This window comes from Monodon monoceros, unplaced genomic scaffold, assembly GCF_005190385.1.
Source record: "Monodon monoceros isolate NGI ecotype Baffin Bay Population unplaced genomic scaffold, NGI_Narwhal_1 Super_Scaffold_15, whole genome shotgun sequence".
Lineage (NCBI taxonomy): Eukaryota > Metazoa > Chordata > Mammalia > Artiodactyla > Monodontidae > Monodon > Monodon monoceros.
Genome location: NW_021703771.1, coordinates 47208156 through 47330051, shown reverse-complemented (window position 1 = coordinate 47330051; position 121896 = coordinate 47208156). Strand labels below are relative to the sequence as shown.

General features: G+C 40.9%; 2 protein-coding genes across 3 annotated transcripts; one reads left to right on the top strand and one right to left on the bottom strand.

Moving 5' to 3' along the window:
* Positions 1 to 491: 491 nt before the first annotated feature.
* MCM9 (minichromosome maintenance 9 homologous recombination repair factor) lies at positions 492 to 81589 on the top strand. 2 transcript variants are annotated; one of them, XM_029223895.1, is made up of 13 exons: positions 492 to 711; positions 3069 to 3379; positions 12370 to 12686; positions 13154 to 13235; positions 16953 to 17153; positions 20977 to 21102; positions 22545 to 22664; positions 52216 to 52390; positions 68977 to 69179; positions 69803 to 70006; positions 71111 to 71193; positions 71907 to 72052; positions 77363 to 81589. In XM_029223895.1, the coding sequence occupies exons 2-13, from the start codon at positions 3076 to 3078 to the stop codon at positions 78834 to 78836; spliced, it is 3435 nt and encodes a 1144-aa protein (XP_029079728.1). In that variant the 5' UTR covers positions 492 to 711; positions 3069 to 3075; the 3' UTR covers positions 78837 to 81589. The 2 variants fall into 2 exon arrangements, with proteins under 2 accessions (XP_029079728.1, XP_029079729.1); XM_029223896.1 differs by lacking the exons at positions 12370 to 12686; positions 13154 to 13235.
* Positions 24837 to 38944, bottom strand: ASF1A (anti-silencing function 1A histone chaperone). Its single transcript, XM_029223897.1, has 4 exons — positions 38347 to 38944; positions 32429 to 32544; positions 27893 to 28069; positions 24837 to 26598 (listed from the first exon to the last, which is right to left on the bottom strand). Exons 1-4 carry the CDS (start codon positions 38453 to 38455, stop codon positions 26386 to 26388), a joined length of 615 nt encoding a protein of 204 aa, XP_029079730.1. The 5' UTR covers positions 38456 to 38944; the 3' UTR covers positions 24837 to 26385.
* Positions 81590 to 121896: the final 40307 nt, after the last annotated feature.

The following is a 121896-nucleotide window of genomic DNA, read 5'->3' as shown; positions in this document are numbered from 1 at the left end:
TGTTAGACCCACATATAAGGACAACTGATTTTTGACACAGGTGCAAAAGCTATTCCGTGGAAAAAACACAGCTCTTTCAACAAATAGTGGTAGATATCCATATGACAAAAAGTTACCTAAGATCCACACTTCAAATCATATCCAAAAATTAGCTCAAAATGAATCATTGACCTAAACATAAAACCTTCATTCTAAAACTTCTTAGAAGCAGACAGATAATCGTTGTGGCCTTGGCTTTGGCGGAGTTCTGAGCCGGAAAGCCCGGGCCGTACACTCCCTCACAGCCAAAGCACAGCCCGACACTCCTCCCCACTACCGAGCGGCGGCTCCGCCCAGCCCCGCCCGGGACCCTACTCGCCCCTCCCAGCCAGCCCTGCCCCGCCCCTCTCGTCCCGCAGCGGCTGGCGGGGCGCGCGCCCGACCGCTTCTCCACCCGGAAGAGCCACCTGAGCCGCCAAGTTGAGGCAGTGCACGTCCCGGCGCCTTTCGGGAGCGCGGGCCCGGCAGAGCCGCCCGCGTGGCGCCTATCTCGTCCGGGCGCAAGGTGGGCGCGCTGGAGCCTGCGCGCCCCCGCGGCCCCACGCGCGCGCCCCGCCCCCACCCGGGCCTCCTCCCGCCTCTTTGGACCCCGCCGATCGGCTTGAGCTCTCCGCGCCCCTCGGCCTCGGGAGCAGTGCGCCCTCGGTGACTTCTGACACCGCGTATCCGCCAGTAAGTGACAGCCGCTGCCTTGTTGCACCATTATTTTTCCCATAGTGCGTCCCAAGTCTCGCCCACACCCTGGTTAGTTCCAAAACTATTTAACTCTGGGACCAGGCCCGCGATGGAGCTGCCCGCAGCCGAGCCTGGGAAGTGTCAGAGACCTGCCGAGTTCTTGTAGGGTACGGGCTACGTCCAGAGACGGAAGTGTGGAAAGCAGTTCTCCGGGCACAAATCGGCTCCACGTTTGCCGAGCGCCCGCGGCGAGCCAGGCATGGAGGAGGCGCCGACCTGAAGCGGGCGGGCGGGGAAGGGGCGGTGTCAGCGGGGCGGGTCTTGGGACGCGGAGGGGCGTGGCTCCTGGAGGGGCGGCGCGGCGGGGGGCGGGCTGGCACCTGGGAGCCAGCTAGATTGCCGCTGATGCATTCTCCCGGATTTTTCTTGTTGGCAGTTTACTCAAGAGGATAAGGTAGCACAACTTGTCTTTATTTATTTTGTCTTCAAATGTTCCATAAGAAAAAGGAAACGGAACTTGAAAGTTGTAAAACACTGCCACCAGTCAATCTGGGTGAGCATGTTTCTAGCGTTTGCAAACTGCTAAGAAATATTTGATTAGTCAGTTGTGCCCAGGTATTGAAAGTGAGTACTATTTTTTTTAGTGATGCTATTTCAAAAAGACTAGGCGAAATTTAATCTGATCTTAATCTGAACCATGAATTCTGCGGCTGTCCCCTTCCTGCCCTATGTGGAACTGCCTTTTAAATTGCTAAATTTGTGGCTCCAAATTTAATATGCATTTATAGAATCTTAGAGATTATTTTATAGCCACTCGTGGGATTCCAGATTTTTTTTTTTTTTTTTTTTTTAGCAACGGCCACATCGTGAATATACTGTATGATTAGCTGTTCCTTCCCAAGTGCTTTTTCTGCTTTATGCTTAGGTGAATTTATATTACCTAACCCAAACTAAATACTTACCCATATAGTAGCCTACACATCTCTTAATCTCACATTGGCATCCTCTAGGTGTCAGGATTCTTGACCTAACTGTGGTATACCGTGCCCCCCCACACACCTTCTAGTAGATTCCCAGAGAAGGCAAATATTGCTAATAGCACGTGTAATACATATTTAGGATGCTAAACTGTGAATGTCACAATCTTCTTTAATCTTTCTGTTTCTAAAGCCTAGTACAATAAACGTTGGTTGAACGAAATTAGTCAGAGGACACTTATCCTTTGACTAATAAGAATTTCTTAAATAATCCATTTGGACAGTTTATTTGTAACTGTCCATTATCACATCTGGGATTGTCACTGCATTTAAATTTAATCCTTCTCTTCTTTGTGCTCCTATTTGTATTGCATTTTTGCCACTGTTAGAGCACCGTTTCATTTGATCTGTACCTTGGTTCTTTGAGGGCATAGAGGACCTTTTATTATGCTTTTTTCATTTCCCAGAATAGTGCCTTGTACATGGTAGATATCTACGTGTGTACCTGAAAATAGAATGGGGGTAGGCCCTTTTAATCTGTAGGTACAAATTTAAAAATATATACATATAGCCAGGAATTTAATATACTGTATTTACTTTCAATCGTAGTGATTTATTATTTAGAGACCAATTTCCTTTCCTCATTTTAATGATCTAGTTTTTTTAGACTCTTGACAGCTGTTTTTGCTGAAGCTAATAGTTTTCCTAGGTTAGAAAAAGAAAATAGGAACAAGTTCACCTCCAAATGTAAATTTCTAAAGCAAATTTGTTAACTATTTAAGTCAGAATTGGCGACCAATCTGAATAGTAGTGTGTGTTCTGTTTAAGTAGCAGAATACAAATGAATGTGTGTGTGTGTGTGTGTGTGTGCGTGTATGTAACTAGGTTGCGGGGAGACAGAGAGAAAGATATGTTTTTTATGTGACTAAAATGTAGAACCAGGATGCTTGCAAAGAACTCTACTAGGAGTAACTCAAACCAAAAGACTGGCATTTAAGATTTTATACTTGAGAGCAAACGCATATATGGAATCTGATTAAAGAAAAGGCAAAGGACTTTTACATGATGTATTATAGGGTTAAGAGGAGGAAGTTTGGCGAAAAGATATGGGAAAGGCATTGGACCATTTTGGATTTCGGTTATCAGTACCAACATAATTCTTTGACTTAAAATTAACTTCACTCACTGAAAAAAATAAATTTGATAAGTGACTGTGACTCTGTCAGATCTAATTAAGATTTGAATTCAGATAGTATTTTGAGATTAGAGTGTGGCCCAAAGTCAGAATGATTTATAACCAATCTTTTTGTAAACTAGTGTATAAGTCTAGAAAATCAAAGGTATAATACAGTCCTTTGTCTTTCTTTTGTTACCTAGATCCAAGATGAATAGCGATCAAGTTACACTGGTTGGTCAAGTGTTTGAATCATATGTTTCGGAATACCATAAGAACGATATTCTTCTCATCTTGAAGGAAAGAGATGAAGATGCTCATTACCCAGTTGTGGTTAATGCCATGACCCTTTTTGAGACCAACATGGAAATCGGGGAATATTTCAACGTGTTCCCTAATGAAGTGCTAACTATTTTTGATAGTGCACTTCAAAGATCAGCCTTGACAATTCTCCAGTCCCTTTCTCAGCTTGAAGGTGTCTCCATGAAGCAGAATCTTCACGCCAGGATATCAGGTGAATCACTTAAGGATTTTACTGCCATGTTATTGTTTAGAAAGATTTTGAGAAATCCCAACATATATTGAATTTAAGCACTAAGAATTAATTGACATTTATACTTTAAAATATATCCATTATGTAGTTGATGGTCACTTTTGGAAAAGAATCACGATTTTATACTGTTTTCTCTGGACATTTGGGAGGCTGGGGTACTAGCCATGCCAACTGAGAGGAGGGAGAATGTGTGGAGGCAGTATATTTGTGTGCATATATACATATATGTATGTGTGTACAAAACTAGTTCAGCTTTCTGAGCTTTTATGACTCCTGACAATGAAAGAATTGATAATTCAAAGAATTAGCAAAGTGGTAGATGCTACCTAGTGATCTTCAAAACTATTTTAGGAAATTCATTATTTTTATATATCAAGTTTAACATTGTGCTGGCCACCTATTAGGCACTCAATAACTTTTTTTGAATGAACAACAGATAAAGCCTCTTAACTTTAAAGAAATCGCAGTGGAGCAATCAGCAACTTGTGGTGTCAAAGCTGTGTCTTTGAATTCCTGCACTCTTTGATTAAGTTGGAGAACACATGTACCATTTTGATTAAAAATAAATATTTACTTTATAGTACATTTCAGAAAGGTGGGGATTTATAATCAACAAAAATGATTACTGTGATTCCAAAAAAGGTTAGGAGTCACTATAGAATTTCTTGGAGATAAATTAAGATTCAAAAAAATTCCAGACATTTGATTTAAGTGAAAAAATAGTATCTGAGTGAAAAAATAGTATCTGCGATTGCACTTACTGGAATAAAATTATGAAGATTATTAATCTTCATGCATCAGACACTAGGTAATCTCTTGCTAGGATCAAGAAGAAATGTCCTCTTCTGATAATGTTGCAGAAGGATTATTAAAAGAGGCTTTAGTTAATGTTATTGAAATGGTATTTAGCAAATGGTTTTAGGCTGTCCTTACGTTTAGAAACTTTTCCATGCTCAGTTTAAATACTAAAGTTCTGTCTGCCTGAGTGACTCTATTGGTTTCAGGTGAATTTAGCCTAGTTCTTCATTATTCTCTGAGAAAGTGAGTTGCAAATTATGTTACTACCATAGTAACATTCATTCTACAAACATATCCCGTGTAGGCATTTGCTAGACACTTGGGAAACCAAAACAAATATGGTATAGTCCCTCATCTAAAGGAGTTCAAGGCTGTAGGGGAGACAGCTATATATTCAAATATTTCCATATCGTGTATGTATGCCCACAGGTACATGCATATGTACATATTAAACATAATTGTAAAGAAGCTTACAGGCAGCTTTTACTTATGTGATGCATGCATCACTCAAGGTATGTGTGAGATATATTAGCTCACTGGGCAGGGAGTGAATTGTCCTAGGGGTTTCACCCAAAGATTCAAGACTAGATGGTGAGATTAGGGAGGGATGCAGGTGTCCCAGGCAGAATGAACCAGGGATGGGAAAAGTCTGGTTTTAGGTATATTGCGCCTCCATCTTGGACTCCAGACAAGGCACTGAATTAGTAAAACCCAGGATGCCTCTGTGGTTCACTCTCCTTAGGAACATTGCATTGCTCTTTGTCTTCTGGGATTTTTATTGGTCGAAAGTTTGCTTGCTATTCCCAGTGGTTTTGATGAAAGGTATTCAAATACGCAGTTAGCATCAAAGTATCGAATAAATGAGGAAGAAAAAAATAGCCCTCACGTGTTATTTAAAGTAGTGTTTCTCAAACATTAATGGGCATCAGAATCACCTGTAGGGCTTATTAAAGCGCCGATTGCTGGGCCCCACCCCCAGAGTTTCTCACTGAAGAGGTCTGGCCTGGGGTCCAAGAATTTGCCCTTCTCAAAGCTCTGAGGCTGATGCCGATTTCTAGGGACTGCACACTGGAAACCATGGACCTGAAGTAATTGATCTGGACATATCTCTAACACAGATGTGGACATGTCTCTGTTTTAAATAAAAATTTATTTACTTATTTTGATCAGTGAATGAGTCAGAGAATGACAAAGGTTTTTGTTGTTTAGCACTAATGGGGGCTTAGTGCCAGATGTACCCTGCTTCACTGGGATAGTTGAAGAACACACTTAGTAGCATATAGTAAGACAGAAAGATTAAAATGAATTGACATTTCTATCAAAACACTGTCCCTTACCCTTTTTTAGTTCTAAGGTTTTGATTTTTGTGGTCAGTTTTGCTTAACATTATGTAACTTTTATCTCTGTCTTTATATTATAAATTTACTTTAAAACTTGTGATATGAAAGTAAAGAATCTGAAGATCCAAAAATGTACTCCCCTCTACTACCCTTTTCTTAAAATAATATAGTTACTTTACTGTACAAAATAAACCACTTAATGGTAATGATATCATGTTTTAGACTAATTTGCTTGATTCTAAAAAAAAAAATGTTTATCCTAACAGGTACCATATACATGATTCCATTCAGTAAGATAAGAACATTAAGGATGGCATATTGCCCCATATTATAAAAGTATAGAAGATAATGAAAAGCTAAGAAAAATTGGTTGTAAATGTTTACATAGTTTTTTCTTTAGAGGTGCTGTAATTGGGTTTAGACACAGGCCCCTTGTTGGAGGTGGGTGACAGGGAATTCACCCTTGGTGGCCACACTTCAGGAGGGACACAGAGAAGGTTGGTGAGCATATGAGGGACCTTGTGGCTGAGCCTGACGCCCTCCACCTCTCACCTGCCTTCTTCCTGAGTGTGTAATATCTCCCCAGCACATCTCCTTATGCTGATTGAAATAAAATCAGTATTGCATAGACTTGTCATGACCCAGCATGCACAGGCCTGAGTTATCATGTGCAAGGAAAGGAAGGTGTCTCTGGACCTAAGGAGTATCTTCTTTTTCACTCTTCCTGGCAGAAGTTTCCTCCAGATATAAGAAGCATCTTTTATGCAATGATGCATTCATTTGACCATTTTGCTTAGCTGTTCCATTTGTGTCTGTGTGAGGGTGCTAGACTGGACTTAGGGAAGTTTTCTTGCAAAAGGGTAAACTTGAGTGTACTCTTCCTGGCTGAGTGAACTGGGGAGAGTTCTCCAGACAAAGTAGCATGCCTAAGGAAAGCTACAGAGGTACCACGAAATGCACAGAAAAATTCATGCACTTTGTCTGGACTAGGAGATTGGAGGCCAGATGTGATAAAGGGAAGGCTAGAGAGAGAGGGAAAGCCCATTTCCCCTTCTCTTATTCACTAATTTTCTCCTTGTCTAAAAGTGCTTAATAAAGCACTGGGCTGGGCACAGAGGAGCATGAAAAGGATCTCAAGAAGTGACGCTACCCTCCAGATACAAAACGGTTAAGGAGCAGTGCAAAGCAATACGTGACTAAGGTCCTAAATGACTGGTCCAGGCAGTAAGTGATTATGAATGTCCCTGTCATGTTGTCATAGCATTTGGGGCAGGTCGTGTAGGATGTGATCTAAACAGGAGCTGAGTAGGCAATAAGAGACGTTAGGGCATTACTATTAAATGAAAGGAGGGGAGGGAGGTTTAGCAACTGTTCCCACAATGTAAGCCCCTTTTTCTATTCTTAGAGGTAATGATATGCAAGTCAATAGAACTATGGGACTGAGGATTTAAGTAAGAGGTTCTTCAGGGTTATATGTTGAGAAAGTTACAGATCCTCTTCAGAAAATGCAGGTGTATATATATTTAAATGTCTGCCTGAATTTCAAGAGGTTCAGGGCTTTCCTAAAGCCCAACCATGGCCTCTACTCAAGAATCTGGATTTAGATAAGACATGCATCCTATGGGGGTGTGGTGGGCAGTGGCCAGAATGACCAGGAATCCTTTCTGTCTCCCTTTCAGGAGAGAGGCCCCTCTTTCAACTCTGTGTCCCCTCTACCCTCCATCTACTCTCCTTTCATAACAATGTTTTGACAGAGTTCATGCCTTCTTTAGCATAACCTTCCCCCATTCACCCTTTCACCTCCACCACACTGAATGCACCCTCCCCCACCTTCCCAGTGGCTGCCTCATGGCCAGACTGAGGGACGAGTGTCGGGATTTCTCTTCCTTTATTTCCCTGCTGGATTTGATACTGTTGCCTCCTCCCCCTTTATGAAACTCCACTGACCGCACTGTCTTGCCCTTTCCTCTGTCTCTAGCTGTGGCTTTTCTCCCTGCTCTGGGAGCCTCTTCCTTTACTGGTCCTGTGGGTGTGAGATCCTCAGGGTGCAGATGTGGCCATCTGCTCCTGAATCCTGCGTTCTCTTCCTGATGGGATGGCCTCCTTTCTGAACCTAGGCTTCAGCTGCTACTTATAGAGTAACAAGTGCCAACTTGATTGATTGATTGCTTGATTGCCAGAATCTGTCTCTTAAGCTCTGTATTCAGATATCCTCTTGTCCGTCAGATGTTTCAAACTAGAGATATCTTCTTGCAAACTCAGTGTATCAAAAAGGGTAGTCATGATTTCCCTCCCCTCTCTGTGCCCCCCTCCATCTGAAAATCGTATTTCCATATTTATTCTTTTAATAGATATTTACTGATTGACTACCATGTGCCTTCCAGAATTCCCTGACTTGGTTAATGGAACCAGAGAACTAGGAGTCGCTCTAAATTTCACCCTCTTCCTTATACCTTATCTCTAATTGGTTTCAAAACTCATGTAGTATCTTTAATATCTATTCCTCCCCTCTTCCTTTCATCTATCTTTCAAGTTTTTTCTTTTTTAATGCTTACTATTTATAAAGCAATGATAATATAATAGTGAATAAAATTTACCTCTGCCCTGCCCCCATGGAGGTTATATTCTAGATTGGAAGCATAATAATTATGTATTCTTTTTATTTAAATTGTGGTAAGTGGTATGAAGAAGAACAGTGTGTTAAGGCACATAAAAGAGGGAGTTTAACCTGAAATGGGTTAAAGAAAGATTTCATTAAGAAAATTATGTTTAAGCCAACCTTTTAAGGGGGAAAATGATAAGATTACATATAAGAACTGTTTAAATGGTGCTTGCTATGTGCAAGTTACTTTTCCAAGAAACTTTATATGAATTCTTTTAATCTTCTTGTGATCCTATGAGGTAGGTTTTGTTGTTATTGCCGTATTACAGGAGGGAAATCTGAGAGGTTATCATTTGGCCAAGGTCACACAGCTAGTGCGTGATAGAGCTGTGACTCAACTCACTCATTCGGGCTCCACAGTATGTATCCTGAACCCTTATGTTGCTTCTTAGTGTGGGCATTTTTGAGGGACAGAGTAGGGAGGAGAGTGGGCAAAGGGGACACTGTATGAGAGCATTTGAGTGCCCAGAGGGTTTGGTGTGAGAAGAAGCCCGTCACAAAACGTCCTGTGGTCCAATCCCACATTTGGTTCCTTATTCTTAGATCTGGGAGCAGCATGGAAGGGTTTAAGTGGAGGAGATTAAACGTTAGGCCTTTGTTATTTCTTGCCTGGATTACTATAGAAGCACCAGGGAATATGGTGTTTCACTCTTCCACTTGAAGATGCTCTTCAGAGTAAGACACAGAATCAATTTAAAAGTAGCTTTTTAGGAAAAAACGACAATAAAATTATACATAGCTTCATTTTTAAACTGAAGTTTGTTTTTAGGACAAAAATAGCAAGCATCTAACTAAATGAGTATGTTAAGACCTCATTCGTTATATGTATGACTTCATCATATTGAACATCCAGAGTCTGTTGAATTACACTGGGCAGTCTGTGGTTTCACTGGGCATTCTGCTCTGTGCATGGCATCGGCGTAACATAGCACTCTCCGTAACCCACTTCTTGTGATCTTAGTTTTTCTTAAGTTTTAATATATTGACAGTAGAATTTAAACTGAACAATCAATTTGCATCTGAAGCAGAGCTAGGAATGAGAGGAATAGAAATGGGATGAAAAGTGTTATTTCTTTAGGAGCCAAGAAAGAGAGAATGGATGTTTCAAACATCTAAGTGTTTTCAAAAATATAATTGTTGTTAAGTTCTCTAACCCATCACTTTTTTTTCCTATTCTCCTCCTCACTTTGCTCATCTTTCTCAGAAGTAATTTTGATAGATTTTGTTTATACTTTAAGAAGCAAATTGGGTTAATAATCCTGTTTCCCCACTTGAGTATCCTTTTACATACTTACAATAGAGAACACTTAGTGATTCTTTGAAAACTTAAAAATTAAAATTATTATAAAAAGTATATTCAACCCAGCAATCCTACTCCTAGGTGTGTGCCCAAGATAATTGAAAACAGGTATTCAGACAAAAACTTGCACATAAATGTTTGTAATAACATTATTCATAATAGGAGAAAAATGTAAACAACCCAAATGTCCATCAGCCGATGAATGTATAAACAAAATGTGGTATATCCATACAGTGGAATATTCAGCCATAAAAAGGAATGAAGAACTGATACATGTTACAACATGGGTGAATCTTGAAAATGTATGCTAAGTGAAAGAAGCCAGACACAAAAGGGTGCATATTTTATGATTCCATTTACATGAAATGTCCAGAATAGATAAATCCGTAAAGACATAAAGTAGCTTAGTGGTTGCCAGAGGCGCAGGGGCGGGGGTATAGAGACTGTCTGCTACTGCGAACAGGGTTTCTTTTTTTTTTTTTTTTTTTTCTTTGCGGTACACGGGCCTCTCACTGTTGTGGCCTCGCCGGTTGCGGAGCACAGGCTCCGGACGCGCAGGCTCAGCAGCCATGGCTCATGGGCCCAGCTGCTCCGCGGCAGGTGGATTCTTCCCGGACCGGGGCACGAACCCATGTCCCCTGCATCGGCAGGCGGACTCTCAACCACTGCGCCACCAGGGAAGTCCCCAGGGTTTCTTTTTGAAGCAGTGAAAATATTCTGGAATTAGATAGTGGTGATGATTGTATAACCTTGTGAATGTACTAATAACCACTGAATTATATACTTTAAAAAGGCAAATTTATGGTACCTAAATTATATCCTAATTTTTAAAAAGCATTCATGTGGGGAGCAAGAAAAAGGTAATTGAGAATCTGCAAGCGTTGTGAAGATGTGTTGCCATAATGTACATCGAATTAAGGCCAAGTAAGAAGAGACACCTCCACTTGGTGGATTTTTGTTTCTTAACATTCTAGGATGGGAATTAAAAGAGGACATTGTACCCCTGAAACATAAGCAGTGAGGATATGAGGACTAGACCTGTTCTTTTTTTTTTTTTTTTTTTTTGCGGTACGTGGGCCTCTCACTGCTGTGGCCTCTCCTGTTGCGGAGCACAGGCTCCGGACGCGCAGGCTCAGCAGCCATGGCTCACGGGCCCAGCCGCTCCGCGGCATGCGGGATCCTCCTGGACTGGGGCACGAACCTATGTCCCCTGCATCGGCAGGCAGACTCTCAACCACTTCGCCACCAGGGAAGCCCTAGACCTGTTCTTAATGAAAAGCTTTTGGTTGTTAGTTTGGCTTTTACTTGGTTGTAACTAGAAATATTGGTGTGTTCTCAACATTTAGCTACATGCAGCTGAATTAACAGACGCCTGAGATGAGCACTGAGAAATGAATACAGTGGGTATTTTAATGGCTAAAACCTGCTTTATTCCTGCCCCAACCTCTCTGTCTATTCCTGCATGTGTGATGTAGCACTGGTGAGCCCCAGGGTGTTTTAATGAAGCGTTCCCTAGGAATTTGGAAATAGGAAAATAAATTTGTTTTCTGATAGTTAAACTGTACAATTGACACAGAACAGAGCAGAGATACACAAAATCATCGTAAGCAAAAGTATGGCTCCCTTACTGGCAAAGTGTGATACAATCCAAGTTAATATAAATAAAGAGTATTTCCATTAGAAAGCAGGCAAGTCAGCCTTGGAAGCATAGAAAAAAGAGTCATAGTGGCAAATGTTGCAGTGCCCACCCTGTTTATACAGTATAGGATATATGAAGAGAGAGTCTCAGCCAGCAGCAGAGAAAATTCAGGTCTGTCTGTAGACGTCTAAGCTGTATCACCAGATTAATGTAGGCTGGCGCCTTAAGCATTCAGTTCATCTAACCAGTCTGCTGCTTTTATTTTTTTTCCTTAAATTCCTTGCATCCCAAACTGCCTTCTGATGACAGTGATGATGACAGTGATGATAATGATTTGGCTTTCAGAATAGATCTATAAACAGGGAGAAAATGTTCTGACCATAGAAACTTAAAGTGTAATCATGCCTATTATGGTTATTTCTTATGAGCTTGGCAAATCCAATAGATCTGTCTTCAGTGTTCATACTTATCAGGTTTCAGAGCTAAGTTCAAGGACAAGACCATAGACCACGGGACATGAACCAGTGTAACAAATGCTCCCTTGATAAACCTGTTAGGAGGCAGCCTTTGACCATCACAGACAGCATCTCTCTACTCCAGTGGTGCCTTGTAGCCAAATACGAGAAAGAGGGCATTTCCACATAAGAATTTTCTTTGGCATTTTGCACCTTTTAAGTTGCCCGTTTATTAATGATGAAAAACACAAGGTTTTTAAAGGATGAAGTGGTGCTGTAGGTAAACCTCTAGGTAATTCAAGACTTGAAAACACTATCCGATTTATGTATTAATAAATCCTGAACCTAACTAGAAAAAGCACTAGCCTTTGTTCATTCCACTACCATCTCTTTATCACTCAGCTTTGATTTTATGTGGGGCATGTGGCAGTATATTCTTCATTGAATGAGGTTAAAATTATATACTGCGTTTACATCCTACTGAGATAGCCCTCTTAAGAGAATCAATTCTTTTTTTAATCCAGGTTATTATCAATATATCATCTAGATACGTACTTTTAAAGAGAGTCCGTTGATAATTGTTATTTGAAATAATTCTTTTATATTTTCTTCAGTTGATCTTTTTTCTTAAGTAAAACACAAAGATTTCTTTTTCCTGAAATTATACTTTCTCCCTCAGAAAATATGAGAAAAATGTATTGCATGGAGTCAAATCCCAAGTAGAAGTTGATGTGTTTTTGTTTTGTTTCTCCATCAGGATTGCCTGTTTGTCCTGAGCTGGTGAGGGAGCACATCCCTAGAACCAAGGATGTGGGACACTTTTTATCTGTCACTGGGACAGTGATTCGAACGAGTCTGGTGAAGATCCTGGAGTTTGAGCGGGATTACATGTGCAACAAATGCAAGCATGTATTTGTGGTCAGGGCCGACTTTGAGCAGTATTATACCTTCTGTCGGCCATCCTCATGTCCCAGCTTGGAGAGCTGTGATTCTGCAAAATTCACTTGCCTCTCAGACTTGTCTTCATCTCCAACTAGGTGTAGAGATTATCAGGAAATCAAAATTCAGGAACAGGTAAATGATCTAATAAATGCAAAAAATAACAAATTAGAAGAAGTGTTTTTCAGCTATGGGCAAATTGCCAGGACTAGGGAACACGTTTGTAATCTGTTACTAAGAAATAATCAGAGGAACCGAGTGATTTGTCTTATGACTAGATGCAGGAAAGAACTGCTTCTCTTTTCTAGTTAAGTAAATGTTATTGTGTTTAGTAGTCGGAGCATGTGTTTATTTTGACCATCCACAAGGTAGATTATATTTTGAGATATTTTCCATATGGATTTTTTATTTTATTGTAGTTTTAGTGAATTCTTAAACTGATAGTAGGCACAAGTTTCAAGAAAATTCCATAAATCCCCATCGTAATTAAATTGTGTGATAATACCAGAGAAATAGAAACAGGAATTGCAAGAACTGCTAGGCTTCTGAATACTTAGTATGTATCTGAGCATACTCAGTGTCTGCTTTCTTTTCCTTGCTAGGTTCAAAGGCTATCTGTTGGAAGTATCCCACGAACAATGAAGGTTATCCTGGAAGATGACTTAGTAGACAGTTGCAAATCTGGTGAGAATGTTAGCTTATATAGTATGTCCTAAAGTATTGACTAGGAAAAGCCACTTTTTATTTTCCCAAGATCACTGGCAAGTGAGTGTGGGGAACTTGAGAACAGAGACTGGCATGAGGAGGTAGGTAATAGCAGGAAAGAAGCTGGGCTGGAGTTCAGCGATCTAGTCTAGCTGCTTGTTTTACAGATGAAGCAACTGATTTGCCCATGAGAGCTTATCCTTTGTGTTTCCTCCTCTTATTCCAAACAACTTAAAAACTGTTGCTTTTACTGTTTGCCTAGCAATTTCCACTGGCTGTTTAACATTTAATTTAAATTGAAGGTGGGTCAGAAAATGCAAATGATTGTTGTCAACGATTGCCTTTCAACTAACTTCAACATTTCCTGCTTTAAATATTTCCCACCCTCACTAAGAACCCCTTAATCTCTATTTAAAAAAAAAAAAAACTAGCACCAATGTGTCCCCTGGGCAGTAACAGGTATGTCTGACCTCTTATTTCATATCCCAGTGCTCCCCTACTGGACAAGTCGAAAATGCTTTATGTCTCTAAATTCCATCATTTCCTTTTCTTAACCCTAAGCTTCTCCAAATGCCTCATTTTTACTGAGCTGCCGTTTCATTAAAATGATGAGGCAAAGGCTCTGTGGAAACAGAGTTCAGTATCTAGAGTCAAGAATAATTCCTTGTCAAAATATTCTCCCCTTCCACCAAGAATCACCAACCCATAGTTTGAAATTTATGTCAAATATATTAACAGTTCATACTTGTCTAAACAGTATTCTAAGTAAATAACAGCTTTGATCATGGTTTGCCTGCTAAATGGACAAGGCTGTGTCAAAGTACCTTGTTCATATAAGACTCTAGATTTTAACCAGAATCTGTAATGTCTGGATTAGCAAAGCAGGGCTTGTATGAGCTTAACCAGAACATGAAAATGTCCTTTGATAGAGATTAAGATGTTTTCATGCAGTTCATCTAAACTAAATTTTTTCTGCATTTAAAAAAAAAAAATCTGGGCTTCCCTGGTGGCACAGTGGTTGAGAGTCCACCTGCCGATGCAGGGGACACGGGTTCGTGCCCTGGTCCGGGAAGATCCCACATGCCGTGGAGCGGCTGGGCCCGTGAGCCATGGCTGCTGAGCCTGCACGTCCGGAGCCTGTGCTCCGCAACGGGAGAGGCCACAACAGTGAGAGGCCCGTGTACCGCAAAAAAGAAAAAAAAAAAAAAAAAAAAAATCTTAAGCTATTTTTCTTTCACATGTCACTAACAATAGAGAATGGATGGAAGCAGTCTGTCATCAGCTGTCTTTCATTTATCCATTGCTACAAACCTCTGTGAGAATCAGAAGACATAAATGGCATAATCCTTGCCCTTCAGGAATTTACAGTCTAGTTAGGAACCCCAGTCTGACGTTGCAGAGTAATAAAGTTGGAGGTTGTGTACTGATAACTGTTAAGTGCTGCAGGAGATCAAAGATGGGTCTGACCAGGGTGGCTGCAGTGGTAAATATGCTGCAGAAGATAGAGGGGACAAAGAGATTGGATTGTAAAAGTAAGAATTTTAGCTTTCTGAAAATAACATTTTTTCCAGTAACATTTACTATGGAAAAACATGCAAGTTTCAAATTAGTATCTATTGCCTTGGACTATCATGTATACCTCACAGTTGTTCTGATGATCATATGAATCTGTCTCTCAAATATCTGAATAAATGAAAACATGTATATATTAAAGGGTGTTTAATGGTATTAGTTGCTTTACAAATGTAAAGTAGGTTTACTATAATAATAGCTAATATTTATTGAGCATGTATTCTAGATATTGCATGAAGTACTTTATATATATTATCTGACCCAATTCTCACTATAGTTCTATGATGTAAGTATAATTATTCCCATTTTGTAGGTCAAGAAATAAGCTCAGTTTATTAGGTAGCTTGCCACACAGCCGGTGAGTGGTGGAGCTGGGATTTGAATCCACATCTGATGAGTCAGTGCTCTTGTCCATTCTTGAGTACTTCACATTTTCCACATTACTGCTGCTTAGCAAAGTCAGGTTATTACTAGTGGGTGCAATACCTGAAAGTTAAATTTCTCATTTGACTTAATGTAGAAACAACCTATATATAACCCATTAAAATGACCGTAGTAGAGAATTCTTTGAAGTGCTCATATAAAGTTGCCCTGGCCATTTTCATCTAAAAAATTGGGGGCAGACAATATAGTAAATGATCACTATTCCTGATTGGATTTGAAAACCATCCAGCAGTGGTTGAGGAAGTATCTTGAAAATGTGTGAAGATTTAATGTGTTCATCACCATTTACTGTGAAGTTGCCTTTGGCTAGAAATATGCCTTCTATTCGGTGAATTGCTACCACCAGTTCCATGCATTTAGCATTCACAGAACACTTTTCTTCAGGAAATCAAAAGCCCTGCGGATTACACATTATACATTGACATTTAGAGAGTGAAAGGCGTTTTGTATCAGCAGATATCATATATTTGATATAGGCTTGGAAATGAAGACTTGCCTGTTAGTTCAGAGTGTGAATACTAGGATTGGATTTAAGGTATGTCCAACATCCTGTGTTCAACAAGATTGAAATCTGGGGGACTAGGATTATCTTTCCTTTTTTGCCCCCTTTTCTCCAGTACCAAAATATCGAATGCCAAGCACTCACCTATACTCGTTAATTGAAATGTAATAATAAAAACAGTTGTCATTGTGCCTATAAGTTGTCATTGTGCCTATAAGTTACCCAAGGCCTCTTAGGAGAATCTGTAAAAGTTTAATATTCTACCCATCAATTACGAATGGGAGAGTTTCCTTAGATGGGAAGGAACCAACCAAGAAAGAATAAGCAGGGTTGTATCTTCTGCTTTCATAGCTTATGGAAAGGAGCTTTGAAGTAGGACAAGAATTCATTCATTTCTTAGTGCACTCATTCTTTTGTTCATTAAAAAAAAAAGGCAGCGAGTGAATGTTAACAAATGCAGTTAAGTAAAAATGAAATATACAAGAAACTAAAACTAGTATAGTATCCATTATCACGAGATTGTCTCCTTTCCTGACACCAAATTGATTATGCAGTTGACCCTTGAACAACATGGGTTTGAACTTTGTGGGTCCGCTTATACATGGATTTTTTTCAATAGTAAATACTTCAGTACTACACGATCCATGGTTGCTTGAATCTGTGGATGCGGAACCTCAGATTCAGAGGGCTGACTGTGGACTTGAGCATCCGTGGATTTTGGCATCTGAGGTGGGTTCTGGAACCAATCCCCTGCAGATACTGAGGGCAGACTGCACTTTAACCTTTTGGCTGCAATTCCCACCTCTTCTTTAAGTGAGAGCTATATGGTTAGAGATTCTGAGAGGATGAACATTTCACCCAATATAATCATGATGAATAAATCATCCAGTAAACTATTTTCCCAGGGAAAGTTTAGAATTTGGTGTGATTATCATGTGGCAGATTAAGAAAAATTAAAATGCTGGCTTTAGCTTCTAGCCGTGCAAATACACGTGCCTGTTTAAAAAAAAAAATCGGGACTCTGTGGTGTTCTTTTGCCCCAAATGGTTTCTGGAAGAATGTGTACTACTCTAAACCATGGTGGGGTAGTGGTTTATTTCTTGGTTCTGGTCCTTTGTCGAGTTTGTGCCCAAGCAGGCAGGATGCTACTGCTGGACTCACTCGGTGCTTTGTCCCAGGTGATGACCTCACTATTTATGGGGTTGTAATGCAACGGTGGAAGCCCTTTCAGCAGGATGTGCGCTGTGAAGTGGAGATAGTCCTGAAAGCCAATTACGTCCAAGTAAATAATGAGCAGTCTGCAGGGATCAACATGGATGAGGAGGTCCGAAAAGAATTTGAAGATTTTTGGGAATACTATAAGAGCGATCCTTTTGCAGGTTTGTGTTAAGGGTATAGAGCTGATAATTATTAACGGCATTTTATTCATTAGTTAAATATAATGTTTGTGATTTACATGCTATGTATCAGTGACTGTGTTCAAAGGGAGTAGCATTAGTCAGTACCTCTAGCTGTAGTCTCCCTTTGCAGCCCTTTTCTGGTATAATCTTTTCTATTTAGAGATCTTACTGGAAATTCCAAGAGATTTTCCATTTCAACTATTATTTTAACATCTCTTATATTGCCAAAATAGTTTCAGAGCTTTCTACCTTCTTTACCAATGAAATACATAGTTCTGCCTTAAATAGGCAAAACTCATCCTATTATGAAACTTCATCCTATTAAAACCATTTCTTTTCTGATGTATCTGATACAGTTAAGACAGCTTCACACGGTTTTAGCTGAAGATTTAAAAATATGAAGTAGGAAAGTTGCAAAAAATAAGCTTTGTCATCACAGCAAAAAATTTTGACTGACACTAAGATGTCATTACACAGATTAAAACATAGCCATTGGGTTTGTAGAGTATTTTTTATTTAAAAATCCCAAATGTATAAAACACCAATTAAATCTTCAAATGTCTATTTTCATTCTTCCTTGGAGGCATCTTCTGAGAAAAATAAACGGAAGCCAGTAAAAGACTATTTCTGATAAACCTCACCTCAAATCTAATACACAGTGATTACTTTATTCTTAAATCACATGCTGAACTGGACAGATATTATTTCACAAAAAAAGACTTTCAGGGACTTTCCTGGTGGTCCAGCGGTTAAGACTCCATGCTTCCAATGCAGGGGACGTGGGTTCGACCCCTGGTCGGGGAACTAAGATCCCACATGCTGCGTGGCTCAATGAAATAAAAATTAATTAATTAATTAATTAATTAATTTAAGAAAAGGCTTTCACTTGCCTAAATGTAGGCAGTTTGCTTTTATTTTGTGGGATGATTTTTTTTTTTTTGCTTATGTGTGTAACACGAGTATGGTAGTTACGGATCATTCTTTTATTTGATCCACACGAAAAGAAGCAAAGGTCTCTGTTGTGGTTTTATTAAGCAAACCTTTTAAGAATCATATGTATTTTTAAATAAGTTTTTTTACTTAAAATTGTTTCTTAGGCTCAAATCCTCACAAAAAATCTGTAACTCTTCCTTGGATCATAATCATTCCTTATTAATTACAGTGCCACAGCTACACTCCACCTAGTAACAGTGAAGGAAGGGCATCATACAGTGTTCCAGCTAGGCCGTCAGAAGTTCTCTGTGCTGGTGATTAGTCTGTTTTGTTTTAATTAGAAGGCTATAGCTATACATCTCATTTACTGGATGAAAAGAAGAAATATTCTGTGAGAAGACAGGGAGAAAACGAGGCAACTATTTTCTTTTTAGTATGAACAGATTCTGCTTTCTTCATTTCCTAAGTACCAATTATCAGCCCACTATATTTTACCATTTCAAAGTGTATGTGTGTGTGTTGGGGGGTGTGGGGAGGAGGGTGGAAGTGGGGAGCTGCATCCAAAAGCGTGTCTTCATTTTGCTGGTCTAAAGCCAGAGATGACTTCACTGCTCAGCTCTGGGAGGTTGGCCTGCTTCATTAAGCTCTGGTGCTGTGAGTATTGACGAGGAGCTAAAGATTTTCTTCTGATCTACACTGATCTCAGGGATCCCCTGGCCCTGATGCATAGAGGCTGGATAGAAACCCAAATATAGGGGTTGGGGTCTTCTGGGCCATCTCAACCCACTCCAGGGTGACTCATTTATCTTAAATCCTAGAAGTTCTCTTCCTTGGGGTAACTGAAGGCCATGCCACAAGAGTGGATTACATGGGCACACTATTAACATGGTCTAGAACCAGAAATTTGAGAGGGAGGGAGGGAAGGAATGGGGTAGTATTCACCCTAATGCATTCTCTTCCATGATATAGTCATGGGAGCTTCTATTGCCATGACCCAAGGAATCAAGTTTTTCAACTTTAGATAACAAATTTAGGGAATGGACCTTCCCCTTTGCTTTTCTCTGGTACCTCAGACCTGACTTCAGAGTGTATCTTTTGTGTTGACCACAGTGTGAGGAAACCTTGAGATGAGAAATAAGCACAAGTAGTACAGGTAATATAATAGTTAACAAGTAAGTAGCTCCTACTATGCGCCAGATACTATTCTGTGTGCTGTGCACCTATTAGCTCCTTAACAACCCTACGAGATACCATCATTATCTCCATTTCACAGATAAGGAAAGGGAGGTGGAGAGAGTAAGAAACCTGCCCAAGGTCAGACAGCTAGTGAACAGTAGCACTGGGCTCCGCCACCAGAGCCTGTGGGATGTGCTTCCTGTCAGCACATTAGTCACTGAATCCACCTTTACTGAAAAAGCTGGCTCTAACAGCTCCGGCTTGAGTGTCTTCCAGGCCAGTTTGCCTACTTGTTCCCTGCTTGTTGAGGCTATTCTTTCTTTCTTTGTATGTGTAATCTCCAGATTCTGGTCAGAATTTACATACCTGCTGTCGGGTCTTAACTATGTAGATCTCAGACCTTTCATCTTTTTTCTCTAGACTTTCTACCTCCGGAAAGGAGGGATTCCCTCCAGCAGTTAATGAACTTCCTTCCAGGATTTACTAATTCTTCTTTTTGGTTCCCTTTTTACTAAAATGTTTTCTTTCTTAACCATTTCTGCCATCCCAGGTCACATCACCATAGCTTAATTGCCACTGAGTCAATTTTGATTGTTAGGAAAAGTAGCCTTTGTGCATAGGGACACGAATTATGGAGGAAGGCCCTTTCCTTTATCTTGACAGAAAAGCTTCTGGAACTGGAATCATCAGCTAAAGTAGTACTTCTATGGTTATTTTCCTCCTCAAAAGCGCTATCATTGAAACATGAGTACAAGCTCAGAGTTAAATATAAAAGCCCTCAAACGTGCGGATTACTTACCAGCATGTGGACATTAATTTCTGGTAACTTGAATGCAGACATAGAGCACCATCACAGTAGTGAATTCTGTATAAGACAGACTCCGTAGGGGCTTGTTAGAGTCTCGTAAATTCTATGGGCCTCATTGGTTGATTGGCCAATGACAGAATGAAATATCTACTTTATTCATTGATGGCATAGGCAGATCTCAGATTTGGTATTTGATATTTCTGAAAACAGAACCTAAAACCGTGGTAATCGCTTATTTAAAGCATGTTATCAGAAGAATCCTGAGACCTCCAGCTTGGATTGCTAGAGTTGTTGTTTATAATGATCTTCTAAATATCCTGATACATTGATGCTTAGTCTAGATAAGACAATTTACCAAACTGCTCAGAGCAAATGCTGAATTGACTTGCAGGATGGGTTGATTCTACCTCTCTTATACCTCTGGAGAAGCTCCATGAGCTCCAGGTACCTTTTGTATTTAAAGATTACAGGCTTCTACAATCTGTCTCATTGTTTCTGAGATGGAACACCTTCCTTTTATTTAGGCAGTGGAGTAATTTTACTGAAATTATTGCACAAGAAGTGCAGCTGGTATTATTTTTAAGGGATAATGTTGGTCCAATGAGGGAGAAAAGAGATTTCTTTCTGTCCCTTGTAAAGTACGCTAAATTTATAGAAACAAACAGGTAGCACCCAGGAATAAAAAGAATTTTCATCTCATGGCATTATAAGAAGAAGAGGACTTTTAGGACCAAAACAAAGTTATTCACTCCTTTTGGTCATTTGGAAATGGTACCCTTGATCATTTTAGAGCATAGAGTGTTTCTAAGAAGATAGGATAGAAAGGGAAATTTCAGCTAGGATTTCTTGAAAATTATTGGTAACTCATCTTTCTGCCTTTCCCAGGAAGGAATGAAATATTGGCTAGCTTGTGCCCTCAAGTTTTTGGAATGTACCTAGTAAAGCTTGCTGTGGCCCTGGTGCTGGCTGGTGGGATTCAAAGGACCGATGCTACAGGAACACGGGTCAGAGGTTAGTACCCATTTAAAACTTTTGAGAAATATTAACACACAGCGTAAGAAGAGAAGCTAGAATTTTTCTTTCCTGAATAAAAATTGCTTGTTGAGCTTTATTTTCCAAATGTAATCTTTTAAAACTGACAGTTGTTCACTATGTAATACTCAGTCCAGCATCAGGAACTACTGTGTAGAATACCAGTCTTTCCAAAGACTTTCAATGAGTATATATTTTTGTTCCAGCCTATCAGGGTGCCACAAAATAAAATCTTTACATTTCTTTTACTGTCTGTGTTTTTCATTGGATCCCCAGTCTCTCTCCAAGAGGAAAAGATAAGAAATAGTGCTTTTTAATGTCTCCAAGTCAGTGTCTCTCCATCTGTGACTGTCAGTGTGTTTGTCTCAGACTGCTGCTCTCAGTCATCTGCCTGCTGGTTCCCCTTCTGCTGGTGGGTAGCAAACGTGCCATCTGCCAAGAGGTGCTGCCATAGGTCATGCATTCCAGCAAAAATTACTCTAAGTGTGTAATTACATCCAAATGGCAGAAAGCTCTTTTGTGGTTAACACACTTAACTGACCTGAATCTGGCATAAACTAGGTTTATTATGGCCCTCATATAGGCAATATGAGGGTCATAACCAAAGGCTTAACCGAAAGACTAAAAGGACATTATTGTAAATCAGACTGTTAGTAGGGACTCAAAAACCATACTGTACAGTATAGAATAGTAAGTATAATAAGGTTTATGTGTATTGTATGTTTTGATTACCTACTGTTTGCAAGGCCTTCTGCTAAATGTTGAGCTTATATAGTATTTCCCTATTAATGTATTCAGAAAATACTTGAATATTACTGAATAAATTTGCTTGATCAGTGAGATAACATGCTGCAGGATGCTCATATGTTCATCTACGTTATGTTTGAAAAATAAGAGTACTTTAAGATAGATATTTCATTAAACTACTAACACTTTCATAGAATGAAAAGGTTTTCGCTTAACTGTTAGAATCATAAGTGATTTGGTATTTATAAAGCACTTACGAAGCCCCACTTAAAAATACTTAAATAAAAACAGAATAAAATACTTATGTGGTGGGATGGAAAGATTTAATCACAGTATTTTGATACTTAAAATTGATTAAATAAAATCAGAAACTTTATAAGCCAAAAATTTTTTAAATGTTAAAAGTCTTAAACATCTGGAAATAGCACAAAAATCTGTTAAAAAATTTAGATTTTAAATGGTATTCAGAAATCAATTAAAAGATTGTTATTTACCTTGAAAGTCAACTTTTCTAAGATATTCTGGTTAAATCCCTCCTTGAATGACCTTAAGCAAAAGCACCATATAAAATATAAATTGTGTGGGCATCCCAAGTGGACCATTTTCTTTTTGATTAATTACACTTACAAGTCTTTTCATAGAAATTTAAAACTACATTATTTACGTTTTTCTAGGTGAATCTCATCTTTTATTGGTTGGGGATCCTGGCACAGGGAAATCTCAATTCCTCAAATATGCAGCAAAAATTACACCAAGGTCTGTGCTCACCACAGGAATTGGATCTACTAGTGCAGGTATTTTATGTGACAATTTCAATTAATTTAATGTTACTGCAGAAGCTAACACAATGGTTGCTTTCTTGTGAAAAAGTACCTATAACAGGATACATTTCAAGATTTTTGAGTTACTGCCAAAAACCAAAGTAAATATGTAGCATTACTTTTGTAGCTCCAAGAAAATATTCTAAAACCTCCACCTTCACTTAAAGTTATTTTCCAAAAGCTTATTCCATATATCTTTTTGTATCTTAGTTTTGAATGATCCTATTCAATTTTCTCATTCTCTGATTACTTTCAAACATGTTTATGCAGCATCTGTTATTCTGTGAAGACCCAGCGAACAGTGCTGAAATTAATAGGGGGAAAAATCTCACTTCATAAAAGTACATAGCTGGCGTAAAGCTTAAGACATTTTCATGCTCATGGATCTCACGGGCAACAGTAATTCCTACTGAAAATTCTTAGGTAGAAAATTTGTCTTAGTATGTGGAAAGCGTACTTTCATCATTGCAACGTGTAGCTTCATTCATACATTGTAATGATTCTTCAACAAGTATATTTAAAGCCTTTGCTGATATGTCAAGATTTGATTATAAAGTGACTTCAGGAAAAAATTATTTTAAAAAACATGTTTTGACGCCATTTTGAATTTTTACACTGTTTTGATTGGGGAAATATTTCTCCTATTCCCCTATAATAGGCCTTTGGTTTCACACATTTTAAAAATGTTATTTGTTACTTGTTAGGGATGCCTACTGTCCGTGGCTTGTGCTCAGATTTCCTATGAGCTTATAGTTGAAAACTTATCATAAAACAGCAAATGCTCCATTAATAGTCCTATGTAACAAGAGCCCCATTTTAAGGGACTCTTAGGTTTTGAAATATAACTAAACAGTACATTAAGCACTGATAAGAAGGGATTTATGGATTCAGAGGCGTAGACAAGCTTTAGGATACTAGAGGCAAGCATATATGAAGAACACTTCATGTGCATTTTAAAATTGTTATGACCCAGTGTTCTAGAGTTCTGTATTAAATGATATTAACAACAAACAAATAAAGGTGTTTCCCGAGTAACAATGTGGAATGTTTCCTAAGTTAATTATATGGAGTGTCAAGAAATGAGTCCAATTTGTGGACTATTAGTAACTTCAGAGTATTTGGACAGTTTTAAAGTGAATGGCTGATGAATTCACTGTATTAGCCCTTTTCCTTCTTTTTCTTATTGCCAAATTCATAATCCGAATATGAAAGAAATGACAGGTAGAGGGAATATAAATTTTAGAACTGTAGAAAAGTTATTGCTACTTCTCGTCTACCCAAAGGGCCAGACTAGCCTTTCTTTAAACTGTATCACAACCCATTAGAGGGTCATAAAGTTATTTCAGTGGGTCAAAACCAGCACTTTCAAAATAAAAGATACTAGAATATACTAGTGCACACAGTAAAGGTGCACTATTAAGGGCACATTTTCATGAAAACTGTTAATATACATATTTGTGTTATCAGGTCATACTTAAATTTTTTTTTTTTACCATGGATTACATAAAAAGTTTTGAAAACTGCTGCCACAGGCTTTCTTGGTAAAACTAGAAACCCCAAACCTGAGGGTAAGACCACATGGAAGCCTACGGTTGTATAAGGTTATAAATGAACGAATGCATGCACGTTTCTCAGACTTCTGCTTGTTTTCTCAGCTCAAATGATATCCTCATTCCCTCCAGCCTACGCGCCTATCTCTTTTGTGGCAATAACTAATTTGTTCATGTTTATCTTCTCAGGACACAGCTATTTACTGTGATCAGAAAGGGAAAAAACAGTTCTAAACTTTCTAGCTATAATTCAGGCAGCATCTAGCTAAACAGGAAAAATAAAAAACAACCTGTACATTACAGTTTCTTAGTTCCTAATGTCTGAATACTAAATATTTTAATTTTTAAAATTCTTATAGAACCATAAAAATTTTAAATAAGAGATAATAGTTTTTAAGTCTCAAACTTTTGTGAAAATTGGCTGTTGGTTTACAAATTGATATAAAAACCTAACCCTTTGATGTCAGTACAAACCAATCATAATTAATCAGAATAAAAACTCAGCAGTGAATTGATTTGGAAATTTGGCTTATATATGCTTTATTCCTAACAAGCACATATTGTGTTCTTGTTATATTAATCACTGAGCTCTTGGTTGGAAAGTATTACTTTTATTTTCATTTTAATATTTTAACATTTTCTTTTAATTGCAATTAGACAAAAATGAAATTTTCTTCATATTGTTTTAACAGCCGGATGTATTTTACTTTTAAAGTCTATGAACTAGTTAGTGGACAGTATTTTAATTATCTGGTATATTAAATTTCAAAGTTTAACATTTAGCAAAATTTTGCTTCACAAAGTCACTTTTTAGAATGATAGGAAATATATACAACTGAGAATCCATATGCAGACAAATGCCCCTTTCCCTTCCTCAAAATAAGCTTTAAAAAGTGCAGTATAAAAGTTTGAGATATGAAGGCACTGCATAACTCTGCATTATATGGCTAATGCCTTGCTTAGCAGCAAGAGTAATGAGAATATTCTACATTTAATTTACTGGAGCATAAGAAACTTTTTGAGGAAGGACCTAGCTCTCATCAATGAAAAAGAACCTTTTGGCCCATTTAGTTAATGCATTCCTTTCCAAGACTGCTTTTAAAAAACTTACCTGGAAAAGCTATCTAAAATATGTCCACCACAAATATGCCTAATCTTATTGTGCATGAGTGTCAGGGGATATGGAGAAGAGTACTACATGTGAAAATATATATAGTTCCAAAATAGTAACTTATCTATTATGATAAAGCTAAATATATCTTTCCAAATCCACTGCTTTTATATAAATGCTGCCAACAACAGATGACCTAGCAAAACAGTTTTAAAGAGTTAAGTTCATAGTATTATAAATCTAACGAATGGAACGAAGTCATTATACTCTCCTGCTCTTAAACTTAGGGAGTTTGTATCTGCTCTTGACCTGCTGAATTCACTGGGTAATAATGATGTATGATTCAAGGAGTGTTCTGATGTCCTGAACTGTTATAAAAACAAAAATCATAGCCAGAGGACCTTACAAACAATTAACCACATTTGTTGTCTTAGAAACCAAACTGAATGCTGGCTAACATTATATGAACTGAACAGTAGCCATAAGAGGCTTCAAGGTGGCCTGGAAAATCAGATCCTAGAGTTCTTGGTAGCATACAGTTGACTTCAAATCCCTTCTTTAAGGGCATGCTGTAAAAAGAATGAAAACTTGCCCCTTAAATCAAACCAAATTATGTGTTATCACAGGAAGACACATTTTAGTTGAAGTTAACTTTGTTCTTTCGAAGATTAGTAAAATAGTGGTCCAAAGATTACTGTCCAAGAGGCTAAGACATCTTTACAACCTGGTCTAATGATTCACTTTTCTTTATAAGTGCTTTAATTACATATAGAGGAAAAGAAAATAATATATATGTTTTAATCAGATTAGTTTCAGAACAAATAAAATAACACATTAGAGAAAAAAATTACTTAAAAATAGTTGTATTTATATTCCACAATTTGCTCAAATACTGGTTTTCTTATAAACTTTCTACAGGATGTTTTTTAAACAAATTCTTCACATTGTATCTTGACTATGGACTTACGGAATTTCAGGGAAATAGTTCTGTGTGTTTTTATAGCTTAATTTGTACTATAGGGATGGCAGGTGGTCACATGCAGTCCATGTGGGATTCTAACATGACATTTAGTGAGTTTTCTGATGTGGACCATCCCTTTGATGCTGAAGGTAATGCATCTGTTGAAAGAAGTGATTGTAGATTTGGATTACTGCTCTCTGCATCTTCCAGTTTTTCTGTGTTATCTTCCCAATTAATGTGGAATCTTGTGACTCTGGGATTGGATGCCAAAATGTTCCTTTGAAGCTAGAGGAAGAAGGAAATATATAAATGGTAAACACTAAGAAAGTTAGATTACCATACACAAATAGACCTTAATAGAATGGTTCTTTATATTAGTACTCCTTAAGGGCTAATTCATATACAAAAGTGTAAGTCAAGTAAAGCACATTAAACATAACATAAACAAGAAATAGGGCCGAAGCAAAGAAATTATTTTAGTCTAATGGAAGCAAGATGTGGAGAACCTGAGGGAATTATCCAGCTCTTTTACTATCCAACAAAATATTCTAACTCTGTACTTGTTTCCTAAAGGGGAGAGAATCTCTTGAATGCTTCAGAGGATGCTTTATTTAACAAATTAACATGCTTTCTAGATTAATGTGGTGTTTCTTCACTAATATTTTCAAGGAAAATGAAAAATATTCCCACATATGACCTCTCATTATTAATAGTTTCCTATCTTTTAATTATTATGGCTCATTCTAGAAACAATATTCTAGTTTCTTCTCTTTTTGCTATACAAGGAACCATACAGGTAACTAATAAATTAGAAATGGAACGTTCCACATCAGAATAAAAAACCTTCCAGCCTTATTATCAGAAAGGAGAACATTCCATTTTACTCCCATGTAATTCTTCTTGCATGGTCTGGCAGATAGAGTGTTATGTTCAATCTCACAAAAATCACCAGTTACTAAACTATTACAGCTCCCAATGGAAAATCATAAAGTACTTAGTATTTTTGAGAATACCGAATCACAGATTTTCAGCTTCTCACTCAGAAGCTAAGCTGTTTTCACCACCAGATAATATTTAAGACCTTTAGTTTAACCTCTGAGAACAGCACATAAAGCAAGGCGTATAGGAGTTTTGAGATAACAACGTTCCTATGAAAAACAAACACAAAACTTCCCCCCACAATTTTGGGAAGAGTTACAGACAAAAATATTATTGAATAATCAGTAAAACAAACATGAATTTGAATGTCTAAAGACTGAAATGGAGAGAATCATGACGTATGGGGAATGCCATACAGGGAGCCATTAATAGAGATCTGTTTCTTATAGGAGGCACTTTCAATTTTCTAAATCATCAGAGACTCTCAAGGTGCCGAACCAACAGTAATTACTGATGACTAATCTGGAGGTAGGGTTTGAGGTCATCCATGGTAATGGAACAAAGATTAGTTTGCTCAGTTGGCACAAGGACCTCAAATTTATTTTGTCTCAAAGCCATTTTCATAGTGTACCATGAAATGGCAATTGCTTAAAAAAGTTGTACAGTAAAATTAATGAAAAAGGAATAATCAGAGCATTACCTTAGAAAAGTCTGGTTTTACTGGCGGATTTTCCCTTAATTCTGTCTCAGTATATTCATTATTTACATAATAACCAACTCTAATAAATTCTTGACCTCGATAGGTGCATGTAATTAGCACAACTGTTACACCTACTGCATCTGCATCTGGAATGAGTCCCGGATTAGGTGCATCAGCCTAGAATAATTTAAAAAGAAAAGAAACACACATCACAAAAGGTTGTTAACCATAAGCAAAACTGGAGTTTTGGTTACACTGAGCACCTTTGGTTAAGGGTGCAGCAACCAAAATGTGGAAATCACACTGGGAAGGCAAATGCTCACTTTTTTGAAACTGACTTATAGCTAGAAAATATAATTCATGTGTTTCTCCACAGTATACCTAAGTACCCTGGGCACCTGAAAGCATCACTACGTCTAGAGAAAAATAATTCTGGCTACAGTGTGTGGTTGTTCATGAGGGATTATGCAATATTCAATAATAGAACCTTTTATAAAATATAGTAAGCAAATCAATAGTCTTACTAATTCCAACCTTTCCCAGTCATAATTTTCAGACCTAAATTAGTAAATATTCAGTTTTCCCAGTCATAATTTTCAGACCTAAATTAGTAAATATTCAGTTTTCCCAGTCATAATTTTCAGACCTAAATTAGTAAATATTCAGTTATCTCCATATAGCCTTTTGGCAGCAAATGTTTGTTATCCAGTTTCCCAGGACACATATTCTCATATCCACTCATCCACCCTTCACAGATATTCTAATAGTAAATTAATATAAAACTGAAAATGGAATGGAAATAGTTATATAGCAGATTTTCAAAAAATACAAATAGTCCCACATATGGAAATTCAATGAAGGTAAAGATTGTTTGAGGCAGATGTAATCAATGATCTTGTTTTGAATCAAAGTGCTGTAAGCTGAACCTTGAGGAACGCAGAAGGTGGGGCAAGTGAGCTAGAGGTGGCTGAGAACATGAGTGAAGGCTAGCGCCCTGTCCACAGCCGTGTGGAAGACAGTAAGGACACTGGTTGGAAGGAATCACAGACTGGGGACAGGCAGTGATGGTGAGGCACTGAGCATGACCTGAAGCAGCTATTCTGAGTGGTAAGTGCATGAAGTTCCAGCAGATTGGCTTACTCTTGCTACGACACTAAGGACCATCCCTGGGCCTTGGTGAACGCTTCAGCCAATGTCTTAGCTTGGGAACACTTCTCACTAGTGTTCTCAATCAGGCCATTATCATAGAAGACTCATGATTACAGTACACCTACCACACGTAGGTGACACAAAAAGGCATAAAGCACTCACCTAGTTACCCATACTAAAAATCTGTCACCCTCAGCTTCCCTACCTCCTCCATCTAGGCAGTTTCAATGTTTCCCATCTCTGACAGTAGAATTCAAGTCTTTATCTCTTATCTGGAATATTGGTAAAACTTCCCTACTGGTCTGCCCCAGCAGTAGCCTATTTGCACTGAGGCCAGCATTCGCTATCTAAGCACAGATCCATTCCCATCCCTTTACCAGGTTTTAAAACCTCAGATGATTACCCTCATTTCTGAGATAAAGATCTCAGTTTTTAACTTCATTTATAAGGCCCTTCATAACTGGTCTCCAACCAACATCACAACCCCTTTAACTCCACATCTCTTGGTCTAGAAATGTAGGTTCTTTAAAATGTAATAATAAGCTTTCATGCCTCTGTGCCTTGCATATACTCCTTCCCTAACATTCTGAAAAATTCATCTTTGAAGCTTGCATCAAATGTATCCTTTTTAGTGAAACCCTTTCTAACTCAAAGGTGTAATTAATAGCACTCTTTATGCACTCATATCATTCAACACAAATTCTCTCTCTCTCTTTTTTTTCTTTTGTTTTTTGCGGTACGCGGGCCTCTCACTGTTGTGGCCTCTCCCGTTGCGGAGCACAGGCTCTGGAAGCGCAGGCTCAGCAGCCATGGCTCACAGGCCCAGCCGCTCCGCGGCATGTGGGATCTTCCCGGACCGGGGCACGAACCCGTGTCCCCTGCATCGGCAGGCGGACTCAACCACTGCGCCACCAGGGAAGCCCACAAATTCTCTATTAATGTATGTCCAATGATCTAAATATGTTTCCCCTTCAGTCTTCTCTGCGATTCTAAGCTTTATCTCGGGCAGGCATCCCATCCAGCTCATCTTTGTTATCTCGAGTCCAGCATAGCTCTAGGCACACAGTATATACTTAGTATTTTGAAATTCATTCGTAACTCAGTTCCTGCCCTGATGTGGTTTATGATCTCTCTTGGAGAGATACCAGAATGGGGACAGAGGGCCTGTCCTCAGAATATGCCGTTTGCCTTTGGGTGGAGATGGGAAATAGAGGTAGTTCAGTAATATGGGAACTTTCCCCTCTATTGCTTCCCATCCCCTCAGCAAATTGGTTCTAGGCATGTTTGTGTTTTAAAAGTTGTTTGCTAAAGGATTCAGCTTGAACAAATTCAAGGAGAGAAGCCTGCAGGCCTCTCAGATCATTTAGGATGGAGAAGTGATCAGCAGAGATCTTTGACTCCAACAGGCAATACTAGGCAGACGTCTGGGCACCTTCCTGCTAGCCTTATTCTGAGGCAAAATCCTGGCAGACCAGGAGAATGCTATGGTAGTTTGTTTAAAACATAAAATAAAAACTGTTTTAGTTCCTTTCTGCTGATAATGGTGAATTCTGAAAAATGCATAGGCTGAACATATGATCTAAATCACACTGTACGTGCTTTGTACTTTTGGCAACATGTGCACAGAATACCAAGGTAAAAATCACTAGAGGGAAATAGTTTTGAGTAATTTTTTTCCTATGATACTTCAAGCCAAAAGCTAAGGAGTATTCTTAACCAACATAAACACATAGAAAAGATTTTTAAAAGTTTGTTTCAAAAACATGGCATTTATTTGCAAGTTCTGTTTTTTGTTTTGTTTTAGCAGCATAGAAAGGTATATTACTGCCTCTCAAATCAAGTTTCTTGCATCATAAATTATCATCTGTGAAGTAGAGGTTCTCCAGGCTTGTGGGTCAGAGCAAATACTGCTTCTTTGTGTAACAATTTCAAGAAGCTAAGAGAATAAAAGCTTAGTTCCAATTATAGAAATAGGCACTGTCTGTCAGTGATTATACTAAACTGCTTTATTCCTCATTTAATCCTCATAACGTTCTTATGAGGTAGGCTAGTATCCACGTTTTAGGGATGACTGGAGTGACTAGGGGAGGCTGGGAGCCTGTCTGAAGTCACATGTGGCTAATAAGCAGCAGAGTGGGATCTGAACCAGGTCTACAACTGCAGTGCATCCCCACACAGTCACACAACTCAGCTTCACAGCACTTTTAATATATTTGAGCCTTTAGTCAATATATTTAAGCTTTTCTTAACTGTTTATTTAAAATATAGTATTTGTTGCTTTTTATTTAATAAAAAGCACTAGGGCTAGGAGAACAAAATTCTGAATTCTATATTTAGGAGAGGGGAGGGAGCAGTAGCAGCTCTAGAGATACCATATGTTTGAGAGATTCTTAGCTCATATCTGATGGGATTATTTGACCAACAGTATTTATTTAAATTGGTCCCATCTGTGAACTGAGCGAAGTGAGAGGTCAGGGAGAGAAAAGTTAGATTTTCAGTGGGTTCTACTTAACTAATGAGACTCTGTTGGGTAGAAATACTTGTAACAAAATTAATAGTTTTTTAAAAAGCAATGGCTAGTTACTCTTTGGATTATTATAAATATCTCCCTCTAATAAACATGGATAATTGAGAAGTGACTGAATAGTTTTATACAACAATTTGACATGGATTAAAAGAAGTAATATTTTTGAATGCAGAAGACAATGTCTGAAGACTTGGCACAGACCTAAATACTGTCAGTGGTATCTGAGAACATAATTATGTTAGTAGAATTTCTCCTCACAAATGATAAACAGAGTTGTGGATTTGTAACAGTAATCCTCTATAAGAAGTGTAGAGTAGATGCTTTAGTAGACCACTGGACTTCATTTAGTTCCAGTGACCCAAGATCTCGTAGATCTCTATCTTCTAACATACCTGATAACCTAGCTGAGTTATTGATTATGCTGAAATAAAGTTGTTTTGTTATATCATCATCATTCCTAGTGGCTGAAACTATAATCTGAAAATGCATATTACTAACTATCCCCAGTTAGTAGTAAGCATTTTGAATCCCTGTTTGGGGCTGCTGGACAGCCACCCTGAAGGTCTCAAACTAAGGGACTATTCACAGGAAGAGCCCAAAATTAACCACCACGTGGCCCTGACAGAGTATAAGGTTTACTGCATGCTGTGCAAACCCTGAAGTATAAACATCACAGTAACATCTCTCAGCACACAAAATCAGGAAGTGGCATTCCTTCATGGCACAGAGACTTCTTAAAACATGATAGAAGCAGACAAAAAGTGAATGCAGCAGAACCAGAGTGATTTAACCCAAAAGGAAAGGGTTAAGGACCATTTAGAAATGTATTTGGCATACATATTTACCAAGAATAATCTCACCTGAAATACAAACATATGCCTTCCTGCAGGAACAGGGCCCACTAAAACAGAGTCTAGAACTTGATCGTATTCTTCACTTTCCGCGGAGCCCACATAGATAATTTTCCATTCCAGGTCTAGGGTTAAAAACCAAAACATTATTTCATATTCATTAATTACATTATGAGATGACATCAAAGACCCTTTGAATGTCCACTTACACCATTTATTGGCTGCTAACATTGGCTTTTCATAGCAGAAAACCCAGAAAGGCACTGAAGTGCTCCTTATAACTTTCGGGTGTGAAATTCTTACATTTCATAGCAGAGTTTCTCAAAATGCTGTTTTGTGAAATACTGGTCCCTGGGCAGGGCTCCTCACGAACAAAACAACATGGCCAAAAACTTGGGAAATACTACAACCTTCTCTTGAGGATTCATAAAGCACACTGGCAGAGCAAGGGGTCTGAAAAATCCTTCAGTAAGGAACACCAGTACCATTAATCCAGTGTTTCCCAAATTTATTTGGCTAAGGAATCCCTCCCCCCCTTTTCTGTACGTCATCTTTTAACAACCTGCTAAACACACTTTTGAAGGGCTCCCCCATGCTGTGTTGCACAGATCCAAATCATCGAAGAGCTCCATAGTGGAAAAATCATTACTTGCAAACTGCTCTTGTGGATCAGAAGCCCCTTAGCGCTTCAACTCATCAACTGTTAAGGGTCCACAGCGGGATTTTTCCCTCATGGCACCCCTTCATGGCATACATTCTTTACACTGGGAAGAGGAAAACCAAGGATCCTTATACCACTTGATACATCAGAATATTTACAGTGGGAACAGGCACGAGTAACAAGACAGAATAAAGTGCAACCTAAGACGTTCCGTGTAATTCAGACTTTATTGAGCACCCTTTACAGTGTGCTCTGTGAGAAGAACCCAGAGATGAGTCAAATGATTGTTCTTTGGAAGAGGCCTCCTCTTTAGTAGGAGGAGAAAGACCACTCTACAAATTCTCTGAGACCTCCTGGTCCTCTTAGGGTGTTTGGCACTGTGTGGCCTGCCTCTTGGATTCACTCCACAGAGTCTACACCAGCAATCCCAGAGGGTGTTTCTGGGCCACCTGTGGAGAATCCAGTTAATGCCACCATGTATTGTCATTTTTGTGTAACTTTGTAGATATTTTTGTTCCCTAAATAGATAACAGAAATAGTATAGGTAATACTTATTCATACTGTATTACAAACTGCAAGTTATTGAACTAAAAGATCCCTTAGGTTTATATTTCTCTTATTATGTCATGGTTCTGTCCCAGACCTAGACCACTTTATCTCCAGTTTCTAGCACATTTCCAGATGCAGGGTCCTACATCTGACATCTCATGAGATCATCTGTTTGTTGATGAAGATTAAGAGAGGGAACAAGCAGTATGAATATCTAGTCAGAAGGAACAGCAAGTACAAAGGCCAGGCAGTAGGCACATGCTTGACATGCTCAAGAAAAAGCAAAGTCGCCAGTGCAGGAGCAGAATGAGCAAAGGGGAAAACAGCCAACCATGAGATTGGGGGCAAAAGGTGTGGCCAGATGATGCAAGATCTTGAAGGCCATCATAAAGATTTTAGGCTTTTACACTGAGTGGCATGGGAAGCCACTGGAGGGTTTTGGGTAGAGGAGTGACATGATCTGACTTTCATTTTAGGAGGATCATTTTGGCTGCTGTGTTCAGTGTAGACTGTAAGAGGGCAAGGGAAAAAACAGGAGAATAGTTCAGTTGAGGCAAGAAATTATGGTGGCTTGGACCACATGTAGCCCTGGGGGCGAGAAGGAGTAATATTCTGGATAAATCCCGAAGATAGAGCCAGCAAGAGCCACTTATTTTTACAGGGGGCAGGGGAGGGAAACAATCAGGAGTTCTAGAGATAATGAATAAGTGGAGATAATGAATAGGTCTGGTAAAAATTTAGTTGAAAATAGGTGGGATCCCTAGGGAGTGAGCCTGGGCACTCTCCAAAGTTAAAGAGGTTGGGGAGATAAGATCAATAAAGTTACAAAACTAGTGGCTAGTGAGGTAGGTAACCCAAGTCAGTTGGAGAAACGGTTTTAAGAAGAAAGGGGTGTGGAAGCTACTAAACTAGCTGAGTAGAGATAAGACTGGGAATTGTCACATAGAAGTTTTCATAATGCTTTGTTCATTTCATGTGTATCTGTACCACTCTGTATCGTGCTCTTAGCTTAATTGGTATAAATTGGCATTTGTGGTCTGGCATAGGAACATGGTTATGACTTAAAAACTTACTTTCATAAAATACCTACTATGTGCTGGGCATTGGCCTTGCCACTTCACACCTGTTGTTTAAAACCTCAACAGCTTTGTATCATATGGATTTAATTATACCTATTATACAAATAGGAAAGTTAAGACTCAGAGAGGCTACGTAACATACCCAAATTCATACAGCTAGTAAATCGAAGAATCAGAATCCAAGCTATGTCTCTGCTTGGACATAAACTCCAAAGCCTGGACCCAACTTGGACCCAACCCCAAAGCCTGGGCTCTTTCCAAAAATCTAAGGAAGATAAATTATTCCTTTTAGCTCTCAAATGAATAGTGAAATAAAGGAACTTAACTGTGGGAGGTGGGAAGGAATGGGTGAGGGCAGAGGCCATGAAGAGATAATCTAGCCTTAAGGAGTATAGGCTGTAACTAAGGGAACACCTGTACCTTAATTTTTATGCTTATGGATGCTTGCTGTAGCTACTGGGTTTAAAATGCTCAGTACTTATTTATAAATCAGCATCAGTTGTTTTGTCCTTTTTTTTTTTTTGGAACCCAGCTTTCATTCCCTTGTCTCCTATATTTGAAACAAGAAGGGATATATATGGTCAGATGCTTTGCACAGATTATCACTTGAAGGAGTTTACTCACTTGTTTAAAAAGTTAACTGTTTCATTTAATCATGGTAATCCCAGCCTGCAAATTATCTCCATTTGTGGTGGGGGTGAGGGAAGTCACCAAGGGAATTTCAAACTAATTACACTACTTGGGAAGACCTGTGATCTAGGGGGAAGTATGTAGTCTTTGTGAATTAGTACAAGCCTCAGGTTTTAAAGTAGGAAGCACCATTCAGTTCTGGTACATTATAAGTATTCAACTGACAGTAGCTGTAATTATTGATATTGATCAACTTAAAAAAAAAAAAGGCTCCATTCAGTAAAGAAGCAGAGAGTCAGCAATCCACAAGGCATAACAAAGAGAAATAAAGTCAATCAAAACTTGTACAGGCTTGGTGACCATCAGATCAAACACATCCAAGGTCTCCTATCTCCCAGATTTACAGGAAAGCCTCTGCTTAAATCTGTGGATTGCTGTCCTACCCCTGTATAGGTCTTACAGTAGAAACAAGTATATTATCTTAAGAGTAAGTACTCCTCAAGGCTTTTTCTGAAGCAAAGCTACAGGGCAGCTTTTAAAGGAAAGTGAAAACATTTGGGGGCTATTGACAACTTAAAGTATGGAAAATGGCGGCCAACCTCTGGCTTGGGACTTGAGACAAAATTATAAAGTGAAAATTTCTCTTCAGAATATTCTGTAGTTCAATTTCAAGAACAAATTTTTTTAAAGAACTGCAGTATAAAAGATGGGACCTATAAGAAACCTTTGCTAAGTAAACTCAATTTCCTTAATCCACACAGCCTCTAGGTGGAGTATGTAAGCATGGCACCTTTTTGAAAGATTCCTTTGCAGCTTTGGTATGACTCAGCTTAAACTCTTAAACAATACTAAATAAACGCCCAGTATAGATGCCCTGGGAAGAGAGGTATACAAGCAGAAGGAGGTATATTCCTGACATTAGTAAAAACTTTTATGTGATTCAGCTGGGTTCTGAACAGATCCTAGTTAACAAACAGAACACATCAATGGCAGGTTTCAACCATCCAATGTCAAAGCCCTGTAACAACATCCTGAATCATCTAACTTCCTTGTTCAGAACTGGCTCCTAAAATGGAAGGTATCACTTAGAAACACCCGTAATTTCAAGAAGTTCTAATGCCTAAAACACTGTAGTATAAGTTGGAAAGGACTCAATAGTTTTTCATGCATTTGCCCATTTTTATATGCAATTGGTAATAAAAAGGGAAAATTAGTTTAATGGGCATGAAAATGGGCCTGGTGGCTGAAGTGCTTATGGTAGTACTATGGTAAAGTAACCAAATAGTTTCAAAGTACCGTAATAAGAAAAATCCCCTTTAATGTTATTACCAATGGCCTATTTAGGAATTAGTTTAATAAATGAATCGTCTTTGAAAATGTGCCCTACTTATGTATGTGCATTTGTGCTTTATATATGTAGTAAAACTATATGGAAGAGCACAGACTAAAGTGTTAATTATGGTTACTTAGAGTGAGATGGGGGAAAGGTATTGAGTACAGAGGACTGTTAACTTTATATATGTATGTACAACTTTTAAAAAGTCTATTACAATGAGCATATATTGTTTTCGTAATTTAAAAAGTTAACAAGTTAACACCCTACATAAAATACATTATACAGAGATTAAGAACTAATTTTTAAAGTGAAAGTGCTTTACATGCCTTGATTAGCATATAATTTGAAGTGCATTTTGCTAAACATACTTGTAAGTTCAAAGAAGTATGTCCCCTATTGTTAAATTACCATTGATGAAGTTAAACTTTTTCCCCCTCAAATTTTGAAAATGGAGCACTGGATTGTTTTAATAAAATCGCAAAGACCTTGGCAAATTTTAGCTTTTTAAATTTATTACTGCATATATTAAATATTTATCTTTTTGAAGACCTTAAAACGTACTTAGAAAAAAATAGTAAAAGATTTTGCATTGCCATCAGGACTTTACCTTTTATTTCCTAGCCCACTTTAGTGTTTTATGTTCAGGGTATTTGGATGTAGAGTTACTGTATTTAGATTTCAACACGTTCTTGAAGAAAGTCTTCTTTCAGACTACTTAGAAGCCAGTGATTAAGTCCTGGAAATCATTTAAGTATTTTACTTATTTCTGTTCTCGGGTTAAATGTAACTTCCTAGCTTAGCAATATTTTTCTTCCTGAGAGGAGAGAAGATTTCGGTCATTAAGCATGAGGAGTCCACGCTGGTCTGGGCGAGCCTGAGCGCCAGCATCCCCAGGCGCCCCGAGCATCCCGGGCGCCGGCCGGTAAGCGCCGGCCCGCGAGCACCGGCGGCCCCCGGGAGCACCGACCCGCGGCGCCGAGGGGCCGAGCCTGCGCCCGCCTCCCCTGCTGGTTGGTCCAGGGAGCCAGAAATCAGCGCAAGGACAGCCTCGCTCTCCTCCCCGAGGCGGCCGGGCATGGCCACCCAGGAGAGTACGGCAACTCCAGCGTAAGCCCTAAAAATGGATCTGCCTCTTGCTCGGGGGCAGGAAGGTGGGCAGGCGGGGCGCCGCGTTCGTCACCCGCGGAGAGGAGGCGTCGTGACGCCGGGGTCGGTGGCCCAGTTCTCTACTCTCGGTAAGATGGCTCCGCTGCGAACTCGCCGGCGCGACCACACATACATGCCTCTCCTTCCCACCTCCTCACTGGGGCCGTGGGGGCCGCGGAGGCCGTTGGCGGCCGGGGGCCAGCCCGGCGCGACCCTCGGCCGGCGCCACGGGCGCGAGTGCGGGTCTCGCGAACCGTCCGCCCGCCAGACAAAGCTGACAACATGGCTACCTCCGCTCGAACAAGTTCCTCGCAAGTTGAGCCGCGGCAGGCGCCCCGGCTGCGGCCGAACACCGCGCGCGCCTCGCCGGCCGTCGTCCATCAACTTCAAGTTTCCCTCCGCAGAGCCGAGCCCGCAGCCCGCCCGGCGCTAAGCACCGGCCGCCCGCGCGAGGCCGGGCCCGGGAAACTTTCAACGTCTGCAGCCCGCAACTGACAGCCCGGCGGCGGGCGGGCGCCCGACTCACCTTCAGACAGGTCCTCGATGCACTCGAAGGTGATCTCGAACTGGAATGGGTTGTAGAAAGGAGAAGGGTTATCCAGCACCACTACATTGTTCACCTGAACCTTTGCCATATTTTGAAAAAAACACAAACAATGGGAACGGGGGCTTGTTGCGGCACAATAAAGTCCAGCGCGTGGCCGCTCGGGAGAGCTTAGACCCCCGCCCCGGCGCCGGCCCGACGTCGTGCAGCGGAGACTTGAGAAACTTTTTTTTCCTCTTTTTATTTACACGGGAACACTCCACAGTGTTTTGCAGCTTTCCTATTTCACTAAACTACAGCCCATTCTGCTCTGATAACTAGCAGCGTTGTCCACGATTGGCTGCACCCGAGCTCTGACCCTCCTCCTCCAGCGAGGGCCTCCGCGGCGAGCAAGATGGGCTCCCGCTCTCGGAATGGACTCGGAAACTTTAACTGCGGCTCCACCTGCTGGTGTGGATTAGGACAAAGGCGGAGAACAAAGTGAGTGGAATACGGGCTGTGAGGCCCGCGCGGAGGCCGCCGGCGGCGGCGGTGGGAGGGGCAGCTCAAGCCCCGCCTCCGGCCCGGCGGCTCCCGCGCCTCACGTCGGGCGTGGCCTCGGTGGGGCGGGGTCGGAGGAGGAGGCGTGGCCACAGCTAGGCGGAGGGGGCGTGGCCACGGCGGGGAGGGTTGCTCGTCGTCCGCACGGCGGCGGGAGAGCGCGATCTTCGGCGAAGCCCGCCCCTCGGGTTTGCTTAGTGTGGTTTTTTGGTTTTTTTTTTTTCTTTTAACGCTTTCTTTACATAAGTCCAACGGCTGTGCCGGCTCTCTACTGAATTTAGCAGATGTGAATCCGCTGTCTACACTAGGTTAGGTTCAGTTGTCTGTATATTGGGTAGTATTTGAGGTACAGGGAAGGGTTGGTTGCAGTGGAAGTAAATTGCATTTTATAGACTGATGCCAGCTCGAAAGGAGCAAAGCCATTTTGGAAATCTAGTTCTTGGCCAGTATGCGTTTGGGCACGACAGCGCCGTTAGTTAAATAGATACAAAATGAAGGGCGAGGAGACGCTTTTCCACCCACACTTTGTGGAATAGGTAATATTTGGGCTGCACCTGGGTCTTCCTCCTCCCACTCCAACCGGAAAGTCTGGAATAAGAAAAAGATGATTAAAGGTGGGATCAGTTACGCCCAGGTTTCTCCCGTGCGGTGGGCACAGCAGGAACATAAAAGGAGAAAATGGAAGTGTCAGGAGACCAAAGGGCAACAGATATAACAGAGAAGGGAAAAGCAGAGGAGAAACCACAAAAGCATACCAAGACATGCAATTTTCAAAAAATTCATGACCTAAACCGTTAGTAAGTAAAAATTTGTGGCAGACACCACAAGTTCAGAGAAACCTTTGCTTGATTATTCTCCATTCAGTGTCTGTATTTATGCTGCTTTACTACCTCTGTAGGGAAAGGGAGAGCTGTAACACGTTTTTAAGGTTGTTGAACTGTTTCTATTTACTAAGTAAGAGGGGTATAAAGGGATTTTTTTTGCTGCTGCTGCATAAACCACTTTTTTCCTTAAGTATTTTGAAATGAAACCATTAAACTTGGCTAATTAAATTCAGAGAGAAAATTATTTCTTAAGTATCATCTATGCTGGAAGTTTTCTCTTAGTATGGTGCGGAGAATTTTTCAGTTATCATTCTTTGGGCATTGTTCATACCTAAGTAGTTTGCTTTTGATGACTTCTTCATCTGATGGTCTTTTGAAAATTAATATGGGACAGCTAATACCAGGCCTCCCCGCATTTAGGGAAAGTGCTTAGAGTGGGGATCCCAGTTTATCGTCAGTGGATTAGCAGTCATATATGACCTACTAGAAAAGGTTGCCTCAAGCCCAGTTGCTTGTGTGCATTAGACTATAAGAGTGATACTGTGGCGACAGGTGCAGATTGCGTTGAGTAATAAACTGTATTTTCTGTTCGCTGTTATTAGTGCTGGGCCTAACACCGCCTCAGATAAAGTATAAATTGCTGTATGCTGTAAGACACACTGGACATATAAGATAAATAGCCATTTGAAGTATAAAACATGACTCCCTTGAGAATGGTGTATGGAGTTTCCTGATTACTGCAGGCACACTTAAGAGGAGATTCTAATCCACTTGCTTTATAAAAATGACCTTATAAGCTTGGTAAAATCAAGTGCATTTTGAATCTGACCATAGGTGTGTCATAATAAGGTGCGTCTTATCATAAGATTCGCCTCTGGTGGATATGCAGCATGAAGAATGAGAAGATTTACTGGATACTACTTGTTTGGCTTATTTTCTTTGAAATCTTTTGTTTAACCTTTAAACAGTTAAACAGTTTAACCTTTAATACTGTTAATATAACAGTATTTAAGGGGAAAAAAACCCCTCCCTATTAGTTCACTGGAAGCCACAGAATTGGCTCCAGGGCTTTCATATTGCCTTTCCCATCTTAACTCTCTTTGTTACTGCCCCTCAGAAGTATTAAAAAGCCTTTGGGTATGCTCTCCAATAGTTTCCTCACCGCTGACAGTGCTTTCTAGGAAAGGCCAAAGGGATTCTCAGACGTACCCTCGCATATCTCTAAATTAACTGGCATGCCATAGGGGTAAAGATTGTAAAAGCATTATTCTGGTTTCAGAGGCAGTCTATAAGATCTGTTGCTGAACAACATTTTGGTGACCCTCAAACAGTTAACCATATTGCAACAGATGGGTCACCATGAATGCTGTCATGTCTTAGGTACCCAAGGGGACCCACATGATGCTTGGAGGTCTACACAGAATGTAATCCCCAAATCACTTCTCTCTGTACAGACTGATTAGGGGAAGGATGGCTGAAAAAGGATGCTTTGGCTCTTAAATGAACAAAGCCTAAATTAATGCCTAGGACAGAGATAAATGAACCTAGTTTGCTATCGTTATGGGCCGAATTGTGCCCTCCACCCCCAAATTCATATGTTGAAGCACTACTGTGCCCCCAGTCCCTCAGACTGTGACTGTATTTGGTGACAGGGCCTTTAAAGAGGTGGTTAAGTTAAAGTGAGTCCTTTAGGTTGGGCCCTAATCCATTCTAACTGGCATCTGTATACGAGGAGGAAATTTGGACGTAAAAAGAGACACCAAGGGCACTCATGCACAGGAGAAAGACCAGGTGAGGACACAGCAAGAAGGCGGCCATTTGTAAGTCAGATGAAACCAACCTTGCTGACACCTGATCTTTTATGTCTAACCTCCAGAACTGTGAGAAAATAGATTACTGTTGTTTAAGCCACCCAGTCTGGTGTTTTGTTATGGCAGCCCTAGCCAACTAATGCAGGTGTAATTTTTCCTCCCAGAATTAAGTTTATTTGGTACTCTAAGTGTGTTTAATCCACGTACTGTCCATCTATCAAGGGGCCATTTAACCATGCCAGCAGGCCGTGGGGTGGGGTGGGGTTGGGTGCTGTAGCTGTTCCTCAGAGGAAGTGCCTGCTGTAGGGCGTGCACACCTTAAATTCTGAGCAGACCAGATGCAACTCGCGTCTGTGCTCCAAAGCTCATCTACAGAGGGCTCCTAAGTATCTTAAACTTGAAGTTAAATTGAAGTCACACACAAAACTAGATGAAGGAGTGAGTTAAAATGTACTAGAATTAAATTGGATTAAGTTAAAATATACTGGATTAAGGACTTCCCTGGTGGCGCAGTAGTTAAGAATCCGCCTGCCAATACAGGGGACATGGGTTCGAGCCCTGGTCCGGGAAGATCCCACATGCCGCGGAACAACTAAGTCCGTGCGCCACAACTACTGAGCCTGCACTCTACAGCCAGCACTCCGCAACAAGGCAGGCCACCGCAATGAGAAGTCAGTGCACCGCAGCAAAGAGTAGCCCCCCCTCGCCTCAACTAGAGAAAAGCCTGGGTGCAGCAACAGAGACCCAGTGCAACCAAAAATTAAAAATAAATAAATTAAAATATATTGGATTAAAATGTATTAGAACTAAGAATTAAATCAAGTCTCAGACCCTACCTGCTGCAGAAGTTATCATAGGTATGGAAATGCTGACCTCTTGCCTTTGTTCAAATCCTAAATTTCACCTGGGGTAATTATATTATCACTGTCTTGAATTCTCTTTGAGAAGACATTTGCGTTATTGTCCCCATCTCTTAAAAAAATTCTCATGTAAGGCTTGTTGTAATATGATCTTTAGTTAGTTTAAAGGGCTCCCTATTCTTACTAGTTATAGGATGTCAAAATTTCACGATAGTTTTAAATGAAAATTTCTGTATGAATGTAGAACGTAGAGATTTGCTGCAGTTTACAGACATTTCCAGAAGGAATAACTCCTAGAGTAATGATTTTAATAATAATAACTCATTATATATGTAGAGAGAGAGTATTTATTATGTGAATTATTGTGCTAGGCTCTGCGGAATACTCAAAGACAAAAACGTATGTGGACATTATCCTCAAAGACCTTATGGTCCAGTAGGAAAGATAACTATGTAATCAAGTCAGTATGGTACAGAATAGAAGGCGTTACATGCAACTTTAACAGTAATGGTTAAAGTTTTATGGGAGGCAAAATATGGTATCACAATAAAGGCTGTGTGTGTGTATATATATACGGTATACATACAGATATATGGCATATATGTATATACCTATGATGTTTTCTTTACTATTTGTAAAAAATTTTTAAATAACCTGTTTTTGAGCCTTGTAGCACACTGGTATGGTAGGAAGGTAAGATATTATCATCTCCAGATAACAAATGAGGACACTGGTGCTCAGAAACCTGCTCCTTTAAGTGCTGACTTAGTGCTTCTCTGTTTTCTGTCCACTGTGTCGGATAATATTTAAAGTGGACTTTACGTGGTGCAGAAAAGCAATTGGTGTAATTTCCTGGAAGAACCCACAGGCTGGCAGACACTGTAGTAATGACTTGATGAATGAACTCTTGAGGAACAAAGCTCCATGAATGAGGTTTGCCCCGGTATATACTGGGAGTGAGAGGAGGCTGCAGCCAAGGCAGAGCTGTGGGAGCCTCCCCATTGAGGCTGCACATGCCAAGTCTCCTGTTGCGGGAGGAGTGATTGGGAGGTGGGGAGGATAGATCCTGGAATGCATCATTACACTCTTAATAAGGTTTTTATGTTTATTACATAAAGTATGTCCCCCTCCTCCATTCTCTGTAACAGTTTCACTGTTTTGTGTTCATTGCTACCCACCATTAGGTTACAAATTTGTTGAAGAGAAGCTGTGTTTGGCCCCTTATCCATAGCTGGACTATACTGTTAAACAACTTTTGGACGGACTATACTGTTAAACATCTTTTGGATCACTATTAATACTAGTCAGCTTTCTGAAGCACCATAATCATGTTTCTTGTGGACAATCTGCTGATGTCAATATCATGGTATTGTTTCTGACCAGAAGAATATGGATGGAAATGCTTGATAATTATATTGTTTCTTTCTTTTTTTTTTTTTTTTTTTTTTGCGGTACGCGGGCCTCTCACTGTTGTGGTCTCTTCCATTGCGGAGCGCAGGCTCAGCGGCCATGGCTCACGGGCCCAGCCGCTCCGCGGCATGTGGGATCTTCCCAGACCGGGGCACGAACCCGCGTCCCCTGCATCGGCAGGCGGACTCTCAACCACTGCGCCACCAGGGAAGCCCTATATTCTGTTTCTTGTATCTAGTTTTTAACCATGTGTTCTTAGTCCTCTTATAAATGAAGCTCCTTCTAAACTCGTTTCCTTTTGAACTCAGTCTCTACTTGTAGTCCACTGTCCTTCATGTTTTACATTCAGTCCTTTTCGCTTTCACCCTCCACCTCTCCTGTTTGTCAGAGGCTCTGTCCTTTCCCTAGTACCAGGAAGCATTCAGTGGTAAGTAGAGAGGGGACTCAAGTCTTTAAAACATCTCTAGGCTGGACCACTGCTTGCACAAAACCTCTGCTAAGCACAGCAGCTTTTTTAGTCGGTTACTATAGAGACAAATGACGTTAGATGGAGTCACGCTTGACGGAAGCTAGGCAAGTCAGCTTCCTGAGATTGGAGGCCTTATATGCAGGGTTTTTTAGAAAAGGTAGAAAACTAGCAAGGATAGGAAGTGGAAAGGTTTCACAATGAACTGATAGCTAATTAATTGGTGGATCTTGTTGGTAGAATTTGTGCCTGTTAAGGCCTTGAATCCAGCATGCAAAGAATCTTATCTCTAAATACCCCCGGTATGATTACACAGTGATTTTTTTTTAATAACAGATATATTGCTATCAACATTTGTATACAGATTTTTGTGGGGGACATATGTTTTCATTTTTCTGGGTACATGCTTAAGAGTGAAGTTGTTGGATCATATGGTAACGAAAAGCTACTAGACTGTTTTCCAGAGTGGCTGCACCATTTCACGTTCCCACCAACAGTGTATAAGCTTTCCAATTTCTCCACATCCTCACCAACACTTGTTACTGTGTCTTTCTGATTATACCTTTGGGTGCTGTGAGAAGTCGTTCTCACTGTGGTTTTGATTTACATTTCCCTGGTGGCTAAAGGTGTTGAGCATTTTCCATTTGCTTATCAGCCATTTGTATGTCTTCTGTAGAGAAATGTCTCTTCAGCTCCTTTAGCCATCTAAAAAATTGGGTTATTTGTCTTTTTTATGGTTAGAGTGTGAGTTATTTATATATTCTAAATATATATAGAATATATAGTCTCTGATAAGAGACTTGTATTTACCAGGTTTGCAAAATTTTTCTCCTGTAGTGTAGCTTATCTTTTCATTTTCTTGGGGTTGTCTTTTGCATCACAAAAGCTTTTAATTTTGATGAAGTCCAATGTGGTAATGGCATAACGATATAGACCAACAGGACAGAGTTGATTGTCCAGAAATAAACCCATACATTTATGGTCAGTTCCTTTTTGATAAGGGTTCCAAGACAATTCATTAGGGAAAGAATCATCTTTTCAAAAGTTACTGCTGGGAAATTGGACATCCACATGCAAAAATATAAATTTGGATCCCTCTTCACACCATATGCAAAAAATAATTCAAACTGGCTCAAAGACATCAACGTAAGGTGCTAAAAGTATAAAACTCTTAGAAGAAAACACAGGCATCAATCTTCTGGCCCTTGATTAGGCAGTATTTTTGAGAGATGATAAAAAGCACAAGCAAAAAAAGTCTGAATATGGGGTGTTTTTCATTTACGTCATTTTAAATTTCAACAACGTTCTGTACTTTTCACAGTATAAGTTTTATATACTTCTTTTGTTAAATTCATTCCTAAGTATTTTATTCTTTTTGATGCTTTGTAAATGAAATTACTTTCTTAATTATATTTTCGTATTCTTCATTGCAAGTATGTAGAGATACAATGGATTTTTTAAAATTGATTTTGTATCCTTCAACCTTGATGAACTCATTTGTTAGTTGTAGTTTTTAGTGATTTCCTTAGGATTTTCTATATGTAAGATCGTGTCATCTGCAAACAGGGATAGTTTTCCTTCTCCCTTTCCCTTCTGGATGTCTGTTATTTCATTTTTTGCCTAATTGCCCTTCCTAGAACCTCCAGTACAGTGTTGAATAGGAGTAGTGAGAGTGAACATCCCTGTCTTGTTTCTGATCTTAACAGGGAAGCATTCAGTCTTACATCAAGAATGATGTTAGTTCTGGGTTTATCAGGTTGAAGAAGATGTCCTTTATCAGGTTGAAGAAGTTCTCTTCTGTTCCTGGTTTGAGTGTTTTTTTATGAAGGGTGGTTGAATTTTGTCAAGTGCTTTTCCTGCCTCTATTGAGATGATCATATGCCTTTTGTCCCTAATTCTATTAATATGAGGATATTACATTAATTGATTTCCAGATGTTATACCACCAGTCTTGGATTCCTGAGATAAATCTCACTGGGTTATGGTTATATAGTCCTTTTTATATATTGCTGGATTTGGTTTGCTAGTATTTTGTTGAGGATTTTCGTATATGTAGTCATAAGAGATATTGGTCTTTACTTTGATTTTTGGTGTATGGGTAATACTGTTCTCATAGAGAATGAGTTAGGAAGTATTTCCTCCTTTTCTACTTCTAAAGATGAGTTTGTGAAGGATTCATATTTGATTCTTTTAATGTTTGGTAGAATTCACCAGTGAGGCCATCTGTGTATGGTTTTCTCTTTGTGGGTAGTTTTTAAATTACTAATTCAATCCCTACTTATTATAGATCTGTTCAGATTTTCTTTTTTTTCTTGAGTCAGTTTTGGTAGTGTCTTTTTAGAGTTTTGTCAATTTCATCTAAATTATCTAATTAGTTGATATACAGTTATTGTTGTGTCCCTTTGTAATACTTTTTATTTCTGTAAAGTCATTAATAATGTCCCGTCTTTTTAATTCCTGATTTTAGTAATTTTATTCTTCTCTCTCTTTTTGGTTTGGTCAGTCTAGCTAAAATTTGTCAATTTTTGGATTCATTAATTTTCTCTATTGTTTTTATATCTCTGTTTCAGTAGTTTCTGTTATATATTATTTTCTTCCTTCTGCTTTCTTTGGGTTTAGTTTGCTCTGCTTTATTTCCAGTGTCTTAAGGTGGCAGCACAGATTGTTGATTTGAGATCTATCTTCTTTTTTAATGTAGACGTTTATAGCTATAAGTTACTCTCTGAGCACTGCTTTAGCTGCATCCCATTAGTTGTGGTATGTTGTATCTTCCATTTTCTTTCATCTCGGTGTTTTCTAATTTCACGTTGTTCAGCCACCTATTCACTGCATAAATACGTTTCTACACTATCTCTGATAACTGGACTTTCCACTTTTACTTAAAGATTACTTTGACGAAAAGTTTATTCCTTTGCAAAGTAGCTCATTCCTTTTTAAACACCTCAAGGTTTCCAGTAGTTCCCTGTAAAATTCTGCACGTTGGTCTCAGTAATTTCTTTTGAAGCCACCCCAAATTAGCCTAATTGCTCTTCCATAGGATAGTTCTCTAAATATGTGATAATTATTACTTTCTCTTCTCTAAATCTTTGTTTCAGGCTAATCATAGCCTATGCAGTAAACTATTTTTTAAGTGGCATTATTTCCATGTCCTTCATTATTTGTTTACTTTCTTTTTTATTAGTATTTCTTTTAAAATTTGATGTCTCAATGTAGATATTAATACTGTACATCAGGAGTTGCAACTTTTTTCTGTGAAGGGCCAGATATAAATATTTTAGATTTTTGAGTACCATTCAATGTCTGTCACAACTACTTGACTCTGCCATTGTAGTGTGAAAACAGCCATAGACAATATGTAAATGATGAGCATGACTGTGTTCCAGAAAACGATTTTTACAAAAACAGGTGGTTGGGCCAGATTTGGCCCACAGATCATAGTTTGCTGACTCCTGCTCTGGATGTTATCTAACCAGTGCAGAACTTAGTGTGATTTTATCTTCACTTCTGAATGCTAGTCTTGCCTTAATGTATTTTTTAGATTGTATTGAAATATTCTGAGGGGAAGTTGGATATAATTCTCATTTATGCTCCTCTATAGGTAAGGTGGTTTTTCCCCCGCTCTGGCTTTTTTCAAGACTTTTTTTCTTTACCTTTGATTTTCTAAAGTTTAAATCATATGCATAGGTATGGTTTCTTTAGTGTTTTTCCTACTTTATAGTCTCTGAGTTTTCTGGATCCATGGTTTGGTGTCTGACATTAATTTTGGGAATTTCTCATTATTGCTTCAAATACTGCTTCTGTTCCTTCTCTCTTTCTTCTTCTGGTATTCCCATTACATACACTGCACGTATGTTACACCTTTTGTAGTTGTTCCATAGTTCTTGGATATTCTGTTCTGCTATTTTCCATGTTTTTCTCTTTACTTTTCAGTTTTGGAAATTTCTACTGAGTATCCTTATTCTCAGAGATTCTTTCCGTAGCCATGTCCCCTCTACAAGTGAGCCCATCAAAGGCATTCTTCATCTCTAGTGATTTTGATCTCTAGAATTTCTTTTTGATTTTCTCTTAGACTTTTAATCTCTCTGTTTACAATGTCAGAGACAAATTGTTGATATTCAATGTGAGAACCTGGTAGAGCCCTTGGAGATGAAACTCACAGAAGTGTGTGTACCCACCCCCTCCATGACTGGGTTCCGAAGGAATTTTTAATTCTCAGAGTTGTCCACAAGGAGGCTCCAGCAATTTGTCAGTTACAGTTCAGGGTTTCCTGTCCCAGTGCTGGTGCTCGTCGAGGATTCTGTTCTGGTAAGTTATAATTCTCTGTCTTTCCAATTCCGGGGGCAGCAGTTTGCCCTGTGAGCTCATTTTTTTTGATGGATCTTAGAACAATTGTTGATTTTTCAGTTTGTTCACGTTTTCACTTTTTAGGATGGATTAGCAACTTCTAAGCTCTTTAAGTGCTGCACCAGAAACCAGAGGAGCTCACATAGCTTTTTTCCTATGTTTTCTTCTATAAGTTTTACATTTTTCATTTAGGTCTTTAATTCATTATGAGTTAATTTTTGTATTAAATGTGAGGTATGGAGAAATAATGATTTTTTTTCTGTTTGCATAAGGATATCCAATTATTACAGCACCATTTGTGGAACAGATTATCCTTCCTCCATCGAATTGCTTTTTCATTTTTATCAGAAATTACTTGACCATATATTTGTGGGCCTATTTTTGGACTCTTATTCTATTTCATTATTCTGTCTGTCTATATCTTTTCTCCAATACCACACAAAATTGATTACTTCAGCTTTGTAGTAAATCTGGAAATTGGGTCGTGTGAGACCTCCTAGTTTCTTTTTTGGTTTGATTCTTCTATTTCCTTTGCTTCTCCATTTAAATTTTAGAATCACCTTGTCAATTTCTATAACAAGAAAAATCCCACTAGGATTTTGTTTGGACTTGCATTGAATCTATAGAGCAGTTTGGGGAAACATCTTAAAAGTATTGAGTTTTCAGTTCATTCCATGAACATGGAGAATCTCTTGATTTGATTACATCATCTTTGATTTCCTTTATCAATGTTTTATAGTTTTTGCACACAGATCTTGCACATCTTTTTTAAGATTTATAACCAAGTATTCATATTTGGGGGTAATATTATAAATATATTATTTTAAAATTGCAATTTCTAATTGTTTTTTTCCTAATATATAGAAAGATAGTTGATTTTTGTATATTGACTTGCACCCTGCAACATTACTACACTATTAGTTTTAGTATTTTTTTTGTAGATTATCTGGAATTTTCTACGTAATCATTTTCTGCAAATATGAACAATTTTAATTTTTCCTTTTCAATCTGTACATTGTTTATTTCTTTTCCTTGATTTATTTTGCTGGCTAGAACCTCCAGTATGATTTTGAATAAGTGATGAGAGCTGATCTCCATGCCATGTTCTGATCTTGGGGGTAAGCATTCAGTCTTTCATCATTAAGTATGTTAGCTGCAGGATTTTTGTAAATACCCTTTTTCAGATTGAAGAAGTTCCCTCTGTTCCCTAGCTTTCTGAGAGATTTATTCTTTTCTTTTTAATCGTGAATGATTGTTGAGTTTTATCAAGTGTTTTTTCTGTATCTGTTGAGGTTTGCTTTTTCTTCCTTAGTTTGTTGATATGATGAATTACAGTGATTAATAGTTGAATGTTGAATTAGCCTTGCATTCTCAAGGTAAACTTCATTTAGTTATGATCTGTTATCATTTTATGTATTGTTTGATTTTTATTTTTTCAGGGTTTTTTGCATCTATATTAATGAGGGGTACTGGTGTGTAGTTTTAGTATATCTTTATCTGTTTTGGGTATCATGATAATGCTGGCTTCATTAAATGAGTTAGGAAGTGTTCCTTGTTTCTCTATATTTTTTAAAGCTTTGGTATAATCGGTATTATTTCTTCCATAAATGTTTGGTAGGTTTATCCATGAAGTCATCTCAGCCTGTAGGTTTCTGTTTTGCATCGTCTTTAACTATAGAATCAATTTTCAAAGTAGATGCAGGATTTTTCAAGTTATCTATTCCTTTTCAGGTAAACTTTGGCAGTTTATATATTTCGAAGAATTTGACCATTTCATCTAAGCTAGGACATAGAGTCATTCATTGTATTTCCTTAGGGCCTATAGTGATGTCCCCTCTTTCATTCCTGATATTTATAACTTGTGTCTCCTCCTTTTTTTTCCTTGATCAGTCTAGCCAGAGGTTTATCAATTTTTATCAACAGTAGTTATTATAATTACTCATTGTGCTCCTTTTAAAGAGCTTTATTTATATTCTATTTGAAAATCTAAGAATCTGTTAAGTATTTTCTATTGTTATCCTTTTTTTATAGATAAATAAAATGAGGCCTGGATATACGGGCATACCTCAGAGATACTGCATGTTCAGTTCCAGACCACTGCAGTAAAGCAAGTCACATGAAATTTTTGGTTTCCCAATGATATAAAAGTTATGTTTACACTATGCTGTAGTCCATTAGGTCTGCAATAGCATTATATCTAAAAAATAGTACATACCTTAATTAAAAAATAGTTTATTGCTAAAAAATGCAAACCATCATCTGAGCCTTCAGTAAGTCATAATCTTTTTACTGGTGGAGGGTCTTGTCTCGATGCTGATGCTGCTGACTGATGAGGGTGGTGGTTGCTGAAGGTTGGGGTGGCCATGGCAGTTTCTTAAGATAAGACACCAGGGAAGTTTGCCACATCAGTGGCTCTTCCTCTCAGGATTTCTCTGTAGCGTGTGACAATATTTGGTAGCATTTTGCCCACAGTAGAACTTCTTTCAAAATTGGAGTCAATTCTCTCAAATCCTGTTGCTGCTTTATCAGCTAAGTTTCTGTAATATTCTAAATCCTTTGCTGTCATTTCAGTAATCTGCATAGCATCTTCAGTAGCAGTAGATTCCATCTCGAGAAACCACTTTCTTTGCCCATTCATAAGAAGTATCTCCTCAAAAAGTTTTATCGTGAGGTTGTAGCAATTCAGTCACATCCTCAGGCTCCACCTCTAATTCTAGTTCTCTGACTATTCCCACCACACCTGCAGTTACAGTAGTAACAGGAAAGATCACCGATCACAGATTACCACAAGAAATGCAATAATCATGAAGAAGTTTGAAGTATTGCGAGAATTACCAAAATGTGACACAGAGACATGAAGTAAGCAAATGCTGTTGGAAAAATGGCACCAGTAGACTTGCTCTACTCAGGGTTACTACACACCTTCAATTTGTAAAAAACACAGTATCTGTGAAGTGCAGTGAAGCACGGCTCCATAAAACAAGGTATGCCTGTATTAGGAAACTTGTCTATAATATGACAGCCAGAATGACAGATCCAAGGTTCAAATCCAAGTCTAGGTGGCTCCAGAGCCTTTGTGTTTGACCAGCTCTGCTTTATTGACTGGTATAAAGGATGACTCAAAATCTGATAATACTTATGAAGGGAATCCTCTCCTTCACACTGTGACTGGCAGCAAACGTTTCATTTTCATCATTGGACTACAGTACCTACTGTTCTCGGTCTTTGGACTCTTCTCTGTAAGCAGCATATAGTTCAGCACTTATTGTCATAAGATCTCTGGAGATCTGTTTGCTCCGTCTAAAAGTTTAGTCTGCTCAGTGAGCGTACCTACCAAGGAGAGACAGAAAATTTGGGGACTTCTGTCTGCCACAAAATACTCAATAACACATATTAGATTTTCAGAACATAGAATCTTCCGAGATCTTCCAGTGAATGGATACCTGAAGTAGCTGTCCTGATGCCATCTGTTGTTGGTAGAAAGTAAAGCCTTGACTCTATCCCCTTCCCTTTAAAATATAGGAAGTTATTTACCTTCATAGTTATAAGATATGCTTTCGAAAATAAAAGCTAACATAGCTTGCTTGTTTCCTTAGGTCTGACGGTAACTGCTGTAAAAGACTCAGGAGAATGGAATTTGGAGGCTGGGGCGTTAGTCCTTGCAGATGCAGGCCTTTGCTGTATTGATGAGTTTAATAGCCTCAAAGAGCATGACAGAACCAGTATCCACGAAGCAATGGAGCAACAAACCATAAGTGTTGCTAAGGCTGGGTAAGAGTTTCTTTTCTTTAAAATGTATGGGAATAGTGAGATTAGTTAATATATGACTATGGGAAAATGTGAGCCATATTGAACTGCAAGGTATGTTTGGTCCTCTAAGAGATTATCAGTTGTCACCGTTCAACACACATTAGTCTTCCCATGGAGATATGTGAAGAAGTAAAAATGAGGTGTTGAGAAAAAGTAAGGTAAGGCTAAAGTATAAATGTAAGTTGACTTAATTCTTGCAGGGAACTTATGAAGAGCTTTCAATGCAGCATTCAACTCGTCCTCTCATTCAGTAATTGTGTGTCTACACTGGGCATAGTACTATGTTAGGAATTTTGAAAGATTCGAAAAGAAAACAAATGTAATTTCTGCTTTCGATGGCATTCTCCTTATATATCCTAATAGAAGGTTTATCACTGCATATAGAAACCTAAATAATATATATTAGCATAAGATGAAGTACCTACTGTGACTCAAGGATACTCAGAGGTTCAGGTATGTGAGTCTCTGGCTGCACGTGACCAATGAGGAGGAGACTTAGGTAGGTTCAGATAGAAATCCATTCACCCAGGTGCTGAGGTGGTTATGGGAAACTTACCTGGCTACAAAGGCTGACCATCAAGCAGGCTGCCAGGTCATCCAAGCAAAGAACAGAACCAGAACTATCTCAGTCCTAAGGCTCCTATTATAGATGTGAAGCCAGCTGATCAGGCAAAAAGGGCTGCCAGGAGAGTCTTCAAACAGTAGTGGGTACCTGAGAGCCAGGCAGACGCTGGTAGGTAGGGATTCTGTGAGATCTATATATACACTTACAAAAAAGGAAAGGGGAGAGGGCGGTAAGAGAAGGATATACCCCAGAGGAAAAAGATACACGAAAAAGCTATGCAGAACCATTATCAAATCTATTCATTTCACTTAATATATAATCATTTAGAGCCTGGCATATGCCAGGCACTGGGCTAGACCCTGAGAAGTACAAAGATGGATACAACACCATCCTTGAGGTGTTCAGTATTTTGTTGGGAAAGATTGAAGAGCAGCAAAAGGATAAGTCCATAATGAAAGTGTTATAAGAGAACATACTTTAAAATAATGATTGCTTCTAAACTCTTTATCAGGGGAAATTAGAGATATAGTTTACCAAGTGTCTTCAAGGCTACTTTCTCTTCTCATTATGTCTCTATTTAATTAGCACCTTTGCTGGTTGGTAGAACCTATGGTTTGTTTTGATATGCCTTTTCCAGAGGCAATCTGAGACATTTTGAAAGATTCCTAAATAATTAACCCTTACATCAGGGAAAATTGGGACAAATGCTATGAACCTGTTTTAGAAAGGGAGAAAATTAGCAGCGCTGTATGATAGTCTACAGAAGAAATCTTTGGAAGTGAAAATATTTTATTAACCACTTCTACTGCCTTACCCTCTGCTAAATGTGAATTAGTATGAACCTTTTGTGCTATATCCATAAGTATGTCATAAGGTCCAAAAGAAATGTTCTTGTAGCTAAACAGTGTTCCCTCAGATTGGACAATCTTGTCATAACCATGACTACTTTATGCACTGGAACAGTGCTGCTTTTCATACTATTTGTGGTGAAGGACCAGTTTTATTGTTGTTTTTCAATCCACCACAGAGCAATATTTTTATAACATAAAATTTATTTTTTAAATGAAATAAAAAAGCAAAGACATACAAAACATAAGCCTGAGTTCTTCTTCCACTTAGCATGTAGAAAGCTGTAAGAGCATGTCACTCTCATCCTAATGAGAAAAATCCAGAGAGCCCACAAAAGTCATAACTTTCCGAACATATTAGAGGGCTGAGTTTACAAGGAAATCAAGGGAACTCAATTCCAAAGTGTGACAAGCCCCTCCTAGGAGAGGTGAGCCACATAGACTGTTCACCTTTGACAGAGCATGAGAGGAAGTGGTGGCTGCCATAGAAGCAAATAAAAGGAAATAACTAAAAAATTTTAAATTCCCTGAAGTCCAAATATGGGATAGGGTATCAGTTTAGAATAACTGGGAGCCCCAAGCACAAGGGGAGTTCTCACTTGTAAGCCCTTCCTCCTTGGGTCTCCACAGACGCCTTGCCTGCCCTCATCATTCATGCAGACCTGAGGGGGGATTGCTGCTGGGTACTAGGCACGAAGCCCTGCTGCTTCTCCAGACACATCTTTCATATGAAGCAAAATTTTTAACTCACTGGGGCCAGGGCAACAAACCCTCTCATCCCCGGGGCCTCTGGAGGAAGGCTAGAAGCAAAAAAATCCTTCTGCCTCAGGAGGAGGTTAGAGAATCTTCCTTCCTTTCTTCCCAAAGGAGCCAGGCAAAAAGATGCTGCTTTTGGGAGGAGGGTAGAAACAAAAGCCATCATCTCCTAAGGGAAGGGCAGGAAAATCTCTCGGGTCCAGGATTCTGACCCAATACAAAGCAGAGGTCCGTGCCACTGGGAAAGGGAGAGAAAGACCCTTCCTGCCTGAGACCCACCACAGATACATGGCAGGGTTCAGCTGCCACAGGTGGGAGGGACAGGAAGGCTTACAGCTCTCTGGTCTGTCCCCTGCAAGAGTAGGTACACAGCGCCTGCCTAAGACCAGGAGACCAAGAACCAACCTGGCCCCAAAATCAGCCTAACACCAGTAACACGCAGTAGCAGTCTGCCACTGGGGAAGGCACTGGAGTGCGGAATGAGACCCCTCTGGTGCAGGTATGCAGGGACTGCTGAAAGCTGAAGGTGGAGCAGAAACTCCAAGGATAATGTTCCAGCTCTGCTCACACTGCCACACGAAGCACAGGGTAATGACAGCTCAGCACAGAAAGAATTTGAAGTCTGTGCTGCACTAAGGGTAAAGATCACAACAGCAGTGCCAATCCCCAGACTAACTGTGATGGTCTTGCACTGTACCTGAAGTGGTATGGTATTATTTGAAGGTAGACTGTAACCAATTAAAGATGTAAATGCTAGAACAACCACTAGAAAATAAGAGACAAAACTAAAACTAATATGTAAGTTGTGGAGGTAAAATGCTATCATAAATAATCCAAAAGAAGGCAGGAAGAGAAGAAAAAGGGAACAAAGAATAGGTGAGACAAAGAGAATATAATTAGCGAGATGATAGATTTATTTATTTATGTATTTATTTATTTGGACTACATCAACATTTAAAACTTCAGAGCATCAAAGGATGCAATGGAGTGAAAAATTAACATGTGGAATCAGAGAAAATATTTGCAAATAATGTATCTGAAAAGGAGTTAATAGCCAGAATATATAAAGAACTCCTGCAGCTCAGCAACACAAAATAATCAAGTTAAAAACTGGGCAAAGAACTTGAATATACATTCATCCAAAGATGATACACAAATGGCCAGCAAGCACATGAAAAGATGCTCAGCATCACTAATCACTAGGAAAATGCAAATCAAACACAATGAGATATCACCACACAAATGTTAGGAGGCTACCATAAAACAAACAAACAAACAAACAGACAAAAAGGAAAGAACAAGTGTTTGTGAGGGTGGGGAGCAACTGGAGCACCTGGAATCCTTGTGGATTATTGGAAATATAAAATATAAAGTGATGCAGCCACTATGGAAAACAGTTTTGCAGTTCAGTTTCAGTTTTGCAAGATGAAGTGCTGGAGACTGGTCACACAGCAATTTGAACACATTTAACACTATTGCATGTACACTTAGAAATGGTGGAGATGGTGAATTTTATGATATGCGTTTTTACCACAATAAAAAATAATATACAAATTTGAAAAAATATAACCCATTCATTCACATTGTTGTACAACCATTTATGTACTTTTCAAAAGAGTTTCTAGCCAATAGGAAAGTGAGGGTGAGAAGATACTTATGACTCTCCAAACTTACTTACTTCATTTGTATATGAAGGTGTTCACAGGGACTCCTTGTGTTTATGAACTCAGTTGATTCTCCAAAATAGTTTCAGAATTATTACCCCAACACCATTGCCAATAACAACAACCACAAAGAAACTAAGTAATATTTAAGCCTTCTTTGCAGTTCTTTTTGGGTTTAGAGTATATTCCACTAAGGTTATATATGGTCAGAGTGCATGTTCAAAAGTTATTTGAATTAATTCTTTTCTTTGTGTGGTCATATTACTGATTTGGTATACAATTAGGAAACAGGTCTTTAAACCTATGTATGTGTACACTTTTAGAGTTTGCCTTTTGATTAATTTTGTTTTCTGAATTTGTAAAACATATTTCAAAAGTCAAAACTATTATACCAAAGAAGTTACACTCATATCCCTTCACCTTCCATTCTGTTTTCTCCTATCCCTTTCATAAACCTTGGTTTCTGATTTATCCTTCCTATATTCCTTGTTTTAGCAAAAATAGTCAAAAACACACGTGTGGGTATTTGTGCACACTCGCATGCGCACCTCCCCTCTTTCTTATGCAAAAGATAGCATAACATATATGCTCTTTGGCACTGTTTTAATGGTATCCTGTAATTATTATATGTAGTGTTCTCATTATCATTTTTTATATGTTTTTTATAAATTCTGCAGTTTTGGTTTGTACATCCCCTTTCTCTCAAGGTTTTTTTTTTTTTTTTTTTTGCGGTACGTAGGCCTCTCACTGTTGTGGCCTCTCCTGTTACGGAGCACAGGCTCCGGACGCGCAGGCTCAGCGGCCATGGCTCACGGGCCCAGCCACTCCGCGGCACGTGGGATCTTCCCAGACCGGGGCACGATCCCGTGTTCCCTGCATCGGCAGGCAGACTCTCAACCACTGTGCCACCAGGGAAGTCCCTCAAGGTTTGCTTTAAAAAGTTTTTTAACCTCCAGGTAGAAGGACCTTTTGAAAATTATTTGTTTTTCAACGGTGCTATTCATTTCTGGTTTTATTGCATTGTGGTCAGAGAATGTTGTTTGTATTATTTCTACTTTAAGGAGCTTCATGAGTGTTTTTTCTTTGTGGCCTCATGTTAGAACAATTTCATGACTGGCCCATCTTTGCTTGAGAAGTTATATTCTTTATAATCAAGATGTGATACACACACACACAGATACACACACACACACACAAACACACACACGCCTATAAACTATACCTTATAAGGTCTTGTATATCTTTATTTACCTTTTGTCTGTTTGATGTATCTTAGGCTGAAAGAGGTTTGTTAAAGTATTATTACTGTGTGTCTGTTGTTTTCTCTTTGCATGCCTCACATCAGAAACTTTGCATAAAGTTTCTGTTTTATCAAGGTAGTTGCTGTGGCTTTAGCATTTGCAGTTTGTGTTAATGCTGTGTGGCCTGAATTTTACCTTGCCTGGTATCAAGATCACAACTCCTGATTTCATATTACTTACATTTGCCTAATATATCTGCCTCTTCCTTTATGTTCAGCCTTTTGATTGCAATTTGTTCTCTTGTATACAGCATAAAGTTGGTTTTATTTTACTTTGCTTTGTCTTACAAGTAACCTGAAAATCTTTTTCTTTTAATGTGAGTTAAGCATATTTACATTTATTGGTGTTACCAATATGCTTGGTGTCAAGTGTTTCATTTTTAAAAAAACTTTGTTTCTTTTTCTATTTGTTTGGCATTTAAGAAGGTTTGCATTCTTGTTATACATTAGGGGTTGGCAGATTTTTTGTATAAAGGTCCAGGTAGTAAATACTTTAGGGTTTTGTGGGCTATATAGTCTCTGTTGGAACTACTCACCTCTGCTAATGTAGACAATATGACTGCATCAATATGTCTATGATGTGGACAGAATAAAGAAGCCATAGACAATATGTAAAACAATAGGTGTAGCTGTTTCCCAGTGAAGCTTTACTTAAAAAATAGATAGTGAGCTGGATTTGATCTGCTGGCTGTAGTTTGACAACGCCTGTTCTAGGGCTTACATATAAATACCTTTTATAATGCCTGCAGCCCCCTTTATCTTCCCTTGGGAGCTTTAAATAATATCCTTTGACTGTACTTCATTACCCATTTGGTAACCAATGAGCATATGCTACTTTCCCTTTTCTCCCTTCTCTTTACTATTAAAAAATTGTTATATTATTTATACTTTGTCAGGACAAATAACACTTATATTTATATACTCTTCTTCTACTTTTATACCTTCCTTTGTTTTGGTCTTAGACCTAAAATTAAATATATTCAGGGCTCACCATCAATCCTTTTGCCAGAGTATCACTGTCATCTCTTGGTTGAATGAAGGTCTCCTCTAACAGATTCCTTGGGAGGGGTTCCTGAGTACTGTACTGAGTTTGTGCAGGTTTAAAGCTATTAATATTTTTCATAGCTTTGATACTTGAAGAACAGCGTGACTGGATATAAAGACCTAGCCTTATACTTTCTTTCCTGTCATCTTGCTTTGCATGTTGCTGTTGACAAATCTAATGCCATCCTGATATCCTTTGCTTTGTAGGTGATTTGATTTTCTTGCCTGAAGACCCAGAAGGATTTTTCTCTTTGTGGTTTAAGTGTAATACTTTTACTAGGCCATATCTTAGTTGATTATCCTTGGTCATTTTTTTTAGATGTTAGTGAGCTCTTTGAAAAGTATCAATAGAAGACTTCATTTCTCTCTGGAAATGTTTCTTGAATTATAGTTTCACATATTCTGTTCTTTGTTTTGTTTTTATTTTTCAGAAATTCCAGTTACATGTATGTTAGGTCTTCTTTGCCTAGATTCTATAGCAACCAATTTTTTTCTGAGACTTTTTAGCTGTTTTGTTTTTATTCTCTTGGCATTTTTATTCCTCCCCTTAGCAACCTTTATTATATTTTCATTCCTGTCTGTCCTCTCTTTAGATGCCCAGATTTAAATGTTCATTTCTGAAATTATTTTGTCTTCCTCCCTTCTCCCATTTTCTTCCCTGAGTCATCTCTGGATGTTCATCTTCCTCTTTTTTATATTTTTCTGTTCTGAGTTTTTGAATTCTGATTTGGAATGGTTCTTCATACGTACAAATGTTTGTTTAAGAATATTTAATTTAAGTGAGCGTATTAAATACAGATTGCTTCTACTTTGTGGGCTTTTTTAGGGGGAGGTGGAGTGGGGGTTTTACCAACTAAGGTATTTTGATTCTTGTGGTAGTTTTGTACTAATAATGCATATTATTTCCATTCATTCTGAAATGTCTTATCTTTTCCTGAATCAGTAGTAGTTATTCTATTAAGGTGGTGGTCAGAGGTTTGGATGGTGTACTAGTTTTTAGTTCAGAGTAATCTCAGCTCAGTGCATTTTACTTAATAGAGTTTTTTCCTAAGGTTTAAGGGGGGCAGGTGATGTGTTCTGATTTTGTGTTTCTCATTTGTGCTGTAGGATCTTTAATATACTGCTTGCCTCCTTCTCCTGATTGCCAACACTCCAAGGGACCCTTGCCCCTTGTAAGTCACCTCCATCCACTCCAGGACCCTTCCCAAGCCTGCCACCTCTGGTCCCAGGAACTTTCAGGTTCCTCTTTCTATTGCCCAGTAGTCACTGCTTTGATGAGGTCTCAAGGCTGTTCTCAATATTTCCCCGCTCTGTGTGGGATTCCCTCCTTGTAAGGGTGGTTTTATCTGTCTTCCTCCATCATGAGGAACCCATTGCCCTCTCCTCCTTTTCACTAAGTCTCCACCCATCTTCCTGTTCCAACATGGGCTCTAGATTAGCTTTGCTGGTTTCTAATGTCTGTTTACATGGAAACTGAAGTTTGTCGTATTCTGTCTCTCTCTTAGCTAGCTTTCAGTTTTGTTTTACAGGTTTATTTGCCCTTCTTGTTTTTCCCTAAGGTCTCTGGAGCATGTGTTGAGAGATTTGGATATAAGCAGCTGCCATTATCCTATGGAAGCCTGGAAGTCAACATTTTGTTTTTTAAGCTATTCTTTCTTGTTGTTTAAATAACACCAACTTTTGCTGTATATTTTTAAAACATTGCCTGTGTTTTCCTTGAACCATTTCCAGAAAAAGTAATTAGATTGTTATCTGCAATCATTTTGAAGGGCTCAAATACAGATATGGAATTAGACTTGTTCTATATTCTTTAGAATCAATGGATTGAAGGTTCAGGGAAGCATATTTAGAATCAGTACAAGCAAAACTTCTAGTGGCTAGAGCTGCCTAGAGATAAGTAGGCTGCCTATAGGGTTTAGAGGTCTTCAAGTTCATCTAGAAAAAAATTATATAAGGAATTCAAGCATCTAATGAGTGAATGGATAACCTTTAAGGTGCCACCTATGAGATGCTGCAAATTATGGGCTGGCCCACAAACTCAGCCATGATGAACGAATTCAGCTGCTGGCTGGTTTATTGCAGAATATGTACATACATAAAATACGGTTTCACATTATATCATGAAATATGGAACATGATCTGTGCTAGACATGGAACAAGTTCAGGAAACTGCATCAAGAGCTCTGCCTTTTAAAAAATGACCACAAGAATGTATTGGGTATTGAAAGAATTATCATAATGATGAAGAGCAAGAGTCCCTGAGCTTGTCTGGCTGGGTTGAGGTTCCATCTCCACTTCCTGCTAGCCAGGCATATCACCCGACTCCTCTGTGCCTTGGTTTCCTCATGGTACGATGGTGAAAATTGTTCTGTCTGTTTCATACAGCTGTGAAAATTAAATGAGTTAATCCAGTAAAGTGGGGTCCTGCTGAGCGGGCATTATTAAGGGAGGTTTTGTGATTAAACCCTAGTTCTAATTCTAAGATAACTCCTTTTGCACTGTTCTCTGGCCCCTGGCTCAGCTCAGCACACAAAGGGTTCTTCTTGTCCATTATCCTCCTTTGGCCACATCTGAAGGCGGCCCCTGAGCTTCCCAGCCTGCATCCTCCTGGAGCAAGCTTAGGGGACCAAGATTGTTATTTTTGTTTGTTTGCTTTTTACAAACGTACCATTTTATTTTGATTCTTTCCTCTGACTTTTTCTCTTAACAGCTTTGAGGTATAATTCACATGCTACGTAAAGCCCACCCTCTGAAGCACACAATTCTGTAGGTTTCAGTGTATTCACAGAGTTGCGCAGCTATTACCACTGGTTCCTGAGCATTTCAGTCACCCCAAAGAGAAATCCCACATCCTGTAGCTCTCACTCCCCATTTTCCGTCTCTCCCAAGTCCTTGGCAACTACTAATCTACTTTCTATCTCTGTGGATTTGCCTGTTCTGGACATTTCATATAAATCGAATCATATAAGATGTGACTTTTTGTGTCTGGCAACTTTCACTTGCTTTTAAGGTTCATCCGGGTTGTTGCATGTATCAATAGTTTGTTTCTTTATGTGGCTGAATAGTCTTTCTTTATATGAATATACCACATTTTGTTTATCCATTCATCAGTTGATAAAAATTTAGGCTGTTTCCAATTTGGGGCTATTATGAATAATGCTACTAAGAAGATTCAAGTACAAGTTTTTGTGGGGACATATGTTTTCATTACTCTTGAGTATATACATAGGAGCAGATTGCTGGGTCAAATGGTAACTCCATATTTAACTTTTTGAGGAACTGTTTTCCAAAGCCACTATACCATTTTACAATCTCTCGCGCAATGTATGAAGGGTCCAATTTCTCTACATTCTTGCTAACACTTGTTATTGTCTTTGTGATTATAACAGTACTAGTGTATCTAAAGTCGTATCTCACTGTTTTTTTTTTAACTAAAGTGTAGTTGATTAACAGTGATCCAGATATATATACAGTTATATATCTATATATCTCTCTATATATATTCTTTTTCAGATTCTTTTCCCTTATAGGTTATTATAGAATATTGAGTATAGTTCCCTGTGCTATATACAGTAGGTCCTTGTTGGTTATCTATTTTATATACAGTAGTGTGGATGTGTTAATCCCAAACTCCTAATTTATTCCTCCTACCCCCCTTTCCCCTTTGGTAACCATAAGTTTGTTTTCTATGTCTGTGGGTCTATTTCTGTTGTTTAAATAAGTTCATTTGTATTTTATTATTTTTCAGATTCCACATATAAGTGATATCATATGATATTTGTCTTTCTCTGTCTGGCTTACTTCACTCAGTGTGATCATCTCTAGGTCCATCCATATTGCTGCAGATGGCATTATGTCATTCTTTTTACAGCTGAGTAATGTTCCATTGTATAAATATACCACATCTTCTTTTTCCCTTCATCTCTTGATGGACATTTAGGTTGTTTCTGTGTCTTGGCTATTGTAAATAGTGCTGCCATGAACATTGGGATGCATGTATCTTTTCAAATTATAGTTTTCTCCGGATATATGCCCAGGAGTGGGATTGCTGGATCATATGGTAGGTAACTCTATTTTTAGTTTTTTAAAAAACCTCCACACTGTTCTCCATAGTGGCTGTACCATTTTACATTCCTACCAACAGTGTAGGAGGGTTCCTTTTTCTCCACAACCTCTGTAGCATTTATTATTTGTAGACTTTTTGAAGATGGCCAGTCTGACCAGAGTGAGGTGATACCTCCTTGTAGTTTTGATTTGCATTTCTCTCATAATTAGCAGCATTGAGCATTTTTTCATGTGCCTGTTGGCCATCTGTATGTCTTCTTTGGAGAAATGTCTGTTTAGGTCTTCTGCCCATTTTTTGATTGGGTTGTTTGGTTTTTTTGATATTGAGCTACATGAACTGTTTGTGTGTTTTGGAAATTAATCCCTTGTCAGTAGCATTGTTTGCAAATATTTCTTCTGATTCTGTAGGTTGTCTTTTCTATTTTGTTTATGGTTTCCTCACTGAGGTTTTGATTTGCATTTTCCTAATGACTAAAGACATTGAGCATCTTTTCATAAGTTTATTAGCCATTTGTATATCTTCTTTGGAGAAATGTCTATTCCAATCCTTTGCCCATTTTTAACTGGGTTATTTATCATTTTATTGTTGAGTTCTAAGAGTTCTTTGTATGTTCTGAATATAAGTCCTTTATCAGATATATGATGTGCAAATAATAATTTCTTCCATTCTGTGTGTGGGTTTTTTCACCTCCTTGATGGCATCCTTTGAAGCATAAAAGTTTCAAATTTTGATGCAGTTTATTTTACCTATTTTGTCTTTTTTTTTACTTGTGCTTTTGGTGTCATATGTGCAAAAGGTTGTTTTTACAACTTGAAAGCAATTGCCAATGAAAAAAATTAATCAATAGTCGATCTAAGAAAGAAATGGAGAATTTTATTTGAGCCAACCTGAGATTATAACCTGGGTGACAGTCTTTCAGGAAGCTCTGAGGACTGTTCTGAGGTCAAAGCACAGTTATGTAAGTTTTTGACATGATGGGTTATATGTCAAAGGATGTATTATTGACAGTTTACACAATCCAGATCTACACATACAAAGTGAGTTGTGGGTCATGGGTCATCGTGGCCCCTTACAAGATTAAGAAGGAAGGTTATCTCCTAAGGAGGTCTGGTTAGTGCAGATACACAATACACACTAAAGGGGAGGGAGGAGGCCCAAATAGGCAGAGAAGAATTTTATGTTTAAATTTTCTTGTCTTGCCATAAAGTATGAATTTTATTCCATCACAACAAAGGCTTCTTCAGACTGAGTTTGTGGTTTCTTTGGCAGTGCAGATCCCGTAGTAATTTAGGTCTCTGATCCCTTTGCTTCTAGTCAGTTGCATATGCCAGTATCCAGAATTCCTTTCTTGACATATTTCTCAAGCTCAGTTTGTTGGGTTTTGGGGGTTTTTCCTTCTTTGCCTTGGGCTGCTATAACAAAATACTGTAGACTGATTGGCTTAAACAACAGACTTTTATTTCTCATAGTTCCAGAGGCTGGGGAGTCCAAGGTCAAGGTGCTAGCAGATTCGATTCCTAGTGAAGACCCACTTCCTTGCTCTGAAACAGCTGCATTCTTGCTGTTGCCCGCATGGCCTCCCCTCCATGTGCGAGCCCGAAGAGAGAGCTCTTGTCTCCCATCCTCTGCTTTCAGGATGTGAATCCCATTATGAGGGCTGTACACTCATAACCCCATCTAAACCTGGTTACCTTCCTAAGCTCCCCAACTCATAATATCAGCACTTTGGGTGTCAGGGCTTCAAAATAGGAATTTTCGGGGGACACAAACATTCAGTCCATAACGCTGTCCATTCCATTTTTTTAAATTGTGGTTAAAAAACAAAAAACAAAAAACACATAAAATTTACCATCCTAATTATTTCTAAGTATACAGTTCAGTAGTGTTAAGTACATTCACATTGTTATGTAACCAATCTTCAGAACTCTTCATCTTGCAAAACTGAAACTCTACACCCATTAAACAACAGCTCCCCATTTTCCCCTCTCCCCAGTCCCTGGCAACCACCATTTTACTTTCTGTTTCTATGAATGTGACTACTCTAGAAACCCCATATAAATGGTATCATATAGTATTTGTCTTTTGTGACTGACTTAATTCACGTACCATAATGTTCTCAAAGTTCATCCATGTTGTATTTTGTGGCAGGATTTCCTTTCTTTCAGGCTGAATAACATTTCATTGTGTGAGTGTGTATATTGTTTATCCATTTATTCATCCATGGACACTTGTATTGCTTCCTCCTCTTGGCTATTATATAGCTGCTGTGAACATGGGTGGGCCTTCGTTCCATTTTTCTTCAACTTAATGGTGGCTACCCTAAGGCCATCTAAGCTGAAGGCTTCATTCTTTTTTTGGGGGGGGGCGGGCCTCTCACTGTTTCGGCCTCTCCCGTTGCAGAGCACAGGCTCCGGATGCGCAGGCTCAGCAGCCATGGCTCACGGGCCCAGCCTCTCCGTGGCATGTGGGATCCTCCCGGACCGGGGGCACGAACCCGTGTCCCCTGCATCGGCAGGCGGACTCTCAACCACTGTGCCACCAGGGAAGCCCAAGGTTTCACTCTTAATCTGGGTCACTTTATACTACTGAGAATATTGACTGGACCTTTGTTGTTCAAAGCCTGTTTCAGTCTTTCCCCTTACTTTCTGGAGTCTAGAGGCAACTGTCTTTTCCAGCCCTTCAAAGCCTCAAATTCCTGAGCTGTCTATTCTCTTTCGTTACTCCTTGAAAAGTGGTCACTTCTCTCCTGTGCTCATCTCTTCCTGCAGTGTTTTGCCAGAGGTAGTTTTTCTTGCTTGAGTCACAGTCTGATGTGGGTGCTGGGTGAGGCACTGTGCTCCATAGTCCCTCAGGTGGCTGTCTGACTCCAGGGCCTTATCCTCACCTGTACCAGCAGAGAGAGAGAGAAGCGGGGAGGGTTGCACAGGGAGGCTTTTAGGAGCCTGACCTGGAAGTAGCATATGTTCTCCTACCCCCATTCCATTGGCAAGACTTGTTATTACAGCTCTCCTTAACTGGAAAGGATGGGAAATTAAATCTTGCTCTGTCCCCAGGGAGAAAGGAAAACAAGGTTTTGTGAACACAGAGCAGCCACTGCCACAGGCTAGAGCTAAATTTGGAAGTGCCAGCTTATAGGTAGTGATTAAACCCATGAGCAAAGATGGGGATCACCGGTAAAGATGTAATGAGAGTAATGGGGGACCATCACAAAAATAAGGGCACTATCCGGAGGGCCTGTCATGGTAAAAATAATTTAAGTAACTTAACTTTACGATGTTTAGAAAAAGTACTCCCATGTATTTAGGAAGTTTTAAACATGTGGATTAAAAATGGAAAAATAGCTTTTTCAGAAACTGAAATGTTTTCACTCCTTGAAGTTAATGCAGAAAACAAAATATACTAGCGTGATTATTTTATGACTGATGAAGCCTGTGAGTATAAAATGACTCTGAATTTTAGAAATACTGTACTAAGTAAAGTAAAGATTAATTTTTGTTTATCACTTATTCAGTACATGTTTATTGAGCATCTAATATGTGACAGACAGTGTGAGCATTATAACAGTAAGTCACAGGCCCTCAAGGGGGATCAAATTAAGTAGGAAAAAAATAAGGCAAGGAGGGCTTCCCTGGTGGCGCAGTGGTTGAGAGTCTGCCTGCCGATGCAGGGGACACGGGTTCGTGCCCCCGGTCCGGGAGCCATGGCTGCTGAGCCTGCGCATCCGGAGCCTGTGCTCCGCAACGGGAGAGGCCACAACAGTGAGAGGCCTGCGTACCGCAAAAAAAAATTAAAAAATAAGGCAAGTAATGAATACCTAAAACATGAGGCAGAATCTTCAAGACCACAGGAAGTGTTTAAAATGTGACACCACCAGGGTGGCAGTCTGGAGATGAAAGAGCATTGGTTTTGGAGTTAAGCAGATCTGGGTTTGAATCACAGCTCTGTAGCTCTCCACGTAACCTTGGGGAAGTTGTTAACAACTTGGGACTTCTAGTTTCCTTATTTCCAAGTTGGTGATAATAATATCTACCTTTCAGGTTGTTGTGAAGATTAGGGGTAATATGTATACACAAAGCCTAACACAGTGTTTGGTATTACAGATATGGTAGTTATCTTCTTATTACTGAGGAAGGTAGAGCTCGTATTGGATTGGAAAAATGACCCTTACCTTCCACTAATTCATGAGTTCCTCATTCAGTAGAATTTAGCGAAGCATTACTGTGCACACAGTACTTAGACTGTGTGAGTATCTTTGTTCGCTACAGCCCCATTCAGTTTGTAATGCAGTCATGTTCGTACACAGGTCTGCAGCCACCAGGTTTATATGCTGTCTTCCCCTCTTTCAAGTGATCGAGACCACTCTGTCCCTTCTGACGCCGTCCCCATCCTCCTCTTTGCTACTGGCAGCTGCCTGACTTACTACCCCACACAGTCTTCTCTTCTCCTGCCCACCGCTCTACCTTCATTGCTTGAATTTCCACAAGCTGCCCCTCAGGAAACCTGTTTTCTTCACGTATAAATCTTCCTTAGCCCCCTTCCCTAAGCTTCTCCTTTCATTTTTTCCCAGTTACCTTAGGAATAACTCACCACCTGTTTTCTGTCTTGGCTTGCTCATTTTCCTCCTCACGTCATGGATATCGTTAAGAGTCTATGTCTTCCACGTATCCAGGCATCTCCACAGAAGTCTTCTTTGCGGACACTGACGCTGACGCCAGCTTCCGTTGCACACGTCCTGTCTGGCAGGCGCTGTGTTGAGCCTCCTTATCCTCCAGCAGTCCTATTGTAAACTAACTGAAGGCCGGGACCAGCTATACACCCTTCTCAATTCTCAGTACAGTCCTCTGCACACAGGAAATGGCTTGTAAATAGCTCTTGATCAGAGAGAGGAAGAACAATCAATTTTAACTCTCAGAAAATAATTTTTGAGAAATTAATTCATATACAGTTGTATTTTGTTTCATTGCCAGTATTGCAGCAATATTCCTTTTTTATGATAAATGCAAACAGCCTCGCTTCAGTATTGGATTAAATGTGCTTTTTGTGGGATTAGTTAGGGACCATTTATTACATTGTTTTTATGGCAAACTTGAATCTGAGTTCTAAACAGCTGCCTTTACAAAGTCATTTTGGTACATAAATGTTAAGATGTGGACTCTCTGTTCAAAATTTTTCCCATCAATAATTTTTTTAAAAAGAGGATTTAGTTTTCAGTGAAAGTGCCTCATTTGTCTTTCTCTTCTGTGTCTTCTTGTGCCATTTACCAAAAATAAAAATTCTCAAACTTTTTCAGTCTTCAGGCATGAGGTAATTGGTAGAGCCAACTGGAAATAGATCAGGGATTAACAGACATAGCACATGTTTGCCGATGTCCCAGGGTTTTGACTGCTGAGAGGCAGACATGCCGCTGTAACTGAAAACAGTCATCGCTAGAGAGCATACAACTTTACAGAGAAAGAATGCTATACTTGTTATTGTCAGTGAATGTGCCATATTATTTTGAGGGCTTGCCCATCATAAACAAGTTTAAAAACAACATCTAACTTATGTCACCTCCGTATCTATCCTGTCACTGCTCTGTTGAAGACTTGAGTGCCTCTTCCTGGGCCACTACCCTTGCCTCTCCCATGTGTCCCGTCCGTGGTCCTTCCCCATCTGACCAGCCCTCCTCCGCAGCCTTCCCTTCACTGTTGCTCCTCAAAAACACTACACTGATCAACCTTTCTTTTTCCTGATTTCTTCTTCTTTTATCCCTCCCTCCCTCCCTCCCTCCCTTTCCCTTCATCCTGTTTCTTTCACTTTTAGAAAATCGAAACAAAGTAAGTAAACGCACAGAACAAGTCCAGATGTCATGAAAGACCCAGTTCAAAAACTACTTCATAATGTTTCTCTGAGTGTCTCTTCCATCCACATAGATGAATACACATCATCTTTATTTCCCCTGGGAAATCTATGTTTCTAGAACTTACCATATTCTGCCTTGTCTTACCATTATAGCTAGTGGACTGCAAGCTCCCTAAGAGCAGTATGCATGTGTGGTTTAACTTTGTACACCTCTTAACACCCCTTAGCAGAGGGGTCTGCTCATACTCAGGGCATAAGAAGTGTTTGTTAAATACTTACTTCTCTTCAAGATAGGCTGGTGTAAATGTCCTTCATTTGAACTTGGTGTTTGTATCATTCACATTCTCTTTCACATGAGTGTAGATTTTCAAGGTGCAAGAGCAGTCCCTTCCTATTAACAGGTTTAATCTTGCTTTTCATTTGAATCCCAACAGGCAGTGAATTGTACCTTCTCTTTTGGTAGCCTCGTGTGCAAGCTGAACACAAGGACCACCATCCTCGCAGCAACCAACCCCAAAGGCCAGTACGACCCCCATGAGTCTGTGTCAGTGAACATTGCCCTTGGCAGCCCACTCTTAAGTCGATTCGACCTGATCCTGGTTTTGCTTGATACCAAGAATGAAGACTGGGATCGTATAATTTCTGCCTTTATCTTAGAAAACAAAGGTACGTGGAGACGAACAAATCATTCAAATTGACAAAAAGTAGACGTAACAAATGAAATTTTCCTTGAAGAAAATTAAATAAATACCTAAGGTACTATAACTAATGGGCAGTAGAGAGAGGCTTAGATAGAAAGCAGTGAGACGAGTCAGTTAGTGAGCCCAGAATAACAAACAGAAGGAAAAGGGTCTTTCTCTGCTTGCCACTGATGAGATTAAAGTTGGTAAACGTGTCCTTTGTGCTGAAAGGGGGCAACTTTATGATATATAATTACCACGTGGTTCACCTCTTGCACACAAAAAAAATGGACTGAGTTTATGAAACAGAATTCTAAATGTGGGACTTCTGTCAAAAACTTAGATTTACCAAGTACTATTTATCTCTGTATATGGCAGAACAGAATTATTCTGAATAATTTAAACCTCTGTAGGAAGCTTACCTTTATTAAGCTTAGAGCCTAAGACTGTTTATTATAGAACTATATGCAGAGACACATCTAGATTTCAATGGCCACAAAACCTGAAGGTTATCTTTTTAAAAATGAGTACAAGAACTTTAGCAAAACCCTTAATATGAGATGTTTGCCTGTTGTTAGAAATTACTGACCCAATACCTGATATATACAGGTTATCCAAGCAAATCAGAGAAGCTCTGGAGCATGGAAAAGATGAAAACCTATTTCTGCCTCATTAGGAATCTGCAGCCCACACTGTCTGATGAGGGTAATCAAGTTCTTCTCCGGTACTACCAGATGCAGAGGCAGAGTGATTCCCGGAACGCTGCCCGGACAACCATCCGCCTGCTGGAAAGCTTGATACGATTAGCAGAAGGTTTATTTCCTTCAGCAGATAATACTTTTATTGGGTGTCCAGTGTGAGCAAGGCATGGGGCTTGGCACCATGAATTCAGAGATGAGTGAGGATGATCTCTGAGGTGCTTGCTCATAGTTGCTTAAAAAGTAAAAACTCAGAGCTATGAAACCACTCTTCTGGGGACGGATTATAGTTGTTGAGTGGAACGAAGCGTCGTTCAGAAAGAGGAATCTTTGTGACATCTCAGAACCTCCCATAACTTAAGACATCATTCATTTAGAAGGTCTTATTTACGGATGTTTTGTTTCTCGATGGCTTCTATTAGCATTTGGGGTGGAATACTCCCTTACTGGGAAATATTTCCTATATAGCACCCTGGGTTACTTCTCACCAGTTGCCACTCACAGCCCACCACTAACACAATAATGCTGAATTAACAGTACCATGCTCTATCCCATCCCTAAGGTATGAGACTTACATGCGCACTTGCAGCCAATATGCATCTCCAGACTTTTTCTTTTTTTTCTAATACTGGCTTTTACATTTAGCCCTTATTAAACAATCCTAAATTTTTTTCACATGAGCTGACTGTATCATATGATGATATAATATATGCTTACCAAAAAGTTCTGTAAAACAAAAGTGCCTCACTTTTTCAAGGATTTATAACTAATATTAAGGCAAGAAACACCCAAGATTCAGGCTTGCAAATTTGGCAGTTTTGAAAAGCTCACAGATAAAGAGATGTATCAGAGATGAGAAATGAATATTAATTTTAATTTTGTATGATTTATAATAGATTAGAAAGTAAGGATTAAAAGTCACTGAATATTAAATATATGCCGCATAGCACCTTTCTTTGCTGGAGCCCAGAGTACCTTTTCATGTAAATACACAGAACTGCCATGGGCTGTGCAGAAGGATTAGGCCCATTATTAGAGAAACAACCTTACAGCTGGTTGAAGTTAGACTTATGTGCTTGCTCTAGTAAAATTTATTTGTTATTAGTAGCTCATTTATAAAATACAGTTTTGGAATAGGGGGGATCCAGGAGAGTATTACATTTATCACCTCAAAAATTCATAAAAATAATTCTTCATAATTTCAAATGCACCTTATTAGCTCATGCTCGCCTGATGTTCCGTGACACAGTGACTCTGGAAGATGCTATTACAGTGGTGTCGGTAATGGAGTCCTCCATGCAGGTAAGGATATTTTGTACCTAATGTTTTGTTTTGTTTTGTTTTTCCGGTACACGGGCCTCTCACTGTTGTGGCCTCTCCCGTTGCGGAGCACAGGCTCCGGACGCACAGGCTCAGCGGCCATGGCTCACGGGCCCAGCCACTCCGCGGCATGTGGGATCTTCCCGGACCGGGGCACGAACCCGTGTCCCCTGCATCGGCAGGCGGACTCTCAACCACTGCGCCACCAGGGAAGCCCTATACCTAATGTTTGAACCCTAGTTACAAGCATTGTTTAAAAGAGACAATTTATAGCCTATCAGGAGTTATAAAAATGATCATATTCTAGACCTAGTAATCCCTGGAAATATATCCAAAGGAAACTATTTAAAAGAAGGGGTAAAAATTGTCATAGGAACAGTCTCTGCATCAGTAGCATTGCTTTACCCACTGGTATAAAGCAGTGGGTCTCAATCCTTTTTCTCCTCAACACGCCTGGGAGATGCTTATGGTCCCACTACAGACAGTGTGGCTTCCCAGAGCAATGCATGCCACCAGGAATTGAGGGAGAGGACCACTGAAATTTGAAAAAGGCTCCCAGGTGATTCTGATACCGTGATGGGGGTGGAGAGGGCTGGTCTCAGCCATCTGGGATCAGTGGCCCCTAGTGTGTACTTCCTGTCTGCAGGCTAGCCTGGTGACTCTCCCTGGTATTTCCCATTTTCTCACCCTTTCAGGGAGGTGCTCTGCTGGGAGGTGTGAATGCACTCCACACATCCTTTCCTGATAACCCTCTGGAGCAGTACCAGAAGCAGTGTGAACTTATTCTGGAAAAGCTGGAGCTGCACAGCCTCTTAAGGGAAGAGCTAAGAAGACTTGAAAGGTGAGAAAAGAAAACCAAGAAAAGCATATAATGGAAAATGCTTGTTTGGCATTTAGTGAAATGGAAGAAGTATCAAGTAAGTGGAAAATCTGTCTGTACTCTCAGTAGGGGATTTCAGTTATCTAGTACTGTATAATCGACTACCTCAAAGCTCAGTACCTTAAAAACAAAACAAACAAAAAAAAAACACCACAACTTTTTAGTGCTCACTTTTCTGGGAGTCAGAAATTCAGGAGTGCACAGTGGGGATGGCTTATCTCCATTCCACATAGTGCCAGCTGGGGTCACTCATACACCTGCATTTATTTAGCTGGGAGTTCAGTTGGAATTGGAACATCCAAGATATCTTCCATCATGTGTGGTGCCTTCGCAGGGGTGGCTTAAATGGCTGGGGGCTAGCTGGGCTCTCTCTACGGTAAGGTAGTAAGAATTCTGAGGTGGTAGCTTAGGACTCAAGTAGCTTAGCAAAAGTGAAAGCTGCAGGCCTCTTATGGGCTGGGCCGGAGCTGACTCAGCATCACTTCTACCACGTTTTGTAGTTCAGAGCAAGTCACAGGGTCAACCCACATGCAAGGTAAAGGGAAATGGACACCACCTCTTGATGGGAGAAGTGGGATAGACATGTAGGAATGAGGGAATTGATGGCTGCCTCTTTGGAGACCACCTTCCACAGCTGCATTTCCTTGGCTTACTGGTTTGGTGAGCCTCATGGAGAACACTGACTGGTCCTTTACTATATGTAATAAACTGGGTCCTGATTATATGAGAAGCACCAAGGTGTGCCACCTACAGTTTACACCCAATATGACACACAGTTTCCATCAAGAAACCTTGGTGAATGGGCTGTATCCTGTTTACTGCCACCACTTTTTCTTCTTCTCCTTCTTTGGCTCAGTATAAGAAGTAGAGCAGTGGTATTCAGAGAGGTGGCTGGGACTGCTGTTGAGGAAGAGGAAGTTGGCCTCTAAGGGAGTGATCTATCCCATCCTGGGCCAGACCCAGACACAAAATATTTTATAACTTGGCTGTATCGTTTTTCATCACCAGGAGAGGACATGTGCAATGGCCTTTACATAAAGAATCTTAGTGCTTATTAATATTTTAATTCTTTTCTTACTGTTTGTAAAGCTTTCTTCAAAGCATAATAAATATTTGATCATTAGTCATTATATATCTCTGGTAGAAGAAAATCGCAGGTAGAGACCCAGACTGCTTTCAGGCCAGCCTGTGCTGGCACACTGGGAAGGTTACAGAAGTAGAGGTGGAAGTACTGACTCTCACCCAGGAAAGGCCTTCCTGGTCCATTAGCAGCAGCACTGACTTTCCCTTCAGCATCATGATTTCCTTCCCTACATGCCCAAATCCATGACTTTTAAAAATTTACAATTTAAGTCAGACTAAAAAAAACTCCCCAGTGAGAATGAGGTATTTTATGTTAAAGAAGGAACTGTTTTTCTTTTTTTTTATAAATTTATTTTTTGGCTGCATTGGGTCTTCGTTGCTGCGTGCAGGCTTTTCTCTGGTTGCGGCGAGCAGGGGCTACTCTTCGTTGCGGTGCTCAGGCTTCTCATCACGGTGGCTTCTCTGGTTGCGGAGCATGGGCTCTAGGCACATGGGCTTCAGTAGTTGTGGCCCGCGGGCTCAGTAGTTGTGGCTCTCGGGCTCTAGAGCGCAGGCTCAGTAGTTGTGGTGCATGGGCATAGTTGCTCCACGGCATGTGAGATGTTCCCGGACCAGGGCTCGAACCCATGTCCCCTGCACTGGCAGGCGGATTCTTAACCACCGTGCCACCAGGGAAGTCCCGACATTTATTTTAAGTATTCTGTTTTAGTATCAGGACTCAGCACAGTGCCTCACATGGAATACTGAATAAATGACTGATTTTATGGCCTTATTCACACTGGGATTTTGCCACCAGGGAAGACCATGAAGGAACTGTTTTTCATCCTACAGGGGAACAACTCAGGAATGACAACAGCAATGTTTCAAAACTCCCCTTTCTAGTGACTTGTTAAAATGTGGACATGGGGGAAGGAATGTGTCACACACATTACCTAAAGAATTTTTGCCTGAACTTTCACGTTTGCATGCTCCCTAAATACATGAGCTTCTAAAAAGCCTGACTTTGAGTCTGTGCCTGTGAAGCAAGAGTGAGGAATGGCAAGTGTCTCCATCGGGCCTCTTCCTCGTTCGTGTGAGTGGGTTAATGAATGACCTGAATCTGGTTACCGGTGTTGATCTCAAAGCTGGGGGCTGGTGAATGGAGGGCATGTGGGAGCAGAGCAGCTGCACAGCGAGAATTTGGGGAGCACACTGAGATTATTGACTGTTTAAGTAAAACCTTGAGAATTCTTTTCCTGGCATTTCTCTCCTATTTGCTCACTCTCTTCATCCAGCAGTGTTCTTGTTCTGTTTATAAAACCTCAGCACAGCCTTTTGGGGAAGTGTGGGGACTGGTTTTGTCCCACTAGTACCCAGGTGCCAGCCTGCAGTAAACTTGCACTTTGTCTAAAATCAGACTCTTTTTTTTTTTTTTGGTCTCCTGGCTTTTTCACGATAAAAGCTCTTCCTCTGGTTCTTTTATAGTTTGCTGTAGCTGATCCTTTTCAGGCCTGTCCTGGGTTTGGCTTTGCTTTTGGAAAGGCTGCTCATTTTGAGTGGCCAGAAACCGGTCATTTTGACTACCCTAAACTGACATGCTGGATTCAGGAAAGAAGGAATGTGAGGCTCAGAACCAGTGTTGTGTGATAGAAAAATAGCAATTGGACTTCCAAATTCAAAATGACCCTCCTGGAGGGAAAGAAGGGAAACAAAAGAAGAGTAGGTGATGGTCTAAAAAATAGACCTTAAAGTGGCCTTTTAAATGTTTTTTTTCTTCTGGTATTTCTCTGTAATGCAAGGGCATGTTCTGGAGCTGATCCTCACAGCAGCAAAGCCAGGTGCCCCACAAAGGAACTGAATTACCTCCAAGACACACTCTAAAGCTAAGCTTAGCAAGAGGGAAAACCCCCAGTAGCGCGTGGGTTCATCCCCTTGGGAAAGAGTTTTCTATTTCTTAAGGAGAGCACATGTTAATAATAAAGCTGTTTGTATTTCTATCACTTTTCTTTGGGAAAATGCTTTACTAGTGACAGCCAGCCTCAAATGGTGGCTGTTCTACCCATCTCAAAACGACCGAGCAATCCCACTCCTGGGCATATACCCTGAGAAAACCATAATTCAAAGAGTCATGTACCACAATGTTCATTGAAGCTCTATCTACAATAGCCAGGACATGGAAGCAACCTAAGTGTCCATCGACAGATGAATGGATAAAGAAGGTGTGGCACATATATACAATGGAATATTACTCAGCCATAAAGAGAAACGAAATTGAGTTATCTGTAGTGAGGTGGATGGACCTAGAGTCTGTCATACAGAGTGAATTAAGTCAGAAAGAGAAAAACAAATACAGTATGCTAACACATATATATATGGAATCTTAAAAAAAAAAAATGGTTATGAAGAACCTAGGGCCAGGACAGGAATAAAGACACAGACGTAGAGAATGGGCTTGAGGACACAGGGAAGGGGAAGGGTAAGCTGGGAAGAAGTGAGAGAGTGGCATTGACATATATACACTACCAAATGTAAAATAGATAGCTAGTGGGAAGCAGCCACATAGCACAGGGAGATCAGCTTGGTGCTTTGTGACCACCTAGAGGTGTGGGATAGGGAGGGTGGGAGGGAGACGCAAGAGGGAGGAGATATGGGGGTATATGTATATGTATAGCTGATTCACTTTGTTATAAGGCAGAAACTAACACCATTGTAAAGCAATTATACTCCAATAAAGATGTTTAAAAAACAAAAACAGTGTGTAAAGATGTCTTAGGAGGTATAGTAAAATGCAGAATTTAAACAGTGGAGAAATTAATTTCCCACATCAGAATCAGACTAAGATAGTAGGGCTAAATTATTCTACCCTTAAAATTACCATAAATTTTTAAAGTTATGGAGTGTTAACAATTACGAGTATCCCTGACCTCAATTTGATACTGAAAGTATACTAGATAGTAGTAATTTTGAAAGCTATTTGGGTTTTTTTTTTTGTTTTGCCTTTGTCTGGCTGTGACTACAGTGAACCTAGGTTTTCCTGTATTGATGTCCCCAACTCTACCAGTGACTATAGCCCAAAATAATTTTCGGGTATTTTTTTTCCCCAATTGTAAGCAATAATGCACATTCTTCATAGAGTATTTCGAAAGTAGCAATAATAAATTAATAAGGAAAAAATCAGACATAATCTTATTTCCCAGAGAGAGCTATCATTAACATGTTAATGTATTTAAATATATTTAAGTTTAAAATCCATTTAACTTTAACATGTTTTCTTCTGTTTCTTTTTCTGTGATTACCCATGACCTTTAGAATAATCACTCATCTACTTTTTGGTGTCGTTTCTGTTTGGATTTAGTGCACGGAAGCAGAGTCATGTTGCCCCTTATACTGAGAAGGCATTTCTAGGTTGTTAGGAGGGGCTTTCTAAGGGACATGCTTTTGAGAAGCTACAATCCCTGTTAGAAATTGGTCCTCTGGCATTATTCCAGTTTAAAACGGATATCACAAGATGAGCTCCGCCTTCTGGGCAGGTCAGTAGGTTTCAACTCTGTATCAGTCCAATGGAGAGTGGCTGCCCAGAACACATGCTGAAACGTGGCTGGGCTAGGCAGGGAAGAGGTCACAGCTGCCTGGAGGAGGTCTACCATGCAGGTGGCTGCCAGAGGGGCGGCGGGGGCCACAGCGCGGAGGAGTCACAGTCTGTTTACTCCTGAGGAAGGTGATTTTTCAGATGCACGAAAATTCAGTACCTCAGTTAAGTCAAGAGATGTGAGGAGCTCGTAAACTATAGTCTTTCACTTTGGTTCAGATCTGCGGACTGGCTACCAAACAACTCGAGCCACTTCTCTTGGTCCATAGTCAGCAACTCTGCACATAGCCACCAGTCTGTCTTGTAGGAGAACATTTAACACGAGAGAGAAGACTGAGCATTCTAAAATGAATGAAATGGACTTTCAGAGAGATCTGAAAATATGTACACAAACCTGCTACTTCATTTTCTTTATTTTACTACCATTTTAGGTCAAATTAGAACGATTATCAGAACACTTGAATTCTGTCCTGATGAAAGTATAATTTCCTCTTGCTGCTCTAAGGGACTGTATGTGGTATTAACCCGGAATTATATTGGACTTAAACCCTCAGATGGCATCTCAGAGAATAAAGAAATGAAAAGATTAAAGCAGTACACGTTTTCCTTATCTTCTGCAGGTTACAGAATCAGAGTGTGTGTCAACACCAGCCACGGGCAGTGGAAGCAGAGACGACTTCAGGGTCCCTGAGAGATGATCCAGGGGAAGAATCAAAGTTCAGACCATCAGCTCAGCAGGAAGTGAACTGTAGCACACATCTGTCCTCTACTGGAGGCAGGCCTGGGGGAAGCCCACTTCTCAATCCCCCATCCCATCTGGGGCCCGATAGACTGACAAGTAGAAGGCATTCAGCTGAGCACAAAAATAGCCAAGATGACAGTTTGGACTGGTTTGACTCCATAGCAACTCATCCGGTGGAACCTAAAAACACCGTTCCTGTGCCTCCTAGTCCCAAAACAAGTGGGGGGGAAATGGCTTTGAAAATCTCCAACAACAAATCTCAGGGTAAGGAAAAAAGGGAGCCAGGCCAAAGGAGCAAATTGGAAACTGGACCACTTCCAACACCAGAAGAGACAGAAGCTCCATTGAGGCCAGACAGCCTTGAGGGTGAAAAGGCAAAAAAGGCAGCAATGGTTTCTGAAGCAGGAGTATCTGCTGATGAGCCAGACTCAGTACTGACTCATCACGTCCCCAGGAAACTGCACAAGCTGCGCAAGGAGAGGGCCCAGGAGTGGTGCAGGAATCCCGCCAGGCCGCCCTCGCAGCCCACAAGCTCTCCTCATCCTCGGCCCACTCCTGTACAGAGCCCAGAGAGAGTGCTTGGAACTCCCAAAAGAAAGAGACAGAAATCCCTTGCTCGGGTGCAAGAGCCCCACCTTGAAAGCGTTGAGAGTCCGGGTCCCCCTGTGGCCAAACTAGCAAAATTTACTTTCAAAAAGAAGTCAAAACTGATCCACTCTCCTGAAGATTGCAGCCCTGTGTCTCCTGGCACAAGTGAAACAGCAGTTCAGAGTCCTGAAATTCCCCAATGTAGAGCAAGAGGAAAAGCAGCTCTGCCTGGGAAGGGTCCAGACAAGCTGGCCTCTACCTCAGAAGTCAGAAGCCCAGCTCAGCTGCAAGATAAGACAAAGGAGGTGTCACGGCAGCCAACGGACAGAGACGGACCGAGAGAGAAGAGGGAACGTGCCCTTGCAAAGGGAGCTGTCCAGCCTGAATTAGAGCTTGGGAGCAACACTGGGCATTTCCATCTTGCTTCTGAAAGAGACAGAGAGGAAGAGGTTTCGTGCCATAGTAAAAGTGGCAAGGTTCATGCTTGCACATTAGTGAGACTGGCAAACTTCTCCTTTACTTCCCCCTCTGAATCCAAATCAGCATCCCCTCCTCCTCCTGAAAGTAAGAACCCGGGTGAGGGAGGCCCCAGCCCTCTTCTTGTGACCGCAGCTACAGTGCTTGGCAGGAAAAGGAAAACTTTTCAGCTGGGGGGATCCACCGAGAGACTGAGTCTTTCCAAAACATCTCTCTTCACTTTACCGGAACTAGATGATGAACCATTAGACTTTGATTGGGATGAAGAAATAAGAAAAAAGCCATAATCATGAAAAGCTTTCTGGTCAGGTTTCACCCTCATCCACTCAAGCCCGCACCTTCAGGATATCAACATGGTGTTTATGGATATATAGAAGTATTGACCATATTGGGCGCCATTCTGAACACCAGCCCCCCCATCAGATTTTATAAATTCAGGTTTATCTTCATGATTTGAAAAGCTGTACAATCAATGAAGGTCAGTGTGATACCAGTGCTTGAATCTAATTGAATCTAATTAATTAACAATTGTGCTTGATTTTGCAGAGTACTTATATTCCCAAAGATGTTTGTTTGTTTTGTTTGGGTTTGGTTTTTTTTTTTTAGGGGGTAGGTTTTCCTGCGATCCCTCCATTCACTCAGGAGCAAATGCCAGGAAGGTAACACTCACAACGCTGACAAGTCAGATGAACTCTTTTTCTGTTTGTTTGTTTTTTTCCTTTGTTGTTTTTTTTTTTCACCCAAGATGTGCTGAGTGTGGTAAATATTTATTATGACTTGCCAAAATCATGTGATTTTTTAATAATTTTTTTGTACTTATTCTCATGTGTCAGATTAAATATGACTGAAGCTTTTGTTTCTTTGAGAGGTCTTCTCACAGTTGCATGATAGTCATAGAGATCTGGCCACTGGTCAAATAGTAGCTTTCTTGGGGTATTGACCTTTTGAGTCTTCCTTTCTTTCTTGAGCCAACGGTTTGTGCTTCAGATTCTTTTTTATGTCTTGGGGACTTACCTTCAATACAATTTAAATCCTGCAGTTGGAAGAAGAGAGTGTGCAGTAGTCTCAGTCATATATCATGGCATCCATCCAAGTGGTTAACATGGAAACATGATTCCTACTAAGTTATGATTCATTTGTCTTTAAAACCAAGCAATAACTGTGTTTGGTAGGAAAAGACCACTCAAGCTTTGTCTTTCTTAAATGCTTTTAGAGTAACTTTTTCTTTTAGATTCTAGCAAGGGTTGTTAGGATTTCATAATTATAGATGTTCTCTTCTGAAGTTCGAATTTGGAAAATGATAATAGAATCTTTCATTGTCTGAGGGACTTTAGACATGAAGAATACTGAAAACTATATGTACTTTGTCTAATCACTTCATTAAATTCATACAGAAAAAAAATTAGGAATCTCAATTTTTCTTGAGCGTTTAAACATTCATTCCAAAATTGACTAATTAAATTTTCTGAGAAATTTTAAACTGTGAGTACAAATTCAGTACGGATGAGTCTTGAAATCCTCAAACACCACAAGCGGCCGATGAACAACATGCATAAGCAGTGATTATAAGTTATTACGGCACATTCACGTAAACCTGTCCTGAAACATCAAGGCTGTGGTTTAGGTAATTTCTTCATTATTTCTGTACTTTACTAACTTCCCGGTGTAGTATGATTCTTAATGTGATATAGTCCTAATTTTTAAGTATTAGTACTTCCCTGAGTTTTAGCATTCTTACGAGAACTAAAGGAAAAGCAAAGCATCTGGGTTGTTGACTGGTGATTCTTGGCCTGGGTATGGTCTGATTGTGAAGACTAGGGTATTTCAAACTTGAGCCACAGTGTCGAGCTGACTTTTTTTATGGTAAACTTTTAAGTTCCTTTCTTATAAATTATTGTCTTTGAAACTTGGTTTCTTTTGCAGTAGTGATGTATGAAGCTGGGCATGGCTGATAATTCCTAACCTATTGATTTGCCATTAGGGTATTTTGATCTGTTCTGTTTTTTATCATTTAATATGGTTGTATTCTAGAGCTTTCATTTCAATCTTGATTGTAGAGCACTTAGTTTCATGTAGTTAACTTGTCTCTTCAGGACACTGAGTAATTCACATTTTAAAATACAGTGTTGAATTGTCCGTCTTCCTTAGTTACTGTATATGACCGTCTGTGCCACCTTCCGCCTGGTATTATCTCACCATATGTCCTATTATTTGTGCTAATAAATCCACCCTACTTTTTTTAGTACCTTCTTCTGCCAGGATCATTTGGTCAAGTTACAAGTTCCATGTGTTTATTCTTCAGTGCTTACCCAGAGAGCAATAATTATATATGTAAATATTATAAACAGACATAATTATTAGAAGAAATAAACTACTCAATATGACTGCTCCCCTACTTATTAAAAAAAATAAACTTCTGTCACAGCTTAGTTTCGTGTTATGACCACCTCTGTACTTGTTTTTGATGTGCAAATTCTTACAACTCAGTCAATGGGAAGTCCCTTTATGTTCACACCAATGTCCTTTTAAGACTCTGACTTTCCCAAAAGCACCCAAGCTATCTGAAAACAACAGCATGTTCCAGACTCATTTTATTTTTTTTCCCAACTCAAGTCATAGAATCCACTACCCCTAAGGCACTTTATTCCTTTAGTGACAAACAGTATTAAAGGCCGAACATAGGGCTTTGGAGATGCATGGGGAAGTCAGTACTACCACTACTGTGGGGTCCCTTAGTTTCAGAGCCGAAAATGTTTAATGTCCTGAGGTCACGTTTTATCCTGCTGTGTCCTACTTTTTTTTATACTGTGTGATTTCACAACCACTAAGACTTTCTCTTATATGGTATTTAATGTGTGTACCAAGGAAAAACACATGTCTCAGGGGAAATATGTACAGTCTCAAAAATCATATTTGTAGTCAATAAAGGAAAGTATAAAAATAACCTTTAATTCTGAATCAACATGTCAGGATATAGTTTTTTCAGGTCAGTGGACTCCTTGAAAACATTTTAATAATGTAAAATTATATAAACACAATAAAAGCTGTACCTAATTTTCTTTGTGAGAGGATCTTAATTCTGTCATAACTACATAAAAGAGTTGAGTTTTCTGGCATTGTTAAAGATATACTTTTCAGTGTATATGTGGTATTCTAAAATTTATAATAGGGATTTTATTATTTTAATTTTTAGTGTTTCTTAGAAATACAGACAAAACAAGCATATTATTCTGATATCTTTAACTCTTTGGCTTAACTCAGCCAAACTGTAAACTTTTTTTTGAAGGTATACCAAAACTATAATAATAGAGATCTATTCTTGATTGACAGGTTTTAATTCTTGCAAGCCTACATATTCTTTATGTGTGTATTGTATTTGATTTCTATGCCTTCCCCTAGTGCTAAATCTGCCTAGCTGGTGGAATTACTGGAAGAACAGTTCTAGAGAAAATCTTAGGTCAGCCACAAGGAAGATCCCTAGAGCTCACTTTCAGCCAATCCACAACACTTGGGTGTTCAGAACCTACCTACCCTGATGAATGTCTAAGTCTAGGGACTACCTGGGACCAGGTTAACCTTTCAGATGCAGCTTATCAGACACCCTAGTTCCAAATCTGACAAACTCAAAATGTGGAAGGCGAGGCCAGTGTGTATTCCTCAGTGTTCAGAATAACATTTTCCATGTCTGCTTTCCATATTGTTAACATTCAGGAAAGGTAAAAGAAGGCTCCTGGCTCACATTAGTACTGTCTCCAGTAGAGCTTTTGCTGTCTATGACCCACCTTGCAAGTGGCGAAGCAGCCCTTCACCCCAGGTATACGGGGGAGCATTACCCACACTCATTCCCTTCACTGCCACTCAGAGGACACTGTGGTAAGTCTTCCGTTGTTCTTATATCAGTTCCACCGTCTTCCCTCTTAAAGGCTTAAAAATGCATCTGAAGGTAATATTTGTAAACATGAACTTGACAGAAATGTTAACTTAAACTCAAGTAAACTGTTCATGTGTCTATGTAAATACTCTGATGCAAGATATAGAACAACAAGGGAAATAGGATATGCATGCTGGGCCTGATCTCACTAAGGAGTAGGGTGTAAGTTATTTATCTTGTGAGTGTAAATGGTTTTTAGGCCGCTCTTCTTTATGTTTCGTTGGAACCTTAAGCCTTGGCTGAATCGAACCACCAGAAAGCAAGTATTTGCATCGGGCACACTTCTATGTGGGGACAAAGTTGGTTTAATTTAGGGCTTCCGTAATAAACCAGTGTTGAAAGACTGCTTAATATTTCAGATCTAACTTTTTCAGTGCCTACTGATACATCAAGGAGACTGGTAGCACAGCAAAATTGGGAATCGGGCGAATTGGGTTCCAGGACTGAATGATCACTGAGCAGCAGTTATCTTACTTGATTTGGTGTGGCTGACTCCTGTCCCCTCCCTGGAATCCTTTGTCACTTGGCCTCCAGGACATCACATGCCTGTGGTTTTCCTTACCAACCTCTTCTGGTCTCCTGAGCTTTTCTTCGCCTTACCTAGTTTCTCCTTCTCTCCCAGACCTTCAGTGTTCTCACTGAGTCTTAGGACTCCCCAAACCTATTGGTCAGCTGATGATTCCTTTCCTGAACTCCAGACTCCTCTATCCAACTCCTAGTCAATATACCTCCACCTCAACATATTTCAGATAGTACTCCTGATCTTGTCCCCATCAAATGTGTTCATTTCCCAGATTTATCCGTCTTGGGAAATTAGAGGCTCCATCCTTCCAATTGCTTAGGCCAAAAACTTGAGTCATCCTTGACCATTTACTTTCTCTTGTACCTCACACCCCATCTGTTAGCAAATCCTGTGGAATCTCTATTTAAAATATATCTAGGGACTTCCCTGGTGGCACAGTGGTTAACAGGGGACACGGGTTCGAGCTCTGGTCCGGGAACATCTCACATGCCGTGGAGCACCTAAGCCCATGCGTCACAACTACTGAGCCTGCGCTCTAGAGCCCGCAAGCCACAACTCCTGAGCCTGTGTGCAACAACTGCTGAAGCCCTCACACCTAGAGCCGGTGCTCCACAACAAGAGAAGCCACCACAATGAGAAGCCCGCGCACCGCAAGGAACAGCATCCCCCGCTCACTGCAACTAGAGAAAGCCCACGTGCGGCAAAGAAGACCCAACGCAGCCAAAAATAAATAAATAAATAATAATTTTTAAAAAATGGTCCACATCAAAAACAAATCTTTAAAAAGAAAAATATATATATATATCCAGAATCTGTACACTTCTCACCACATTTGCTGCTATGACACCAGTCCAAGCCACTATACTCTCTCACCGTGCTTCCCTACAGGCTATTCTCAGCACAGTAATCAGAGTGAACCTGTCAGGTAATACTACTTCTTACCTCAAACCCTCCAGCAGCTCTCGTCTCATCCTGGGTAAAAGCCAAAGTCCATATAATATTGATCTCTAAGGCCCTGCACATCTGGCCACGTGCTACCTTTTTGTCATCAAACACTAACCATGCTGGTTCCTATAATTCTCCAGACATGAAGCAGCCCCAGGGCTTTTTCACTTGCTCTTCTGTCTGTGGAGTGCTTTTTCTCTGAAGGTAATCACTCCTCACTTCCTTCAGGATTTTGCTCAAATGTCACTTCAGTGAAGACTACCTACCCTCAAAATTGCAAAACGTTCTTCCCCTTACTTAATTTTTCTGTAGCATTCTTATCATCTGACACTATAACATTTACTCATTTAGTTTATTGTCTGTCACTGGTGCTAACCAAGGGTGAGGGAAATCTAGAATGGATGGTAGAGGAGAGAGACCCTGAGTATCATTTGCTGCCTCCAGATCAGCTGCTGTGGGCAGGGGGTGGGGGGCTGAGGGGTAGGCGCGCGGCTGTGGCTTATACCACATCGGGCACAACAGCTGCCGTTGGCGCTACAGGTTAATGGCGCTTGGGGTACTCTGCTGACATTTTCCCCGATCTAATTCTTGTAGAGGCCAGACTGATGAATTAAATGGAAATTGATGGGGATCACCACTCTGCTTCCTTTAGGTCTTTAAGGGTGGCGCTACTTTCTGCTATTTGCCTCAGGGATGTGTGTAATTTGCAGTCTTGCTCAGAGGGCGAGTAGAGGGGGAGCTTCAGAGGCTTCCACTTGTCCTTTCCCACTTTTATTCACAGGCTAAGGAACCAGTGTGGATATGTGAGTGTTCTGGCAACTTCCAAGTATTATCTATTTCAGCCTACTCTGAAGTAGACCTGGGTCCATCTATTACCTGGCCCACACACACAATTTTTCTACCGGGGGGACGTGTTTGTATCATACTGGGTATCATTTTTCAACTCAGACCTTGTGTCCGATGGTTCTCAAAGTATTAAGTATTGGGCTATTTCCTTTCCCCAGGGTATAGTTACCCAGGTAAATACCTGCCAGTCCCTTTGTAGAAGGACTGGGGTAATCTCTGTCATATAGTCTTGCCAAGGTGTTGCAGGGTACTTCTACCTAAGGACCTGACCTTTGCTTAAGTCAACGGGCCCTGAGTCCAGAACTTAATCCAGGTCCAGAAGCTGGTCAGAGAATTCTGACTTTATTGGCACAGCTGCCCTCAGCCTGTTCCAGATCCTTTCTCTTGACCAGTGCATCTGGAGGCCATGTTAAACTACAGATTGCTGGTCCCCACCCCCGCAGAGTTTCTAACTGAGTAGGTCTGGGCTGGGGCCTGAGAATTGGTTTCTGACAATTTTCCAGGCAATGCTGATGCTACTGGTCAGAGACTACACTTTGAAAATACTGTGTATAGTTTGATCTCGGGACTCATCTCCGGGCTCCAGCCATTTCCACAGCTCTGTGTGAGTGTCTCCCTGCTGTTCTGACCCTGCTCCTCAGTGAGGCGTTTACTCCCACCTTGCTTCTGACAGTTAAGCATTGTCATCTGGCCTCTAGGGTTCTGGGATCTTCTCTCTCCACGTGGATCAATCATCGGATGTAGGCTGCCCCTGGGGAGAGGGCCTGTCCTTGGGCTAGGGCTCTGGGCTGAGCGTAATCTCCGGGGGCGGAGACTCAGCTGTGAGCTGTCATTGCGGTACGCGGGCCTCTCACTGTTGTGGCCTCTCCCGTTGCGGAGCACAGGCTCCGGACGCGCAGGCTCAGCGGCCATGGCTCACGGGCCCAGCCGCTCCGCGGCATGTGGGATCTTCCCGGACCGGGGCACGAACCCGTGTCCCCTGCATCAGCAGGCAGACTGTCAACCACTGCGCCACCGGGGAAGCCCTGATGCAATACTTTTAAAAGTCAAAGCGCAAAAAAAAATCCACGAGGAGCAAAATATCAAATTTTAAAATAATGGCAGGATCAACGTTACTGATCTCTCTTTTTGCCTCAGCATGGCACCGTCTGTGTACCCTCACTAGAGTGTAAGCTCCTTGAGGGTAGGGGTTTCTGTTTGTTTTACTCACTGATGGACCAATTCTTAGAAGAGTTCCTGGCACATAGTTGATGCTGGATAAATATTTGTTGAATGAGACATTTAAGACATTTGAGGGAAGAATGACCATTTGTCTACACTTCCCCATTTCTCTCTCTTCGTTTCCCAGTGTTTCTCAGTTAGTGTTGACTAGACACAAGAGGCTGCTTCTCCTTGGAGCCAGGAGACTCGAAGGGAGCTTTGTGCCATGTAGGGAAAGCACCTGACAAAAATAGGACGTATCTTATTATTAAGGTCAGTTTTGAGATGTGTGTGTTTGAAAGCCTTTTCTTCATTGATTTCATCATCAGATTTAAGGGATAGATGTAGTGCATGTCATTGTGCTAACTAACAACAGCTAATTTGTTGTCAGGCTTGTATAATTATGAGAAACAGTTTTCAGAACTGCTCCTAAAAAGTTGCCCTGCCCCCAAGAATAGAGAGATTTAGGATTCCAGGACCAAAAGCAGAAGAGCAAATCTTGATGCCAAGTGGAGAATGTAAAGGTCAGCAGGCTGCTCTCCTTCCCTGCTTTTTATCTCCTTGAGACTTATGATTATCCGAGCGGAGCACTAAGGTTGGTGTTAGCACGTGGAGGGAACGCCCTCCAGGTGTAGCTGAGATGAGAGCATTTTTGCACGTGATGCTGGAAGAGGATGTGATCGGGGCTGCCGGGCGCTGACTCTAGTGAGTCCCCTCCTTACTGGAGGGCCTGTTGTCACCACACCCTGCCCTCTTAGCACTCACGACCAATCCTAAGTTCTTTTTTAGTCAGTGAAGGGAACTTGGGAGTCTGGGTCAGATGAGAATCTCAGGGGGTTAAAGGCAACTTCCACTCACTATAGAAAAATGAGATTGTTTGTGTCCTGCTAAGGCTGGAGTACAGAAGAAATCCCAAGCACCAGATCTCCAATGTCACCTCCAAACAAGCCAAAACAAACAAACAGAAACAAGCCTGCCAAATAAAAATTTAGACCTGAGAAGTTTCAGAAGCAGATGAACTGAGTCTGGTTGTTCACCCCTCTCTGGAGCAAGAGCCATATATGCAGATGTTGGGGTGGTGATGGGGTCCTGCCTCATGACATGTATGGACCGCTCTCCTCCCAGGCACAGAGGGATCTGAGAGTGGACGATTGTGACGATATGGGAAGATGAAGGAACTGACTGGTATTGAGCACCTGCTATGTGCTAGGCATCCTATTAGACACTTCATGTATGTGTGTGAGTCCATATGTATGAGATATAGATGGATGATAGATAGATAGATATTTAGTTCTCGCAGCAATTCTGTAAGAAAGTTATCATTAACCCTGTTTATAGATGGAAACATGATCAGAGGGACTGTGTTAATTTTTCAAGGTCACACAGCTAACAAATGGCTTCTGGAGGAGGCACTGTTTGATTTCAAAACAAGTGCCCCGTCAGCTATATCATGACAGTTCCCAAAAGAAACGTGACTGTGTCAGGGCAAGGCCAAAGTCATAAGGGCGTTGGCTCATCTCCCACATGTCATCATGTGCTTTCAGAAGGAAACGTGTGGACAGCCCTCTCCTATGGGCACGAAGCTAGGGCAACAGTGCTGGGCTGAGTGCAGGTCCCTTTCCTCTACAAGCAGACCTGGGCAGCTGCTCCATATCCGAAGCAGGGGACTCCTCCACGCCTCAGCCCTGGTTCAGCACCTAAGAAGATGCAGTAACACTCCAGGGCAGTTGTACTTTGCCACGCCAGGAGGGCCATCACCTGTGCTGGGCTCCGGGCACCATCCACGTAGAACACACTGAGAGGGCTTCCGTGGAGGACGGCGAGGTGCAGCCCAGCCAAAGGGCCCTTTTTATTTTCCATCAAATGTGTGCAAATACTTTTTTTCCTGGAGGACTTTTCCTCATTAAAAAACTTTCAGTCATGGGACCCTAGATAACCCTCCGGAAGGGGTTTTTGTCTGTCCGTTTCCTGTGCTTACTTGCCTTGAACAAACGTGGCTCTGACAAGCCAAGTCCCCCGGAAAGGGAATGTAGGCCAGCCCGTTCTGTCTACTGCTCACACCGCTAGGGGGCATGAAGGATCTCTGGCAGGGGAACTGAAAAGGCTGGAATGCCTAAACTCACCAGCAGAAGCTGAAGACCTGCCTGCATTCAACTCTCATGATGAAAACACTTTTCCACAATCAGCCTCCTCGGGCACTTCCAGCAGCAGACACACAGGCCACCTGAGGGGTGGACCAGAGCGGGTGGGAGCACCTCAGCGGGCGCCCCATTCGATCGTTGTGGGACAGGCTCCAGCTTCTGAAGACTTCGATGATGTGTACCTGAAGAGCCGGCGGCAGCAGGGCTTTGAAACCCTCTGAGCCATGAGGTCAGAGTCCGTTTCATAGAAGCTGTACTCTGAAAGAATATACATTCAATCACGCGATTCCTTTGGGAGATGGGGACAGAGAGTCAGACTCCAATCCACAAGGCCCTCAGATAGATATTTGTTAATCAGAAGCTTTAAAAAAATGCCCAGAATCTCCCACAAGCAATAGCCTGCATTATTTTTTTGTCATTGAGGTGTAATTGACATATCACATAGGGTAAGTTTAAGGTGTACAACAGTTGTTTTGGTACGTTTATATAGTGTGTGATTACTGCTGTGGAGCTAGCCAGTACCTCCATCATATCACATAATTATCATTTCTTTTTTGTGGTGAGAACAATTAAGATCTAATCTCTTAGCAACTTTCAAGAATCTAATGCAGTATTTTTAACTGTAATCACCGTGCTGTGCGTTAGATTTCCAGAACTTATTCACCTTATAACTGTAAGTTTGTAGCCTTTGACCAACATCTCCCCATTTCCTCCACTCCCCAGCCCCTGGTAACTACCTTTCTACTCTTTGTTTTTATGAGTTCAGCTATTTTAGATTCCACATATAAGTGATATCATTACAATATTTGTCTTTCTTGGTCTGGCTTATTTCATTTAGCATAATGCCCTCGAGCTGTATCCATGTTGTTGCAAAGGGCAGGATGTCCTTTCTCATGGATGAATAATATTCCATTGTTTATGTGTACATCTTCTTTATTCCTCTATTGACAAACTCTTAAGTGGTTTCCATATCTTAGCTACTGTGAATAATGCTGCATCAAACATGGTGGTGCAGATCCTGTTTTCATTTCCTTTGTGTATATACCCAGTAATGGAATTGCTGGATCATATGGTAATTCTATTTTTAATTTTTTGAGGAACCTCCATACTGTTTTCCATAGTGATTGCACCAATTTACATTCCCACCAAGAGTGCACAAGGGTTCCCTTTTCTCCAAATCCTTATCAACACTTGTTATCTGTCTCTCTCTTTTTTTTTTTGATGATAGCCATTCTAATAGATGTGAAGTGATAGCTCATTGTGATTTTGATTTGCATTTTCCTGATGATTAGTGACATTGAGCATCTTTTCATGTACCTGTTGGCCATTTGTATCTCTTTGGAGAAATGTTTATTCAGCTTCTCCATTTTTAAATCATTGAAGTTTTTTTCTATTGAGTTGTATGATTTTTTAAATATATTTTGGATATTAACCCCTTACCAGGAGTATGATTTGCAAATATTTTTACCCGTTTGGTAGGTTGCCTTTTCACTTCGTTGGTGGTTCCTTTTGCCATGCAGAAGCTCTTTAGTTTGATGTGGTCCCACTTGCTTATTTTTGCTTTTGTTGCTTTCCTTTTGGTGTCAAATCCAAAAAAATTGCAAAGGCCTATGTCAAGAAACTTACCCACTGTTTTTTCTTTTCTTTTTTCCTATTTAAAAAAATTTTTTTATTGGAGTGTAGTTGATTTACAATGTTGTGTTAGTTTCTGCTGTACAGCAAAGTGAATCAGTTATACATATGTCCACTCTTTTTTAGATTCTTTTCCCATATAGGTCATTACAGAAACCACTGTTTTCTTGTAGGAGCTTTACAGTAGGTGTGGGTTTGGCCCTCATGGTGTTAGGGGTACCCACAAGCCAGTTGGGGGATCCTCTGGTGAGGTTTCCCCAGCCGTTCATAAGCAGGCTTCCTGCTGGAGTTTAGAACACAGTCAGCAGGAACCGTGGCCCTTTAATGCCCTCTGATATTCTTATCTGCCTCTTTCCCAACCTCCTCCATCCCCCTAATCATGGAATTCTTGCTTCAATACTCTGGGTGCAGCTCTGGAGAGATGGTTTCTTTAGCAGCGTCCTGCACAGCTGGGACAGCCAGACGCTCACTCACCACTCCCCCAGTCCCCCACCAGAGGGATCCCTGGGCTCTTCCTTCTCTAAGCTGGGCTGCCTTGGAGGGCAGGAACTTGGCAAAGTTCCTCTTACCCACTCCAACACATCCAAACTTGTATTTTTTTTTTTTTTTGCACCAACAGAGTGCTGGAACTTCTCTAGAAACTTGAACTTCTACTAAGGCTCTCTCATCCATGGGTATCTGCCACAATCAGCATCTTCCAGGTGCTCTCAGACTGTGGCCCAGAGGGGTTGGAGCTGGTTCACAGGCTCCTGCTGGCTGCATAGCCCATACCAGGGTCTGTCTGCCTGTTACCCAATGCACGGGTGGGTGAGATGCCTCTGGGTCCCTTGGCATATGGTGCTGGATCCCATAGCTCCCAGAGGCACTTTTGTCCATGGATAGAGGCCAAATCTTAGATGTTAAAGGGGGATAAAAATAAGGGACATCTTATTCTGCCATGATGCTAACATCACTCCTCCCAATAGCCTGCATTTTGGCAGTCCAGATTTTAGCATCCATGCAGGTGTGACAATAGAAAGAGCGTGGAGTTGGGTGCCAGACAGAGCTGCTACTCACTAGCTTTGTGACTGCCAGAGGTACTTGATCTGAACATCAACAAAATGGCACAGTTTCACCTTTGTAGGACTGTTCAACACCAACAAGTATTTATCAAGGGCCTACTTACTGTGTGCCAGGCACCGGGCTAGGCACTGGGGATATGATAAATGGTAAGACAGACGTGGTCGGTACCACTCTTGCACATTACAATCTAGCAAGGACTCTATCACTAGTAGGGATGTGTCTAAAGTGTCTGCACAGTGCCTGGCACATCCCAGACACTTAACACATATTAGTGTTTTTTTCTCCCATCCTTTCCCTCCCGTCTCCTTCTCCTCAAAAATATGGATTGTAGGGCCAGGTCGAGACTCCCCTTTGGCAAACTGGGTTTCTGGAGCAAATGGCAGGATAGGCTCCTTTCTCATGGCTGAATAATATTTCATTGTATTTATTTGGGCATATTATGCTAAGTGAGACAAGTCAGACAGAGAAAGACAAATACTATATCTCACTAAAATGTGAAATCTACAAAACGTAACCTTGTAAAAAACAGAGTAAAATTGTTACCAGGAGATGGGACTGGGCAGGGACAAGTTTGATGTTGTTTAAGGGTATAAACTTGCAACAAGTAGCAAATAAGCCATAGAGATCTAATGCACAGTATAATGAATATAGACAACAGTGTTGTACTATAATTATGTAGTGTGATGAATATCTCTACAATGGGAATCATATTGCAATATATAAATGTATCAAAGTAACACACTGTATACCTTAAATTTACACGTTATATGTCAACTTTATTCAATAAAAAAAGTGGGTTTCTGGAAACACAGTTAGAGGCGATTCATTCATACTTTACTTTTTAATCTGCCTTTACTTAGCAGCTACTGTTTGCCAGACTGTGCTAAGCCTGAGGGATCTGTAATAGATATTTGTTATTGTCTGGCCACCATTATCTGAGCCACCCTCCTTTTTTGAGGAATTACCTCACCATCTCTGACCAGGCTGAAAACATCAGCTACTCACCTTCATTCTGAGCATGGGCGCTTTGACTGAGGCTTAGCCAATCAGGTGCATGCACCCTGGTGCACCTGGGAGCCAGAGAGGCCAGGAAGTAGGGCGAGGCGGATAATCCAGCAAGGGGACGCCTGTGGCAGATGCTGCAGCAGCCTGTCATTTCCAGGAACAGTCGGCAGTGCCAGTGGGACGACAGTGCGTTCTGGACATCAGGTGGCCTGGTTTGGTGGTGTGAGTTTTGAGTGTGGTCCTGGTTGCTTTTAGTTTCCTTTTTTCATACCTACTTTCTGATTTTCCCACTGGTTCAGTGAGCTACCCAATTCCTTTTAGCAAAATCCTTGCATACTTAAATCAACACAGATGGGTTTTGTTCTTCACAGCTAAGAACCCTGATTGTCAAAAGAAGAAAAACAGTTAAGTCTGACCCCTGTCCCTCAAGAGCTTAGCACACAAGTGATTTCAATACAGCCTGTGTACTGGAGGAAAGACAGGACTCGTTTGGAACATCTACTGTGCTGGACTGTGAAATTCAGTAATGAACACACAGGACTTCTGGCGGCAAGGAGCTCAGTCTATTGGGAGAGATGGATCTATCAACAGATAAATCGTATAGCAGTGTCACAAGAACAGTGCTGGAGACGTGTGCAGGGAGTGATGGAAGCACCAGCTCAGGTGAGGCAGGGCTGCTGACGGACGAAGGCTTAAGAGAGGAGGACGCGATGTTTGAAGCAAGTCTTTTTTTTTTTTGCGGTACACAGGCCTCTCACTGCTGCGGCCTCTCCCGTTGCGGAGCACAGGCTCCGGACGCGCAGGCTCAGCGGCCATGGCTCACGGGCCCAGCCGCTCCGCGGCACGTGGGATCTTCCCGGACCGGGGCACGAACCCGTGTCCCCTACGTCGGCAGGCGGACTCACAACCACTGCGCCACCAGGGAAGCCCTGAGGCAAGTCTTAAGAGTAAAAGCAAGTCAGACAAAGGCAGAGGAGCCTGGTGGAAAAGAAGGCATTTTCTGTGCAAGAGCAAAGGCCCAGAGGACAGTCAACGTGGTGTGTGTGGAATTAAGCAGTTTGGTGTTGCTAGAACCACTGTGTTCCTGGTGAAGAGTAAAAAAGTTATCAGGGGCCAAGAGAGAGGTGCGCTTTGAGTACAAGACTTAGATGCAGAGGTAAGAGTGGGGAATAGCTCCCTAGGGGAATGGGAGATGATGAGGACCAAGGATAAGGAAAAGATGCCGTGGTGCAGAAGGCCCAGGAGAGGCTGGAGACCATGATATTTTAGTAGAACTTAGCCATGTGGTCAGAGATTTTCTCCAGAAATACTTAGCTACCAGTGTATAGCCGTAAAGAAGGATATTGGTCCAGAATTAGGGTTTTGCTGTAAAAATGAAGGCATCTGAATTTGGAGAGCCTGATCTTGGACCAGGTTTGCTCAGGTAGAACAAGCCGCACACTTGAAACCTGCCTTCAGTTTGGATGGAGGAGAAGATATAGGACTGGGGTGAAGACGGTGGGAGGGTATAGTCTTGACTGAAATCTGCCACATATGGCCCAAATCCATTTCATGCCCTAACACAAGAGTCATTATATATTTTGAGTATAAAATTACGAATGTAAAAGAAAATTTTAAAATAATCGTCTCAATTCATGACACTGTGGGGATCAAGATGTTCTTCACATTTTTATAGTACATTTACCCAGCATTCATTTCCCTTATGAGGAAAATGTACAAGCCCTCTTTAAGCATTTTAAGGAAAAAGCTTGAAATAATTGTAGGAAACATTTATAGAGGGCTTTCTGTGTATAAAGCACTTATTTACTCTTCATAAAAACCCCCTGAGGGGGCATCATTATTAACCCATTTTACAGATGGAGGAACTAAAGGGCAGAAAACTTAAGTGACTTGCCCAAAGTCACACAGGGGGAAGTGGGAAATCTGAGATCTGAACCCAGACGGTCTGGCTCTGGAAGCAGTGCCCCTAACCATATACTCTACTGCATCTCCCTGGAAATGTCACCACATCCTCACAGTTAGAGTCTGAATTGTGTGCCCTCAAATTTTATATGTTGAAATCCTAACCCCTAGTACCTCAGAATGTGACTATATTTGGAGAAATGGCCTTTAAAGAGGTGATTTTGCTAAAATGAGTCCATTAGGATGGGCCCTAATCCAATCTGACTGGTGTCCTCATAAGAAGGGGAAATTTGGACACAGACAAAGGTCAGATGATGTGAAGACACAGGGAGAAGATGGCCATGAAAAAGCCAAGGAGAGAGGTCTCAGAAGAAACCAATCCTGCCAACACTTTGATCTCAAACTTCTAGCCTCCAGAACTCTGAGAAAATAAATTTCTGGGCTTTCAGCCACCCAGTCTGTGGCACTTTGTTACAGCAGCCCTAGCAAACTAATACCCTCATAGACCATGAGTTAAGAAGGAGAGGGAAAAGGGGGAGGCCAAAAAGAAATTAATCTTGCAAGTGAATTCCCCTTCTCATTTAAAATAAAAAATATATGCATTTCATTAGATAATAAAAGCTTTAATTGGATCGTGTTTTAAAAGAATTAACTTGGAATTCAGTTCTGTAATGGGAGTAAAATAAAGCATCAACCGAGCATCAACCGTCTCCATTGATATTGAGGTAGTATCACAGACAGGAAAAGGCAGCTTAATTAAGGCCAAAGTGTGCTTGTTAATTGGCTGTCATCCTCTCCAGGGAGCCTCCCAAGGGATGCCTTTTACAATTAGAGAGCGTGGGTTTATTGACCGAAGATGAGGTAAGCTGGGCGTTAAGTGCACTATGTTTCCTCAGATGGCGGCAGTCCTTCATTAATAATGAATTCAGTCTTTCCTTATGTCTTCTGAGTTTCCCACTAATACTGGAATCATTGGTGTGAAACATGAGGCCTTCCAGCAATTATAGGCAATGGAGAGATTCTTAGAAAGTGCAATAGTATATTCCAGGGTAAAACTAATTTCCAGCATACTTATTTTTTCTCTAATGAATTTCAACCCGCGTGTATTCAGTACTGACTGCCTGCGAGGTGGTGCCGGCTGGCTCTGAAGATCTCACTGGTGTCAGGATTCTGGAAGCTTTGTAGCCTGAGGCCCTTCGGAGGTGTATTTTCTGAGAAATAAATTAGGGAACGTCCCAGTCATAGGTCTGAATCGTTTTAAGATCAAAAAGCCTTGTTTGTAGATTTGGAAAAATTCAAACTTTGATCGGGTTGTCACATTTTCAGTTCCTGCTCCATGCCTTATAGAGCTATGCGTTTCATGTTTCAAGGTTTAAAATCAGAGAGTAAAATTAAATGTCTCATTTTTACATGTATTTTCATTTTTACATTGTCTCGTTCCTCTCTGCACCTGAGAGTCTGGGTTCTCCTTTTACCGACTTATTTCTCACTAGCCTTGAAAGGCATCAGCATTCTGTGTATATCAATATAGGGTTGACATGATGGACGTTTCTGGAAAACTCCATCCCGGGTCAGGGAAATAGTCAAGAACATTTTTTTTCTCAAGGGCACTGAACTTTCAAAGATCAACTGAAGTACCTGCATGAAAAAGCTACTTGATTCAGAGCTGGGGGGAAGAGGAATTTGATAATTCTTAGAAACAATATACAGTGGTTGCCATTTAATGTAACTTTGAATAAATGAATGGGAAAAAAGAAAAGTGTGGGGAAAAGAGGCAAACACAGAGGAGACAGATGGAAATAGACAAATAGAGACAGTTTAAAAGAAGTGATGCAGGGGTTTCCCTGGTGGCGCAGTGGTTGAGAGTCCGCCTGCCGATGCAGGGGACGCGGGTTCGTGCCCCGGTCCGGGAAGATCCCACATGCCGCGGAGCGGCTGGGCCCGTGAGCCATGGCCGCTGAGCCTGTGCATCCGGAGCCTGTGCTCTGCAACGGGAGAAGCCACAGCAGTGAGAGGCCCGCGTACCACAAAAAAAAAGAGAAGTGATGCAGGAACAAAAGCATAGCAAGATGTGCCCAGGCCCAGAGACACAGGCAGAAATATATGTATTAGAAAGAAATACACGGAGTCATATTAGCATCATACCCAACTTTCATGACATGTCATACCTCATCTTCAGATACTTTAAAAGCTGTGTCACATTTTTCACACCAAAACGAAAGCAAAAAACCCAAATTTAAAACATAAACAAGAAATAAACTTTGTTCCACAAGCCAAAATAAAATAACACTGAAGGCCAAATCTGACTGGGCTGGGGATTTCTCACTTCTACATTTTGGCCACGTGTGAGCATGTACATGTGCACACACACACACACACCCCTAATGGTTTTGGACGATGAGAGAAGCTACTGCTCTGCTGTCGTATGGCTTGGCAGCGTCATTCAGAGTGAGGAGACACACAGTGATGGTGATTTACATCAACCAGAGCAATGGCCTGTGGTGGGTTTGACTGTGTGTAGAAGTGGCCATAGGCTATTGGTAAACAGACTCAAAGCTGCACTCATTCTTGACTTTTCTTTTGTTTTAGGAGCCGGCCTTGGGTGTCCCCTCCCAGGCCAGACCTGTTCCCCGTCTTTCTTCTCATCATTGCTCTCTTTATTTTACTCCCTCACCAGTCAGAAAACCCAGGCTATGTGGCCTGAACGGAATGAGAACCGTTGAGTAAGAAGAAACATCCAAGCAGAAACAAAAGAATTTTCAAATTTCTTGTCCGACGCTGCACCTTCTTGATTAGCCTCAGCGATTGGGATCAATCCAGTTATTCCCATGTAGCAATATTTTTCATTCCCCAGCGTTTAGAAACCATCTCTCTATTCCTCTTATAGTCTCTGGTCTTTTGCATCTCTGTCTCTCCAGATGGCTTCTTTTTTTTTTATATAAATTTATTTTTTTCTTTCTTTATTTTTGGCTGTGTTGGGTCTTCGTTGCTGCGCGCAGGCTTTCTCTAGTTGCCACGAGCAGGGCTACTCTTCATTGTGGTGCGCAGACTTCTCATTGCAGTGGCTTCTCTTGTTGCGGAACACGGGCTGTAGGTGAGCGGGTTTCAGTAGTTGTGGCTCGCGGGCTCTAGAGCACAGGCTCAGTAGTTGTGGTGCACGGGCTGAGTTGCTCTGTGGCATGTGGGATCTTCCAGGACCAGGGCTCGAACCCGTGTCCCCTTCATTAGCAGATGGATTCCCAACCACCGCACCACCAGGGAAGCCCCCCAAATGGCTTCTTTTATTATTATTATTAATTAATTTATTTTTGGCTGTGTTGGGTCTACGTTGCTGTGCATGGGCTTTCTCTAGTTGTGGCAGGCCAGGGCTGCTCTTTGTTGTGGTACGCGGGCTTCTCATTGCGGTGGCTTCTCCTGTTGCGGAGCACAGGCTCTAGGCGAGCGGGCTTCAGCAGTTGTGGCATGCGGGTTCAGTAGTTGTCACTCACGGGCTTAGTTGCCCCGCAGCATGTGGGATCTTCCCGGGCTAGGGCTCGAACCGGTTTCCCCTGCATTGGCAGGCAGATTCCCAACCACTGTGCCACCAGGGAAGTCCCCTCGATATAATTTTAGAGTGTGTTTGCCCTTGGCACTATACTGAAGGCAGCAGTGAATAAAAATTCTACTGGGAAAATACAGTAATATTACAACTGGTGGTGAGGGTGAATTTGTAAACACACGTTTGTTTTCAAGTTTTCTGTGCCCCAAGGCATTCCCAGGGCTGAGAAATTTGGTGAATTCGAGGAAAACAGAGGAACCTGGAAATCTGGATGTTCCACCACCTGCTCACAGACCACAGGGAATTTCGCAGCCAGTACATTTGCGGAGGCTGGTGCCAGGGGGACTGAAAATGAAAGCGGGCTGTGGATTTTTCTATCTTTTCATTCAGCTCTTTTTCAAACATTCTTCCCCTTTCAAGAAGCATTGATGTGCCTTTCTTTTAAAGTTAACACTGTAAGGAATCGAAGCCTCATTTCCTGGAGATACAGAGCTGGACAGCAGCCATCCCTCAAACGGGCCCCCATGGAGAAGACGTGGAGACATGAGCTCCCAACTCAGGCTTCCGGCAGATGCGTATTGAACCCCTCGGACTGGAAGCTGAGGTCATGGATTACTCTCTCATTGCTCTCAAGGGTCAGTTCAACTTATACTTCCTGTCATTGTTGTCTTAGACCACGCATAACTCAGTCTTTCTCAGCCCATTTCCACACACACAGATTTCTAAATCAGTTGTGAAAAAATACCATTAATATCTCTACATTCAAGAAGAGATGCTAATGGGAAAGGGGCGGAGGAACTGCTGTGGATTGGCAGTAATAGGGGTCAAATAAAATAGGGCAGCAAATCAGGAAATGGGGTAGTGGCAGTCGCTTGAGGAGAGGAAGTTAAGCAAACTGGCCAACATAACCACTGCAACATTTTCCGTTTTCCCTGGAAACTTCATTTGCATAACTGGACCAGCAGGAGCTTGTGGCGGGAGGAGTGTGAGCTTTGCTACCGGATAAATACGGGTAGGAATCCTGCCTCTATCGCTAGGTTCTGTGGTATTGGACAAGTTTCTTAACCCTTCTCAGCCTCAGGTCAGGGATACTTCCTAACTTCCAAAACTGTTGTAAGAAACAGATCGTGGATTGCCGAGTGGTTGGTATACAGAGGCACTCACTACACTGTAGAACTCAGGGTGTGCCCCGCAGTGCACTGGCCTGATGCTCACTTTGATGGGGGCAAGGAAAGAGGAAAGACAGCCAGGAGGCTAGCAGGACCCTGGCGAGAGCAACGTTAAACTCACATTAGCTACTTAATTTGCTTTTGTTGTCCTTATCACATCCTCACCAGCATTTCCCCCAACTTCAAGTCAAATGATGACCCAAAGAGATGACAAGACAAAATAATGTCAATATCGTGAGGAGTCTGAAATTTTTACCCTCTTTGCAGGCTAACAAGTGAGCCAGTCACAGCTTCACTGATGCTGGCATTGACGTCCCCTGGTCAGAGACAAAGGGCGTTATTACTCACAGCACAGCAGGCAGCATGAGCTTCACATTCTCATGGCTTCCTCTTGAGCCCCGAGTCCCATGGGGGTGATGCCGAGGTGGGCACAGGCGGATGCTATGCACACAGTGGATTTATGTCAAAGCTGAGGAACTGTGAGCTTAGAAAACCTCCGATCTTATAGTGGGCTCTTGGCAAACCTGCCCAACCTTTGTTCCAGAGACAGACATTACCTTTACTATCCTTGCCAGAAAACAAATCTGCCCCCAGCCCCTGAAAGAGACTCCATCTCTATCCTCCAAGGCTTTTTTGTGTACAATATCCTTGGAAAGACGGTCTGGGACAAGAGTTGTTACAACGCATGTAGAAACGACACAGAGAATTACCCTCCATCCCCCAACAAATAAGACACAGCCAGAGGCAGAACTCAAAAGAAGACAGTGTGATTAGATGGGAGGTGTTTAAAAATTTATTAATTTAAGCAATACAATTGATAACTTTCCATGGAACCTTAAATAACATAGCTCTCAATTGCCTGAGAATATAGGGAGAGATGATTATTGCTCCCTTACATGCTACTTTGGAAGCTGCCGCCTACACTGGTCATAGCACCTCGGCTGTGGGGACTTGGCACCTACTGATCCCATCTTGGCTAAAGGGCCTGCCCTGATGTTTTGGTCCATGCAATTTCCAATTAGCTTGGAAATGGGATTTTAGCCTATTGAAAGGAAATGCATCAGGGACTTTTTTTTCCCCTAGTTAATGCAAAGGAAAGAAATAAGATAGTCCTTTCTGAGTTTCTTTGGACTTTATGAGATTAAAAATGGTTTTGGAAAAAGAATTCCTTCAGAAGCCACATGTGGAGATTGTGGAATCCTGAGATTTATCCAGATAAATCGTCTTATCAGCATGCGTTTGTGAGGTCAGACATGGTTCTCGTAATGACTTGAGGACCTGGAACACATCCCACCAAAGAGTTTCCAGCATTTCAGGTCCGGAGCACACCCTTTGGAGTCCTAAAAACGGAACCATCTCGAGGACCTTACACCCTTATTTGGAGGCACAGCCCTGCCTCCACTTTTAGACCACCCAGGGATCTGGTGTCCTACGTTTTGGTTCAAAAGTATTTTCAATATTTGCCGCGGGGCTTCCCTGGTGGTGCAGTGGTTAAGAATCCACCTGCCAATGCAGGAGACGTGGGTTCGTGCCCCGGTCCGGGAAGATCCCACATGCCACGGAGCGGCTAGGCCGGTGAGCCACAACTACTGAGCCTGCGTGTCTGGAGCCTGTGCTCCGCAGCGGGAGAGGCCGTGACAGTGAGAGGCCCGCGCGCCGTGATGAAGAGTGGACCCCGCTCGCCGCAACTGGAGAAAGCCCTCGCACAGAAACGAAGACCCAACACAGCCAAAAAAATTGCCGCAAAATGAAGTAATTGTCATAGTAAGGAATTCAGGGGCTGCCTTGTTTGAGAGTTTGATGACAGAGCAGCCAGGGCAGGTGGGGAGTGAGAGATGGGTGATTCAGGCAATGTCCTCCTTGCTTTCACTTCAGAGAGAAGGATGCAGGAGCCCCAGATCTGCGAGGCCAGAGATCTGGTTCTTAGCCTTAACACTTCCTTCTTCCTTGCTTTCCAACTCTTAATCAGTCAAAAAGTACTTTTGGGGCTCCTAAATGTTTTTGCAGCTCTGCCCACAGTCTTTTTTATTTTTTTTTACTGAGAAATTCTCTTATTTTATTCCTTTGTGGTCTTATTTGTTTACATACAAAAAAATCCATCTGAAATATTTTGTTTTTGTTGTTTCATCCTGTGAGGTATAAATCTAATTGGATTTTTCTCAGGCTCCCAAGAAGAGTTGTCAGTGCTTCCTTCCTATCCCTAACACCTGACCACCCCACCTAGAGCACACCCAAGACACCCCAGAAATGCACCCAGAGGGGACACAACCCTTACTTTCATTCTACTCAAGTTCTTTCCAGTTGCCCAGAATTCTGCTTCCTTCAGTCATCTCTAGGTGTTATCCGAGAGGAGCCTCTCCAGGCTGGATTTTCAGCACAGACACAGAGGTTTGGCTGGCCTAGGGAAACTGGGATGCTTGGGGGTCCTGCCCTGCCGCCGGTGCCGAGCCTGAGCTCTGCCCCAGTGCCGGGCCCCCAGCTCTGTCTCCTCCCAGCACCTGGGGCCGGATGAGTGGCCCTCTCGGCAGAGGGGAGCTCCACCCCCGGCGTCCCTATCCCCAACGAAGGAGAATTGCCCTCTGTGATTTTACGTGGAATCTGCCAGCAAGAGCCGCCTGAGAGACTAGACAATGGAGCTCTCTGTATCACTGCAGAAAAGGAGAACAAAAATGCTGACACTTCAGTGATTACATCTGGTATCCGCAGTCACCCGGGAGCATCCCAAAGATGACCCAATAGATGAGACGTACCTTTTCTTCAGAGCTTAAATTAGCTTTCAACTATCTAAAAGGTTAGAGAATATATCATTTAATTAAAGGGAAACTTGGCTTCCTTCTCCATCCCCATAAAGCACTGGCGTGTGTGTGTGTGTGTGTGTGTGCACGCCCACGTGCCTGTATGTGTGTTTTCCTTTGCATTTTTTGTTTTTTATTTTTTTATTCTTTTAAATTGAAGTATAGTTGATTTACAGTGTTGTGCCACTCTCTGCTGTACAGCAAAGTGACTCAGTTATGCACATATAGACATTCCTTTTTTTTTTTTTTTTTTGCGGTACGCGGGCCTCTCACCGCCGTGGCCCTTCCTGTCGCGGAGCACAGGCCCCGGACGCGCAGGCCCAGCGGCCATGGCTCACAGGCCCAGCCACTCCGCGGCATGTGGGATCCTCCCGACCGGGGCACGAACCCGCATCCCCTGCACCAGCAGGCGGACCCCCAACCACTGCGCCACCAGGGAAGCCCTAGACATTCTTTTTACTTCGTATTTTTCTGCACGGCTTTTGCAATGCTGGGAGCTGCAAATAGCTACAGGCTTTCTGTACTCTACATAAGGTGGCCACACATTACGACAGGTTTTTTTGGTTTTTTTTTTAATTTATTTTTGGCTGTGTCGGGTCTTCGTTGCTGCGCGCAGGCTTTCTCTAGTTGCAGCGAGCCGGGGCTACTCTTTGTTGCAGTGCGCGGGCTTCTCATTGCGGCGGCTTCTCTTGTTGCGGAGCACGGGCTCTAGGCGCGTGGGCTTCAGTAGTTGTGGCTCATGGGCTCTAGAGCGCAGGCTCAGTAGTTGTGGTGCACGGGCTTAGTTGCTCCATGGCATGTGGGATCTTCCTGGACCAAGGTTTGAACCCATGTCTCCTGCACTGGCAGGCAAATTCTTAATCTCTGTGCCACCAGGGAAGTCCCAACAGTTATTTTAAATATTCTGTTTTAGTATCAGGACTCAGCACAGTGCCTCACATGGACTACTGAATAAATGACTGATTTTATGGCCTTATTCACACTGGGATTTTGCTAGTAACTATGGATACACAGAAAACCCATTTGGTAAATATTCCATAATTCTCCCTTGGTAAAACAAATTCCAATAACTCCTGCACCTCTTCACTCTTTTGTCTAGCAGGGATCTCACTTGTCAGCAGAAGTGAACCATGTGGTCGCTGCCCGAAGGCCCCATGTTATGCATTGTCACTGCTTTGCACATTCACAGCAGATTTGTTTCCTCACCAACCGTGAGAAGCTGTGTCTTAAACAACTGGAGCAAAATTATATTTGTCAAACATCAAGAACAAAGTGCATTTTTGTAAGTCAGTAGTCTTGTTTATAATCCACTCAGTTTCCTGAATATTTGAAATTCAGTCATCTGGCTGTAGGTTTCTGGCTTATTTACATAATAATGCTTAATAAAGCTCAGAAACCACTTTCAGCTATATCTTTGTACTATGAGTCCAGCAGACTGAGGAATTACACTAGTAGTTATGTCCACCCTCCTCCCGATGCACGTGGGCCCCAGGAGTCCCAGCATTGGCAGCTGCGGTTTGCCTGCCTGCCCTGCACCACAGCTCAAGTGTGTTACCTTCCCGGTGTTCAGTCCGTGACTGAAGAGCTGCTGAGGACCTCAGACTCGTTGCATGGTGCTGCAGGTTAGTTTGATTAATGCCAGGTCCAAGCTTGAGGCAGCTTGATTCTGACATGTGTTTTGCACTGGGGGCTAGGACCACAAGAGTTTGAATTGCATGATGGTTTTTTTGGCTGAAGAAGAAAGGAAGAACTTTAAAAAAAAATTTTTCTTTTTGGCTGCACCACACAGCATATGGGATCTTAGCTCCTGGACCAAGGATCGAACCTGTGCCCCCTGCAGTTGGAAGTGTGGAGCCCTAACCACTGGACCACAAGGGAATTCCAGGAATTTTTCATTTTTTCGTATGCATCTGGGAGAAAAATTAAGATGAGAAGGACTTGTAACTCAGACACCAGTTCCTTGGTTAATCTCAAAGACCAGGGGACCAGGACAGAAGATGTTTGGAGCATGTGAAGACCATGCCGTGGGCTTTCCTGGGGATAGCTGTGGCAGTCACGGAGGATACGGGTTGCCTTCCTGTGACTTCATGAGTGGCCAGAATCACAATGACGGTTGGAATTCTTGGCTACAAGAGAGACAACATCTAGGACTCTCAGAAAAAAATTGTGAAGTAGGGAACGGGCTGAGGCCCTTCATGAAGAGATGGGCTAAAAGCCAGTGAAACTGGAGCTGTTAATGTTGTTGGGGAAAAAATCCCAGTGTCCTGCCCTGTCTTCTATGGTGTTGCTGTCAGAGAGCAGAGACCAGCCATCAAAAGCACATTAATTCTGGTCTTTACTGGTATCTCTCAAGTGACATTCAAAAGGAAATGCAGGGCTTCCCTGGTGGCGCAATGGTTGAGAGTCCGCCTGCCGACGATGCAGGGGACGCGGGTTCGTGCCCCGGTCCGGGAAGATCCCACATGCCACGGAGCGGCTGGGCCCGTGAGCCATGGCCGCTGAGCCTGCGCGTCCGGAGCCTGTGCTCCGCAATGGGAGAGGCCACAACAGTGAGAGGCCCGCGTACCGCAAAACAAAAAAAAAAAGGAAATGCAGTTTACAGTCTGCAGTCTCACGCACTGAATCTCCTTTCCCCTTCCTCCGCAGCTCCCACTCTCTCACTCAGGCCTCCTGCTCCCCTCTTCCCTTTCTCAGCCTTTTCTGAGACAAAACTTCCCTCTCAGTGGTGCTCCTCACACGGATTAATCTGACCTGAAAGATGGGTGTGAATTTTTATCAGGACCGGGACGATGTGGTAGAATGCTGAGCAGGAAACACTAGAATGTTCCTCCAGGGTAAGGAAGGGACAGCTGTGAGCACTTATGCATTCATAATTTTTGTCCCCATGTGTTGATGGGGTTCTAGTTGTCCCCCCAGGCTGGAGAGGCCTGGAGAAACTTGGGTTACATGAAATTGTGAAATTAAAGTTTGTATTTAGTTCTCCAGCTTTGCTTTTCCACAGATTTTCCTCAGCATTCAATTGCTCATGCATTTAGAAAACATTTAGGGAATGCCACTTCTGTGCTAGTAGTTCAGAAAGAAAGAAAGAATCTAGAGAAGGAGACAGAGAAGTAAACACCTAATTACATTAGTATAATAAACACTACAATAGGGTGATAAAAGTATAATATAAAAACAATGACTGGTTTTTGCATTTCCCCCTTCCAAAAATTCAGAGGCTTAAATAAAAAGTGTATTTCTCTCTTATGTAACAGTACAAGAGTAAGTGGTCAAGGGATGCTATGAGGTTCTGGAAGTTTCACTGTAGCAGGGACCAAGGCTGTTTCTCTCTTGTGGCCTGTTCATCCAGGTCTTGCCCTGGTCCATATGGGATATGGTTCACCACCGTATCTGCTGGACCTGCCTCCTGGCTAGCAAGAAGCAGGAGACGAGGAAGTGCTTCCTTTAAGGAGGTGACCTGGAACTTTGATTCTGCTCACATCCTATGGGCAATAGTTTACTCATTTAATCACATCTAGGTGCAAGGGAGCCTGTGCAATGTAGTCTTTTGCTGGATAGCCATGTGCCAGCAAAACTTGGGTTTTGTATTTAGGGGAGAATGGATTTGCGGGAACAACTCATGATCTCTGCTACAATTGATAGCTAATTCGCTATTTCCTAAGACTGTGTGAGCCAAGCAAAATACTTTGTTCTCAGCAGCAATGGCTTTTAACCCTGTAGTTTCCCTACATTCTTCAACATGGCCACAAGGTGTGGCCAAAATCTGGAAAGGCCGCAAGACACTCAGAGGGAAACTAGGAGACAGATTCTTCTGGTATAGGCAGTATGAGGTATTTGCCAAACAATTCAAGGCTCTAAGCTAAGGAATCTGGGTGGCAGATACCATTTGGCTCCCTTCCTAGCACACATGTTCCACCTGCTCATGATGAAAAAGGAGACACTCCCTGGAGGCTTGAGAGTTTATCAGCATGGGGCGTTCTGTGTACATCTACTCCTATGCATGTGGGTGCACATCACCTTCAGTGGATCCCCACAGTCCCTCCCAAATTGCATCTTATACTTCGTAGGCAACCTCAACAATGTTCCGACAACCTGGTGGAAGACATGCCAAAACTCCTACCAGAACCAAGAGCTAGAGCAGTAGGAAGGGTGTGGGCCAGAAGGGTGTTCAGAACAGCTCGCCTCCCCATTCAGAAGGCTGCACACCAGGTGGCTTGGATGCTGCCATTTCGATATGGATACTTAGATTTGGTCATCTTAACCAGAATAACACCAAGCTACTAATTTTTCTTTTTATTTTCTAGAATGAAAAACTGCTGTATTATCTTCATCTAATGACAAAAATAACAAATACCCATTTTGAAAGAATCAGACAATGCCAAAATAATGACATTACAAACCATCCAGCACAAAATACTTGAATATTTTTTCCAGAATTTGTTCACTGGATAGGTGTAAAAATCACTGGTTTAGGTTTTCTGGGAAGCAGATTCTGAGATGGAGTTTATTGTGCAGGACATTTCTTAAGAACTGTCCTTGGGGTCAACACCTGTGGAAAGAAGGGGATGAAAGCAGAAACAGGTAGAGAGAGAACTTGAGATGTGTTGCAACCTTGGCTCACCAGACAGGAAGCTCTGGGGTGAAAATGGCCCAGCAGAATTGCTCTCTGTTGAGCTAAAATGACCGGCCTTATACCCTTACCTCCATCAGGAAGTACCCACCCTCCCTGCTCAGGAGGGCAGGACATTGGGAGAGGTAGCCCTGCAGCTAGGTCAGTTCCTGACCACGCTGACAGCAACAAGTCCTCTTTTGAAGGGGCATCTGGGTGGTGCCGCTTCACATCCATCACCCAGGCACACACTATTATTTTAAACAAAAATGTAATCATATCATCTATGCTATTATGACCCTGATATTTTTATTTAGCAACACAATGTAAACATTTCCTCCATGACCCCAAGTATAGATCACATTCATTTTTAATTACTGCATATATTGCATTGAAAAGATGTACAATACTAACGAAATCCCTGTTGAAGGGCGTTTGAGAACCTTTCTATTTTTTTGCCGTTATGAGTACCTCAGTCATGAACATCCTAATGTATATATCTTTTCACACATGTCTAATTAACATAAAGTAATTCCCAAAAATGGAATGGGCCAAAAGGTATCCATATTTGCGTTTGAAGTGTAGTGCCAAATTACTCCCCAGAACGCTGTACCAATTTACCAGAGCGCTGAAGATAATCAACATCGATCTTCTTAATCTTTGCTAATCTCATAGGTGAAAAATAGCTCATTGTTTTCTTAATAACATTTATTAGTAAGTAGCCAGGTTAAATGCTGTTCCAGATGTTGACAGATTGTATCTCTTCATTTATTTTTCCTCTCGTGAATTATCTGTACCCATCCTTTGCCTGCTTTTCTCTGGTTTGTGTCTGTTACATTGAGGATATGTACCTGTTTGGTACATATAATATAACGTTATTTGCTAGTATGTCATCTGTGTCTTATTTTTTCTTTTCCTTTTTCTTTCTCTTCTTATTTTATTTTATTAAACTAACCAAATCCATTTATCACCTCTTTCAGAGTTCTGGTTTGGGCGTTATTCCTAACAAATTTCTCTCTACCCAACTCTACATAGATATTCTCCTGAATGTTCTTCTGGTAATTTTGTAAATCCTTACATTTTCAAGTTTTCTATTAGTAAGTAATGTAAAAAATAGACATTCTCTCCCCAGCCCATTCCTTAATCTCATCTTATTACCCAACCGTACTGAATTACCTGTGATGGAGAAAAGCTATGAAGAAAACACAGTCTTTATATTTCCAAATGGTCATTTTGATGCAACTGCATCAAGTTGTCTGCTTTAATGGTCTTCCCTCCATCAGAAATGCCCCTGAATGGTCAGACTTTCCGTTCGGAGTTCATGGAAGCCCTGCCTCTACCTGCAATAGGAATCTGAGCCAGGAAGCAGTGTCCTTTCTGCCTCTAGACTGAGGACCTCAGGCCACCCACCTAGGCACGAGCTATGGACAATGGAAAGTGGACAAAATAAGTTCCAAACTGCAGCAGCTGTCCTAGGCATTTTTCCTGCTCACCCCCATCCGAGCTCCACATTCACCTTTCCTTCTACCCAGTTACCCAGGCTTCCTAGCTCTGTACCTACATTTACGAGTTTTCCACTCTGCTTTTCCCTCCTGTTGTTTTTTAAAAACACCTTTATTGAGGTATAATTTACAGACCACAAAATTCACTCATTTTTAATATACATTGCAATGGTTTTTAGTAAATTTACTGTGTGTGCCACTATCACCACAATCCAGTTTTAGGACATTTCATCACCCCACTAAGACCTTTTCTGTCCATTTACAATTAATCCCCACTCCCATCCCCAACCCCAGGCAACCACTAATCTACTTTCTGTCTCTATAGAGTGGCCTTTTCTGGACAATGGAATCATATACCCCTCTAGTTTTGACATTGCCTCTTATCTCCAATGAGAAATGCCAGATTGAACTTCAGCTCTGTGGAAACTGACCAGCTAGACATAGGTTCACAAAACTGGTAAGTGACAGAGCTCTGACTCAGATCCAAGTCTTGTGATTGCAAATTCTTTCCACTCCCTCCTGCTTTCCTGATCTGGATACACTTTCAATGGTGAATGGAAAAATTTAGTAATGGCCACTTTAAAAAGCCTCAAAGATCACTGGCCTTCTGAGTCTGGACACAGCTCCTGATTCTTCTCAGCCACCAGAGGGTGCCCCAAAGATCTATCTTTGAATTGGCTTTTGCTTGTCACAGTTGAGCATCTTAGGGAAAATTATGTGAATTGTGACCTGAGTGAGATCTTTCTGGGTGGTATTTTTCTTACAGTACTTTCCCTCTCTGGGTAACTGCAAATAGCAATGGAGAATAAAAGCTAGAAATGTGTTTGGTGCACATTGAAAGTTTTCTTTCAGGCTTCTCATACCAAGATTTCTTTTTTAAATACAATAAAAAGGGAAACTACAGATTTGATTTGGGAAGCTGGTGAAGTGTTCTTAAGTTATAACAATCCAGCATGACAGGTATCAATTAATCATAATATTAAGGTGGTTTTGTTAATCTTTTGCATTTTTACATAACTAAATTGATTCTTTGAGGGAAGGGAACTGGAAACACGTTTTTAAATTGTTACCCTGGGCTTCCCTGGTGGCACAGTGGTTAAGAATCTGCCTGCCAATACAGGGGACACGGGTTCGAGCCCTGGTCCGGGAAGATCCCACATGCCAGGGAGCAACTAAGCCCGTGCGCCACAACTACTGAGCCTGCGCTCTAGAGCCCGTGCTCCGCAACAAGAGAAGCCACTGCAACGAGAAGCCGGCACACTGCAGTGAATAGTAGCCCCTGCTCTCTGCAACTAGAGAAAGCCCGCGCAGCAATGAAGACCCAATGCAGCCAAAAAAATAAAATAAATAAATATATAAATGCAGTATCTGTGTAGCTAGAATTAACTGGATAATAATTCAATATGACAATTGAATTTATCTTTGAGAAATAATTTTATTGTGACATATCACGAGCTATCTGGACAAAAATGGCTGAACTCAGTTGTCAATTTAGCCTTTAAGAGGAGTCTCCAGAATCCAGAGGGCATATGTGCCTCTTGGCCTCCCCCAGCTGAATACCTCCTATACTCCCCTTCATTCTGGACAGAAGGATGGATGGATGGATGGATGGATAGATGGATGGATGGATGGGAGCTGATCAACAGCCAGGATGGGAACTCCTGGGAGGATCTTCAGGGGAGCTTAATGATGACTGTACTGAGCACCACACCTGCCTGTTGTCAAAGTCACTGGAGCCGTATGTCTGGTGGTGCTATGTCCCTGTCCCCACCATGAACTGCATGCTCCCCAGAATCTGGGCTACAGCTATGGAACCAGGATTAGACTGGAGCCACAGGACAGGTTTTAGGACTGCATCTTCCCATACCTAGCTGTGTCACTTATCCTTTCTGTATCTCATTTTAAAAAGTCTGTAAAATGGCAATACTATTTGCCTTAATCACCCTCTACCTTACAGGGTGGTTTCAAGGAACGAATGGCAAGAAAAGAATGCTGGACGAATATGAAGTATGATTATTATAAACTGTGCCTGTGTGAGAAAAAGAAATAGACGCTGAAGCAAAGGTCGAGGACAGAGAGAAGAAGAAGGAAACTAGGAGAGGGAGAGAAGAAACCACAGTTCCATAGGCACGACTTCCTGCAGTCACATGAAGACACCTTTCCCTATCTTTAGTCTAGCCACCCTCCTCTGAAAAATAGAAAATAATCCATTCCTGTGTTAGGAGATGATTTTACCAATATTTTTCAAGCACCAGAAGTTCAAAAACATTTTAATGTTTTTCCAGGAGAATTAATTTGCTTTTAAAATATAAATGTCCCAATTAAATCCTGGTATGGGACACAGCCAATCAAAACCTTCATTAACTGGAATGAGAGGTTGAGAACAGACTCACAAGTGAGAAGATGTGTCTTTTACACCTATCCTTCTCTTGACAACTAAACCATTTGTGAAAACCCTGCCTTTAAGTGATGACATTGAAAGGAGGGTGCTTAGAATTTCAAAAAATGGCAAACCTTCAAGTACTTTCAAAGCATCTAATTCTATGCAATGGATTAATATGCTAATAAGGGAGCACAGCATTCTGGTCACCTTAGTAGGGTCCCTGCTACCTAAGGAAGGGAGCATTTTATTGGTTTCTATCTCCAAATGGCAGCCCGTTAAAACCTGGGCCACCTGATACTCTCCGACTAGAAAATATTGTCTATATAAATTGATGAAACTGTGATTTTTTTTTATCATGCTAAAACACACACAACATAAAATTTACCATTTTTAAGTGTATGATTCATTGGCATTAAGTACATTCAGTGTTGTGTAAACATCACCATTAGCCATTTACAAGACTTTTTTGTCATCCCAAACAAACTCTTCACCATTAAACAATAACTCCCTATTCTCCACCAGTCCCTGGTAACCATGATATATCACTTTTATATTCATTTAGTATGTCTGGGAATGAGAAAGTCATTTTACAAAAAGGAAAAGTGGGGGAGTTAAAAAATGGCAAAACTCTGCAGAAGTCATTGTAGTGAAAATCATAAATCTGTCCATCTTTTCCTAACACAGAATGAACATCAGAATCGGCCTGTGATGGGGAATGCTGCTGCACACGGACAGTGAAGATGACACCCAGTCCTAGATGTGTTTGCTGAGCACTGAGGACGCTCCCACAAAGTAAGGAAGTTGCAGAATCTCCTGAGAACCCAGAGAGGGCTCAGGCAAGGCTGGTAGGTGTGGGCGTCTGCCTGGGGTCAGCAGTGGGGCAAGGCCATGGTCTCAACCTAAAACTTCACGCTAATTATCTGAACTCTGAACATTTTTCCAAAGCTAAAAATTTAATTACTACCAAAAGGGACATTATTCTATAGTTTGAAACACCTACACAATTACCTCTTAAATAAAATTCAACCTCTAAACCAACCACAATTCATACTTTTTAAAAAGCACATAAAGAAAAACGTTAATGAAGATATTAATGATCTATCTTAAATCTGGACTCACAAAGTCTCTTCTTTGTGCTTTATTTACAGTCTTAGGCACTTAATCTAACTGGCCTCTTTCCAAGACCCAGCTTCTTCTGAAAGCACATGGATTTCCTTGTGAAGGAAATACTTACACTTAAAGCCTTTCTAGGCTCCCTTCCCCCAAGGCATTTTGCTAATGTGTACCAGAACAATCTTGAAAGGAGAAAAAAGGAAAAAGAGAATGAAGTGCTTTGTGTAGAAAAGAGTCTGCCTTTGGGCACATCTAGCACAACTGCCTCCTATCCTATTCATGTGCAACCTGGTTAAGAGAACCAGAAATAATTTACTGTGAGTGGTGCCTCCTACAATAACAGCTAACATTCATTTGAACACTTGCTATGTGCCAGGCACTATGCTACATTCTAAGGATAATCTCATTTGCTCGGCACAGCTACCCAATAAGATAGGAATCATTTGTATGAATATTGCATATATTGAGGAAACTGAGGCTTTAGAGACTTTAAGCAACTTGATCAGATTCACACAGCAAATCCGTGGTTGAGCCAGAATTTGAACCCTAACTAATCTGACTCCAGGAGCCCCCCGATGACACTGATCCAACTCATGCAAAATCTCTAGGAGATGTTAACTTTACAGGTGAGAAAACTGGAGATTAGAGTAGTTAATTGATCAGCCCAAGGTTGCTGCTATTATGTGATTGAACAGAGAATCAGGCCTGGTGTTTGGGGCCCTCAAGCCCTTGTTCTTTCCAGTAAACACACATGTCCCATTCCCCGAGGCCACTTGAAAAACAGAAGAGAAACTGAACTGATGTACAAGAGTAGTTGAGTGGCAGCTTATCCCTCCCACTGACCTTGTACTTCTAGGAAGTCTCCAGGGTCTGATAGATCTTTGCACAAATTCCCGGCCTGCCTGCAGCCTCCTGAAGCCACTTGACACAAATTAGGAGATCAAGTTCAGTTACTGAAGGGGATGAAAATAATACAAATTGTAACGTTTGTTTACACGCTATCTGGCTCTGATAGGAACCACCAACCAACAGGTGTTCCCCATCCATGTGAAAGAACAGAGAACATGTGAGAATAAATTTACAAGTGTTGTATGGAATGTTTTAAGTGCTATTACCCTTAAGCACTTGTTTGCTTCTCTCAGGCAAAGCGACTCCATCCAAAGACCTACACTGTAATTTAGGACAGGAGGGTCTCTTTACACTCCATGAAATTCTTGCAAACTTACTTTCCAAACCAAACTGTGATGCCGAATTTTGACTGAGAAAAAATCTACAAATATGTATACATATATATATATATATATATATATCCCAGGATGTTAATTTTTATCTATGTGACTGTTAGGAGAAAAGAATGGTTATAATCATTGAAATGAACATTACTCTCAGGGAGCTGGTCAATTAATAATTATGGAAAACCTGTGTTCAGTAAATTTTAAAGATAGTCTATGATGATACCATTTAAAATGAGCAACTACTTTGGCAAACATGAACAATTTATGCTTATTTGTCTGTTTTTTAAAAATTAATTTTCTTGGGAATTCCCTGGCAGTCCAGTAGTTAGGACTTGGTGCTTTCACTGCCCTGGTTGGGGAACTAAGATCCTGCAAGCCGTGCGGAGCGGCCAAAAGAAAAATTATTTTTCTTTTCTTTCTTTAATTTTTTAATTGAGATATAATTGACATATAATATTATATTAGTTTCAGGTGTACAACATAATGATTTGATATATGTATATACTGTGAAATGATCTCCACACTAAGTCTATTTAACATCCACATCACCACACATAGTTACAAAAATGTTTTTCTTTCAATGAGAACTTTTAAGAATTACTCTCTTTGCAACTTTCAAATACACAATACAGTAGCTCTTGTTTCAGACTGAGATTTAAAGGCCAAGAACAGGATGTTGAGAAAGCAAGTTGACTGCCCAAACTAGATTAGAAAAAATAATTCCAGAACAGGGACATGAAGAGCTTCTCTCTTTCTCTGGTTAGCAGGGACAAGAAAAGACAGCTAGGATACCTGAGGCTTAGAACTCAGTAGGGCAACCAGAGCTTTCCTTTGAAGGAGCAGTAAACAGACAGCAGGTGAAAGTATGTCCTTATCAGAAACTGCTGTAAGGAAATGCCTTCTCATTACGCATGTCACCTAAGCCAGGCGTTTCCAATTGCCTTTCCCCTGAAAGTTTCCGCTGGTCTTATTCAGAAAGCCATTCCCTCTAGGGTAAGGGAAATAAAGACACCTAGAAATGGGTCAGAAAACTGCCTCAGCCTACTTGCTACGTGTGGCCATTCTTTTGTTTTCTGGTTTATCTTCATCTTTTCCTGCCCCTCCCTTTCTTTTAGACTCTCGAGTTTGTGGAGGGTTTGTTTATTTTTTTGAGAACCACTGAGCTATTTGTTTATTTTTAATTGAACTATAGTTGATTTACAATACTATATTAGTTTCAGGTGTACAACATAGTGATTCAATATTTTTATAGATTATACTTCATTTAAAGTTATTATAAAATATTGGCTATATTCCCCATTCTGTACATTACATCCTTGTAGCTTATTTATTTTATACGTAGTAGTCTGTAATTCTTAATCCCATACCTCTATTTTACTCCTCCCCACTTCTCTCTCCTCAGTGGTAACCACTGGTTTGTTCTCTATACCTGTGAGCATGTTTGTTTTGTTATATTCGTTCATTTGTTTTCTTTTTTAGATTCCACATATAAGTGCTAACATACAGTGTTCGTCTTTCTCTGATTTATTTCACAAGCATAATTACCTCCAGGTCCGTCCGTGTTTGTGCTCTTGAAACTGCTCACTCAGACATCACCCATGATGTTGTCTCCATCTCATTCTTTCTCTTTGACGTTCTGCTCTATTTGACTGTGCTGACCACTGTTTTATTCTGCAGTGCAGGTAGAACCCCAAAGCATCTGCCAGGAAGCTCCTTCCCAAATGAGAAGGGGCCGAAGGCTGGCCTTTAGACAGAATACCAGAGGTCAGTGTGGTCAAGGCCAAGGCCAGGAATTCAGATTGTTGGAATACAGAAAGTGGGAAGGACAAGTGGAAAGTTGGAAATAACAGAGCTCAGACTCACTGGAGACCACTGGGATAAGTCAGTGCCCGAAGTGGAGTAACTAGGAACAAGAGGGAGTCTTGTGCCAGCTGTTGTGCATAGTGCGGGTGGGGATGCAGGCAGAGTGGAGCTGTAAATGAGACTCCTACAAAAAGGCCCGTAACTCTAGCCCGCAGGGCCAAAGGGCTTTGGAGGTAGAGGCCGAGGCTCTGGGTCCATCACTCTGGTTCATAGGATGATGAAAGCCCTACTGAGCAGGACACAGGGGTTCAGTTCTACTGCCTAATCCTGCCCACCAGAACTTACCTTTTAGATTCTGTACATTATATTCATTATTGTCTCATCCTACCCCTTTGACCTTTGGCCTTCTTTATCTTCATCATCTCTCTTCATCCTAACTTCATCTTTTTTTCTCTGTAGATCCTCTCTTCCTTCAGCATCCCCGCCTTCCTTGTTCACTGTGTTCTGGGGTGTCTACATTCCAATTCTCTGTCTTGAACAGCCTCCCAGACCTTGCCTGCGGATATCCCACTGTCACTTTATGGGCTTATCCTGGACAGTCAGCTCTCACAGCAGAAACTTCTAACAGGAGTGCCACAGTTGGACTGAACTAGAACACTCTCCTCCCAACCTTTGGATTCAAGGGATGGGGTTGTTCTGGTCCATGTTCTGGAGGCTCATGGTCCTTTTAACCCAGAATACAATCACTATATTGGAGTCAGCACTACTCTTAAGGGATCCTATCTGCCAGGGAATTGCTAGACCTTGTAGTCACACGCCCTGAGGAGGCAGAGTAGGGCCACTCAGTTCTGGGACCTCTGCAGGTGGCCGAGGTCACTTGCCCAGCAGTTCCTGCCCGCTAGGTTGCGAAGAGCACTTTATTTCTTTGATCCTCTACGTCCTGAACTCACAATCGGGGTATTCACAGATTGATCAGTTCTCATTTATCCAAAATCCCCTGACCCCTTCTTGTTTACCTAACATGGGACTTTGGAATTTCTTTGTCCCCTTCTGGCAAAACTCATTTCTGCATAATTCTTTCAGCACAGAGGTCTAAAAAGGTTTTACAAATTTTCACTTTGAAATCTATGCAAGAAATATTACTCTTAAGACACTTGGAAAAATCTTCCAGAAAGAGTGAAATATTAACTATATTGGATATTTATGTGTCCTTCAATGTAGAATGAAGACTGCCTAGTACAAACAGTGCTTTCTCCCATGTCTTTTCTTTTTCAATAAACTTGAATTCCCTTGTAGCTTCTTTTTTTTTTTTGGCCACACTGCGCGGCACGTGAGATCTCAGTTCCCAGCCCAGGGACTGAACCTACACCCCCTGCAGTGGAAGTACGGAGTCTTAACTGCTGGATTGCCAGATAAGTCCCCACTTGTAGCTTCTTTTTTTTTTTTTAATTAATTAATTTAAAAATTTTAGGTTTATTTATCTATCCTCCCCCCTTATTATTTTATTTTATTTTATTTTTTTGGCTGCTTTGTGTCTCCGTTGCCGTGTGCAGGCTTCTCTCTTGTTGCGGCGAGCAGGGGCTACTCTTCCGTTGCCGTGCGCTGGCTTCTCATTGCGGTGGCTTCTCTTGCTGTGGAGCACGGGCTTTAGGCACACGGACTTCAGTAGTTGCGGCGTGCAGGCTCATTAGTTGTGGCACATGGGCTTAGTTGCTCCACGGCATGTGGGGTCCTCCCGGACCAGGGCTCGAACCCATGTCCCCTGAATTGGTAAGCAGATTCTTTTTTCTTAATTTTTTTAAATTTATTTTTTTATACAGCAGGTTCTTATTAGTTATCCATTTTATACACACCAGTATATACATGTCAATCCCAATCTCCCAATTCATCCCACCCCCACCCCCCACCGCTTTCTCCCCTTGGTGTCCATGCGTTTGTTCTCTACATCTGTGTCTCAATTTCTGTCCTGCAAACAGTTCATCTGTACCATTTTTCTAGGTTCCACATATATGCGTTAATATACGATATTTGTTTTTCTCTTTCTGACTTACTTCACTCTGATTCTCCCAATCCAAAACATGGTATATCTCTCCATCTGTTTGTATCATCTTTGATTTCTTTCATCGGTGTCTTATAGTTTTCTGCATACAGGTCTTTTGTCTCCCTAGGTAGGTTTATTCCTAGGTATTTTATTCTTTTTGTTGCAGTGGTAACTGGGAGTATTTCCTTAATTTCTCTTTCAGATTTTTCATCATTAGTGTATAGGAATGCAAGAGATTTCTGTGTATTAATTTTGTATCCTGCAACTTTACCAGATTCATTGATTAGCTCTGGTAGTTTTCTGGTGGCATCTATAGGAGTCTCTATGTATAGTATCATGTCATCTGCAAACAGTGACAGTTTTACTTCTTTTCCAATTTGTATTCCTTTTATTTCTTTTTCTTCTCTGATTGCCGTGGCTAGGACTTCCAAAACTGTGCTGAGTAATAGTGGTGAGAGTGGACATCCTTGTCTTGTTCCTGATCTTAGAGGAAATGCTTTCAGTTTTTCACCATTGAGAATGATGTTTGCTGTGGGTTTGTCATATATGGCCTTTATCATGTTGAGGTAAGTTCCCTTTATGCCCAATTTCTGGAGAGTTTTTATCATAAATGGGTGTTGAATTTTGTCTAAAGCTTTTTCTGCATCTATTGAGATGATCATGTGGTTTTTATCCTTCAGTTTGTTAATATGGTGCATCACATTGATTGATTTGTGTATATTGAAGAATCCTTGCATCCCTGGGATAAATCCCTCTTGATCATGGTGTATGATCCTTTTAATGTGCTGTTGGATTCTGTTTGCTAGTATTTTTGCATCTATATTCATCAGTGATATTGGTCTGTAATTTTCTTTTTTCATAGAATCTTTGTCTGGTTTTGGCATCAGGGTGATGGTGACCTCATAGAATGAATTTGGGAGTGTTCCTTCCTCTGCAGTTTTTTGGAAGAGTTTGAGAAGGATGGGTGTTAGCTCTTGTCTAAATGTTTGATAGAATTCACCTGTGAAGCCGTCTGGTCCTGGCTTTGGTAGGCAGATTCTTAACCACTGCGCCACCAGGGAAGTCCTGTAGCTTCTTATTTGCCTTAATATCCAAACTTGGGAAAGGTTTGTGATTTTGAAGTGCAGAGCCTTTCTGAAAATTGGGTGAAGATATTACAGTTTTACAACTTGTCCTAGGGAATAAAAGATTATGAGAACATTAAATCCAGAGTTGTAGGGATTGGTGCACTTTGCAAAGAATGGTGACTAGCATTGAAATGATAGTTATGGCTCACTGAGTTATTTTGATACCAGCAAAAATTACCCTGGGAGCCTCTAATACATTACTTATTCTGTTTGCTATTTCTCACTAACTATAGGCCTCAAAAGTTTACAATTCAAATACTGTAAGGTTTAATGTATGAGGATTGGAGTAAGCCAAGGAGGACTTGCTGTGACTTGTAATGAAATGCTGAAGAATTTGTGCCATTTGAGAAGTCTTAGAATATTCCTGTTATTTTCTATAATAATTTGTATTCATGGCACACTTTACATTTTACATTATAGATGGAGTTGAGACCCCTGTATACTATTTCCTTCCCTTCCACCCCAGAAATACATACTACAATGAATCTGATATTTAACATTCCTGTGCATGGTTTACATTTGTATTATATATTAATTCATCTATAAAAATACATATAATATTGCTTTCCATGTTTTGAAATTCTCTCAAAATATAACATACTATATAAATCCTCTTTCAACTTGCATTTTTTTTTTGCTTAACATTCTTTTAAGATTTAGTGTATTGATTCATGTAACTCCAGTTTATTTATTGAAATTTCTATATAGTATTCTTTTGTATGAATAGACCTCAAATTATTTATCCATATTTCCTGTTGATGAATATTTAGATTGTTTTGATGTTTCTCATCATTACAAACAGTGTTGAGATGAACATCTCTGGATATGTTTTCTTGTGCATGTTTGTAAGGATTATTTAAGGTAAATACTTAGGAGTCAAAGTATTCTGGATCTTAAGCTTTTTTTTTTAACTTTACTAGACAACTTTTCTATCAGGAAAGTTTTTGATTACAGGATACAGAAAAGCTCACCAACAGTTGTTTGTGAAATAAAGATTTAATTATCTAACATTGTCAACAAAGGACCCAGTCACTTTCAATCCTTCAACTCTTACTACCTTAGTGTGATGGCTTTGGTCCTCTTGATTGTCACCTCATGATCACAAAATGGCTTCCACAACTCCAGGCATCACAGTCTCATTCCAGTGTCCCAAACAAGAGAAAAGAGTATGTAGAAAAGGGGGCTTCTTTGTTTTTTTAGGGAGGAAAAACCTTCCTATTTTTCTAAGGGTAGACCACTACTGACTTAGGATGGGGACATGTTTGAAGAATAAAGGGAACCCCCCCACCTCTACCCCCACCCTTGGGGACTCTCGTGTCCTAGCAACCAGAAGTTCTTCATCAGACTTCCCTTTACATCCCATTGGCCAGAATGGGGTTGCAGCCTCTTGGTGTCAAGGAAATGGGAAAACATATCTAGCAAAATGTTATAGGATGGTTATGATTGGCTCCAACCAGACATGATTCATACACTGAGCCTAAGGACATTGCTGTTCTAAAAATATTGGGGTTTGGTAAACAAGGAAGAAGAATGGAATGTCTAATCTTTAGGCGATTGGCTACTTCCATACTTTGCAAAGACGTTGTACCAGTTGACACTCCCAGGATCAGTATATGAGCGTTCCTTTTGTGCCATATCCTTGGCAATACTTGGTATTTTTTAAATTTCAGTTTTCTTGAGGTATAACTAACAAAATTATAAGATATTTAAAGTGTACGTCATGGTGATTTGACATACATATACCTTGTAAAAGGATTCCTCCCTTCTAGCTAATTAACACATCCAATGCCTCACCTGTTTATCACATATTTATCTTTTATTTGATGAGAACATTTAAGTTCTATTCTCTTACCAAATTTCAATTATACAGTATAGTGTCAGCAACTATAGTCACCATGTTTTACATTGGATTCTCAGACCTTATTCATCTTTATAGCTGAAGGTTTGTACTCTTCTACCATCCTCTCCCTATTTCCTCCACCTCCTGCCCCCCACCAGTTCTAGCAACCACTTTCTACTCTGTTTCTATGAGTTATGACTTTTTTAAAAAAAGATTCCATGTGTAAGTGATATCATGCAGAATTTGTCTTACTCTGTTTGACTTATTTCACTTTGCATAATACCCTCAAGTTTCATCCATGTTGTTACAAATGACAGGATTTCCTTCCTTCTCGTGGCTGAATAATATTCCATTGTAAATATAAACCACATCTTTTATACATTCATCTGTTGATAGGCATCTAGGTTGTTTCTGAACGTTGGCTATTATGAATAATGCTGCAATTAACATGTGAGTGTAGATATCTCTTCAAGATCCTGTTTTAATTTGCTTTAGATATATACCCAGAAGTGGAATTGCTGGATCATATGGTAGTTTTATTTTTAAATTTTTGGGGAACCTCCATACTCTTTTCCCCAGTGGGTGCACCAATTTACATTCCCACCAACAGTGCACAAGTGTTCCGTTTTCTCCACATCCTCGCCATTTGTTATCTCTGTCTTCTTCCTTTTTTTTTTTTTTTTTTTTTTTTGCGGTACACGGGCCTCTCACTGTTGTGGCCTCTCCCGTTGCAGAGCACAGGCTCCGGACGCGCAGGCTCAGAGGCCATGGCTCACGGGCCCAGCCGCTCCGCGGCATGTGGGATCTTCCCGGACCAGGGCACGAACCCGTGTTCCCTGCATCGGCAGGCGGACTCTCAACCACTGCGCCACCAGGGAAGCCTCAGCATTAAGTTTTTCATTGTAAATATTTTCAGTTTTTTTATCTGCTATATCCTTTTCATTGCAAACTCTATTTCTACTTTCTCTCTTTTTTTCTTAATAAATATTGCCAGGGATTTGTCTACATTATTAGTCCTTTTAAAGAAACAGCTTTGGTTGTATTGATAATCTTTATTGTATCTTTGTTTTCTGTTTTCTTAGTTTTTGCTCAAACCTTTGTTAGTTCTTTCCTCCTGTTTTCTCGGGGTATATTTTGATGCTAACTTCTCGAATGGGAAATTTAATTCATTAATTTTCTGTGTTTTCTTCTAATATAGGAGCTGAGAAAGCAAATGCAGAGCCTCCACCCCTACCCATTTTCCTGCCACGGGCCCCAACTCCATGTTTCCAGGACTCACTCATGACCTTCTGTAATGACAGCCCCACAGGGGAAGCTGAAGCCAGACTATAACCCAGAGAGTCTGTTCAGCTGATCTCCAAGGAGCAGCAAACCGTCTTCTCCATACACAGCTAGGCTCACGTTTTAAAGTCCAAAACCCAAAACCAGGTTTGTCAAAAGTGAACACTGTATTAAGATACACACACACACATATATATCTACCTATATATGTATGTGTGTATGTATGTATCTACCTATATATGTATGTGTGTGTATATATGTGAAAAAATCATAAAGAAAAGCAAAAGAATGATTAGTTCAAAGGTCAGTACAGCTGTTCCCTCTGGGAAGAAGGGCGGAGACGATGTAAAAGATGCAGGGAGATTAATTGATAGAACAAGTGATTAAATATAAGAGGTAACAGAATCAAGGCCAAAATGAAAGAGTTAATCTTTGAGATAAGCAGGGAAACTTTATTTTCTATAAATAATGATGGGAAGGATGTCTTTTAAAGTTGGGAATGTGAGGGAGAAGATTGAAGAACTTCGCATCAATCATTTCGGGAAAGTGGAATAAAGGTCATCTGCTAAGAGGCCAGGGAGCAGTGGGGGGTTGGGTGTCAGGCTCCAGTGTCTGGAACATTTTCTTGCTCAATAAATGTGGGTTGAATAAATGCTGAATACAAGTTTTTAAAATATTGGAATAAACACTGTTGGTCATTTGCTAGGAAGTAAACCATGAAAGAATATAAGAAGAAAAGAATACTTGGACAGCTCTGCAGGTTCAAGTGAGGTTAGGTAGCATGAAACTATTGTAGTAAAGCCAACTGGCAACCCAAGAGCTCTGGAGAAGAAAGAAAATGGTGGGCTTGGGAAGGAAGGAGTAACAAAAGGGATGTATTGTAGGGGGTTAGTAAAAGCATAACAGAAATAGCGAGTCATGGGACCAGGCTGGCTAACAAGGGGAATGAAGCAAGGAGGGAAATGAAACCAGGCAGGGAGGAAGAGAAGGGTTGAGGGACTAAAGTTCCCTCCACTGAAGTTTCTCTACTGGCTCATTCCCATCACCATACAAACTTGCCGTTATTTCTCTCATCTTTAAACCAAACCAAACAAAGCCCTACTCTTAACCTCAATTCCCCTGTCGGCTTCCGCCCCATTTCTCTGCTCTACTTTGCAGAGGACGTCCTTCAAAGAGTCTCTTATACTCACTGTCTCAAATTTCCCTCCTCCAGTTCTCTCCTAAACCCACTCCAACGAGGCTTCGCTTCACGAACCTCCACTGAACCCACGCTGGTCAAGGTCACCAGTGACCTCCATTTCGCTAAATAGAGCGATCAATTCTCAGTTCTCATTTTACCAGAGCTATCAGCAGCATTAGACACAGCTGATCACTTCCTGCTGCCTAAAACAATTTCTTCACTTGGCTTCTAGGGCAGCACACCCTTGGCTTTTCTCCTTTGTCTCTGGCTGCTCATTCCTAACTCTTTTTTGTTGGTCCTCCTCTTTCCCCTGACCTTTCAACCCTGGAGTATCTTAACGCTGAATCCTTGTTCTTTGTCTCTTCACCGTCTATACTCACTCCTTGGCATTACTATCTTATTCTAAGCCTTTAAATGCCATCTATGCCTTCCAAATCTACATCTCAAGGCCAGAACAGTCTCCTAAAATTCAGACTCATACATCCATCTCCTACTCGACATAATGGATACCTGAAGTTCAGTTTGTCCAGAACTGACCTTCTGA

Coding starts and splice junctions, on each gene's coding strand:
- ASF1A (XM_029223897.1), bottom strand. CDS start 38,455: ATGGCAAAGGTTCAGGTGAACAATGTAGTGGTGCTGGATAACCCTTCT. Junction 28,070..32,428: donor GGCATATGTTTGTATTTCAG/GTGAGATTATTC, acceptor AAATTATTCTAG/GCTGATGCACCTAATCCGGG. Junction 26,599..27,892: donor TAAAACCAGACTTTTCTAAG/GTAATGCTCTGA, acceptor TTCTTCCTCTAG/CTTCAAAGGAACATTTTGGC.
- MCM9 (XM_029223895.1), top strand. CDS start 3,076: ATGAATAGCGATCAAGTTACACTGGTTGGTCAAGTGTTTGAATCATAT. Junction 22,665..52,215: donor AATTGGATCTACTAGTGCAG/GTATTTTATGTG, acceptor TTGTTTCCTTAG/GTCTGACGGTAACTGCTGTA. Junction 70,007..71,110: donor CTTGATACGATTAGCAGAAG/GTTTATTTCCTT, acceptor GCACCTTATTAG/CTCATGCTCGCCTGATGTTC.